Here is a 144,179-nt window from a genome sequence, read left to right as displayed (position 1 = left end):
CAATTGATATGCCAATTTATCTGAGCTGAAATAACCTCTTATTTAGCCACCATAAAATAAGTTTTAAAATATATCACAATAGCTACAAATAACTTAATACACCAGAGAAATGTAACTGCAATAATAAGCCTGACTTAAAGATATAAAATACAAAAAACCCTTTATCTAGCAAACAAGATTATCTAGCATTGAATATGACTGGTTCTAATTTACACACAGGACTATGGATATAACTTAAAATACAAAGTACCCTCTTAAATCACCAGCATTAATTAAACTACAGCTATAGAATATTTTTGATTTAAAATAAAAGTATGAAACAACCCTTTATACGTTATCAGATACCATTTTGAAGTTTCAGGTTTTTTTAGATAAGTTCGGTTCACCTCATAAATTAAGAGAGGTATTTTGAAAAGAAAAGGTAGCCCAATTTTGCTTATAGGGACTGTGTCCCAAAAAGGCAGCACGGTTATCAGTCAAAATTTTAGCAAGCAAGGACCCCTTCTATCCCTTTGCATGAGGTTATATCACGTGATACACCCCACCCCTTTTTATTCTAATCATTGGTGAACCTTATTGGATATGTGCTACGGAGCTTGTCTGATAGGCCTTTAATGGAGCTTGTCCCTGATTGGCTCTGGGAATATAAACATCTCATAGGCTATTTGATACTATGATTCCCTTTGGTTGTAATTCTTGCATAAACCACTAGATGGCAGCAGACAACCAGAAATGCAGTCTCATCATCAACATTGCTAACAGTAAATATAGCTATTTATATATCTTCAAATGTATATTTAATACACTCACTATTTCTTGATATTAATAAACCTATCTGGTCAATACATATGTGTCCCATATAATACAATTTAGCATGTATTTAAAGAGACCAAACATGAGTATATTACTTATATTTTAGAAGATGCCTTTAAAGTTGCATTTGATTATTTTCCCATATTAATACAAGTACAGCACATTTCACATTCAATACATCTCTTGATACTGTTATTTTGAGTGTATGAAAAACACAATTTATATATAATTTCTGGGACAATTTACTGTTTTCTCCTCGGTCTGCAATGAAAGAAACAATGTTGTTATTCTAAATTAAGTTGATTAAACACTTAAAATGGGCAGTTATATATTCACTTTAGATTTTAAGGTATCTTATGCATTAAACACATCTCCCAGGTTCATATATATATATATATATATATATATATGTGTATATATATATATATATATATATATATGTGTGTGTGTGTGTGTGTGTGTGTGTTATTTGAGTATTTTAAATAGATTTGAAAATTAGAGACAAATCATTTATATGACTTTTTAAGTATACATTCTGCTATTTAAAATCTAAGTTGTCACCAAGTCTGGTAAACAGGAGATCCTGTGTATCCACTCAGCAGGGGATAATCAACTCTTGTATGTAAAGTGGTTCCCCCTCATGAAAACCTGTTTTTTTATTCATATACTTAAGCTTCAAAGAGGTTCAGTCCCAGACCCAGTGACTGTTTATCCACAGGGGTTAGTTATCTGATAACTTTTATTACATAGAGAAAATAACCTCTGTTAAGATGTCATCTTGAGTTTTACAAGAGTCTGTTAACTTACAAACATCCTGGGATTCGGAGCATATCTTCCACCAAAACACATAATATTGTCTCCATCACCCCAGGGGTTTTTGCTGAACTAATGAGACAAATGGTCTCTTTTGAACCCTATAGATGTATTGAGCAGCTATGATAATATGTTGGTGATCTTTGAAAACAATTCCTTTGTTCTCAACTTGTCTTAAGCAGTGAGGGGGCAGGGGCTATAGTGAGACCAATTCATATCAATTTAGATATTAGCCAAAAATGAAATAATAGATTATGTGATACATCTGTAGTTTATTTAATATTATTTCACAGGTACCCTGACATATCTGTATCGTGAAAGTTTAATTATGACATCAACTAAAATGTTTCATGCAAATATTGCTCTTTTGTTTATATGATAAATAAAAATATTACTTTAGCGTCCCTTTAAAGGGACATGGAAATAACAAATAAATATGTTGATTCAGATATAACAAACAATTAAAAATATTATTCATATTTCTAATCACATTTGTATTAAATTCTAATAATAGTATGGTCATTAAGTCTCAATCTATTGTGTTCGAATGATAGTATATCCCATGAGAAATATATTTTGCTCACAATTAAAATAGCTAGTAGCTATTGCTAAAAAAAATATAATGCACTTTCTAAAATGATAGTCAATATATCATAGTATATCATTGCATATTATTATTATTTTTTATTTATAAACGCCGACAGATTCCGCAGCGCTGCCCATGGGTACAAGGATAACAGTACAGTGGAGAAACAATACGATAAGACAAATACAGGGGGAATTGAGGGCCCTATTCCCGTGGGAATTTACAATCTAGATGGCATATCATAGTAATAGCTATTTATACCTAAACCATACCCCATAGTAATACTAATGACTTAGTTATTATAGCTCAATTGAACACTGATCTATCAATTTTAATTATCATAATATATATTTTTTACACTAGGCACATATTTTCATATGCCCAACATATACCAAAGGTAATAGTGATCAAACACAATGCTCACTATTATGTGCAATCAACCACTTAATTAAATAGTTAGAAATGTATGTCTCCCCTATAATCACAATGTATTGCTAAACGAAATGTTAAATAATTCATGAAATCAGTTGCACTACTTGCAGGACTAAGATTGTTTCCTAAATGGCATTCTATTTTCTCCTAAAAGGCAAAGATTTATTGTTGTACTTATCAGTTGTGTATAACCTATATGAGGATAGGACATGCATGGATAGCCTTAAGGTGTTGCTTGACTCACTGCAGTTATTTTTTAATAGTATTCAATACTTAAACAATATCCATAAAAAGGATCATTAGAATATGATTTATGATATGTTTTTAAAGGGACATGAAACACAAAAAATGTAATTTATGATTCAGATGGAGCATAGAATGTTAAACAACTTTCCTATTTGCTTCTATTATGAAATTAGCTTCTTTCTTTTGGTATCTTTTTTTGAAAGAGCAGCAATGCAGTGCAGGCTAAACACAATGGTGAGCCAATAACAAGAGGCATTTATGTGCAGCCACCAATCAGCAGACCCTCCACCCCTCCCCTGCATATGAAAAGATCCAATAGGAGAATGCTGGAATATGTAGACATCAGTATACATCTAAAACTTTGGGGCTTGTTTAGGAGCCTGAAAATCAGCACGTTATTTAAAAAAAAGCAAAACTTCTCTCTTTCTAGATAAGCTATATAAATGGATCATCTACAAAACATTTATGCAAAGAAAAAAATAGTTCAAGGTAGGGAGATCTTCAGGGGGGGTAGTGTTAGATTTATTTAAGGGGGGTTTGGGTTAGAGTAGGGGTATGTGGGTGGTGGGTTGTAATGTTGGGGGTGGTATTGTGTTTTGTTTACAGGCAAAAGAGCTTATTTCTTTGGGGCATGCCCCGCAAATAGCCCTTTTAAGGGCTGGTAAGGTAATAGAGCTGTTAACTATTTTAATTTAGAATAGGGTAGGGAATTTTTTTTATTTTGGGGGGCTTTGTTATTTTATTAGGGGGCTTAGAGTAGGTGTAATTAGCTTAAAATTCTTGTAATCTTTTTTTTATTTTTTGTAATTTAGTGTTTGTTTGTTTTTTGTAATTTAGTATAGTTTATTTAATTGTAGGTAATTGTATGTAATTGTAGGTAATTGATTTAATTTATTTATTGATAGTGTAGTGTTAGGTTTACTTGTAACTTAGGTTAGGATTTATTTTACAGGTAATTTTGTAATTATTTTAACTAGGTAGCTATTAAATAGTAAATAACTATTTAATAGCTATTGTACCTAGTTAAAATAAATACAAAGTTGCCTGCAAAATAAATATAAATCCTAAAATAGCTACAATATAATTATTTGTTTTTTTTACAGGTAAGTATTTAGTTTTAAATAGGAATACTTTAGTTAATAATATTTAATTTATTTCGTTAGATTAAAATTATATTTAACTTAAGGGGGGTGTTAGGGTTAGGGTTAGACTTAGCTTTAGGGGTTAATACATTTATTAGAGTAGTGGCGAAGTCCGGTCGGCAGATTAGGGGTTAATACTTGAAGTTAGGTGTCGGCGATGTTAGGTAGGGCAGATTAGGGGTTAATACTATTTATTATAGGGTTTGCGAGGTGGGAGTGAGGCGGTTTAGGGGTTAATACATTTATTAGAGTAGCGGCGAGGTCCGGTCGGCAGATTAGGGGTTAATAAGTGTAGGTAGGTGGCGGCAATGTTGGGGGGGCAGATTAGGGGTTAATAAATATAATGTAGGTGTCGGCGATGTTAGGGGCAGCAGATTAGGGGTACATAGGGATAATGTAGGTGGCGGCGGTGTCCGGTCGGCAGATTAGGGGTTAAAAAATGTATTATAGTGGCGGCGATGTGGGGGGACCTCGGTTTAGGGGTACATAGGTAGTTTATGAGTGTTAGTGTACTTTAGAGCACAGTAGTTAAGAGCTTTATGAACCGGCGTTAGCCCAGACAGCTCTTAACTACTGACTTTTTTCTGCGGCTGGAGTCTTGTCGGTAGATGGTCTAATGCTCACTTCAGCCAAGACTCTAAATACCGGCGTTAGGAAGATCCCATTGAAAAGATAGGATACGCAATTGACGTAAGGGGATCTGCGGTATGGAAAAGTCGCGGCTGGAAAGTGAGCGTTGGACCCTTTCCTGACTGACTCTAAATACCAGCGGACGGTAAAAAGCAGCGTTAGGACCCCTTAACGCTGCTTTTGACGGCTAACGCAGAACTCTAAATCTAGGAGCAAGCTTTTTAATGGATCGAAATTGCTTAAAATTCTTTGCAAAAACCCATGCAAAGAACATGCTCCTTTGTGAGGCTTAAACATACCCACAGATTGTTATAAAATGAATGATATTACTTAGTTTAATAATATAAAAATCCATTCAGCAGGATTGAATTGTAAAGCTTCTGTTTATAATTTAATGATTTCTTTGCACAAACAAATTCATTTAAAATTTGAAAAATTTCTAGTGATTTGTCTAGTGAAAAAGTGTAACCTAGGAATGACAAAGCTAATACTACAAAACATTATTTTTCTATTTTAGAATAATGTTTCACCATGCAACTAAAACATACTGGTCTAGATTACAAGTGGCGTGCTAGCTATTGCGTGAGAGCAATAAGGGGTTTATAACTGCTCTTTGCGCACTTCGCAAGTAGCACACGTATTACATGTTTAAAGTAAATGTGCTTGCTTGAGCACAATTTAATTTTATGTGCGTCAGGATAGTGCGACTTCAGAGCTCTGGTTCAATGTTGCGCGAGTTGTACAAATCACATAAAAAAATCATGTAATAGTACAGATACACTCATAATAACATCATCTAACAAAAATTATATTTAAAAAATTGCATAAAAATGTTATAAGGGCTCAAACATATGAGGTCTCAGGTGTTAGGGAAAAAAAGACTGTTAACATAGAGATACATATATATACATGTCCAAATATGTATATGCATGTATATATGTGTGTACATATGTATTTATGTATTTATTTGTGTATATATGTATTTTTTAGATATATATATATATATATATATATATATATATACAGATGTAAACACATAAAAACATATGTACACACATATAGACATATATATAAGTGCATTGGAGCCCTTTGCAGTAAAGTAGATAAAAACATGAAAAAAAACATGTTTATGCAATATATTTATATTTAAAGGGACACTGAACCCAAATTTTTTTTATTTCGTGATTCAGATAGAGCATGCAATTTTAAGAAATTTTCTAATTTACTCCTATTATCATTTTTTCTTCGTTCTCTTGCTATCTTTAGTTGAAAAAGAAGGCATCTAAGCTTTTTTCTTGGTTCAGAACTCTGGACAGCACTTTTTTATTGGTGGATTTATCCACCAATCAGCAAGGACAACTCAGGTTGTTCACCAAAAATGGGCCGGCATATAAACTTACATTCTTGCATTTCAAATAAAGATACCAAGAGAATAAATAAAATTTGATACAAGGAGTAAATTAGAAAGTTTCTTAAAATTTCATGCTCTATCTGAATCTCGAAAGAAAATAGTGTCCCTTTAATAAAGTGCTATGTATTTACTGTAATTTTTTCACATTCCATAACATAGGGGAATATGTTCTAAGTATTTTTAAATAGAAATATATATATATCTATACCTATGTATAATTATATATATATATATATATATATATATATATATATATATGTGTGTGTATTTAAGAATAGATAGCACATATTCTTCTATGTGAAGGACATTGGATTGTTTGTGAAATATTAATAATTCATGTCGGGTTAGTGCACTTGAGTAAACTCAATAAGGTTTGCGAGCGAGAAAGGGTATTTGTTTCCACTTTTCGTGCTCCATTGACGTCTATGGGGGAATACGTGATGGACGGCAGGCCCCCCCGTCACAGACCTCCCAGACAATGCCCGGTTGTGACTGTGGATGGTCCAGTGTGTGTGTGTCAGTCTGATTATGCTGCACACTGCTAGCCTGCTATTCTGACCCTTTGTCTGGTTTTCTACAAAAATATTACCGGACAGAAAAGTAAAATACCGGACTATCCAGTCTAATACCGGACACCTGGCAACCCTACATATATGTGCAGCCACCAATCAGCAGACCCTCCACCCCTCACCTGCATATGAAAAGACCTATTATCCAATAGGAGAATGCTGGAATCTGTAGACATCAGTATACATCTAAAACTTGGGGGCTTGTTTAGGAGCGTGAAAATCAGAAAATCAGCACGTTATTTTAAAAAAAGCAAAACTATACATTTTTACACAAGCACTTCTAGATAAGCTATATAAATGGATCACCTGTCCACTGAGAAAATAAAGACATGTAAAGCAAGTTTGTTTTTCACTTTAATAAATAGTTCCTATTTTAAACATGTCAAAATCTGATTATTATGGGAATTAACTGGAACCACTTTTTATATAACAGACACATATAATAGCAAATAAAATAAAATGTATGAATGTTCTAAATGCTAAAGAGGGAAAAGTGTTTAACCATAGCTTACTTTTCTTGCATATGCATTGGGAATATGGAAAGCACTACAACTAATTATTGTGCTTCAACTGTCTAATAACTGTAGAGAAGTAACTGCTATCATATTCTTCATGCAGACTCTCCCTCCTTTCCCTAGAGCGTCTGTCTCATAATAGAGCAGTTCCTGGCAAGTGTGCTCTCCTGTCAAGCCTCATTTGATCAGCACTCCTGCTTCCTAGTGCACACATGGCTGGCTGTTGACCAATTCAAGGAAAATGCTCTCTCTTCATGTCACGCTGCTCTAGCCAAATAATGCCAGAGGCAAAATAGTGGAATGATGTCTTTGTTTATTCAATATAAAATTAACCAGTGAGGGATTACTGAAAGAAAAATATCAAAGCTTTTTAATATATGCATAATTATAGAGCTTAAAAAGCTACAATGAAACAAAACATTCATAAAATATGGATCAGGCTGAGAAGATGTGTTTTACATTTATTAAGAGATAAGTACTATAAGTGTAGAATTTATAATTGGTCAACAACTGAAGCCTAAGTATCAGAAATCTTGTGGGAGAAATAAACAACAAAACACCAACAAGAATAAACTGTTAACCATTTTTCTGAACCCTGAAAAAGATAATAAACATGTATCTTGCTCTTCCATTGATTTGTTGGACAAGAAGTATTTGTCCCTTTAAAGGGGCAGTCTAGTCAAATTTAAGCTTTCATGATTCAGATAGGGCATGTCATTTTAAACAACTTTCCAATTTACTTTTATCATCAAATTTGTTCTCTTGGTATTGTCTTTTGAAAGCTTAACCTAGGTGTGCTCATATGCTAATTTTTAAGCCCTTGAATGCAGCCTCTTATCTCAGAGTTTTTCGACATTTTTACAGCTATACACTGATAGTTCATGTGTGCCATATAGATAACATTGTGCTTACTCACGTGGCATTACCTAGGAGTCAGCACTGATTGGCTGAAATGCATGTCTGTCAAAGAACTGAAATAAGGAGGCAGTCTGCAAAGGCTTAGATACAAAATAACCACATAGGTAAAAACTATCGGCAAGATTACGAGTTTGGCGTTAGAGGCGGTGCTAACGAGCAGTTTATGCTCACCGCTCACTTACAGACAGAGCTGGTATTACGGGTTTTTGCAAACCCGGCGTTAAAGGGACATTCTAGGCCAAAATAAACTTTTATGATTTAGATAGAGCATGTAATTTTAAACAATTTTCCAATTTACTTTTATCACCAATTTTGCTTTGTTCTCTTGGTATTCTTAGTTGAAAGCTTAACCTGGGAGGTTCATATGCTAATTTCTAAGACCTTGAAGGCCACCTCTTTTCAGAATGCATTGTAACAGTTTTTCACCACTAGAGGGTGTTAGTTCATGTATTTCATATAGATAACACTGTGCTCATACACGTGAAGTTATCTGGGAGCTGGCTAAACTGCAAGTCTGTCAAAAGAACTGAAATAAAGGGGCAGTTTGCAGAGGCTTAGATACAAGATAATCACAGAGGTTAAGCGTATATTAATATAACTGTGTTGGTTATGCAAAACTGGGGAATGGGTAATAAAGGGATTATCTATCTTTTAAAACAATAAAAATTCTGGTGTAGACTGTCCCTTTAACTGCAAAAAAGTGATCGGAGAGCAAAATTTTGCTCCACATCTCACCTCAATACCAGCGCTGCTTACGTTAGCAGTGAGCTGGCTGAACATGCTCGTGCACGATTTCCCCATAGGAATCAGGAAGAGCCGGCTGAAAAAAACTAACACCTGCAAAAAAGCAGCGTTTAGCTCCTAACGCAGCCCCATTGATTCCTATGCGGAAAATACATTTATGTCTACACCTAACACCCTAACATGAACCTCGAGTCTAAACACCCCTAATCTTACACTTATTAACCTCTAATCTGACGCCCCCGACATCGCCGACACCTACATTATATTGATTTTAACCCCTAATCTGCCGCTCCGGACACCGCCGCCACCTACATTATACTTATAAACCCCTAATCTGCTGCCCCCAACATCGCCAACACCTACATTATATTTATTAACCCCTAATGTTCCGCCCCCAATGTCGTCGCCACCTACCTACACTTATTAAGATTTTTAAACTAATTACACCTAATCTAATCCCTGTAACAAAATACCGGGAGAAGTCTTCACCCAACCGGGCCGAAGTCCTCAACGAAGCCGGGAGAAGTCTTCATCCATGCCTAGTGAAGTGGTCCTCCAGACGGGCAGAAGTCTTCATCCAGACGGCATCTTCTATCTTTATCCATCCGCCGCGGAGCGGGTCCATCTTCACGACATCCAACACGGAGCATCCTCTTCCATCGAAATCTTCTTACTAAATGACGATTCCTTTAATTGACGTCATCTAAGATGGCGTCCCTTCAATTCCAATTGGCTGATAGAATTCTATCAGCCAATTGGAATTAAGGTCGAAAAAATCCTATTGGCTGATGCAATCAGCCAATAGGATTGAGCTGGCATTCTATTGGCTGATTGGAACAGCCAATAGAATACCAGCTCAATCCTATTGGCTGATTGGATTCAGCCAATCAGAATTGAAGGGATGCCATCTTGGATGATGTCACTTAAAGGAACCGTCATTTAGTAAGAAGACTTCGATGGAAGAGGATGCTCCGCGCCGAAAGTCTTGAAGATGGACCCGTTCCGCGCCGGATAGATGAAGATAGAAGATGCCATCTGGATGAAGACTTCTGCCCATCTGGAGGACCACTTCACCCGGCTTGGATGAAGACTTCTCCTGGCTTCGTTGAAGACTTCGACCCAGTTGGGTGAAGACGTCTCCCGGTAAGGTGATCTTCAAGGGGTTAGTGTTAGGTTTTTTTAAGGGGTATTGGGTGGGTTTTAGAGTAGGGTTGGTTGTGTGGGTGGTGGGTTTTAATGTTGGGGGGGTTTGTTCTTTTTTTTAAAGGTAAAAGAGCTGATTACTTTGGGGCAATGCCCCGCAAAAGGCCCTTTTAAGGGCTATTAGTAATTTAGTGTAGGGTAGGACTTTTTTTATTTTGGGGGGGCTTTTTTTATTTGTTAGGGGGATTAGATTAGGTGTAATTAGTTTAAAAATCTTGTAATTTGTTTATTATTTTCTGTAATTTAGTGGGGGGTTTTGTACTTTAGATAATTTTATTTAATTGTATTTAATTGTATTTAATTTAGGGAATTAATTTAATTATAGTGTAGTGTTAGGTGTAATTGTAACAGGTTAGGTTTTATTTTACAAGTAAATTTGTCTTTATTTTAACTAGGTAGTTATTAAATAGTTAATAACTTTTTAATAACTATTGTACCTAGTTAAAATAAATACAAACTTGCCTGTAAAATAAAAATAAACCCTAAGATAGCTACAATGTAACTATTAGTTATATTGTAGCTAGCTTAGGGTTTATTTTATAGGTATTTAGTTTTAAATAGGAATAATTTAGTTAATGATAGTTATTTTTATTTAGATTTATTTAAATTATATTTAAGTTAGGTGGTGTTAGGGTTAGGGTTAGACTTAGATTTAGGGGTTAATAACTTTAATATAGTGGTGGCGACGTTGGGGGCGGCAGATTTGGGGTTAATAAATGTAGGTAGGTTGCGGCGATGTTAGGAACGGCAGATTAGAGGTTAATAAAATTCAACTAGTGTTTGCGAGGCAGGAGTGCGGTGGTTTAGGGGTTAATATATATATTATAGTGGCTGAGATGTCCAGTTCGGCAGATTAGGGGTTAAAATTTTTATTATAGTGTTTGCGATGTGGGAGGGCCTCAGTTTAGGGGTTAATAGGTAGTTTATGGGTGTTAGTGTACTTTTTAGCACTTTAGTTAAGAGTTTTATGCTACAGTGTGGTAGTGTAAAACTCTTAACTACAGACTTTTAAATGCGGTACCAATCTTGACAGGAGAGGGTCTACCGCTCACTTTTTGTCAGACTCGTATTACCGGCACAATGCAAGTCCCATTGAAAAAATAGGATACGCAATTGACGTAAGTGGATTTGCGGTATTTCCAAGTCTGGCCAAAAAAGTGTGCGGTACACCTGTACCTTCAAGGCTCGTAATACAAGCGGGCGTTAAAAAGCAGCATTGGGACTGGCCAACGCTGCTTTTTAAACCTAACACCAAACTCGTAATCTAGCCGTATATTAATATAACCATGCTGATTATACTTATGCAAAACTGGGGAATGGGTAATAAATGGATTATCTAACTTTCTAAACAATAACAATTCTGGAGTAGACTGTCCCTTTAAGAGGAAATCAATCAGATAAAGTTGAAGGAATAAGCATAAGGACTTGAGTTGGAATAGAGACTGCCAAATGACAATAGTAGATGCTATTCATTTGTCTTACTTGACTGATGATTCATTTTCTGTCTTTTTTCAAGGAAAAGGTTTTGCACCTCTTAATACATTTTCTTCATTAAATCGTATTAGCTATGACTACATTTGTTAGAAATCTGTCTTTAAAATACTCTTTTACAATGTATAATAATGTAATTCCTAAATGGAACATTAAACTACTTGCTACGTGCTTTTGTTAACAGCTTAAATGTTCAAGATTGCTGTACAGTTGAAGTGCTGAAATTCAAAGACTATCGGCTAGATTATGAGTTTTTGACGGTAATGGTGTGCGGTGCTAACGAGCCTTTTATTCTCCCCGCTCACTTAAGACAATGCTGGTATTATGAGTTTTCTGCAAGCCGGCGTTAGCCTCAGAAAAGTGAGCGTTGAGCAAAAATTAGCTCCAAATCTCACCTCAATACCAGCGTTGCTTAAGTCAGCGGTGAGCTGGCTGAACGTGCTCGTGCACGATTTCCCCATAGGAAACAATAGGGCTGAGCTGGCTGAAAAAAACCTAACATCTGCAAAAAAGCAGCGTTCAGCTCCTAACGCAGCCCCATTGTTTCCTATGGGGAAATAAAAGTTATAACACAAACCTGCTCAACGGAGCACTCCTAGGATTAGGAAAAGTTATGTCTACACGTAAAACCCTAACATGAACCCCGAGTCTAAACACCCCTAATCTTACACTTATTAACCCCTAATCTGCCATCCCCAACATCGCCGACACCTACATTATATTATTAACCCCTAATCTGCCGCTCCGGATACCGCTGCCACCTATATTTTACGTATGAACCCCTAATCTGAAGCCCCCAACATCGCCGAACCCTACATTATATTTATTAACCCATAATCTGCCCCCCCCAATGTCGCCGCAACTATATTAAATGTATTAACCCCTAATCTGCCGCCGCCAACGCCGCCGCCACTATAATACATTTATTAACCCCTAAACCTAAGTCTAACCCTAACACTCCCTAACTTAAATATAATTTAAATACATCTAAATAAATTTACTATAATTAACTAAATTATTCCTATTTAAAACTAAATACTTACCTATAAAATAAACCCTAAGCTAGCTACAATATAACTAATAGTTACATTGTAGCCATCTTAGGGTTTATTTTTATTTTACAGGCAACTTTGTATTTATTTTAACTAGGTACAATAGTTATTAAATAGTTATTAACTATTTAATAACTTCCTAGTTAAAATAAGTACAAATTTACCTGTAAAATAAACCCTAACCTAAGTTACAATTACACCTAACACTACACTATCATTAAATAAATTACCTAAACTACCTACAAATAATTACAATTAAATTAAATAAACTACATTACGGAAAAAAAAAAACCACTAAATTACAGAAAATAAAAAAGAAATGACACATTTTTAAACTAATTACACCTAATCAAATCCCCTAATAAAATAAAAAGCCCCCCAAAATAAAAAAATTCCCTACCCTATATTAAATTACAAATAGCCCTTAAAAGGGCCTTTGTGGGGCATTGCCCCAAAGTAATCAGCTCTTTTACCTGTAAAAAAAATACAATACCCCCCAACTGTAAAACCCACCACCCACACACCCAGCCCTACACTAAAACCCACCCAATCCCCCCTTTAAAAAACCTAACACTACTCCCTTGAAGATCACCCTACCTTGAGCCGTCTTCACCCAGCTGGGCACAAGAGGACATCCAGACCGGCAGAAGTCTTCATCCAGACGGCATCTTCTATCTTCTTCCATCCAGAGCGGAGCGGGTCCATCTTGAAGACATCTGACGCGGAGCATCCTCTTCCATCCGACGGTGACTGAAGAATGAAGGTTCCTTTAAGTGACGTCATCCAAGATGGCGTCCTTTCAATTCCGATTGGCTGATAGAATTCTATCAGCCAATCGGAATTAATGTAGGAAAAATCCTATTGGAACAGCCAATAGAATGCAAGCTCAGTTCTATTGGCTGATTGGATCAGCAAATAGGATTGAACTTCAATTCTATTGACTGATCCAATCAGCCAATCGGATTGAACTTCAATCCGATTGGCTGATTAAATCAACCAATCGGATTTTTCCTACCTTAATTCTGATTGGCTGATAGAATCCTATCAGCCAATCGGAATTTGAGGGACGCCATCTTGGATGACGTCATTTAAAGGAGCAGCCATTCGTCGGGTAGTCGTCGGCCTAGAAGGATGTTCCGCGCCGGAGGTCTTCAAGATGGAGCCGTTCCTCGTCGGATGGATGAAGATAGAAGATGCCGCTTGGATGAAGATGTCTGCCAGTCCGGATGTCCTCTTTTACCGAGATAGGATGAAGACTTCTGCCGGTCCGGATGTCCTCTTCTGCCCCATCGGATGACCACTGGTGCCCAGCTGGATGAAGACGGCTCAAGGTAGGGTGATCTTCAATGAGGTAGTGTTAGGTTTTTTAAGGGGGGATCGGGTGGGTTTTATAGTAGGGGTGTGTGGGTGGTGGTTTGTAATGTTGGGGGGTATTGTATTTCTTTTTTTTACAGGTAAAAGAGCTGATTACTTAATAAGTGTAAAGTTAGGGGTGTTTAGACTCAGGGTTCATGTTAGGGTGTTAGGTGTAGACTTAGAAAGTATTTTCCCATAGGAAACAATGGGGCTGCGTTAGGAACTGAACGCTGCTTTTTTGCAGGTGTTACGCCTAGATTTAGAGTTCTTCGTTAGCCGTCAAAACCAGCGTTAAGGGCTCCTAACGCTGCTTTTTACCGCCCGCTGGTATTTAGAGTCAGTCAGGAAAGGGTCTAATGCTCACTTTCCACACGTGACTTTTCCATACCACAGATCCCCTTACGCCAATTGCGTATCCTATCTTTTTCAATGGGATCTTCCTAACGCCGGTATTTAGAGTCTTGGCTGAAGTGAGCGTTAGAACTCTAATGACAAAACTCCAGCCGCAGAAAAAAGTCAGGAGTTAAGAGCTTTCTGGGGTAACGCCGGTTTATAAAACTCTTAACTACTGTGCTATAAAGTACACTAACACCCATAAACTACCTATGTACCCCTAAACCGAGGTCCCCCCACATTGTCGCCACTCTAATAAAAAAAATTTAACCCCTAATCTTCCGACCGCACACCGCAGCCACCTACATTATCCCTATGTACCCCTAATCTGCTGCCCCTAACATCGCCGACACCTACATAATATTTATTAACCCCTAATCTGCCCCCCCCAACGTTGCCGCTACCTTACCTACACTTATTAACCCCTAATCTGCCGACCGGACCTCGCGCCACTATAATAAATGTATTAACCCCTAAACCGCCTCACTCCCGCCTCGCAAACCCTATAATAAATTTTATTAACCCCTAATCTGCCCTCCCTAACATCGCCGCCACCTAACTTCAAGTATTAACCCCTAATCTGCCGACCGGACCTCACCGCTACTATAATAAATATATTAACCCCTAAAGCTAAGTCTAACCCTAACCCTAACACCCACCTAAATTAAATATAATTTAAATCTAACGAAATAAATTATTTCTTATTAATTAAATTAATCCTATTTAAAGCTATATACTTACCTGTAAAATAAACCCTAATATAGCTACAAAATAATGAATAATTATATTGTAGCTATTTTAGCATTTATATTTATTTTACAGGCAACTTTGTATTAATTTTAACTAGGTACAATAGTTATTAAATTAAATCAACTAAACTAAATTACAAAAAAAAACACTAAATTACAAAAAATAAAAAAAGATTACAAGAATTTTAAACTAATTACACCTACTCTAAGTCCCCTAAAAAAATAACAAAGCCCCACAAAATAAAAAAATGCCCTACCCTAATCTAAAATAAAAAGTTAACAGCTCTATTACCTTACCAGCCCTTAAAAGGGCTTTTTGCGGGGCATGCCCCAAAGAAATCAGCTCTTTTGCCTGTAAAAAAAAGCATACAATACCCACCCAACATTACAACCCACCACCCACATACCCCTAATCTAACCCACCCAAATCCCCCTTAAAAAACCTAACACTAAGCCCCTGAAGATCTCCCTACCTTGTATTCACCCAGCCGGGTATCACCGATCCGTCCAGAAGAGGGTCCGAAGTCTTTATCCTATCCGGCAAGAAGAGGTCCTCCAGAGGGTCCAAAGTCGTCATCCTATCCGGCAAGAAGAGGTCCTCCAGAGGGTCCAAAGTCTTCATCCAGGTGGCATCTTCTATCTTCTTCCATCCGTAGCAGAGCGGGTCCATCTTGAAGCAATCAGATTGAGCTCGCATTCTATTGGCTGATCGGAACAGCCAATAGAAAGCAAGCTCAATCTGATTGGCTGATCCAATCAGCCAATCGGACTGAACTTGAATCTGATTGGCTGATTCAATCAGCCAATCAGATTTTTCCTATCTTAATTCCGATTGGCTAATGGAATCCTATCAGCCAATCGGAATTCAGGGGACGCCATCTTGAATGACGTCATTTAAAGGAACCTTCATTTGTCGTTAGTCCGTCGGTGAGGAAGGATGGCTCCGCGTCGGCTGCTTCAAGATGGACCCGCTCCGCTACGGATGGAAGAAGATAGAAGAGGCCGTCTGGATGAAGACTTTGGACCCTCTGGAGGACCTCTTTTTGCCGGATAGGATGAAGACTTCGGACCCTCTGGAGGACCTCTTCTTGCCGGATAGAATGAAGACTTCGGACTCTCTTCTGGATGGATCGGTGATACCCGGCTGGGTGAATACAAGGTAGGGAGATCTTCAGGGGCTTAGTGTTTGGTTTTTTAAGGGGGGTTTGGGTGGGTTAGATTAGGGGTATGTGGGTGGTGGGTTGTAATGTTGGGGGGGTATTGTATGCTTTTTTTTACAGGCAAAAGAGCTGATTTATTTGGGGCATGCCCCGCAAAAACTCCTTTTAAGGGCTGGTAAGGTAATAGAGCTGTTAACTTTTTATTTTAGAATAGGGTAGGGCATTACTTTATTTTGGGGGGCTTTGTTATTTTTTTAGGGGGCTTAGAGTAGGTGTAATTAGTTTAAAATTCTTGTAATTTTTTTTATTTTTTGTAATTTAGTGTTTGTTTTTTTTTGTAATTTAGTTTAGTTGATTTAATTGTAGGTAATTGTAGGTAGTTTAGTTAATTTATTTATTGATAGTGTAGTGTTAGGTTTAATTGTAACTTAGGTTAGGATTTATTTTACAGGTAATTTTGTAATTATTTTAACTAAGTAGCTATTAAATAGTAAATAACTATTTAATAACTATTGTACCTAGTTAAAATAAATACAAAGTTGCCTGTAAAATAAATATAAATGCTAAAATAGCTACAATATAATTATTCGTTATATTGTAGCTATATTAGGGTTTATTTTACAGGTAAGTATTTAGCTTTAAATAGGATTAATTTATTTAATAAGAAATAATTTATTTTGTTAGTTTTAAATTATATTTAATTTAGGGGGGTGTTAGGGTTAGACTTAGCTTTAGGGGTTAATACATTTATTATAGTAGCGGTGAGGTCCGGTCGGCAGATTAGGGGTTAATACTTGAAGTTAGGTGGCGGCGATGTTAGGGAAGGCAGATTAGGGGTTAATAAAATTTATTATAGGGTTTGCGAGGCGGGAGTGAGGCGGTTTAGGGGTTAATACATTTATTATAGTGGCGGCGAGGTCCGGTCGGCAGATTAGGGGTTAATAAGTGTAGGTAAGGTAGCAGCGATGTTGGGGGGCAGATTAGGGGTTAATAAATATAATGTAGGTGTCGGCGACGTTGGGGGCAGCAGATTAGGGGTTCATAGGGATAATGTAGGTTGTGGCGGTGTCCGGAGCGGCATATTAGGGGTTAATAATAAAATGCAGGGGTCAGCGATAGCGGGGGCGGCAGATTAGGGGTTAATAAGTGTAAGGTTAGGGGTGTTTAGACTAGGGGTACATGTTAGGGTGTTAGGTGCAGACTTAGAAACTGTTTCCCCATAGGAAAAAATGGGGCTGCGTTAGGAACTGAACGCTGCTTTTTTGCAGGTTTTTTTTCAGCTCAAACTGCCCATTGTTTCCTATGGGGAAATCGTGCACGAGCACGTTTTTCAAGCTAGCAGCTACCGTAAGCAACGCCGGTATTGAGAGTTGAAGTGGCGGTAAATTATGCTCTACGCTCCCTTTTTGGAGCCTAACGCAGAGAACTCTAAATACCAGTGTTATTTAAAAGGTGCGGGGGAAAAAAAACACGCGTAGCTAATGCACCCCCTTTGGCTGCAAAACTCTAAATCTAGTTTTTTTTTCAGCCGTCTCAGCCCCACTGTTTCCTATGGGGAAATCGTGCACGAGCACGTTTTGCCAGCTTACCGCTACCGTAAGCAACGCTGGTATTACAGTAAGAAGTGGCGCTAAATTTGCTCAATGCTCACTTTTCTGAGGCTAACGCAGCCATTCAGAAAACTTGTAATACCAGCATTGTTTAAAGTGAGCGCTGGAATACAAAGGCTCGTTAGCAACGCAAGTTTTTACAGACAAAACATGTAATCTAGCCGATATTTATTAAAGTTGCGGCGATGTCCGGTCGGCAGATTAGGGGTTAAGCATTTTATTTAAGTGTTTTGGATGTGGGGGGAGGCCTCGGTTTAGGGGTTAATAGGTAGTTTATGGGTGTTAGTGTACTTTTAGCACTTTAGTTAAGAGTTTTATGTTAGGGCGTTAACCCATAAAACTCTTAACTACTGACTTTTAAATGCGGTAGGAGTCTGCACAGGAGAGTGTCTACCACTCACTTTTTTCAGCAATCGTAATACCAGCGTTAGGCAAATCCCATTAAAAAGATAGGATATGCAATTGACGTAAGGGGATTTGCGGTATGCGAAAATCGCGGGGAAAAAAGTGAGCAGTACACCTGTACCTGCCTGACTCGTAATACCAGTGGGCGTTAAAAAGCAGCATTGGGACCCCTCAACGCTGCTTTTTAAGGCTAATGCAGGACTCGTAATCTAGGTGATAGTGAATCTGAACTGATAAAGATCTTGGTGATTTTTTAAATAACAGTAATCCAGGTGTAATATCAAAGGTCATATTTCAAAAAGAAGTATTTGTTGTACAGACAACTTTACTTATTTATTATCTTTGCAGAACAATATTGCTTCATGGAAGCAACCTACATTAGTCAAGTTATGTTATTTTATCCCCATTTAAAATATGCTAGGAAATGTATTTGTAATGTATAACCCTAAAGACTCGTAGAAAGAGAATCACTGTACCGGTTGCAATCTGTGCTACACAGAGATTGGTTCAACCTGTCGTGCCCTGGGTGAGATCTGTGTCTTGCAGTGGCGTTGCTACAGGGGGGCTAGGGGGCATTTGCCCCCCCACGAAAAGGCTTGCCCCCCCCTCAACTACAAGCCCAGGCACTTTTATAATTCTTCTGGAGGACCAGGAGGGACTGGGATGAGAGTCAGGAGTAGTATCAATGTGATATTATTTATTTTTAAATTGTGTTAATTTGTGTATATTATTTACTTTTATTAATGTGTTCTATCCTAATTTTGAGTCATTGCGCGTCTCTCAGTGAAGTCCCTGACCGACCGGCGACTGGCAATTTCAATTCAAATTTGGAGGAAGTCTTCAAGTCCCGCTTCATGTCACAGCAGAGCACGTGCCTCATGCCGGCTCACCACGCTGCAGCTAATATTACCCTAACCCCAGCCATCAGGTGTAATGGCATCATCATGCTGTGCTGTGCTGGCCTGGCATTTTTTGATCCGTCCTCCTCTCCTCCAGATCAGTTGTCAGTTCCAGTGGTCACGACGTTCCCTGCTTGAATTCACAGCTGAGCAGAAACATCATGACCGGAGACTCTGGAGAGGAAGAGGGTGGGAGGAGCAAACCAGCAGCAGGTGATGTAACTTGTCACTGTCTGTGTGTGGCTGGCGGCGTGTGCAGATTCTGGCAGAAGCGCGGGGGAAGGAGGCGAGCTGGGCTGACAGTGTGGCACAGTCTGTGCTGCTGTCTCTCTGTCCTCGCTCTAACTGTCTATGTGGTGGTGGAGCATTGGTTGCATTGAAGACCGGCGGTCTGTGCCATCGTCCCCGGTAAGAGACTCAAGCTCAGCTGATTCTGGTAGGGTAGGAATCGGATAAAAAGATGATCGGATTCAGTCATGATATAGATGATAATATATGATATATATATATATATATATATATATATATATATATATATATATATATATATATATATATAACGTTTTAACACAGTCAACAGAACATTCATGGATAGGATCAATGTTACATCCATCCATGAATGTTCTGTTGAGTGTGAAAGCATTAAAAAAAAAATATCCCCAAATTTGTTATTTACAAACGTTAAAAAAAGTTGGTATCATCATGGTATATTATCTTGGATGGATGTTACATACATCCATGATCATGAATGTTCTGTTGAGTGTTAAAACGTTAAAAAAAAAAAAATGCCCCCAATTTGTTATTTACAAACTTAAAAAAAGTTGGTATCATGGTATAGTAAGTTCATCTACTTCCTGCTTGGTAATTGGGTCTGCAAGTTGACTTCAGGAGCAGCAGGACAGTCAACCATTATTAAAAAATCATTAAAAAAATAATTAAAAAAAAAACAAAACAGAAGAGAATACTATGATGGCATGGCTCTGGTCAGCACCCTTAAAAGTTATAATCTAGTCAAAATTAAAATTCATCATTTAGATAGAGCAGCAATTTTTCTAATTTACTACTTTGATCATTTTTTCTATATTCTCTTGGTATTTTTTTTTTTTTAAAGCAAATATGTAAGCTTAGGAGCTGGCCCATTTTTGGTTCAGAACCAAGGTAGCACTTGCTGATTGGTGGCTACATTTAGACACCAATCAGAAATCCCTACCCAGGTTCTGAACCAAAAATAGGCTAGCTCCTAAGCTTACATTCTTGCTTTTTCCAATAAAGATACCAAGATAATGAAGAAAAAAATATAATAGGAGTAAATTATAAAGTTGCTTAACATTGCTGCTCTATCTGAATCATGAAAGTTTAATTTTGAATAGACTGTAACTTTAATATCCTGATTGTGAATTACCAGACACAAAAGGTAGAAAAATAGGTAGAACAGCAAAAAGTAAATTTTTATAGTTAATATATAGTGGTGTTTATTTGTTATAAATGTTAATTAGTCAATGCTAGTTATGATGTGTGTTTTAAGTTTTGACTAGAATATTCCTTTACCTTTAAAAAATTTTTTATCATTAACAATCATGAACCTTTAATATGGCTGCCAATGTAAAATTGGTACATGGAGTATTAGATAGTTACACAAACACTCCACACCAACAAACACTCAGGGTCTGTTCATTGGTCTTCATTAGTGAAATATTTAAAATAGGAGATTAATTACAGAGCCCTGGTGTTTGCTGAAATTGATTTAAACTACAGGTATACCTCACTTTACAGCGCTTCACTTTACAGCGATTCGCTAATACAGCGCTTTGTGGAGCTGAAGTTCAACCTCCAAGGATTTTGAAACAGTGCTGTAATCACCGTGAGATTGCGAGAAAAGTGAATGTCACTATTTTGTTATGCTTAGTTCACTTGGCTTACTGCTTTACAGTGCAATCTTTGTCTCAGTGCTATAGTCTGGCAAATTTTACTACAGTAATTGTCACTATTTTACAGGTACAGTATTTATTGAATACTAATTGAATACTTGCTGTGCTAGTGTCAATCTAAACGTAGCACTGTTGCACCCCTAATATATGTTAGTTCAGACATGTTTTCAAGATTTTAAACACTGAAAAGAAAGCTAAAACTCCCTTGTTTCACTTTAAGGCGGTTTTCACTTTACAGCGGGGCTCCGGTCCCTAACCCGCTGTATGAGCGGGGTATACCTGTATAAAGAAAAGCTTTAGAGAGTTTTCCTTTCTTTCTCAGGTCTGAAGCAATACCTGAGGAAGAAAGGAAAACTGTTTAAAGCTTCTCTTTTAAGTATTAGGTTAGTACAATAAAAAGACATCATTGCATACCGCATTACTCTGGTATTTTGAATCTTATTTATGTATTATTTAGTTTATTTTCAGTGGTATGACTTAGTGGTGAAAATTATTAGTGCCCCCCCCCCCAGTTTGACTGTGGTATCTTATGTGCCCCCCCCTATATATTTTTCCTAGAGTCGCCACTGGTGTCTTGCCCATCTTTGTGCAGTCTACCCAGGGTGCCAGTATCCGACTCTGAAGTTCCTATTCTCTCAACCTCTCTATCATCTGCTGTTTCTCTGCCTGTGTTTCCACTAATTCAATCCCTAGGCTTTAGGCCTAAAACAAAGCAATGTTTCTAAAGGAAAAGGGAACGTGAGCTCGCTCCACTAACCTATGTGGTGAAAGGCAGGTATTGCAAGCCAGTAAAGCCAGTATTTATTTATTTATATCTTTTATAAAGATATTATGTACGTACAATTTATTTGCTAAAGTGTATAATGTTGTTGTCAAATAACTTTTGTTACCTTTTGTATCTGTGCAAATTGAATTAATTATACATCACCTGTGATAGGGGGTGTTCCTCTATTTCTTTGTCATCCATTGGTTTGAAGTTGTTTAAAAGGAGTCTCCTACTTGACATCAGTATTACTAGCCTGAGGAAACAGCGTGGTTAATGCTGAGAAACGCGTAGCGTGTATTTATTGTTATAAATTGCTATTGCTTTTAGCATTACATAAAGTTCTCCATTTTATTGAACATTTGGAGTCTCCTGTTCTTTTTATGCTGCTCGTATTTGTTACCAGATGAACCCTTTGTCTATCCATATGTGCACTGGGACACTGAAATATACCTAGTAAGCGTATCTTGCACTATCGTGTGCGCTACACATTGTGAGTACCCATTTCTTGGGGATTTGCTTATGGGGTCCATACGTCTAACTGTATTGCACTAGGAGTCACCCTCTTTTTCCTTTTTCAATTTTCAAGCCAGTAAAGATACAAGTGATTTACTTTGCATTGAATCTCTGCTGAACCACTCTCAAAGGAGGAGTCATTACCTATAAAACACAGTAACTTACTTTAATCAGTGCTTGGACATTGCTGCACTTAGTGTCTGTGTTTCTTGGCAATCTTTGTTTCCTTTTACCCTGTTTTGTTTCTGGATTCCTGACCACTTGCTTGGCTATCTGGACTGTTCTATTACCTTGCCCTTACTTGCTTTCTTTGCTGATCTGACTGATTACTGGTATTGACCACTGGCTTTGACAGTATTGAACTCCAAGGTAAGACATAATAGTACTGCCTGAGAACTTATGACACAGATTTAATAATATAATGAGCTGTCCGCAATAGGGAGTCTGCCTTAGTATATAAGTAACCAGTTTATCAAATCAACTATCTGAGGCTAAGCTCCTTCTATAGTGGGAGCCAGGGCCGCCATCAGGGGGTAACAGGGGTGACTCCTGTCAGGGGCCCAAAGGGCCAGGGGGCCCCATGAGGTAAGAACAACTATTATTTAAAAAAAAATATATATATATATATATATATATATATATTTACATTTTGGCAGCCACCAGAGGGTACTACAGCAGAGTGTTATTGAGAGTGGGAAATGTTATTACAAGGAGTAAAGCATTAGCATTTGAGAGGATTTCTGAGTGTGCTCTAAACCACTATGCACAGTGTGAGACAGACTTGGCACTTCAATTTGTACAGTGTGTGTCTGAGTCAGGTGGCAGATCACTTTCATTTGAGAGGAGGTAGAACTTACTTAGTAAATGTTTTTTATTTATTTGTGCAATTTCGGATTGTATCTTCAGTCTGGTAGTTGTATGGTGGGGCCAGGGGTCCATAAAAACACATTTCTTTAGCAATATGCAGCAGTATATTTATGATTATTTGACAATGCTGTAGAAATTCTATATTTAAAGCCATGCAGAAATGTTTCCTCCTCAATACACAAATGGTAGGTGCCCTTTTGGCAGATATGAGGTTTTTTTTATTATTATTATTATTATTATATATAGGACTTTCCAGATGCAAAGAAGCATTTATCTAAGATTTTTACATCTGCATAAAATGTTATACTCTCAGACTAAGATTGCTCAGTGTTTGAAATGAGACAGGTTAACTTAACACTGTTCAGTTTACACTACAGCTGACTTAATTGTGAAATACATACCAACAAGCCTAAATCCTGCATTTAACCAGATCTAATGGTATGAGACTGAGAACCACAGCTTATGGTTCCACCAATACCATATAGAGTACAGCATTTTCAAAATCCATAAGTACAGTTGACAGATGGGAACACTATCCTATACTATAAAAGGCCAAGTGTGTTTGTCCGAAGCTGTCATGCGCAGTAGAGACAGCATGAGGACAAACACACCTGGCCTAAGTCTCTAACTGTTCTGCCAACTGCGCCGAGCAGAAGTGGGCGTGACCGAGCGTGAAGGGGGCGGAGCCTAACGCGAAGGCCCGTGAAGGGGGCGGAGCCTAGCGTGAAGGCCCGTGAAGGGCCGTGGAGAGAGCTCAAACAGCTCAAGAGAGGGTGGAGAGATGTGGGGAGAGGGGGGGGGAGATGTGGAGTGAGGGGGAAGATGTGGAGAGATGTGGGGAGAGGGGGGAGATGTGGAGAGAGGGGGGAGATGTGGAGAGAGGGGGGAGATGTGGAGAGAGGGGGGAGATGTGGAGTGAGGGGGGAGATGTGGAGAGATGTGGGGAGATGTGGAGAGAGGGGGGAGATGTGGAGAGAGGGGAGAGATGTGGAGAGAGGGGGGAGATGTGGAGAGAGGGGGGGGAGAGAGAATGAGAGAGAGAATGAGAGAGAGAGGGGAGAGAGAGAGAGGGGGGGAGAGAGAGAGAGGGGGGAGAGAGAGAGGGGGGGGGAGAGAGAGAGGAGGGGGGAGAGGGAGAGAGAGACAGAGGGAGAGAGATAGAGAGAGAGGGGAGAGAGAAAGAGGGGAGATGTGGACAGAAAAAGAGAGAGGGGGGAGATAGAGAGAGAGGGGAGTGAGAGAGACAGAGGGGAGAGAGAGAGAGAGAGAGAGAGAGAGAGGGGAGTGAGAGAGACAGAGGGGTGAGAGAGAGAGAGACAGAGGGGGGAGAGAGAGAGGGGAGAGAGAGGGGGGGGGGAGAGAGAGAGGGGGGGAGAGAGAGAGGGGCAAGAGAGAGAGAGAGGAGAGACAGAGGGGGAGAGAGAGAGGGGGAGAAAGAGGAGAGAGAGAGAGAGAGGGGAGAGAGAGAGGGGAGAGAGAGAGAGGGGGGAGAGAGAGAGATAGAGGGGAGAGAGAGAGAGGAGAGAGACAGAGAGAGAGAGAGGGGAGAGAGAGAGAGGGGGGAGAGAGAGGGGGGAGAGAGAGAGAGGGGGGGATAGAGAGAGAGATAGAGGGGAGAGAGAGAGAGGAGAGAGAGGAGAGAGAAAGAGAGAGGCGAGAGAGGGGGGGAGAGAGAGAGAGATAGAGGGGAGAGAGAGAGAGAGGAGAGAGACAGAGAGAGGAGGCGAGAGAGGGGGAGAGAGAGAGATAGAGGGGGGAGAGAGAGAGAGAGAGGGGTGAGATAGAGAGAGAGAGAGAGAGAGGGGTGAGATAGAGAGAGGGGAGAGAGAGAGAGAGGGGAGAGAGAGAGAGGGGAGAGAGAGAGAGGGGAGCGAGAGAGAGATAGGGGGAGAGAGTGCAAAAGAGAGGGAGGAGAGAGAGAAAGCAAAAGAGAGTGGGAGGGAGAGAACGCCAGGGGTGGGACCACTGTACTGCAAAAAATGGCCCGTGTGAACGGGCTTTAGGACTAGTACACCATATTTGAAGTGGTGCTCTTGGTTGGTGAAAATAGGGAAAAAAAACAAACATATTTCAACCTTTAGCCAAGTAGCCATCTAAACAGGTTGTTTAAGCAAATCCTAAAATGCAGCTATTGTACTGTATGCTAACCCTCTGCACGCTGGATTTTAGGATTTGCTTAAACAACCTGTTGCATTCAAGAAGCATATAAATCCTTTATTCATCTCAGCTGTTTGCTCCCAAAAAGGATATCAACAACTCGGATCTACTTGGTTTTATTTTGAATAGTGTAACTATAGCAACATTATTATGGTGGGAGGAGGTTTTGAATCAAAGTCTCAGCAGATTACATATTTGCTCTTCCTAACAAACCCCCTAGCTATTTAGCAAGATTGAAGGTTTAAATTTAAAATCACTATATCAAAAGCAGCAGCAATACATATAGGTGACTTACTGTACACTGTAAATTCTGCTGAATATTATTTTAAAGGGACATGAAACACAAAGATTTTCTTTCATGATTTAGATAAAGTATACATTTGCAAACATTTTTCTAATTTACTTTTATTATCAATTTTGCTTTATTCTCTTGGTATCCTTTCTTGAAGGAGCAGCAATGCACTACAGGGAGCTAGCTGAACACATCGGTAAGCCAATCACAAGAGGCATATATTTGCAGACACCAATCAGCAGCTAGCTCCCAGCTCCTGAGTCTATCTAGATATGCTTTCCAACAAAGGACACCAAGAGAATGAAGCAAATTATATTATTTCAGTAAATTGAAAAATTGTTTAATAATGAAAGCTGTATTTAAATAATGAAAGGAAAATGTTGGGTTTCATGTCCCTTTAATCCTGTAGTCTGAGACGGGCAAACATGAACTACTACTAAATTAAACATACTCTAGCAATGCGTGGGGGTTAAATATCACTTATACAGTTAAATAGAACTTATACACGACAGACACAGTTTATTAAAAATAAAATGCTTCTTGAATGCAACAGTTTGTTTAAGCAAATCCTAAAATCCAGCATGTAGAGGGTTAGCATACAATGCAAACAATAGGCGCATTGCGCATGCGCAAAAGCCGGTTACGAGTAGGATAGAAAAGTTAAACAAATCACAAAAACATGCTGATGTCACTGATGACAAAAAAGGGGACGGGCTTAACGGACATTTTGAAACGGCTGCAGCGCGAACAGTAAGTGATTTTACTGACAAACACTATATTAGAAAACTGGGCTACATTGGTAAATGATCATCCATGGAAAGTTTATATGTTTAACTGAAAACGTTGACTGTCCCTTTAATTCAGGGGTCCCAAAATTTCTAGTGGCGGCCCTGGTGGGAGCTGTAATTATCTTTATACTAGCTAAGATTCTTTCAGGACCTTATTTATAGAAGCAAGGAGTAAGCAGAGTTAAAAAAAATTAGGAGATGATGCTCCTGACATGTATGCCCCTGACGCGCGTTTCACATCACGCTTCTCCGGAAAGAATCTTAGCCAGTATAAAGATAATTACAGCTCCCGCTATAGAAGGAGCTTAGTCTCAGATACTTGATTTTTTTTTTTTTTTTTTTTTTTTTTTTTTTAATTTTCAAAGAGCTTTATTAAAATAACTTGAGGTTTTACAGCAGATATCAAAAATACATGGAATTCTGCAGAGGTGTTACAAAAAGGTATTTCACATTGTTAAAACCATGCAACAGCTGTCGCTATGTAATACTCACATTTTACTGCATTATTATAGTGCAAGTGTTATCTATTATGCATTAAAAATAAAAATAAATTATAAGAGAAGAAACAGATAAAATAAGGCAATGAGCATTAGTTATTAAACCTCTATTTTGCCCTCTGCAATCGAAATGGGCCTCTCTTGGACCCTATATGTATATAGGCAATGTGGGGGTTATATATGTGAATAAAACATATAAACAACAAACGAAACAATTAACAAAATAAAAGATCATAATTGAATTAAAGACCAAAACTGAGCAGACAGTTGTTCTTAGAGTGAATATTGAAACATGACACTTCTCATCTCTACTGGTCTTATCTTGATGTAATACCACCTTACCCCAATCTTATTTATTTATTTTTTAAATATTTGTGAATACGTGTAAGAGAGGAGGGAGATTGTGTCTTATTGTTTGTATAAATGCTGCTGGCCAAATGGCCGCCTATTTATAACATCAACTTTTCTCTAGTGATCAAAATCTTCCCCTTGGGCAGTGGTATATTGTCATCCCTCATCCCGTGGCCCCGGCCGCGAGCCGCGAAAAAAAGGTCTACAGAAATAAGGGGAATACCTTATCGTGCTTTTCAGTGTATGTCTTATTACCACTACAGACGAGCTATCACTAAAAGGAGATCGCCATGAGCATTGCATAAACTTTATAACATTGGGGATTAACGTGTAAACTGAACGATAATAGAAAAAAAAGATAAAAACACTATATGACCATCACACAACAATACAGGTCAACACCTTAACTTTATATGGTTACCGGAGTTTTCATCATAGGTATTTGACGGCCCCAAAGATAAATTAAGTCAATGTCAGTCCCCTGCAATAGACTGGTTGTAAAGTCCAGAGTCTGGAGTAATCAGTGTTACTTTTTTGGGAATGTCTAGGCAGGGGTCTTGCTAACCTGTCTTCGCGGTGCGGTTCCCTAGACAGCATAAGCCGTGTGAGGCCGCACAGACTGTCCGGTTCCATTTGCCCACCTCTGTGGTCTTTCTGTTCCCCAGCCGCCTGAGAAATATACTGCAAAAGGGACTGATGACTGAGCCCTCTTATTTGCTTAGGGAGATCCCCTTGTCCCTCTTTATGTCCGTTCAACACCAGCCTCTGGTCTGTGGGAGAGGACCGAGGCGGACCCCCAGTGCGATCCAGTTGAATTAGTGTTGCGATAGACACATGGTGATCTCCTGCCCGTGGGAGCCCATCCGCATGCCCGCCTCCGCTGCCAGGTAAGTCAAAGTGTTCCGACATCATTTCCCCAACAAGGGATGGTTCTTCTGGCCAGAAAACACTGAGATTATTCAAAGAGGGCTTCTGTTGAGGGTACATTGCGTCTGCTGTGTGTGCAGCCTGCACAGCGCCATTTTGACCGGCAAGTATTCGATCATCCTCAGTAACTTTTGTTTGTATATTAGTGGCACATAATTTGCTCATAAGATTATCAAATGGAGCTCTCTCTATCAGTGATATCATGAGTCTCTCGAAGTTTGCTAGACATAAGTCAATCTGTGTCAGTGCCTCCATTTCTTCCTTTGTCTCCGCTTTCTTTCAGAGCTGTTTGAGTCTTTTTTATAAAGGTGTCTGCTCCGTTAGGCGGGAAGCTCTTAATTGTCTGCTTGGTGCACAGCTAGAATGATAGTGTCAGTTCAAACTTGGTGTTCTGCCCAGTTAAGGTTGAATCGATGTTAGGAGGTGAAGAGATTCAGTAAGCCAGGATCCCCAGCAGCACTGATAACCCGGCTCTTCCCGGGGGGGAGGAGAATGCCTATTAGTGGGCCGCCACTCTAGGCCTTTAAGTTCCAATCTGTAGTCCCAGCGTCATACATACAACGAGAAGGATATATTTAGGGTCACAAGTGACTGTGCTGTAATACCTTTGGGTTATATATTTGCAATCTTGCTGTTATATATCGATAATCGGCGGATTATCTGAACTTCTGCTCAGAGCTCTCAGAGTGTGCGTCCTATTCAGAACGCTGCTTGGACACGCCCCCAGATACTTGATTTTATATACTGGTTACTTATATACTAAGGCAGACTCCCTATTGCGGAAAGCTCATTATATTATTGAATATGTGGCATAAGTTCTCAGGCAGTACTATTATGTCTTACCTTGGAGTTCAAGTATTTTTAATTCAGCATATATGTGTTGTGCTTGTTTGTTAAACAATTTCAATAAAGTAATTGTGTGAATGAAATGTGCATGATTTTCATGTTTAATCTGTTTTGTGCACATTTCTCTTTCTGAGCTTTTTTAAGTAAAAGTATACAGTACATTGTATCTGCTAGCCACCTTATAACAAACTAGTTTTTGACACAATACAAATGATTTAATTACTGTTTGTTATTAGTAATTATACATAGTGCATAGACCCCCACAACCAGATTAAAGTATTGTTATATTGTTATTGTAGCACTTTAACAGCATATGGTTTGTATTCTTATGTTTGCCTTTCTTTCATGTATATGAGTAATCATTAAGTGAATGGTACTCATCTACTCAGTGGGCTTGATTTCCCATATACAATTGTTGAACTGAGAGGAGAAACTCTATCAGAACACAATGTCCTGATCTCCTATTTATAACGGAGCCTCATGACTCTATCAATGTCATAAGAAAATATAACTGCTTCTCACCACTGCTTATCTCCCAGGGCAGGGGAATCAGGAGTCACATATATATTATTGAATTTTATATGCAGATTGGCCGAATAGATATGGGAACTAAACTTTCTTGCTTTTAATAATCTTTATATTTAACAATTTTATGCAGAAAATTATAAATTTTATTTGTTACATTGATTAAAGGGACAGTGTATTGTAAAATGTTGTGCTTATTGTGTTTACAATGACTTGCAATACCAGCTGCAGAGTTTAAAATGTAAGGGAAATTGCAGCTTTAGATATCATTTTGCATATGCAATTATTATTACTGCTAATTGAAACCACAACCCAATGAAGGGCTAGATTGCGAGTGGCACACTAACAGTTGCGCACAAGCGATAAGCGGTATATCAATGGCTCTTTGCACGTGTTGGAAGTAGCGTGTGTATTATAAGTTGAAACTAAATGCGTTTGCTTGAGCTCATTTGAATTTAATGTGCGTTGGGTTTGTGCAACTTCAGACTGTTATGAGAAAACGTAAACGTACAGTTACACTCATTAACACTGTCAGATAAAAAATTACCTTTAAAAAATTGCATTAAAAAGTTATAAGGAATCAAAGCTATAAGGCCTCAGTTGTTAGAAACGTTGACCTAACCTATGAACCAATAAAACCTTTATGCTTATTAAGACCTGTGAGTGCCTCTTCTTTACTTGAGAAGTTTATATATATATATATATATATATATATATATACAAATATATATCTGTGTATATGTGTGTGTATATATACCGTATTGTCCCGAGTATAGGCCGCACTTTTTTCCACTAATTTAATGCTTTACATTAGGGGTGCGGCCTATAATCGGCTGCGGCCTATAATCGGGTATTTTATCATTTTTTTTGGCTTCCTATTGGGGCAGCTCAGCCGGGAAAGGTCTTCACACATTGGCTCCTAAATCCTGACTGCACGTGTGATCAACACATGTAGTCAGCGACAGTGAGGTAATTCGCAGCGCGTCAGTCAGTCACAGAGAGTGGCGCCGGCTAGTGCTTATTCCCACTGTTAAGGGAATGCAGTGCCACATGGAGCTGCAGAGAGTACAAGCGGTGATGCTGGTGAAAATACTGTAGTTGCTGGGTGACCCTACTCCCTGAAGTGCAACGTAACGGTAATGTACCAGTATAATGTATCATGTAGCATCTAGCACATAAGTGTGGGCAGTAACCAGCGGACATCCACTTGTGATTAAAACGCCTTATTGGTAAAGCAGTGACTTAGCTATATCATATTTATTTACTCCACTGCTGTTAACACTAGCACTGTCCCAGCCTCTTTACTGCTATTAACCCAACCTATTCCAGATGCAAAAAAAATATCTGACCCATTCCACCTTTACTCCTTTAACCTCAGTTGCAAGCTCTCCTTCTTGCTTAACTCCCGAAATCTAAACACCCATAAGACCTACCACCAACTGTAAAACCTCTTTCTAAACAAATCCCCATTGCTTAACCTCTACAGATTCCCCATAATAAAAACCACAAAATAAAGCAAGCTCCCCCTCCCCTAAGCTTTCCTCATCTGTATCCCAGCTTTTCTGCAATGTCCTCAGACAATTACTAAAAATTGCCTTGTTCACTTAGTATTCTTTGTTGAAAAAAGCTAAACCTAGGTAGGCTCATATGCTAGTTTAATGACGCAAAAAATACATTTTCTTTAAAATAGCACCAAATTTTAAGGGTGCGGCTTATAACCGGGTGCGGCCTATACTCGGAACAATACAGTATATATATATATATATATATTCTTATAGATATATAGGCATAGATATTTATTTTACATGAACAGTATCAGATATATCTAGAAATTTATATTTAATAATTAAAATGTATATTATTTTCAATGTAAAGAACATAGGAATGTAAAATATGTGTTTTGCTCATCTGGGTTTTGGGATTAAGATCTTAATGTGGTTGTGTTAGCACACATGAAAACTTATTGAAATATCACATATAAAATATTTTACAAATGAATAAACATACTGCAAATCTAAATCCATTTAATATATCTCTATATTTTACAGTATGTTTAATAATTTTTTTATATTACACACCTTAAAAATATGTGATTTAGTACATTAAAAAAATGAACACCAATATATTTGCAGTTAGCATAGATAAATTAATAAATAAATGGATAAAAATATATGATAAATGGTAAAAGAAAACCACTCAATAAATAAAAAACAATTGCAGACTCAGTCCTGCATAAGTCCGTTCCAGAAAAGAGGCTGAGCAGCGTGAATAAAATAGAATATGTATAACAAGTGGCTTAGATTGCATTCACAAACAAATATAAAATGCCTACTTACTGGAAAGACCCTCAATCATATGAGGTAAGTGTCGCACATGGATTCAGATGTCCTGTATTCGTCAGTAAGTCTGCTTCAGTGTAGCCTGGATATGGAAGATTTATTTTCTCTCTTTCCCACTCTCCACAGCACAGGAAACCAGGTATACCTTCTGGTTTTTCTTTTCAATTTAGGATAAGCAGATGTGAGTTAGCGAAGTAAATATTTGCAATACAAACACACAAAGAATTGCACTATGTCCAACAAATGTTCTGCAGTTTTCACAGGGAAGGTAAAATGTTACATGGTGCTAACTCACATCTGCTTATCCTAAATTGAGTGTACCCAGGCTACACTGAAGCAGACCTACTGACTGACGGATACAGGACACCTGAATCCATGTGCGACACTTACCTCATATGATTGAGGTTCTTTCTAGTAAGTAGGCATTTTGTATTTGTTTGTGAATACAATCTACGCCACTTGTTATACATATTCTATCTTATTCACGCTGCTCTTTTCTGGAATGGACTTATGCAGGACAGAGTCTGCAGTTGTTTTTTATTTATTGAGTTTTTTTTTTTAAACCATTTATCATATATTTTTATCCATTTATTTATTTATTTATTTATTCATTTATCTATGCTAACTGCAAATATTTTGGTGTTCGATTTTTTATGTAATAAATCACATATTTGTATTATTATTCTATGTGTGTTTTGAGCTTTGCTGGACCACACTTTTCTATCTATGAATTGATTGATGATGATTTTATCTACTTATACTATTTATTTCAATCAGATTAATTGAGGTACACACTTCATTAGTCTTTATAGTGTTTGATGATATTTGTAGTGCACTCTTCTTTGGCATATCACCACACATATACAATCCTCTCTTTGGAGCTTTTACGCTTGATATTCTCTCGTCATCCTTCTGTGCACCTTTTTCCATTCTTTACACATTAATTCTATTAATATAGATTTACTACAAAATTCTAAATAAAGGTAGAAAACCCTTTTCCAAACTGCTTGGGACCAGAGAAGGTTTGGATTTTGTAATAGTTTGTATTTTAAAATATTTGCATCTGTAAAATGGGACAGTTTGGAGAGGAGATAGACCCAAGTGTAAACCACAATATCGTATGCTATTTAGGCAATAATTAAACTTCATATTACAGCTTATACATGCAACCTAAAGGTAGATTTATTTAAATTTTTAATAAACAGTACAATCATAAAGATAGTAAAGTACTGTAATCAGAAAGGCAATATTTGTTGTTTTAAATTAATACAGACTATTATTTGCATTTTCGAACACAAAAATCAAACCAAGACACTTTCTGAATAACTCAACACACAGCCATTAATGTCTAAACTGTTGGCAACAAAAGTGAGTACACCCCTAAGTGGAAATATCCAAATTGGGCCCAAAGTGTCAATATGTTGTGTGGCCACCATTATTTTCTAGAACTGCCTTAACCCTCTTGGGCATGGAGTTCACCAGAGCTTCACAGGTTGCCACTGGAGTCCTCTTCCACACCTCTATGATGACATCACAGAGCAGGTGGATGTTAGAGACCTTGCTCTCCCCCACCTTTCATTTGAGGATGCCCCACAGATGCTCAATAGGGTTTAGGTCTGGAGACATGCTTGGCCAGTCAATCACCTTTACCCTCTGCTTCTTTAGAAAGGCAGTGGTCATCTTGGAGGTGTGTTTGGGGTCGTTATCATGTTGGAATACTGCCCTGCAGCCCAGTCTCTGAAGGGAGGGGATCATACTCTTCTTCAGTATGTCACAGTACATGTTGGCATTCATGGTTCCCTCAATGAACTGTAGCTCCCCAGTGCTGGCAGCACTCATGCATTCCTAGACCATGACACTCCCACCACCATGCTTGACTTTAGGCAAGACACACTTGTCTTTGTACTCCTCACCTGGTTGCTACCACATACGCTTGACACCATCTGAACCAAATAAGTTTATCTCATCGGACCACAGGACATGGTTCCAGTTATCCATGTCCTTAGTCTGCTTGTCTTCAGAAAACTGTTTGCAGGCTTTCTTGTTCATCATCTTTAGAAGAGGCTTCCTTCTGGGATGACAGCAATGCAGACCAATTTGATGCAGTGTGTGGCGTATGGTATGAGCACTGACAGGCTGCCCCCCCCCCCCTTCAAACTCTGCAGCAATGCTGGCAGCACTCATATGTATATTTCCCAAAGACAACCTCTGGATATGATGCTGAGCACCTGCACTCAAATTCTTTGGTCGACCATGTGAGTCCTGTTCTGAGTGGAACCTGTCCTGTGAAACCGCTGTATGGTATTGCCCACCGTGCTGCAGCTCAGTTTCAGGGTCTTGGCAATCTTCTTATAGCCTAAGCCATCTTTATGTAGAGCAACAATTCCTTTTTTTCAGATCCTCAGAGAGGTCTTTGCCATGAGGTGCCATATTGAACTTCCAGTGACCAGTATGAGAGAGTATGAGAGTGATAACACCAAATTTAAAACACCTGCTCTCCATTCACACCTGAGACCTTGTAACACTAATGAGTCACATGACACCGGGGAGGGAAAATGGCTAATTGGGCCCAATTTGGACATTTTCACTTAGAGGTGTTCTCACTTTTGTTGCAAACGGTTTAAACATTAATGGCTGTGTGTTGAGTTATTTTGAGGGGACAGCAACTTTACACTGTTATACAGGCTGTACACTCACTAGTTAACATTGTTCAAAGTGTAATTTCTTCAGTGTTGTCACATGAAAAGATATAATAAAACATATACAAAAATGTGAGGGGTATACTCACTTTTGTGAGATACTATATATATATTTATATATATTTATTTACAATATATGTGAAGAACAATGGGATGTGAAATATTAATAACGCCTATCAGGTTAGTGTGCAAGCTATGTGTGTTTATTTTATATGATCTTCTATGGCGTGAATGCGTTAGTGTGGTCATGATATTTGAAGTCCTGAAGTTGCGTGCATTGGGTTTTGCTTGTGCGCAAAAGATTACTTCTAGCAATGTTTACGCTTCAGCAAGAGTGCTAAATAGCATGTCACTTGTAATCTTGCCCTTAGAGGGTACAATGGAAAATTAATATTTTAGTACTTCTCTGTCACAGACACCAACTGTGATCTAAATCTTGTTGTTTACATATGGCTAGATTTAGAGTTTTGCGGCCAAAGGGGTGCGTTAGCTACGCATGTTTTTTTCCCCCCGCACCTTTTAAATAATGCTGGTATTTAGAGTTCTCTGAAGGGCTGCGTTGGGCTCCAAAAAGGGAGCGTACAGGCATATTTACCGCCACTTCAACTCTCAATACCAGCGTTGCTTACGGTAGCGGCTAGCTTGAAAAACGTGCTCGTGCACAATTCCCCCATAGGAAACAAATGGGCAGTTTGGGCTGCAAAAAAGCAGCGTTCAGCTCAAAACGCAGCCCCATTGTTTCCTATGAGGAAACAGTTTCTAAGTCTGCACCTAACACTCTAACATGTACCCCGAGTCTAAACACCCCTAACCTTACACTTACTAACCCCTAATCTGCCGCCCCCGCTATCACTGACTCCTGCATATTATTATTAACCCCTAATCTGCCGCTCCGGACACCGCCGCAACCTACATTATCCCTATGTACCCATAATCTGCTGCCCACAACACCTATATAATATTTATTAACCCCTAATCTGCCCCCCCCAATGTCGCCGCTACCTTACCTACACTTATTAACCCCTAATCTGCCGACCGGACCTCGTCGCCACTATAATAAATGTATTAACCCCTTAACCGCCTCACTCCCGCCTCAAAAACCCTATAATAAATATTATTAACCCCTAATCTGCCCTCACTAACATCGCCGACACCTAACTTCAAGTATTAACCCCTAATCTGCCGACCGGACCTTGCCGCTACTCTAATAAATGTATTAACAACTAAAGCTAAGTCTAACCCTAACACCCCCCTAAGTTAAATATAATTTTAATCTAACAAAATAAATTAAATCTTATTAAAAAAATTAATCCTATTTAAAGCTAAATACTTACCTGTAAAATAAACCCTAATATAGGTACAATATAACTAATAGTTATATTGTAGCTATTTTAGGATTTATTTATTTTACAGGCAACTTTGTATTTATTTTAACCAGGTACAATAGCTATTAAATAGTTATTTACTATTTAATAGCTACCTAGTTAAAATAATTACAAAATTACCTGTAAAATAAATCCTAACCTAAGTTACAATTAAACCTAACACTACACTATCAATAAATAAATTAACTAAACTACCTACAATTACCTACAATTAAATCAACTAAACTAAATTACCAAAAAACAAACACTAAATTACAAAAAATAAAAAAGATTACAAGAATTTTAAACTTATTACACCTACTCTAAGCCCCCTAAAAAAATAACAAAGCCCCCAAAATAAAAAAATGCCCTACCCAAATCTAAAATAAAAAGTTAACAGCTCTATTACCTTACCAGCCCTTAAAAGGGCTTTTTGCGGGGCATGCCCCAAAGAAATCAGCTCTTTTGCCTGTAAAAAAAACATACAATACCCCCCCCAACATTACAACCCACCACCCACATACCCCTAATCTAACCCACCCAAACCCCCCTTAAAAAACCTAACATTAAGCCCCTGAAGATCTTCCTACCTTGTCTTCACCCAGCCGGGTACCATCCAATCCGTCCAGAAGAGGGTCCGAAGTCTTCATCCTATCCGGCCAGAAGAGGTCCCCCAGAGGGTCAGAAGTCTTCATCCAGACGGCATCTTCTATCTTCTTCCATCCGGAGCAGAGCGGGTCCATCTTGAAGCAGCCGGCGTGGATCCATCCTCTTCTAGCAACGTCAGATCAGCCAATCAGCCAATCAGATTGAGCTCACATTCTATTGGCTGTGCCGATCAGCCAATAGAATGTGAGCTTAATCTGATTGGCTGATTGGATCAGCCAATCCGATTGAACTTGAATCTGATTGGCTGATTCAATCAGCCAATCAGATTTTTTCTACCTTAATTCTATCAGCCAATCGGAATTCGAGGGACGCCATCTTGGATGACGTCATTTAAAGGAACCTTCATTCGGTGTTAGGACGTCGTTAGAAGAGGATGGATCCACGCCAGCTGCTTCAAGATGGACCCGCTCCGGATGGAAGAAGATAAAAGATGCCGCCTGGATGAAGACTTCAGACCCTCTGGAGGACCTCTTCTGGCCGGATAGGATGAAGACTTCGGACCCTCTGGAGGACCTCTTCTGGCCAGATAGGATGAAGACTTCGGACCCTCTTCTGGACAGATCGGATGGTACCCGGCTGGGTGAAGACAAGGTAGGAAGATCTGGGGCTTAGTGTTAGGTTTTTTAAGGGGGGTTTGGGTGGGTTAGATTAGGGGTATGTGGGTGGTGGGTTGTAATGTTGGGGGGGTATTGTATGGGTTTTTTTACAGGCAAAAGAGCTGATTTCTTTGGGGCATGCCCCGCAAAAAGTCCTTTTAAGGGCTGGTAATTTAATAGAGCTGTTAACTTTTTATTTTAGATTAGGGTAGGGCATTTTTTTATTTTGGGGGGCTTTGTTATTTTTTTAGGGGGCTTAGAGTAGGTGTAATTAGTTTAAAATTCTTGTAATCTTTTTTTATTTTTTGTAATTTAGTGGGGTTTTTTTTGTAATTTAGTTTAGTTTATTTAATCGTAGGTAGTTTAGTTAATTTATTTATTGATAGTGTAGTGTTAGGTTTAATTGTAACTTAGGTTAGGATTTATTTTACAGGTAATTTTGTAATTATTTTAACTAGGTAGCTATTAAATAGTAAATAAATATTTAATAGCTATTGTACCTGGTTAAAATAAATACAAAGTTGCCTGTAAAATAAATATAAATCCTAAAATAGCTACAATATAATTATTAGTTATATTGTACCTATATTAGGGTTTATTTTACAGGTAAGTATTTAGCTTTAAATAGGATTAATTTTTTTTTAATAAGATTTAATTTATTTTGTTAGATTAAAATTATATTTATTTTAGGGGGGTGTTAGGGATAGGGTTAGACTTAGCTTTAGGGGTTAATACGTTTATTAGAGTAGCGGCGAGGTCCGGTCGGCAGATTAGGGGTTAATACTTGAAGCTAAATGTCGGTGACGTTAGTGAGGGCAGATTAGGGGTTAATAATATTTTTTATAGGGTTTTTGAGGCGGGAGTGAGACGGTTTAGGGGTTAATACATTTATTATAGTGGCGGCGAGGTCCGGTCAGCAGATTAGGGGTTAATAAGTGTAGGTAAGGTAGTGGCGACGTTGGGGGGGGGCAGATTAGGGGTTAATAAATATTATGTAGGTGTCGGCGATGTTAGGGGCAGCAGATTAGGGGTACATAGGGATAATGTAGGTGGCGGCGGTATCCGGTTGGCAGATTAGAGGTTACATTTTTTTATTATAGTGGGGGCGATGTGGGGGGCCTCGGTTTAGGGGTACATAGGTAGTTTATGGGTGTTAGTGTACTTTAGAGCACAGTAGTTAAGAGCTTTATAAACTGGCGTTAGCCCATAAAGCTCTTAACTCCTGACTTTTTTCTGCGGCTGGAGTCTTGTCGGTAGAGGGTCTACCGCTCACTTCAGCCAAGACTCTAAATACCGGCATTAGGAAGATCCCATTGAAAAGATAGGATACGCAATTGGCGTATGGGGATCTGCGGTATGGAAAAGTCACGGCTGGAAAGTGAGCGTTAGACCCTTTCCTGGCTGACTCTAAATACCAGCGGGCGGTAAAAAGCAGCGTTAGGACCCCTTAACGCTGGTTTTGACGGCTAACGCAGAACTCTAAATCTAGGCGATAGTTTTTGTGTAACCAGAACTTAAGTTCAGAAATGTTCAGTGTAGGTGGGGAAATAATAGACAAAATTAGCTATTTTAAAGAAGAAAATTAAGGTGAACAAACTATTTGTAAACAATTTAATACACTCCACTAGGTAAAATTAATAATTGGGAACACATTATAGGGGCGATATTAGTGTACTGTCCCTTTAAGTTGTAGTAATTTGGAATGAAGATCTGGATAAGGTAAAATAAACTAATCTAATATGCATATTCAAATAATGTGGCACTAAAGGGATAGACTAGTAAAAATGAAACTGTCATGATTCAGATAGAACAGTCAATTTTAAGCAACTTTCTAATTTACTCCTATTATCAATTTTTCTTAGTTCTTATGGTATCTTTATTTGAAAAAGCAGGAATGTAAGCTTAGTAGCCGTCCCATTTTTGGTTCAGTACCTGGGTAGTGCTTGCTAATTGGTGTCACTGTCTAAATGGAGCCACCAATCCGGAGAAAATTAGAAAGTTGCTTAAAATGTAATGCTTTATCTGAATTATGAAAGTTTATTTTTGACTAGACTATTCATTTAACCCCTTAACGACCAAGGACGTACAGGGCACACCCTACAAAAAATATCAGTTAACAACCAAGGGCATACCCTGTATGTCTTCAGGGGTTTCAAGTGGTGGAAGCGATCCTGATCGCTTCCAGCCACTTTCAAGGTATTGCCGTGATGCCTCAATATTGAGGCATCACTGCAATACCATTTTTTTTACACATTGATGCAAAGAGAGCCACTCTGTGGCACTCTCTGCATCAGCCAGCGATTGTGCCAATCGTTGGCGGGTGGGAGCCATTGCAGGGCGGTGGGTGGGAGGCCTATCGGTGGCGAACTTCCAGCCAGCTTTGTGTGCACAAATGAAGTGGTGGGAGAGGGAGGGGGACATAATGTTGGGAAAGGGATCTGAGAGGGGTAGGGGGGAGGGTATTGAGGGGGTTAGCTACACTACAGAAAAAGTGGGAACAAAAAAAGCACAAATTGGGTACTGGCAGACAGCTGCCGATACCCAAAATGTTGGCAAATATTTAGGTACAAGCTACCTAATTAACCCCTTCACTGCTGGGCATAATACAAGTGTGGTGCACAGTGGCATTTAGCTGCCTTCTAATTACCAAAAAGCAGTGCCAAAGCCATATATGTCTGCTATATCTGAATAAAGGGGATCACAGAAAAGCATTTACAACCACTTGTGCCATAATTGCACAAGCTGTTTGTAAATAATTTCTGTGAGAAACCTTAAGTTAGTGAACTTTTTTTTATTTTATCGCATTTGGCGGTGAAATGGTGGCATGAAATATACCAAAATGGGCCTAGATCAATACTTTGGGTTGTCTGCTAAAAAAAAATATATACATGTCAAGGGTTATTCAGGGATTCCTGACAGATATCAGTGTTCCAATGTAACTATTGCTAAAAAAAATGTACCTCACCTTATGCAATATACAGTATGTCCATATTCAAGGATAGGTTGGAACTAAAGAGAATATATAATAAAGGCTCAAAAGCCCTGAAAAAAAGCCTTCATCTACCAAACACCTTTTGAAAAGCCCATTAAAAAAGCCAGAAAATTGAATAGTCATATTTTGTTAAAGACTGAGCAATGAAAATGTAACATAATGAAAATCTTAGCTTAGCTTAAGAAAATGATAATAATTTAAAAATTATGACAAAGGTTTTTTTTGGGGGGGGGGTTTATGCAACATAGCTTATTCAATTTCTTGTGGATTGACATAAATACAACATAACACAAAAAAGCTTAAATAGTATAAAAGTCTTTGAAATTGAAATCATGGAAACATTGCGGACCAGGGCTGTGATGTAAAATATAATATGGGATGCTTATTTAAAAAAAAAAAAAAAAAAAAGTGTTACTTATTGCACAATGTCTTTATAGGTTTGCTGAATACCACAGTAAATATCATAGTTTGTCAATGTAAAAATGAATGAACAAGTAAAGAACAAACCGAGGTGATAGAATGATTATATCATGAAAAAGAGCCACACTTAAATGGAAAAATCAGATAACTATTTTGTTTTTCTAAATAAAGCTCTTTCTTTTTCATTTTCTATTTATTATAATTATATTCTCATTTTTGTGCAATTCTGGAACAGTGTTTTTCTAGTCACATGTTAAGTGCATTGGTTAAACTCCTAAGGTCACTAGCATCAGCAGATTTTTCCTAGTGTCTCAAGGTCAGTAATAGGATGATGATCCTATTGTTATTTAGTAACAGCACACTTAATGCATGTCACTAAATAATAGTGGGTTCTTACGGCTGTTTGCAATGACTACCCTCCAAGATGCCAGTATAATAACTCATTTATTAACACGCAATTAACCTTATCTGTGACCCTATGCCACTGTAATTAACCCTAACCCAACAGTAATATATCCTAATGGCTGACCCGTGTGCTGGATTTAATGAATTTTGCTCCACCCACAAACATGTATGTTACTAGAATGTCACTAACAAATCTGTGAGAAAAATAAGTAAAGCAAGGTTTAATGAATTTCAAATATAAGCTCTATTTACAGCAAGGCCCCTCGACTTCAATAGTGTCTATGAATCTAAGCCTTTATGTCTTTATGCAGCACAACCTGGACATTTAAAATACACCTTTGTTTGATTTTGAAACCAATTGTACTGTGGCACAGAAACATATCTACTGATTGTTTGCTTAAAAAAAATCTACCCCTTATCTAATGTATTTCCATCTAACCTCAACCCCAAATCACAGGGTAATGCTAGTTAAGGACAAATGATTTAAAACTTATGTTTTTATTCAGTGTCAGTTTAGCTTCATTATCTCTTAAGTATGTCATGCAGGAAACAGATTGAAAAGTTTTTAAAGGGACATAAACCCAAATTTTCTTCTTTCATGATTCAGAAAGAGCACACAATTTTAACCCTTTAACGATGCATGTCGTACAGGGTACGTCGCACACAACCTGGTCTTTAAAGACCAGCGACGTACCCTGTACGACATTGGGGTCTAAAGCGGCTGGAAGTGATCAAGTAATTAAGATGGCGGGGACAATTGTGGGGTGGGGGAGGGAAGAGAGCTGTTTGGGATGGATCAGGGGGTGTGATGTGTCAGGTGGGAGGCTGATCTCTACATTAAAGCTAAAATTAACCCTGCAAGCTCCCTACAATCTACCTAATTAACCCCTTCACTGCTGGGCATAATACACGTGTGGTGCGCAGCTGCATTTAGCGGCCTTCTAATTACCAAGAAGCAACGCCAAAGCCATATATGTCTGCTATTTCTGAACAAAGGGGATCACAGAGAAGCTTTTACAACCATTTGTGCCATAACTGCACAAGCTGTTTGTAAATAATTTCAGTGAGAAACCTAAAATTGTTAAAAATGTAACGTTTTTTTTTTTTCATTTGATCGCATTTGGCGGTGAAATGGTGGCATGAAATATACCAAGATCGGTCTAGATCAATACTTGGGGTTGTCTACTACACTACACTAAGGCTAAAATTAACCCTAGAAGCTCCCTACATGCTCCCTAATTAACCCCTTCACTGCTAGGCATAATATACGTGTGGTGTGCAGTGGCATTTAGCGGTCTTCGAATTACCAAAAAGCAATGCCAAAGTCATATATGTCTGCTATTTCTGAACAAAGGGGATCCCAGAGAAGTGTTTACAACCATTTATGCCATAATTGCACAAGTTGTTTGCAAATAATTTCAGTGAGAAACCTAAAGTTTGTGAAAAAAATTGTGAAAAAGTGAACAATTTTCTTTATTTGATCTCATTTGGCGGTGAAATGGTGGCATGAAATATACCAAAATGGGCCTAGATGAATACTTTGGGATGTCTTCTAAAAAAAATATATACATGTCAATAGATATTCAGGGATTCCTGAAAGATATTAGTGTCCCAATGTAACTAGCGCTAATTTTGAAAAAAAGTGGTTTGGAAATAGCAAAGTGCTACTTGTATTTATGGCCCTATAACTTGCAAAAAAAGCAAAGAACATGTAAACATTGGGTATTTCTAAACTCAGGACAAAATTTAGAAACTATTTAGCATGGGAGTTTTTTGTGGTTGTAGATGTGTAACAGATTTTGGGGGTCAAAGTTAGAAAAAGTGTGTTTTTTTCCATTTTTTCCTCATATTTTATAATTTTTTTTATAGTAAATTATAAGATATGATGAAAATAATGGTATCTTTAGAAAGTCCATTTAATGTGTGGGTACAGTAAATGAGTAAGAGGAAAATTACAGCTAAACACAAACACCGCAGAAATTTAAAAATAGCTCTGGTCCCAAAGGGAAAGAAATTGAAAAATGGCCTTGTCCTTAAGGGGTTAAACAACTTTCCAATTTACTTATGTTATCAAATGTTCTTAGTTTTCTTGTTATCCTTTGTTTAAAAGCAGGGATATAAGCTCAGAAGTGTGCACGTGTCTGCAGAACTATATGGCAGCAGTTTTGCAACAATGTTATACATTAGCAGGAGCACTAGATGGCAGCACTGTTTCCTGTCATGTTGTGCCCCAGACGTGCATGCTACCTACCTAGGTATCTCTTCAACAAAGAATACAATAAGAATGAAGCAAATAGAAGTAAATTGGAAACTTTTTTAAAATTTGTATTCTCTATCTGAATAATGAAATAAATATTTTGGGTTTAATGTCCCTTTAAGAATCTCTGCCCAAAAAGGGGATAGTCTAAAAAAAATAAAAAAAAATTTGCCACTGAATTTGACTTTAGCATGTTTGATTATGATTTAGAACTATATTATTTGTGTTTTCAATACTAGACTTTTTAAACAAACTATTTCATAACAAAATAGTAAAACTTTAAATCAGCATTTTTAACTTTCTACTCATCTTTTAGATAAATTGTGACAAAGAATTAGAAATGCTGCATTCTGCTGGGTTTTGTATTTTAGCTTATAAAAAAACTATTGAAGATATTCAGTCTTTTGTAAATTAAAGAAAAATGCAAAACTAAGCATATTTTGCAGACAAAAATAAATATATTCTTTGCCTGCTAAAATTCAAGATTGTAAATTAAATTTGCATGTTTCTTATTGGAGCCTAATGTTTCTATGTTACAAAACAAATGTTCACATTTTATTTATAAGGATTCTTCTTTTTTTTATGCATTGAAACTGCATATGGGCTATTTTACAACTGGAAAAAAAAAACAATAATCATGTGTTTGATAATTACAAAATGAAAGAACATTTTGGGATATTTGTTCTTGGCATAAATTCTGAAACTTTTTTGCTAGTTCCTTTTCAACAAGAATCATCAAGTTGTTAAACTGCATTTGTAAAATCTATTAAGAAATAAATTAAAGTTATTATTTATTATCAGAAGTAAAATTTCCATTCTACTTGTAATATCAAATTTGACATGGTTTATTAATATTTCCCTGATGCAAATTTAGAAACAAGAAAACAAATACAGTGAAAGCTGAACAGGGAAAACAAATGTCAGTGATAACCACAGATTTAGTTTAGACATTTATATTGCATTTGAAACATCCTGTAACTGAATCTTCATGGATTCATTGCCAACTGTGATACATTGCAAGGGACCAACAATTAGATTAATAGATGGAATTACAGTTTACAAAGCACAAAGAAATAAACCCTATTTAACCATTCTGCTTCTGAGGTTTTATTGTTTTGTTTTCTTCACTGACCTGAGCTTTCCTATACTGTATATATATATATATATATATATATATATATATATATATATATATATATATATATACTTTAATTATTTTTGTAACCCATCAACACAAGTCACTGCTGGTCTTGATCGCAATTAAGTTATTATCTATATACAGTTACTATGTATAATATATGTAGTTACCATATAAGGGCAATCAGGTTGATACAAGGTTGCTGTTTACTCCTTTCGGCGATGTTTTGTCTGTACAACGCGTAAGATTAGAGTCTCACTAGCTTCTCCCTTGCTTAAGGGTTTAATAGCATGCTTCGGTCTTTATTAATTGCCCATGTATTAACTATTCTCTTGCCTCACAATTTGTTAATGCTGCCACCCAACTGGTTATTTGGAACTTTGGTCTGTCCCCGACTATCCCTCTGTCTGAAGATTCTCACTTGTTTCGCCTGATTCTTGCTGTCCCAGCCTGTCAACTTCACTACGGTAACTTGTATTACTTTTCCTGCTAGACATGAGTTTCCCTCAGTTTGTCTTAAGAATGCTAAGTGGTTTATGACTATGTTTCAGACAGTATTTGATAAACCTGAACTTTTGGAGGATGTTGAGACTTCTCTTTTAGATCTCTAACAATGCAATTAATCTTTAGCACTGTATGCTATTGATTTTTGAACCCTTGCAGCAGAGACAGATTGGAATACTGGTGCCCTGAAGGCTGCTTCCGCCAATGTCTTAGAGAGAGAATCAAGGGGTCGATCCGATAAAAATCGTCGCCCGCAAAAGCCGGCGACGCCAATAATTGCGCGGATTTGGTATCCTATATACGGCGTAAGCTAGAAGTTACGCGCGTATATTTCTGCCGTCGCCCGCAGTTTTTTGGGCCATAGGCAGGTATACCAAACCCGCGCAGTTTGGTATCCAATATGCAGCGTAAGGACTTACGTGGCGAAAATGGAGAAAACTTACTCCATTTTCACCTCGCCACAAAAAGCAGCCGTAAGAAGCCTTACGCTGACTATTGGAGCCCCGTAACTCCCTAAACTAACTAGAAAATAAACCTAACACCTAACGCATGCGCAATGTCTATCTCCCTGTCAACCGCGATCTGCTAAAATAAACCTAACACCTAACGCATGCGCAATGTCTATCTCCCTGTCAACCGCGATCCCCCCCCCCCGAAATCCCTAATAAAGTTATTACCCCCTAAACCGCCGCTCCCGGACCCCGCCGCCATCTACATAAACTAACCCCCTACTGTGAGCCTCTAAAACCGCCGCCATCTACCTTATCTATCCCCTAATCTGACCCCTTACACCGCCGCCACCTATATAAAAATTATTAACCCCTAATCTAATCCCCCTATACCGCCGCCAGCTATATTAATATTATTAACCCCTAATGTAAGCCCCTTACACCGCCGCCATCTCTATTAAAATGATTAACCCCTAATTTAATCTACCTACCCCGCCGCCAGCTATATTATCTATATTAACCCTAAGTATATTATAGTTAATATAGTTATTACATTATATATATTAACTATATTAACCCTAATTATATTAGGGTTAATATAGTTACTATAGTATTTATATTAACTATATTAACTCTATCTAACCCTAACACCCCTAACTAAATTTATATTAAATTAATCTAATTAATTTATAAACTAAAATATTCCTATTTAAATCTAAATACTTACCTATAAAATAAACCCTAAGATAGCTACAATATAATTAATAATTACATTGTAGCTATGTTAGGGTTAATATTTATTTTACAGGTAAATTGTTAATTATTTTAACTAGGTATAATAGATATTAAATAGTTATTAACTATTTAATATCTACCTAGTTAAAATAATTACCCAATTACCTGTAAAATAAATCCTAACCTAAGTTATAAATACACCTACACTATCAATAAATTAAATAAAGTACAAACATCTATCTAAAAATACAATTAAATTAACTAAACTAAATTACAAAAAAAAACAAACACTAAATTACAAAAAATAAAAAAAAGATTACAAGATTTTTAAGCTAATTACACCTATTCTAAGCCCCCTAATAAAATAATAAACCCCCAAAATAAAAAAAATTCCCTGCCCTATTCTAAATTAAACATATTTCAAAGCTCTTTACCTTACCAGCCCTTAAAAGGGCCTTTTGTGGGGCATGCCCCAAAGAATTCAGCTCTTTTGCATTCAACAAATACAATCCCCCCCCCCATTACAACCCACCACCCACATACCCCTATTCTAAACCCACCCAAACCCCCCTTAAAAAAGCCTAACACTACCCCCCTGAAGATCTCCCTACCTTGTCTTCACCACACCGGGCCGAACTCCTGATCCGATCCGGGCGATGTCGTCCTCCAAGCGGCAAAGAAGAATTCTTCCTCCGGCGACGTCTTCCTCCAAGCGGCAGCAAAGTCTTCATTCTTCCGGCGGCATCTTCAATCTTCTTTCTTCGCTCCGCCGCGGAGCATCCATCCCGGCCGACTGCTAAACTTGGAATGAGGTACCTTTAAATGACGTCATCCAAGATGGCGTCCGCCGAATTCCGATTGGCTGATAGGATTCTATCAGCCAATCGGAATTAAGTTAAAAAAATCTGATTGGCTGATTGAATCAGCCAATCAGATTCAAGTTCAATCCGATTGGCTGATCCAATCAGCCAATCAGATTGAGCTCGCATTCTATTGGCTGTTCCGATCAGCCAATAGAATGCGAGCTCAATCTGATTGGCTGATTGGATCAGCCAATCGGATTGAACTTGAATCTGATTGGCTGATTCAATCAGCCAATCAGATTTTTTTAACTTAATTCCGATTGGCTGATAGAATCCTATCAGCCAATCGGAATTCGGCGGACGCCATCTTGGATGACGTCATTTAAAGGTACCTCATTCCAAGTTTAGCAGTCGGCCGGGATGGATGCTCCGCGGCGGCGGAGCGAAGAAAGAAGATTGAAGATGCCGCCGGAAGAATGAAGACTTTGCTGCCGCTTGGAGGAAGACGTCGCCGGAGGAAGAATTCTTCTTTGCCGCTTGGAGGATGACATCGCCGGAGGAAGATTTCTTCTTTGCCGCTTGGAGGACGACATCGCCCGGATCGGATCAGGAGTTCGGCCCGGTGTGGTGAAGACAAGGTAGGGAGATCTTCAGGGGGGTAGTGTTAGGATTTTTTAAGGGGGGTTTGGGTGGGTTTAGAATAGGGGTATGTGGGTGGTGGGTTGTAATGGGGGGGGGATTGTATTTGTTGAATGCAAAAGAGCTGAATTCTTTGGGGCATGCCCCACAAAAGGCCCTTTTAAGGGCTGGTAAGGTAAAGAGCTTTGAAATTTGTTTAATTTAGAATAGGGCAGGGAATTTTTGTTATTTTGGGGGTTTATTATTTTATTAGGGGGCTTAGAATAGGTGTAATTAGCTTAAAAATCTTGTAATCTTTTTTTTATTTTTTGTAATTTAGTGTTTGTTTTTTTTTGTAATTTAGTTTAGTTAATTTAATTGTATTTTTAGATAGATGTTTGTAGTTTTTTAAATTTATTGATAGTGTAGGTGTATTTGTAACTTAGGTTAGGATTTATTTTACAGGTAATTGGGTAATTATTTTAACTAGGTAGATATTAAATAGTTAATAACTATTTAATATCTATTATACCTAGTTAAAATAATTAACTATTTACCTGTAAAATAAATATTAACCCTAACATAGCTACAATGTAATTATTAATTATATTGTAGCTATCTTAGGGTTTATTTTATAGGTAAGTATTTAGATTTAAATAGGAATATTTTAGTTTATAAATTAATTAGATTAATTTAATATAAATTTAGTTAGGGGTGTTAGGGTTAGATAGAGTTAATATAGTTAATATAAATACTATAGTAACTATATTAACTATATTAACCCTAATATAATTAGGGTTAATATAGTTAATATATATAATGTAATAACTATATTAACTATAATATACTTAGGGTTAATATAGATAATATAGCTGGCGGCGGGGTAGGTAGATTAAATTAGGGGTTAATCATTTTAATAGAGATGGCGGCGGTGTAAGGGGCTTACATTAGGGGTTAATAATTTTAATATAGATGGCGGCGGTGTTAGGGGCTCACTTTAGGGGGTTATAGATATAATATAGCTGGCGGCGGGGTACGGGAGCGGCGGTTTAGGGGTTAATAACTTTATTAGGTTGCGGCGGGGTACGGGAGCGGCGGTTTAGGGGTTAATAGCATTTTTATTGTTAGGCTAGTGAGGGGGGATAGCGGATAGAGGGTTAGACAGTGCGGGCTATGTTAGGGAGGCGTGTTAGACAGTGCGGGCTATGTTAGGGAGGCGTGTTAGACAGTGCGGGCTATGTTAGGGAGGCGTGTTAGACAGTGCGGGTGTTTTAAACTTTAGTCAGGTTTTATAGGCGCCGGCAGATTCTAACGTGGCGCAAGTCACTGGCGACGCCAGAAATTTGTACTTACGCAGATTTCTGGACATCGCTGGTTTGTCAGACTTACGGCACGTTAGCATCTGACGGCGACCTATATGGGATGGCTCGAGTTGCGAGCTGAAACTGCGGGCGACGCCGGTTCCCTCGCTTGCGCCGCAAACTGCGATCGATATCGGATCGCGCCCCAAGGGTGAAATTATCTATTGAGGCATTCTTGAATCACTTGATGGATTCATTAAACTGTGTATTTGACTTGATTCTCTTTATCATTAGACATGTGCAACGCTAAAAAAAAATGTTTATTTTTTTATTTTCATTAGTTAAATAAATAATTTAGTTTCGGCAAATTAGCTTAGTTAAGTTTAAAAAAAAAAATTGTTTCAGCAAATTAGTTATGTTAAGTTAAATCGTTTTTTCAGATCCGTTCGTTTTTTCGGATCCATTCTTTATTCATATGCATTATTCTATTCTGAAGTTTAGAATAGAATAATGCATATGAATAAAGAATGGAACCCGAAAAAGTGAAAGGATCCGAAAAAATGATTTAACTAAACATAACTAATATGCCGGTGATTGGCGAAACAAAATTATTTAAAATCGCTTCCACCACCCGCATTGCTGACACTAAATAAAGCTTTTAACCCCTAAACTGCCATCCCCCCACATAGTCAATACTAACTAAACCTATTAGCCCCTAAACCACAGACCCCCCCACATCACCAACACTACCTAAACTTATTAACCCCTAAACCGCAGTTCCCCAACATCGCCGACACTAACTAAATCACTAAATAAAGCTATTAACCCCTAAACGATAGTTACCTGACATCGCTGACACTAACTAAACCTATTAACCCCTAAACCGCAGTTCCCCGAGATCGCCTACACTAACTAAACCTATTATCCCCTAAACCGCAGTTCCCCGAGATTGCCTACACTAACTAAACCTATTATCCCATAAACCGCAGTTCCCCGAGATCGCCTACACTAACTAAACCTATTATCCCCTAAACTGCAGTTCCCTGACATTGCCGACACTAACTGAAACACTAATTTAAACTGGAATAAAGTTTTGATTTTTATGCTCAGGCTCTGGGACTTTCTCCTCTTTTTTGCTATGACTAACTAAACCTATTAACCCCTAAACCGCCGTACACCCACAAGGCCAACAATAACTAAACCTATTAACCACTAAACCGACCTAAATTAAACTATATTAACCCCTTAACCTAATACCCCCTAACTTTAACATAATTAAAATAGACCTAAATTAAAGTTACAATTATTAACTAACTACCTATTTAAAAATAAATCCAAACTTAACTGTGAAATAAAAATAAAACCTAAGCTAGCTACAATATAACTATTTACTAACTACCTATTTAAAAATAAATACAAACTTAACTGTGAAATGAAAATAAAACCTAAGTTTACACTAATAAAACTACAATTACAAAAAATAATGAAAAATAAAATTACAAAAAATAAAAAAACTACCATTACAAAAAATAACAAACAAAATTATCCAAAAAATAAAAAAGATATCTATTCTAATACCCCGTTTTAAAAAAAAAACACCCCAAAATATAAAAACTCAAATCTATAATAAACTACCAAGGGCCCTTAAAAGGGCCATTTGTAGGGCATTGCCCTAAAGTTAACAGTTCTTTTGCAAAAATAAAAACAAACACCCCATAACATTACAAACCCTCAAACCCACAAAATAAAAATAAACCTAATCTACCCATTTCCCCGAAAGGGCATTTGTATGGGCATTGCCCTTAAAAGGGCATTCAGCTCTTTTCCAGCCCATTAAAAAATGCCTCATCTAAAAAAAATAAAAATCAGCCAATAGGAATGAGAGCTGCTTAAATCCTATTGGCTGTTTAAATCAGCCAATAGGATTTAAACAGCTCTCATTCCTATTGGATGATTTAAATTTTTCAGCCAATAGGAATGCAACAGTACCCCAATATAAAAGGGGTACCTTGCATTGAATCCTCAGTGTGCGGCAGACGATCACATGAAGAGGACCTCCACATCAGACCAATCGACTTCCGCCTCCGTGCATCCACCGACCGCTCCGCCTCCGATGGGATGAGAATAGGAGATGCCGGTCCTACTAGCTAAATGCCCTTTTAAGGGCAATGCCCATACAAATGCCCTTTTCAGGGCAATGGGTAGATTAGGTTTTTTTTTAGTTAGTTTTTTTTTTTATTTTGTGGATTTTGGGGGGGTGGGGGTTTGTAATGTTAGGAGGTGTTTGCTTTTATTTGTTTGCAAAAGAGCTGTTAACTTTAGGGCAATACCCTACAAAAGGCCCTTTTAAGGGCCCTTGGTAGTTTATTATAGATTAGGTTTTTATTTTATTTTTTTTAAACGGGGTATTAGAATAGGAATCATTTTTATTATTTTTTGTAATTTCGTTTGTTATTTTTTGTAATGGTATTTTTTTTTATTTTTTTGTAATTTTCGTATTTATTATTTTTTGTAATTGTAGTTTTAATTTTTTAGTAATCTTGTTTTTTTTATTTTTAGTAATGTTAGGTTTTTTATTTTTATTAATGTTAGGTTTTATTAGTGTAAGCTTAGCTTTTATTTTTATTTCACAGGTAAGTTTGTATTTATTTTAACTAGGTAGTTAGTAAATAGTTATATCGTAGCTATCTTAGGTTTTATTTTTATTTCACAGGTAAGTTTGAATTTATTTTTAAATAGGTAGTTAGTTAATAATTGTAACTTTAATTTAGGTCTATTTTAATTATGTTAAAGTTAGGTGGTGTTATTTTTAGGGGTTAATAGTTTAATTTAGGCTGTTGCGATGTGGGGGCCGGCGGTTTAGGAGTTAATAGGTTTAGTTAGTGTTGGCGATGTTTGGGAATGGCGGTTTAGGGATTATTAGGTTTAGTTAGTGTTTCAGTTAGTGTCGGCGATGTCGGGGAACTGCAGTTTAGGGGTTAATAAGTTTAGTTAGTGTCTGCGATGTCGGGTCACTCTGGTTTAGGGGTTAACAGGTTTAGTTAGTGTCGGCGATGTCAGGGAACTGTGGTTTAGGGGTTAATAGGTTTAGTTAGTGCCGGCGATGTCGGGGAATGGCGGTTTAGGGGCTAATAGCTTTATTTGGTGATTTAGTTGATGTTGGCGATGGCAGGGAACGGTGGTTTAGGGGTTAATAGCTTTATTTAGTGAATTTAGTTAGTGTCTCAGCTATATCAGGGAACTGCGGTTTAGGGGTTAATAGCTTTATTTAGTGATTTAGTTAGTGTCGGCGATGTCTGGGAACTGCAGTTTAGATTAGAACAATGAAAAATTCTGAATATGAATAATGGATCTGAAAATTCGGAAAATGATTTATTCATTTTCGGAATTTTTCGGGATTTTAGATATGGTGCCGATTCGAAAATTCGGATGCATTCAAATCTCCGAATCGACCAACATGCGGCCAAAAACTAAATTCGTCCGAAACAAAATGCACATGTCTATTTATCATGAAAGGCTATCAGAAGGAGAAAGAACTCGAAGATTTCTCAGACCCAGAATAAAGCTATCTCCTCAATTCCCTCCTCCTCCTTCTCCTTCAGAACAATCAAATCCAGGGTAAGAACCAATGGAAATCTGTGCCATTTATATTTCAGAGGCTGAATGATTGAAACTTTGTACACAATGAGGCCTATTTATCAAGCCATCAACCACAAATACGCTGGAATTCCGCAGCGTAATTGTGACGAGCCTGATTCGCCTCATTTATCAAAGCCTCCAGACCAGCAAAAGTTGAAATTTGGGACGTAACATACGATCCGCCGGTCTCAATCCAACACAGATCGATGCTTATGTCATAACAGATGTTCCAAAAACAAATTCGGCACTATCTGACAACTTTTGCTAGTTATCAAACTTCTAACAGGTACACTCACCACTACTCTGGCCCAGCGTACCTGGTTTTCAATCCGCCACACTGGAGGCCACGGATGCCATAGGAATCAATGGGAGTCTGAAAGCAGCGAAAGCTTATGTTCGATGCTGCCAGATTTCCCATTGATTTCTATGCTCAAATAAAAGTTACGTTTACACCTAACACCCTAACATGTTCCCCGAGTCTAAAGACCCCTAATCTGCCGCTCCTACACCACCGCAACTATTATACTAAAATTACATTTAACTATATTAAACTATTAATTAACCTACCCTAACTATTATACTACAATTACATTAAACTACAAATTAAATTAACTATATTATATATTTAAAAACCTAACCCTACTCAAGTTATTTAAATCTACTATTAAAAATTACTAAGTTACAAAAATAAAAAAACACTAAATTACACAAAATAAAAAATAAATTATCAAATATTTAAAAAAAATTACACCTAATCTAATAGCCCTATGAAAATAAAAAAGCCCCCTCAAAATAAAAAAAACCCTAGCCTACAGTAAACTACCAATGGCCCTTAAAAGGACCTTTTCAGGGCATTGCCCCAAAGAAATCAGCTCTTTTACCTGTAAAAAAATACAAATACCCCCAACAGTAAAACCCACCACCCACACAACTAACCCCCCAAATAAAAACCTATCTAAAAAACCTAAGCTCCCCATTGCCCTGAAAAGGGCATTTGTATGGGCATTGCCCTTAAAAGGGCTTTTAGTTTTTTTTTCAGCCCAAACCCCTAATCTAAAATTAAAACCCACCCAATAAACCCTTAAAAAATGTAACACTAACCCCCGAAGATCCACTTACAGTTTTTGAAGACCCGACATCAATCCTCAATGAAGCAGCAGAAGTCCTCAGCAAAGCCGGCAGAAGTCTTCATCCAAGCCGGCAGAAGTCTTCATCCAGACAGCATCTTCTACCTTCATCCATCCGGCGCGGAGCGGCTCCATCTTCAAGACATCCGACGTGGAGCATACTCTTCTTCCGACGTCTTTTGAACAATGAAGTTTCCCTTTAAATGACGTCATCCAAGATGTCATCCCTTACATTCCGATTGGCTGATAGAATTCTATCAGCCAATGGGAATTAAGGTGGAAAAAAATCCTATTGGCTGTTGCAATCAGCCAATAGGATTGAGCTTCAATCCTATTGGCTGATACAAGTCTCTATTGTGGACAGAAAGATCACCTACTCCGCAATTTCCCTTCTCGGCCAGTGACAGATTGGGCTTAATTTTGGTGAGAGGTACAACGTTAACCAATATTTCAGATCTAACCTCTTATAAGTAAAAACTATATATTCCCATGTGGTTATCCCTCTTGGGAAAACATTTGACCTTTTCGCTCTTAAAGACTGGTGCTGCAGGAATTTTTTTTTATTTTTTTTTATAATATTTTTATTGAGGTTTGAAAATTAAAGTACATACAAGGAATAAAATGCAATACAGAAAGCTCTGATCATATATACTTATGCACCAAGGTACAAGTAATTACATTTACTACATATACAACGCAAATTGCTATGATACAGAAAGTTTCAGAAAAAAAAAAAACAGTGTATATTAAAGTACCATATTGCGCAAGAAACCTCTTTTTCTTTTACTCTTAGGTTTGTTTGAAAGGGGGTTCACAGCAAAAGTATAAGCATGTAAATCTAAAGTACCCCTATGCACAAATAACACTTGATATAAGTGAAATTATATAACATGGAACTCATGGATATGATATAAAGATTATATTTTAAATAGATGAATATAATTTGAAGTTTGCTTATTGGTTAAAATGAAAAGGGAATGAAGACCTGCAGCAATGCCTGAATTTGTTAAGATACATAAAATTGAGGCAAAAGAACCAGGAAAGAAAACATTAACTAGGGAATAGGACTATCAATAAATTAGCAAGAGGTAGGCTTACAAGAAGCTAGGGGCCATATTCTATAAAATAATGCTCAGGATCCGGCACCACCCAGGGCCCTTGGGTTGGCGCCAGACACCCATGAAAACAGAATGGGGTCCCATACTTAAAAACAAAAACAAACTAGAATCTCTTTGTGAGAACTGAAATGATTTGAGATAGTATATGTCTCAGTCCCCGGGTGTCTTCCCAGCTCTACCCTAGTATTAGTATAGCCTCTATCGGCACTGCAACTGGTCCCTAAAAATAAAAAGGTCATATTGAATGCGGTACTTATCAAGGGAAACCGCACAGTAAACTTTGGGATTTAAGTAAACACCCAAAGCTCTAGATAAAGTGGGGGGGGGGGGGGGAGTGATAAAAGTAGAAATAAAAACATATAGATAGATATGGAGCCAGCCGCTCAGCTATTAAAGAACCGTGGAATAAAATATTGAGAATTCAGTGGCCTCTTAACACTAACTGTATAAACGCAACTTGGAGCTCAAATACTATCTGTAGAAGCCAACGCATAGATAATCAAATAGAACAGTGTGGAGGAGCACAATAACAGCATCAAGTAAGCAGCTTCATCTCCACTAATATATTTATGAATAGCACTTGGCCACTATATAGACTCATTGAGATATCTGTATATCCTATAAATCTGGACTATAGGAACTGGTACATATCTATACCTGTAGAGAAGGGCTAAACTGTAGGTGTGAGAGCTGCTAGTGATGACTCAATACAGATTTAATACAGATTTGACCCCTCAAATAGTAATAAACATTGCTAAACAATATGTTCTGTCTGGCTATCACCACTAGGATAATATTTAACCCTAAACTAACCAGGCAGTAATATATTCTATAAGCAGGAGCTATACCATGAATGATAATTATATATATAAAAAAAAAAGGAAAGAAAAAAAAACACACATACAAGAAGGGGTGACTTAATATCTGCAATAAAGTTAGATGGGGTGCTACAATTGTGTATCATTATAAATCAAGTCAGGGACTATCATATAAGGCATGTAACTCGCTAACGGTCCCCAACTCCTTACCGGCATCTTGAGTATTACAGTGCATTGTTTAAAATATAACCCCCCATGGTAGAATAGATGCATATATGGAGTATCCCACAACTGAATAACATTTTAACATGCGTAGCTGTATTAAAGACTAGAACCAACCTTACCAGTGCACTTATGAAAAATAAAACTATGTAACAAACACCAACACTGTCAGACCAAGGTTATCTCAGTATTCTCTATAAACTATTATTGACATTATAGTAACCTTTAGTTAAAGTCACTGTAGGATAAAGCTCTCAAATAGAACAGTATAGGAGGTATGAAATTGCTCCGTAAAGCACTCCAACGCTTGAATGTCTTTCCGACTTTCCTTTCCTTTTTTTCAAGAGGCTAGATGCCTGAAGCGTGTTCTGAGGGCGTGAAGCATGTCCTAAAATAATATAGCATAGTCACTCAGCCTGACTATCGGAGCAAATTCAGGACAGTAGGCAATCAACCTATTCCCACTTTAAAGTACGTGTCTTTATCAGGAACGCTCTGTATTGCATGTACTCCAACCGCTCGTACAGGCCAGGTGATATTGACAGAAACGCTGCATTCTCCACACAGTACGTCTTCAGCCCCTGCACATAACTTGACTGCGTCAGGCCTAGCCTCGCCACCACAAAGTAGAGGGGCGACTCTCCAGACATGGCCGCCGCCTGCAGAAGCCACACCCATCATGGTTAACGGCAGGTCCGGTAGCAAAATTGGATTCTTCATAGCGCAGAGTAGGTTTATATTCAGACTAGAGTTACAAGTTGTATCAGGGTAACCCCCAGTTCCAGCGACCCTGGTTAGCCAGTCGCTGCCACAAGAGAAAGCAGCATCCTTCCGCCCCTGGGGAACAAAGTGGTTGCTGAAGATCGCAGAGGTCGGCCCAGCAACATAGTCACACTGAGAAGTGTTAGAATCTTTAGGGATCAGAGTCAGGGCAGCATGGTGATCGGCGGACAATGTAGAGTTGTCTTCTCTCTCTGCTATGTTATCACACCATTCTCTTAGAGCCAGTTCTAGGCTAACAAAGTGTTCCTGCAAGAGCTGCGTTACAGCCAGTCTCCAGTTATCTAAGGCCTCCATCACTTCAGAGCTTCTTAGTTTCTTATAGAGCTTACATAAACGTCCATCAAAGGGCTCCCAATAAGTCCAGCAATGTTAAGTATAAAAGGGTCCCCTTTTGATATTTCAACAACTATTTTGGATAACAATAATCATAAATTATAGCATATGAGAGTCAGGAGCTCTTTACACACGCGACTGGATCCTTTGCTAGTTGGCTCCGCCCCCCCTGCAGGAATTTTTCTGGATTCTATTCTTGCTACTAATCTTGCTGTACCTAGAGTGAAGAAGAATCGCTTCCTCTTTGTAACAACTATCAGTGGTCAGCCACTAGGTTCTGGCCTGATTAAATAACCAAAAACATGTATATGTAGCCACTAATGCCTCCTATATATATCTATAATTTATTTGAGCATTAAAAATGTCACAGGTGCAGCACTTTAGTGCTATTACTGCAGTGTATATTATTAAGCTGTAGCTTTATGAACTCCAAGCTGGGCTGGGAGTTAAAAGTAAGTTTATTTCATGCCATGCTTGGAGTTTGCGCTTTCCTCCTTTTGAAACTGATTGAATACTAGACCAATACTTTACTTTATACTACAGGGATTCTGCATAAATAACAGTTAATATTTGACTTAGTCTGATCTCCAACCATACCTGTAATCTTTGGCCTACCTAACATTCTCCTTGTCTCAAGGTGAACTCATGGCTTGGGGGACGAGATGTTACAGTTCCTGTTTGAAATCACCCACTGTAACCAAGATTTCATGCATAGCCACACTATCCAAATACCCAGCTTTGCACTCCAAATACTTTGACTTCTCAGACATCTTTTCCAAAAATAGTGTTGAAAACTAGCCACCTCACCGACCATATGATTGTGATACAGAATTACTACCTGGTGCACCCATTCCAAAAGGATGGACTTTTCCTCTTTTTCAATGTGAATCTTGAGCTTTGAGGAATGCATCCAAGATAATATAAAACAAGGTTTTATCAGGCTGTCTTCTGCTCCTACATGAGCAGGGTTCTTTTTTTGGGGAAAAGGACGGAGTTCTCAGACCTTGTATTGACTATTGGGAGCTGAATCACATCACTATAAAAGTGTTTTTATATTCCTCTAATCTTAGAGTTGTTTGATGCACTCCAGGGAACAAATTATTTCACAAAACTTAATCTTAGAAGGGCCTACAATCTCATTCTGATTAAGGAAGGACATGAGTGGAAGGCCGTATTTAATACCCGGCCACTATTAGTATTTAGTCATGCCCTTTGGCCTGTCTAATTCCCTAACAGTATTTAAATGCTTTGTGAATTCCATTTTTCATGAACAACTTAATAAATTTATAATTGTTTACCTTAACAACATTCTGATTTACTCAAACTTTCAAAGAATATGTAGCCCGTGTGAAGACCATACTCAGTTATAAAGAAAATGTAAAATTTACACCAAACTGGAGAAGTGCCTCTTTCATAAAACCAAAATTCAATTTCTAGGATGTATCATCACGCGCCAAGGTTTTGAGATGGATCCTGCGATGGCCCTATCCAGATTTCATTCAACTTTTCTTGGGGTATGCCAGTTACTACCAAAATGTATTAGAGGTTTGTTAACTTTGGTAACTAACGTCCCTTACTGCTAAAAACTAGGAATGGGTGAAAGTTTTGCAACATTCGAAAAATTAAACAAATTTATTCATTTTGAATGTTTCTACAACATTCTCTCATTCATTTAAAGTAATGGTAATTATTGTATTGTAGTAATGTCTTCAAATATAATATTTGATTTAAATTTTTCGAATTTGAATATTGCATAATTCGAATCAAAATTTTGAATCAATATATTTGTAAAAGTATTTATAATGCTCTCTTTAAATGTAATATTCAAATTATGCAATATTTGAAATAGAAAAATTCAAATCAATATATTAGGATCTATTATGTATCAATTTAACAAATTCCTTATAACATGAACAATTGAACTTCTGAATAGTATTTGTTAAATTGAATGTTACATTTGAAATTTCAAATGTGGATATTTGATCTAATTATGAACATTTGAAAACTAAAGTAACATTTGAAAACTAGAAATAACATTCAATTACCGAATTTTATTGGATTTTCATTCTTATCAAAGTTCGATTGTCAATACTTTAACACATTTGTTCATTTGTTTTGAATGTTTGTACAACATTCTCTCATTCATTTAAAGTAATGGTAATTAATGTATTGTAGTAATGTCTTTAAATATATTTGATTTAAATTTTTCGAATTTGAATATTGCATAATTCGAATCAAAATTTTGAATCAATATATTTGTAAAAGTATTTATAATGCTCTCTTTAAATGTAATATTCAAATTATGCAATATTTGAAATAGAAAAATTCAAATCAATATATTAGTATCTATTATGTATCAATTTACTAAATTCCTTATTACATGAACAATTGAACTTCTGAATAGTATTTGTTAAATTGAATGTTACATTTGAAATTTCAAATGTGGATATTTGATCTAATTATGAACATTTGAAAACTAAAGTAACATTTGAAAACTAGAAATAACATTCAATTACCGAATTGTATTGGATTTTAATTCTTATCAACGTTCGATTGTCCAAAACGAATGTCCACAGGACTATTCGTTCTACCAAGCGAATCACCACATTCACCCATCCCTACTAAAAATGCAACTATAAGATCTTGGGATGAGAAAGCTGAAAAAGCCTTTGAGACTAAAACAGGCGTTTACCATGGCATCAGTTCTGCATCATCCAAATTCCGCTTTCCAATACAATTAGAAGTCGATACCTTCAATGTGGGAGCCAGAGCTAGCCTCTCACAAAGTGATCCAGTCACATTGTTCTCCAAAATTGTTCTGCTACCGAATATAATTACAATGTAGGTAATAAGGAACTAGTAAGTAGAAGAAACATCCAAACCTGTCATCCTCTTTTATTAAATTGGATTTGTGAAACTCAACTGGTAAGATGTATTCATATATTTGAAATAAACAATGCATAAATGAAAGTTGTAAGCAGAGATTTAAAAGCAAAAATTATAATTGAAAAACCTCTAAATAGAATATCTGCTGAATTACTATACAACTACTATAAGAATATAAGCAGAAACAAATTAGATTGTATTTGCAATAGATAATATTGAATCTATTCCCAAAAGTAGAATGTGCTATGAATAAGCTGTGTAATGTATTATGCCCCAAGTGGAGATATGAGAGATTGCAGGTTTACACAATGTTGCAGAGTAACATGTGGATACTGATTTAAAATAACTGCAGAGCCGATCATAGGTTGCAAAGTATATACAGCAATAACAAAGTTTAAACAAAAGGTTTACTTACAGTAAGGAGATGAGTGGATAAAGTATAGCTCATATATATAGTTACCACGGGATGTAGCAGTAGTGGACAGCAAGCAGTTACAGAAGTTGAATATAATCCAGAATATAAAGTAATGGTTTTAACTGCAAGTTCCTTTTAACACAATAGTGAACAAGCGGCAACACCAATAAGCGAATTATAAATAGTTCATGAGATCCGTAGGTAAAACAGAAGCAATTTTTAACAACTAAGATGCAGAGGAGATGCGAGAGCACTCTCTGAAAGCTTGTCAATAACCAAGTGCATTAGCAAGGTGCAGCTGATATTTATTGATTGGAGAGGAGGTGTGCAAAAGTATGGAAGAAAGGAATTAAAGGGGCAGAGGAAAATATATGACAGAACCATTCCTTATTTTTACTGGCCATAAAAACCTTTTCGGCTAGATTAGAGTTTTTGTCGGTAAGGCTTGCGGTGCTAACGCTCAGTTCCAGCTTACCGCTCACCTACAAACAACGCTGGTATTACAGGTTTTTTTTCAACCCGGCGTTAGCCTCTAAAAAGTGAGCATTGAGCAAAATTTTGCTCCACATCTCACCTCAATACCAGCGCTACTTACGGTAGCGGTAAGATGGCTAAACGTGCTCGTGCACGATTTCCCCATAGGAAACAATGGGGCAGATTTGGCTGAAAAAAAACCTAACACCTGCAAAAAAGCAGCGTTCAGCTCCTAACGCAGCCCTATTGTTTCCTATGGGGAAATACATTTTATGTCTACACCTAACACCCTAACATGAACCCCGAGTCCAAACACCCCTTATCTAACACTTATTAACCCCCAATCTGCCCCCCTCCGACATCGTCCCCACCTGCATAATCTTATTAACCCCTAATCTGCCACACCGGACACCGCCGCCACCTACATTATACCTATGAACCCCTAATCTGCTGCCTCCAATTTTGCCGACACCTACATTATATTTATTAACCCCTAATCTGCCGCCCCCAACATCGCTGCAACTATATTAAATTTATTAACCCCTAATCTGCCGCTGCCAACGTCGCCGCCACTATAATAAAGTTATTAACCCCTAAACCTAAGTCTAACCATAATCCTAACACCCCCCTAACTTAAATATAATTTAAATACATCTAAATAAATTTACTACAATTAACTAAATTATTCCTATTTAAAACTAAATACTTACCTGTAAAATAAACCCTAAGCTAGCTACAATATAACTAATAGTTACATTGTATCTAGCTTAGGGTTTATTTTTATTTTATAGGCAACTTTGTATTTATTTTAACTAGGTAGAATAGTTATTAAATAGTTATTAATTATTTAATAACTACCTAGCTAAAATAAATACAAATTTACCTGTAAAATAAACCCTAACCTAAGTTACAATTACACCTAACACTACACTATAATTAAATTAATTACCTAAACTAACTACAATTAAATACAATTAAATTAAATAAACTAAATTACGGAAAAAACCCCCCACTAAATTACAGAAAATAAAAAAGAAATTTTTAAACTAATTACACCTAATCTAATCCTACTAATAAAATAAAAAATCCCCCCAAAATAATAAAAATCCCTACCCTATACTAAATTACAAATAGCCCTTAAAAGGGCCTTTTGCAGGGCATTGCCCCAAAGTAATCAGCTCTTTTACCTGTAAAAAAAAATACAATACCCCCCCAACATTAAAACCCACCACCCACACACCCAACCCTATTCTAAAACCCACCCAATACCCCCTTAATAAAACCTAACACTACCCACTTGAAGATCAACCTACCTTGAGACATCTTCAGCCAGCAGGACACAAGTGGTACTCCAGACGGCCAGAAGTCTTCAACCTATCTGGACAGAAGAGGACATCCAGATGGGCAGAAGTCTTCATCCAGGCGGCATCTTCTATCTTCTTCCATCCGGAGTGGAGCGGGTCCATCTTGAAGATATCCGACGCGTAGCATCCTCTTCCATCCGATGGCGACTGAAGAATGAAGGTTCCTTTAAGTGACGTCATCCAAGATGCAATCAGCCAATAGAATTGAGCTCACATTCTATTGGCTGATTGGAACAGCCAATAGGATTTTTCCTACCTTAATTCCGATTGGCTGATAGGATTCTATCAGCCAATCAGAATTGAAGGGACACCATCTTGGATGACGTCACTTAAAGGAACCTTCATTCTTCAGTCACCGTCGGATGGAAGAGGATGCTCCGTGTTGGATGTCTTCAAGATGGACCCGCTCCTCTCCGGATGGAAGAAGATAGAAGATGCCACCTGGATGAAGACTTCTGCCGGTCTGGATGTCCTCTTCTTTCCGGATAGGATGAAGACTTCGGACCATCTGGAGGACCACTTGTGCCCAGCTGGGTGAAGATGTCTCAAGGTAGGGTGATCTTCAAGGGGGTAGGGTTTTATTAAGGGGGTATTGGGTGGGTTTTAAAGTAGGGTTGGGTGTGTGGGTGGTGGGTTTTAATGTTGGGGCGGTATTGTATTTTTTTTTACAGGTAAAATTGCTGATTATTTTGGGGCGATGCTCCGCAAAAGGCACTTTTAAGGACTATTTGTAATTTAGTATAGGGTAGGGATTTTTTTATTTTGGGGGGATTTTTTATTTTATTAGGGGGATTAGATTAGGTGTAATTAGTTGAAAAATTTGTAATTTCTTTTTTATTTTCTGTAATTTAGTGGGTTTTTTTCTCGTAATTTAGTTTCTTTTATTTAATTGTAATTATTTGTAGTTAGTTTAGGTAATTAATTTAATGATAGTGTAGTGTTAAGTGTAATTGTAACTTAGGGTTTATTTTACAGGTAAATTTGTATTTATTTTAGCTAGGTAGTTATTAAATAGTTAATAACTATTTAATAACTACCTAGCTAAAATAAATACAAATTTACCTGTAAAATAAACCCTAACCTAAGTTACAATTACACCTAACACTACACTATAATTAAATTAATTACCTAAACTAACTACAATTAAATACAATTAAATTAAATAAAATAAATTACGGAAAAAAACCCCCCACTAAATTACAGAAAATAAAAAAGAAATTTTTAAACTAATTACACCTAATCTAATCCTACTAATAAAATAAAAAATCCCCCCAAAATAATAAAAATCCCTACCCTATACTAAATTACAAATAGCCCTTAAAAGGGCCTTTTGCAGGGCATTGCCCCAAAGTAATCAGCTCTTTTACCTGTAAAAAAAAATACAATACCCCCCCAACATTAAAACCCACCACCCACACACCCAACCCTATTCTAAAACCCACCCAATACCCCCTTAATAAAACCTAACACTACCCACTTGAAGATCAACCTACCTTGAGACATCTTCAGCCAGCAGGACACAAGTGGTACTCCAGACGGCCAGAAGTCTTCATCCTATCTGGACAGAAGAGGACATCCAGATGGGCAGAAGTCTTCATCCAGGCGGCATCTTCTATCTTCTTCCATCCGGAGTGGAGCGGGTCCATCTTGAAGATATCCGACGCGGAGCATCCTCTTCCATCCGATGGCGACTGAAGAATGAAGGTTCCTTTAAGTGACGTCATCCAAGATGCAATCAGCCAATAGAATTGAGCTCACATTCTATTGGCTGATTGGAACAGCCAATAGGATTTTTCCTACCTTAATTCCGATTGGCTGATAGGATTCTATCAGCCAATCAGAATTGAAGGGACACCATCTTGGATGACGTCACTTAAAGGAACCTTCATTCTTCAGTCGCCGTCGGATGGAAGAGGATGCTCCGTGTCAGATGTCTTCGAGATGGACCGGCTCCTCTCCGGATGGAAGAAGATAGAAGATGCCACCTGGATGAAGACTTCTGCCGGTCTGGGTGTCCTCTTCTTTCCGGATAGGATGAAGACTTCGGACCATCTGGAGGACCACTTGTGCCCGGCTGGGTGAAGATGTCTCAAGGTAGGGTGATCTTCAAGGGGGTAGGGTTTTATTAAGGGGGTATTGGGTGGGTTTTAAAGTAGGGTTGGGTGTGTGAGTGGTGGGTTTTAATGTTGGGGGGTATTGTATTTTTTTTTACAGGTAAAATTGCTGATTATTTTGGGGCGATGCCCCGCAAAAGGCCCTTTTAAGGACTATTGTAATTTAGTATAGGGTAGGGATTTTTTTATTTTGGGGGGATTTTTTATTTTATTAGGGGGATTAAATTAGGTGTAATTAGTTGAAAAATTTGTAATTTCTTTTTTCTTTTCTGTAATTTAGTGTGTTTTTTTCTCGTAATTTAGTTTCTTTTATTTAATTGTAATTAATTGTAGTTAGTTTAGGTAATTAATTTAATGATAGTGTAGTGTTAAGTGTAATTGTAACTTAGGGTTTATTTTACAGGTAAATTTGTATTTATTTTAGCTAGGTAGTTATTAAATAGTTAATAACTATTTAATAACTATTTTACCTAGTTAAAATAAATACAAAGTTACCCGTAAAATAAAAATAAACCCTAAGATGGCTACAATGTAACTATTAGTTATATTGTAGCTAGCTTAGGGTTTATTTTATAGGTAAGTATTTAGTTTTAAATAGGAATAATTTATTTAATTGTAGTAATTTTATTTCGTTTTATTTAAATTATATTTAAGTTAGGGGGGTTAGTTTTAGGGTTAGACTTAGGTTTAGGGGTCAATAAATTTAGTATAGTGGTGGTGAAGATGGGGCGGCAATAGGGGTTAATAAATGTAGGTAGGTGTCGGCAATGTTAGGGATGGCAGATTAGGGTTAATAATATTTAACTAGTGTTTGTGAGGCGGGAGTGCGGCGGTTTAGGGGTAATACATTTATTTAAGTGGCGGCGATGTCCGGTCGGCAGATTAGGGGTTAACATTTTTATTTAAGTGTTTGCAATGTGGGGGGGGGGCTCAGTTTAGGGGTTAATAGATAGTTTATGGGTGTTAGTGTACTTTTTAGCACTTTAGTTAATAGTTTTATGTTACGGCGTTAGTCCATAAAACTACTGACTTTTAAATGCGTTAGGAGTCTTGACAGGAGAGGGTGTACCGCTCACTTTCTCCAAGACTCTTAATACCGGCATTAGGAAAATCCCATAGAAAAGATAGGATATGCAATTGACGTAAGGGGATTTGCGGTATGCTCGAGTCGCAGAAAAAAAGTGAGCGTTACACCTGTACCTGCCAGACTCCTAATACCAGCGGGCGTTAAAAAGCAGCATTGGGACCTCTCAACGCTGCTTTTTAAGGCTAAAGCAAGACTTGTAATCTAGGCATTTGTATCTACAAATGGTGAAATGACTGAATCCTCGGCTGGGCCACTGGTAATTATTTTTCTCTCCTTTTAGCTATCAGTTATCTCACATTCCAAGGTCAAAGAAAGATGCAAAATGCCATTGGTCATTATTTTGCTCTTCTTTTTAGCTATCATTTATCCTGCATTCCAGGGTCAAAAAATAAAAAAGTGTACGCTCTTTCTTGACAGTTCTCCTCTGAGAATCCAATAGATACAAAGCCTGTTAATATTATTCCACCAGAACGAATAATTGAAAGATTCAGCTTCTTGATGGATCAACTCAAGTTAGTACAAGGGAGAATACCAAGGCTCACCAAAGTTCCATGAGAGGCCTTCTTTGTCCCAAAGACCCTACAGAAAGAAGTTCTGAAATGGGCTCATGACTCCACTCGGATTATCAAGGGAATATATAACACCCTCTTAAAATTGAAACCAGTGGTATGGTGTGAAGTCACAAGACATCAAGTCCAATGTTGATGCATGTCATTTTTGTGCTATTCACAAAGTTCAATGCTTACTTTCTTAAGGTTTGTTTAAACCTCCACCAAAACAACATTGGACCCACATTACTATGGACTTCATACTTTATTTACCAGTTTATAAGAGCAACACTGTAATTTGGAGGTTGGTGGACAGAGTCTCAAAAATGGTCCATTTTTTTACACTTTTAAAATTACTCTCTGCAAAAGAGCACTTTAAACTTTTGATTGAACACATCATAAGAATTCATGGACTTCCCATACACATAGTATAGGACCGAGGAACTCAATTCACTTCACATTTCTGGAAAGTTGTTTGTCACAAAATTGTCATACCCTTTCACTGTCTTCATCATACCATCCAAAGTCTAATGGGCAAACAGAAAGAACCAATCAATCCTTACGAACACGAACACTCCTTTCCAGTTAGCTTTAGGGTACCAACCATGCTCCTTTCCTCTGGTCTCTTCTGCTTTTAATTTGTTGGCTGCTGACTGTCATCTTGCTTCATTAATTCAGCACTCGCTGCATTTTTGAGGGGATTTGCAAACTTCAGTTGCCTCTTTAAAAGATCTGCTAATTGTCACCGTCGGCAGGTACCTTTGATCCAAGTTGAGAATTGCGTTTGGCTTTCTTATAAAAACTTAAGTTTGAAACAGGCTGATTTCAAATTGGGTCCAAGTTATATTGATGTCACTTACGTGAATTTGGTGGCTTATCAGCTGGCCTTTCCATCATCATTGCAAATCCATCAATTTTTTCATATATCTCTATTAAAACCTTATGTACATAATCGTTTTCCCCCAAACATGTCTATCCGGCTCCCATTGTTATTGACAATACACTAGTATATGATGTTGAGTATATCTTAGATTCTAAACATCGGGGTCAGGGACTCTTCTAGCTCATTCATTGGAAGGGTTATCCCATTACAGAGCATTCTTGGGTATCAGTCAAAGACCTTCACGCACCCTCCCTTGTTGAATCATTTTATTGATTGCTCCTTGATAAACTAGGTGGCCCCTTGAGGGGGGATCTGTCAAGGCATGCTGCATCAGTGCACTTTGGGTTAACATGCATCCGCATTTCTGAATAGCGCAGATCAGTGTCCCTAGCCAAGGTTGCTGTTTACTCCTGTCGGCCATGTTATCTTTGTGCAACACATTGGATTAGCACGTCGCCGGCATCTTTCGCACTTAAGAGTTTAAAAAGTGCACTTCGGTCACAATTCATTGCCTGTGTATCCTGCATTATGTATTGTGTTTTATTCTGCATCCTGGGTGCACTATTTTTCTATCGTTTTTTTTTATTACCCTTTGCTTGCTGCCTGCCCTGACCTTTGGACTGGGTTAACAATTCTCTTGCTTCACGATTTAGTATCACTTTAGCCCAACTGGATATTTGTACATTAGCCTGTCCACGACTATCACTCTGTATAAAGATTCTGCCTTCTTTTGCTTGATTGTTGTTGTCCAAGCCTGTTGACTTTGCCTCTGTAACTTTTGTTACTTTTCCTGTATTACAGCGTCCTGGGTTTCTCTCAGCTTATTTGATCTGGGTTGTCTATAATCACTTCTTAGCTTTTGGTCCTAACGTTACATTTTAAGGCTGCAAAATATTCTACCTGTCATTTCAACTGACACTTGGATAAGAAGACTACTGGCCAGGAAATTGGAGTGACAGGCGAACAAGCTTGATATATTAATACTTAATTGTTGGATGAATTTCTCATTTCCCATTGGCTGCTTGTTTTTTGCTTTTGTGTAGGTCTGCTAAAATATATGAAAACTCCTGTCACATATGTATGTATGCATGTTGACCCTATATAAAAGTAGGAAATAAACACTCTGGGATTATATGAGGATTTTGGTTTTAGCAATTTAGGCAGGCTAACAAACTCAAAAACTCTTCTAATGTGTTGGAATACTGTTGCTATAATTTCTATAACTAAATTTAAAATTTATGGAAATTCTAATTTTTAAACTCTCTGACTGCTGTATTAATTCTGTTAGTGCAAATTATAACTTACCAAGTAAATGTATTTTTGCTGTTATCTTTCAAAAAAATTTTTTTCTATTTTTAGAAAATTTCTTTTAGCCATGTTTAAAAAAACAAATTGGATATAGTTCATTTATCCTCCCAAAGCCATTTTCTTTAAGGCCTTACATTGCTTCCTTTACATGCTGCATAACTATAGGTTACCTCAGTTCCGTACTACAAGAGTGTTTTTTCTGGCATGGTTTCAAGCTCTCTTTTAGCCATTAGAAGAAACCTATTAATCAATCCTATGGCTCTTACCTCTGAAAACCTTCAGAATTTAAAAGCTTTTGACTGAATTATAACATATTAATAGCAGTAATGATTTTAAAGCCCTCTATTGACCTTCCTTACAAAGAAACTGCTTACTTCACTCAATTCATTTGCCAGATATTCATCAGTCAAAATTTAAAGGTGATTTTAAAGGTCATAAACTATCTCGCTACTGAAATATGATTAAGAAATATGAAAATAAATTATAAACCCATAATGTTATTCCTTTTCACGACCCATCAACAGTATTGTGCTTGAAGTATGTAAACTTGATTAACTGTACTCGTCGTTGGAAGTTCACTCTTATATATGAAAAAGATCTATAGTTCATTCAATTACTTTGAAAGACTGTTTAGTACTCATTTAATTGCACAAAATCCCATAAACTAACTTACAATGTACTAAGAAAAGCCATATTAGCTTTTAGTTTTCCTAATATATAGTTTTGTTCTTAAATTAATTGTATCAAACAATGCAGAAAAGCAAATATGCAACATAGATGATTCAATAATAAATGTAAAAAAAAAAATCTTTATCCATAATGTTTTCCTTTACAATACTCAACTGGGAACCAGGATATGTGCCCATATAACTATTCTCAATTATATTACATGGGAGGCAAGACGGTTCTGCTCCATAAAGACTTCAAGGAATAGGAAATAATATGTCAAAGATCCTATATCTTTCAGATAGAAACATACATCAAAGTGTGAAATCACAGAATTGAGATATTTAAACAATGTCTGCTTGCAATACCATTTGGTTTGCATCATGTATTGAAAATTGAAAGTTGTGCTTTAGACAAACTGCTTTAGTATAATTAGAATTTAGGCTTTGATATGGTACCATCGCTAAAATAAATTATTAGGGAACAGTAGCTGGTTGACGCACTCCCAGAAGATTTTGTCTTAATTTTTCTTCTAGATCAAATCTCTTCAGGACTGGTATCTCCAAAATAGTTCTAAGTGAAATAGAATTTTAGAATAATAAATATTTTCTATTGACCCCTCCTTACCATCTATGTCTTGGAGCCAATATTTCAGGCTAAGAAAACTGTTCCAGGATTGAAAAGGACATTGACCTGTACATACTTCCTGGTCTCTGGCAGTGATTGTCAGTGCAAACACCTAGCTCATGTTTTCTAAGGTTTTGGGCAATTTCCAAGTTGTAGTGCCACCGAAGCATATCCTTTTTAATCTACACCAAGAGATGACATCATTTGAAATAGAACTTTTATACATTGGAAGAAAAATTCAATGATATTTGAGACATAGATTGCAGCAGTTTAGTTCTTATTATACTCCAAGAGACAGTCACTTTATAGGAACCACAGTTTTTGAATAGTCCTTTGTACATCACAAATGTATGTGCAGCGTTCCCTGGAAGAATTTATTATTGTCGCTGCGGAATCTGTTGGCGGTCTACAAATACCTTATAATAATAATAATAATAATAATAATTATCATTACTTATATGTCCTGCTTCATTCTGTGATAGCTTTGAGGTAGGAAATCCTTTCAAGGATGATTTTCGAATAAGTGTCAAGATGTCATTCATGTTTCTTATTCATGCGTCTTACCTTGTGTAAGAATGAGTTGCTTTCACAAGGTAAGATACGATTTATTTTGCAGGGTTTTGTAAAATGAAAACAAAATGTAACACTATAATAATAATAATAATAATATATATAAGTTACCAGGTGTGCCAACTTCAGTTTTTGAATTAGGTTTCATTATTAACAGTAAACAAATATTTATTATTAAAGGGACATGAAACCCCAATTTTTTTTCTTTTATGATTCAGATAGAGCATGCAATTTTAAACAACATTCTAACTTATATTATCACATTTTCTTTGTACTCTTGGTATCTTTTGTTAAACAGTATTGATGTAAGCTTAGCAGCATGCAAGTGTCTGTAGCCCTACAGGGCAGCAGTTTTGCAATAATGTTCTCTAGATGACACTAAAAACACTATTTCCTGCCATGTAGTGTTCCAGAAACCTACCTAGGTATCTCTCCAACATAGTATGGGATCAAAGCAAATTTGACAATAGAAGTATATTGGAAGCTTTGTTTTACATTTGTATGCTCTGTCTGAATCACAAAATATTTTTTTGGAGGAAAGAAAAGAAAGGATAGAAAGAAAGAACATCAGATCAATACATGTGACCGTGCAGCCCATCAGTCAGTCATATGCCCACAACAAATCTCAGATCACATGCCCACATCAGATCATCCCCCTGCTCCTGAAGCTGCCCCGTCAGTCACTTAAATATAACAGAGCAAATGACCCTGGCCCTGCAGCTCTTCCCTCAGAGCGGTAACCACATTAGACGTAAAACCACAGATCCCTGGCATTTAGTCAGCTCCTTACCTCAAAGCAATACCGTGATACAAAAGTTAATTTGTTAGAGCATGTTATGTTTGCATTACTGATGGTAATGTCCCATTCTGGAACCACAAGCAAGCTACTTCTAAGTGGAAAATCACTGATTGTTATCTGCAACTGCTGCTCCTGATTAGCTGATCATTTATATCCTGCTCATGAACTGCAATACATACTGCTCCTGAACTGAACTTTACCATTGTGTTAAAACATAGGGCCAAATTACAAGTGGCGTGCTATTTAATGCTTTTGCTCGCCCCTGGAAATTAACTTTTAGTTGGAAGTAAATTGTTTTGCGCGCAAGTGGAACCGACGTGATCTAACCTCAGGACTTCAGATATCTTGTCCCCATAGACTACAATAGAGCGCTTTAAAAACAAATAACAACAACACTTATCTCTCATGCACTAACCCAACAACACATTAGACCCACAGCTCTAAACCCAAAGGTAGTTATGCATATTTTACATTCCAATGTTCTTAACATAGAAGAAAATGTCCCATTTACTTTTACACTTATATTTACAGTTCCTGATAAACATTCATATAAATAGTAATAAAACATTTTAAAAGGGTTAAAAGGTATATGGTATGTGACAAGGTATTTGACATAAACCCGAGTCTAAACACCCCTAATCTGCCGCCCCCGACATCGCCGGCACAAACATAATGTTATTAACCCCTAATCTTCCGCTCCCGATATTGCCACCACCTAAATAAAGCTATTAACAACACAGTAACAACACATTAGACCCACAGCTCTAAACCCAAATGTAGTTATGCATATTTTACATTCCAATGTTCTTAACATAGAAGAAAATGTCCCATTTACTTTTACACTTATATTTACAGTTTCTGATAAACATTCATATAAATAGTAATAAAACATTTTAAAAGGGTTAAAAGGTATATGGTATGTGACAAGGTATTTGACATAAACCCGAGTCTAAACACCCCTAATCTGCCGCCCCTGACATCGCCGGCACAAACATAATGTTATTAACCCCTAATCTTCCGCTTCCGATATCGCCACCACCTAAATAAAGCTATTAACAACACAGTAACAACACATTAGACCCACAGCTCTAAACCCAAAGGTAGTTATGCATATTTTACATTCCAATGTTCTTAACATAGAAGAAAATGTCCCATTTACTTTTACACTTATATTTACAGTTTCTGATAAACATTCATATAAATAGTATTAAAACATTTTAAAAGGGTTGAAAGGTATATGGTATATGACAAGGTATTTGACTGGAAAGGGCTATAATGTGTGTGTGTGTGTGTGTATGTATGTGTGTATAATATAGATAAATATTTCCAATAAAGCTTAACACTCTCTGTCCTTCTTTACTCCCAGCCAGGGTGCTCAACAGCATTTGTATATATCCCTGAAATAGAAGGCACTCTCCAGTCTTTCCAACAAATCTAAACTTTATTAGACTTTGCCCCCCTGTCCTCAACCATTAAAACAACTATCCATTATACTCACAACTGTTTATATACATGTTTGTACACACCAAACACCATCACCATATGTGCATGCCCTACTTCCATTTCTGACCATGCCGCGTCTCCAGAGTATGCGTCTTTACTAGGTACCAATCATCACCTAGCAACCAGCTGGTAAACTAAAAACCATGAGAGAAAATATGTGACATCGTCATCTGACTCTTCACACACAACTCTACTGCCAACGCTAACAACTGCTAACATAACAGCTACTGAACTAGAAATAAATCCTAAACCATGACATTAAAGGGCACTGAACCCAATTTTTTTATTTCATGATTCAGATAGAGCATGAAATTTTAAGCAACTTACTAATGTACTCTTATTATCAATTTTTCTATCTTTATTTGAAAAGCAAGAATGTAAGTTTTGAAGCCGGCACATTTTTGGTTCACAAACTGGGTTGTGCTTGCTGATTGGTGGCTAAATGCACCCACCAATATACAAGTGCTATCCAGGGTACTGAACCAAAAATTGTCTGGCTTCTTAACTTAGATGCCTTGTTTTTCAAATAAACACCTAGATTACGAGTTATGCGCGCTACCGCACACAATCCAAGCGCTGTTTTGACGTCAATGGGGAGAGCGGGTCAGAAAAAAGTCTAACACCTGCGATCACGGACGGAAAAGCTCCGTAACACAGCCCCATTGATGTCTATGGGGAAAAAAAAATAACAACGTCTAAACACCTCTAATCTGTTGCCCTCCGACATCGCCCCCAACATAATGTTATTAACCCCTAATCTTTCGCTCCCGATATCCGCGCCACATAAATAAAGCTATTAACCCCTAATCTGCCGCTCCCAATATCGCTGCCACTATACTAAAGTTATTAACCCCTATTCCCCTAAACCCTAGCATCGCCCACACTATAATAAATCTATTAACCCCTATCCCACCGCTCCCCAACATCACCGCCACTAAATAAAGTTATTAACCCCTAAACCTCTGGCCTCCCACATCACTGCCACTAAATAAACATATTAAACCCTAAATCGCCAGCCCCACCACATCGCAACAACCTAAATTAAACTATATATTAACCCCTAAACCAAACTCTAACCCTAACGTAACCTAACCGTAACCCTAAACCTAGCCCTAACACCCCCTAACATAATTAAATAGAGCTAAATTAAACTTACAATTATTAACTAAATAATTCCTATTTAAAACAAAATACTTACCTGTGAAATAAAACCTAAGCTAGCTACAATATCACTAATAGTTATATTGTAGCTAGCTTGAGTTTTAGTTTTATTTCACAGGTAAGTTTGTATTTATTTTAACAAGGTAGACTAGTTAGTAAATAGTTATTAACTATTTACTAACTACCTAGTTAAAATAAATACAAACTTACCTGTGAAATAAAACCTAACCTGCCTTACACTAAAACCTAGCATTACAAAAAATAAAAAAGCTACCATTACAAAAAATAACAAACACTAAAATCACTAAAAATAAAAAAAACTACTATTACAAAAAATAACAAACGAAATTATTCAAAACAATAAAAATTATTCCTATTCTAATACCCTTTTAAAAAAAAACACCCCAAAATAAAAAGCCTTATCTAGAATAGACTACCAAGGGCCCTTAAAAGGGCCTTTTGAGGGACCTTAAAAGACTTCTCGCCACCTGGATGAAGATAGAAGAGGCCACCTGGATGAAGACTTCTCGCCGCCTGGATGAGAACTTCGCCGCCTGGATGAAGATTGTTCAAGCGGGACTTCCAAAACTGTAGGTGGATCTTCGTAGGTGGGTTTTTTTTTTTAGTTTAGGGTTTAGGCTTCTTGTAAAAAAGAGCTAACTGCCCTTTTCAGGGCAAAGCAAAAGAGCTAAATGCCCATACAAATGCCCTTTTCAGGGCAATGGGTAGATTAGGTTTTTGTTAGAGTTAGGTTTTTTTATTTTTGGTGGGCTTTTTTTATTTTTATAGGCTTATTAATTCTAAGAGCTAATTATAGGTGTAATTCTTTTTTATTTTGGATTATTTCGTTTGTTATTTTTTCTTAATTTAGTGTTTGTTATTTTTTGTAATTTAGTATTTTTTATTTTTTGTAATTAGTTTGTAATTTTGAGTAGTTTTTTTTAATTTGTATTTTATTTTAATTTAATTGGTAGCTAGTTTAATTTTAGTTTAATAATTATATTAGTTTAATTGTTAGTTTAAACTTAGTTTTTTTAATTTGACAGGTAAACTTTAATTTAATTTAAAGGGCCATAATACCCAAATGTTTAAACATTTGAAAGTGATGCAGTATAGCTGTAAAAAGCTGACTAGAAAATATCACCTGAACATCTCTATGTAAAAAAGAAAGATATTTTACTTTAAAAGTTCCTCAGTAGCCACCTCCCATTGTAAAGGATTTCTAAGCAGCATTTTAGTGTGTCTGTCCTAGGACAGTAGAAGGGATGAGCATTGTGCACTCTCATATTATTTCACCAATCAGGTAAAGGAAGTTTACTATGAAATCTCATGAGAGTTAAGTCAAATCTCATGAGATCACAGTAAAAGAGTTCATGACCTCAGCACTGCTGATGCTGATTGGCTGCTGTTCATTTCTTCATTTTTTTTTATTTTTTTACCTGCAGCTGGGAGCAGCTGAGTATAACTTTTTACACAGAACTTACTCTGCTGAGCTGAGGAGATTGTGAGGTAAAATATCTTCCTTTTTTACTTAGAGATGCTCAGGTGATATTTTCCTGTCAGCTTTTTACAGTTATACTGCATCAGTTTCAAGTGATTTAGCATATGAGTATTATGTCCCTTTAAGATAGGGAAATTGTAATCAATCTAAATTTAGGGGGCATTAGGTTTAGGGGTTACTAGTTTAAATTAGTTTATTGCAATGTGGGGGTCTTTCAGTTTAGGGGATAATAGTTTAATTTAGTATATTTCATTGTGGGGGGCTTGCGGTTTAGGGGTAAATAGGTTTATTATAGTTGCGGCAGTGTAGGGCTTAATAACTTTAGTATAGTGGGGCGATGTGGGCGGACAGCAGATTAGGGGTTAATAATATTTAAATAGTGTTTGCAATGCGGGAGGGTGGCGGTTTAGGGGTTAATAACTTTATTATAGTGGTAACGATGTCGGGGAGTGGAGGAATAGGGGTAAATACATTTTATTAGTGGCAGCAATGTCGGGAGCTGCAGATTAGGGGTTAATAACTTTAATATAGTATTTGTGATGCAGGAGGGCCTTGGTTTAGGGGTTAATATGCAGTTTATGGGTGTTTAGTGTACTTTGGGACAGTTTAGTAATGAGTTTTATGTAACAGATTTGTAGTGTAAAACTCATAACTACTGCTTTTAGATTGCGAAACGGATCTTGTCGTTATAGGCTGCAATTCAAGCTTTTTAGCCTCAGCACAAAACTCGTAATGGCAGCGCTATGGAAGTCCCATGATTTTTTTTTTTACGTGTGCGGGTCTGACGTGCATTACAAGATAAAAGGCTTGCGGTGCAGTTATACCGACAAGACGTGTAATGGCTGCAGTGCTGTTTTAACGCTGAAATTACCATTTTTTCAGCGTTAAAACCCGAACGCACGGGGGGCGCAGTTGACTGCCGAACTGAACAGCAGCATTTGCCAGAAGCTCCTGACAAAGTGCCCAAATTTAGCCATGGAAACTACTCTAAAATAGTCAAAAACAATCTGACTTACTACCAAGATTGTGCTTACAAGTGACCCAACCACCTGGCCATAGATTTTGGCAGAATTTGGACTGCACCAGTAAACTAGGAAGTACAACCGCCACTAGCCGATCACCGCCGACTGAACACATACAGCGGGTCTGCCCGGCATCCGTCGACTCACCTCAGATCACCTAACAGGCCACTATCCAACGCGGTGAGAGAAGCCTGTGACCCCGGAGGGTCGGGGCCCCGCTCCGGGACCTTTGCGGCAGACGCCGCGGTAGCAGCAAAAACAAGAGACAGGTCAGCAGTAGCCCCGACCCGGGGCAAGATAAAGAGAGAGGGGGTAAGACCACCTGGAGATACATAAACTTACCATCAAATAACAGGTGAGCTGGATCGGAGGTCTGCAGGGGGTATATTGGTCTGATTGACTGGGTCATACAGGGAGGAGGCTAGTGGCGCGAAAAGACGCCATCTTAGTTGGAGCTAGATAATCCCCATAATGCCACAAAGTGACTGTCACCCAGATAAGAGAAGGGGAATAAGAGGCCAGTGTAAGAGAGACCAACACCGGAGGCCTTCTGGTACATTTTAAAGTGACATATTGTAGGTCAACATCCTTATACACAGCACAACCTGAAATAAGCAGATTCTTTAATAAAACTTCAAACATCGATGTGCCCTGCATGAGTTGCTGACTCTGCTCAGAAAATTAGTTTTTACACAAATTTTTCTTTACAGCACTCAGCGCATATCTTTAAACCTGTGTAGAAAAACCACTTCTAACATTCCTGAAACACACTTGGGAAATATACACATAACCATCTCTGAAAAGAAAAACATCTGGGGCCTAACTATTTACTGGAACGCATCTTAACAATGAATTGAAAGCTGTTGCGGCAACCATTCTATTAGGCTGAAATAAGAACTCTACACAGCTGTGGTACTTGTTTCCCTCTTCACACAACAGAGATATAACTTCTTGTGAAACAAACACAGCCAGACCCTGCAACTCAGCTTAGCACCACCCAGACGGAAGAAACTCTTAGTGTCTTCTCCCCTCCCTTTTCCTGTCACCCCTTAGGGGGGACAGATCATACCCCCTATAACCTTTCCCGTGATCGTCCTGTGAGGACAACTGCCCTGGGGAGAAGGACAATCTCAAACAGCTAAGCCCTTTGGGGGGTGAAAAAAAAGAGGAAAAGAACACCGGTTTAAGAGCCTTAGCTTATTTGTCATACTAACCCTACAAGCGAAAGTAACCACAAGGCAGCCCTTGGATATGTAAGCTATATGGCAGACCCAGGAGGGAGCACCCATCTAGAAGAATAATGCACAGGGAAGGCTGAGCCTTTTCGAATCCATGGAATATTAACATCCATACGTCCTCCATAGTATTGCAACAACGCCACATGTAAAGATCCAGATAATTAAGAAACTAACCACGACCTCTCACAGATAGAACCCTACTATACAACACAATACAACGGTACACACCTCTTAACAACATAATGTCTTCAAGGAGAGTAATGAAAGGTGATAAATCAACTACTAAACCCTCTTCAGTGTCCTCTTTCTTTAAATCTTTGCAATCTACCAAACCCAATAAAGACATGGAGGAGGGTGAGGACTCTGACCTTGACTCCATACAACAACCAGAAAATAATTCCCAACTAACTAAGGCCGACCTACAGACCCTGGTTTCAAAAAAAGACATTGCCGACAACTTTGAGAAACTTTGGGAGAAAATTGACTCCATCCATTCATTGGTTACCAACAGTCTATCAGAGATTAAATCTGACCTAACAGATATGGGAAACAGGATAGATACACTTGAAGACCAAAAGGATGCCATGGTTGAGAATGTGGATGAAATATCTCAGACGGTCTCAACACAACAACAACAACTAATGGAGTTCCAGGACAAATTAGATGACCTGGAAAACAGGAGCAGAAGAAATAATCTTAGGCTGAAAGGAGTCCCAGAGGAAATAACAGGGACAGGACTTCCGGCTTATCTAACACAAATTTTTACCCAGATCACAAACTCACCTCCAGACTACACCTTCCATGTTGAAAGAGCTCACAGAGCATTAAAAGCCAAACCAAAGGTGGGCCTCCCTCTGAGAAATGTCGTGATTAAAATGACTTTCTTCCCAGACAAAGAGAAGATTCTCCAGGCAGCTAGAAAACAACCCACTTTCAAATTTCAAGGCAACGTGATCCAATTCTACCAAGACTTGAGTCTTCCGACTTTGCAGAGGCGAGGTGCCCTACGTCCCCTTACCTCTCTGCTGAGACAAAAGCAGATACAATACAGATGGGGCTTCTCTTTCGCATTAATTATAACAAAGGACACTAAAGTCATAACTATTAAGGAACCTGAAGACACCCCCGAAGTGTGTGAGGCGTTAGGCCTCGATACCCCCTCGCTACCTGAAAGAGAACCTCAGCACCTCGGCCATTATCTATATGCACAGAGGACCAGTCTAAGTGGCACACAACAAGGTATAAGAAGCGGAGGACAAAGGAACTCAAAGACAAAGAACTTTAATTAGAATCTCTTCCATCAGCCTTTTGAGACTGGGGACTCTAGAGCAAGGCAATAAAAAGTATAATCAAAGGAAAGAAAGACTTCCTCTGGAGGTCTCCAGCACCAAGATACCTATGAAGATGAAAAGGGGCACAGGCTATGTATAGTTCTTAATTGACATTTTAACGTTGTAGGCAAAGTTTTATACAGTGATGTGGCCTACTAGAGGCGAGGTCTAGGCTTACATTAATGTTTTATATATCTAGTGTCTTGCAATGCCTTCCCTTTCTTTTCTTTTATTTGATTATTAGAACAAATGCTGATATGTCTAGATGGGCCCTCCCAGCCCTCCCTTTTAATAAAGGGATAAATGGGGAACAAGCAACTGTTTACAGGTTATTTTTTCTTTTTTCTTCAAATGTTCAATCCCAATGTTAGAGATAAAGTTTTGGTTTCAACTCTCAATACTGGGACATGTTTCCCCCCCCCCCCCCCCACTTGTTTTTTCTCCTCCTAGTGACATCTCTGCGGCGCACCCCTGTGGGACCCTGGTTCCGAAGATTAACATTATACCGAGAAGGACATCTTATCTGAAGGTAATAACTGATGAGCACCACACATCCAGAGCACAGACAAGGGCTAGAGAAAACCACAATGTCTAGCAACATACATGTAGTGTCACACAATGTCAGAGGGATCAACACCGATTCCAAAAGGAGGGTAGCTATGTCCCAATATACACGCCTAAATACCAATATCCTGTTTCTCCAGGAAACACACTTCCTTAAAACCAATATCCCAAAATACTGGACAAAACACTTTCGCACACATTACCATGCCACCGTGGACGCAAAAAAGAGGGGAGTTTCAATTCTTATACATTCCTCTATCGACTTTTCTCTTTAAGGTAGATACTTGATAGTCAGAGGAAGGATGCTAGATACATAGGTGACCTTATGCAACATTTATGCCCCCAATGATAATCAACATGATTTCTTCAGACACATATCCTTTCTATTAACTCAATGGTCCCAAACCAAAATTATACTAGCGGGAGATTTCAATATAATTATGGCCCCACAGGTAGCAACTAAATATATCTCCTTATCCAATAAACAACACAGACATAACAGAGTAGTTAAGTCGATACAGGATTCTCTGTCACCGCACTCCTTGATGGATTCCTGGCACTCACTATACGGGGCTACAAACGACACCACGTTTTACTCCAGGGCTCATAAAACCTACACACGATTGGACTACATATATGTTAGCCAGGCACTTCTCCCGTTGCTGCAGAGCTCAACTATACATGCATGTGTGTGGTCAGACCACTCTATTCTATTATTAGAGTTGAGTGGGATGCAAGATACCAAAAGGAAAAGATCATGGACCTTTGACCCAACTCTTATGAAAAACCCACAAAGACATTATAAGATTCTGCAGTCACTGGTGGAGTACTGGGGGATAAATATAGATACCACAACTAACCCTATAAACACATGGGCAGCACATAAGGCGGTGGTCAGGGGACAATTGATACAGGAGAGTGCCAGATTAAAGCACCAAAACAGACAATTACTGGAACAGTTACACAAGGAGATAGAAACGCTAGAGAGACGACATAAGTTAACGGGGAAAGGGACGATACTACAGACCCTCCAAACCAAGAAAATCATGTTAGCGAAAATCTTAAACTCTCAGGCTGCAAGAGCAATTCTAAAATGAAAGGCATACTATTTCATTTATGCCAATAAACCAGATAAATTTATGGCACACAAGATTAGGGAAAGGGGCAAGGCCTCATTCATTCCTATGATAGAAACAGAAAAAGGGACAATGACTTCGGATCCACAAGAGATAGTAGACACATTCGCCACTTTCTATAGCAAACTTTATGATGGGGAAAAAGTCCTTCACAATATAGAGACAGATAAAAACACCGAAGAATTCCTTTCCACTTGCCCATTAAAAGTTCTCACTAAAGAACAAAGAGATAGTCTAAATGCCCCAATCACCACCCTGGAAGTAGTGAAAGCAGTTAAAGACATTAATCCGGGTAAAGCAGCAAGCCCCGACGGCTTCACAGGAGAATATTATAAATTGTTTTGTGGCACCTTAATACCACATCTGACTAAATTCTGTAATTATATCTTAGAAGGGAACTCTATCCCAAGCAAGTTACAGCTAGCAAAAATAGTGGTGATCCCCAAACCCGAAAGAGACCATAAAAGATGTAAAAACTATCGCCCAATCTCATTAATAAATCAGGATCTGAAACTGTTTACGAAGGTATTAGCAAATCGACTTAAGGAAATTCTCCCTTACCTAGTTCACCCAGACCAGGTAGGATTCATTAAGGACAGGGAAGCCCCAGATAACATTCGCAGAATCACTAACATTATTTATCATCTAGAAAGACAGGGGACGCCTTCTCTGCTACTATCGCTGGATGCGGAGAAGGCGTTCGACAGAATTGACTGGAAATACATGACCAAGGTTTTAGTAAGAATGGGCTTTGAGGGCACCTTCATGACAGCTATTCGAGCAATATACTCGAAACCCCAGGCTCAGGTGACTGCGGGAGGCTATAGATCCGCCAACTTCCCCATACTTAATGGCACAAGACAGGGGTGTCCCTTGTCACCCTTACTATTTGCACTCTGCATTGAACCTCTGGCAACTAGAATAAGAACGCATCCAGACATAGAGGAAGTTAAGACGACACATTCAGAATACAAACTGACCCTGTTCACAGATGATATCCTATTGACCATCACAAAGCCTCTCATCTCCTTACCCAATTTATATGCAGTGTTAGCATCCTTTTCAACCATCTCAGGCTATAAAATCAACTTGGATAAATGTGAGGTTCTCCCTATAGCTATCCCTCACCAGACTAAGAAACTACTAGAGTTAAACTTTGATTTTCGGTGGGTCAAGCACACACTTAAATACTTAGGGATTAATCTCTCACAACAGACACAACACCTATACAAATACAACTACACACCTCTGTTTCAAAGAATCAGGCAGGATATCACAAAATGGCGCAAATATAACTTCTCTTGGATGGGCAGATTAGCTGCAGTCAAAATGACCATTTTACCCCGACTACTCTATTTATTTAGAGCACTACCGATAAAGATTGTCACTGCAGATATCAAAAGGATACAGACAGATCTCTCAGCTTTCATTAGAGGTACTAAAATGGCAAGGATCTGTAAACACTTAGTACATAGGCATAGATCACTGGGAGGGATCGGGGGGCCTAACTTAATGGACTATTATAGAGCAGCCAGAACAGCGCATTACGCGATGATACTGAAGAGAGAGGGAGAAGCGGTCTGGATTACCTTAGAGGCGAAACTAGAGGGGAGGATTTACACAGACTCCATTTTGTGGGCCACACAACAGAATAAGAATGCCGACAGCTACCCAAAAACACACACAAGAGCTCTTACTGTTCAGATGTGGTCAAAAGTTAGGAGGAGAGAAGACATCTTCCCTAAAAACTCCTTACTGATGCCAATTAGATATCTTTTACAGGGGTACACACATAAACATCTACAGAAGTGGGAAAATAAGGGTCTTTATAGGGTAGCAGACATAGTAGAGAAGGGGTCAATGTTACCTTTCTCTCACCTACAAGAGAAGATTGCACCACTAAAACTACACTGGTTCATATATTTACAGCTGCAATCTTCTCTCCGAGAATTCCTTAAAAATGCACCTAGGAAGATGACTACGACGTTAGAAACCTCCAGCCCCAGCTCACATAGACTCAAACACTCAATATCCAAACTATATGTAACTTTCCAATCCCCTCCATCGGCACCAAAAACACAAATAATGTTAGCATGGGAGAAGGAACTGGGAATAGTGAAAGATAAACAGGAGTGGGAATTACTACTCCAATCGGGAGATAAAGGCTTATTAAGCGTTGATTTAAAGGAGAACACACTGAAAACAGCATTTAGGTGGTATCTAACTCCAGTCAGATATGCACACATTAAGCCCCAGGGGAGCAACCTATGCTATAGAGGGTTCGGACGGAGGGGCACGTACAAACACATGTGGTGGGATTGTGGGGCTGTGCAGGAACTATGGAGAAAGCTATCTTCGTTTATAGGCCAGCTGATAGATGAAGAGATCACTCTTACCATACAACAGGCACTACTACATGAACACATAGAAACCTATCATAGACACTTGAACACTTTCATTAGAATATTATGCACAGTCACAAGAATATGTATCGCGAGATACTGGAAAATAGGAACACCAACATGGACGGAGATATACAATAAAATACAGTTCACCTACACCATGTATGAGGAAGCAGCAGGAATCCTAAATAATAGAGAGACAATGCAAAGGGTATGGTTCTACTGGATAGGCAGACAAGAACAAACATCTAAGATCTGAAACTCACATGAGCGGATGCGGGGTTGACGGGGGTTCACCATGGGAAGAGGTGTCTCTACTTTTCAGGTACGGTACTACTCTCAGAGAGAGATACTGTTTTATATGAATATAGGAGGAAAAGTTGGTTTAGTTATAGTTGTTGTTTTGATCATCGACCTTAGTATGTTTGAAGTGATTACAACTCATCCCACCATATGCTATGAAATGATAAACCCACTTAGCAGTAGATATTCTGACAGAGGGGAGGGTTTGAATGCGGGTGGATGGATTATTGATATGTCTTAAATATCTGTATTTCAATTGAGATGAGAATGTAATGATAAAAGTACTTTTTTCTTTGTATGTATACTGCAAAAATTTCCAATAAAAAGCACTTTAAAATAAAACCTGAACGCACAACTCGTAATCTAGGTGAAAGAAAGCAAGAGAACAAAGAAAATTTGATAATAGGAGTAAATTAGAAAGTTGTCTAAAAGTGCATGCTCTAACTGAATCATGAAAGAAAAAAAAATGGGTTTAGTATTCCTTTAAGGGCTAGATTAGAAGTGGTGTGGTATATTGCATTTTTCGCAATTTGGGTTGTGCTCATATTATTAAGTTTTAAAAATAATAATAATTTTGGCAAGCTGTAACCTGACTAGTGCAAAAATCAGAACTTACAATATTGCATACTCATTCACGTATTCCCCCATAGAAGTCAATGGAGAGAAAAAAGTGGGGAACACCCACTCTCTCGCACAAACACTATAGCATTTTTTGCAATTGCCCTAACCCAACATAAAAATATGAATTTTATATTCCAATGTTCTTAACATAACGGAATATGTTCTATTTATTCATAAATACATATATATTTTTAATGAGAAGAATCTGTGTGAACAAAAAACAGAGGCGCCTTATGGGACAGTATCGTCCAACAACGGGGAGCAGAGTAGATAAAGCAGCCCAAAAGCGGGGGTACTCACAAGTGTAGCGGCATAAACGTATGCCTCACAGCACAGGACGGGACCTTTGGTTGCCCGATAGACAAACACACTGGATCAGCATGTGGAATCCAAGACCCAATCAGCAGCAACTTGCGGGACCACGTCTGTCTGTAAAGTGGCCAGTCACCAGCCTGCTGTACAACAGAAAAACTTTCCTGAATATTTGGCAAAATGTTTATGTTTATTATTGTTAAAATGTTTATTACAGCATAGAGATTCAATGGGAAGAAAATTTTTCATTTACATGCTCAATCATGTTTTCTTTAAATTTCACTGAAAAAAAGTTGCCAACTCAACAAATCAATTACATATATAAATAGACATTGTGCAGTGTCATTGAGATAAATAAAATTGTATTGGAAACATGTTGCTAGTTTTAACAAGTGCATTTATTATTTGTTAATTTGCTTAAAAGTGAACAATTATGTATTAACTGAACTAAAATTTAAATAGTTTTTCCCTATTTCATGCAGCATCGCCAGAGCAGGGTTAAGAGGCTCTTCATGTGGAGGAAACTTGGGCAGAAGAGGATTTTCCCACCTATGGAGGGTCCTTTTTGTGACTCCTGGAGGAAGATGGGGATCCAGTTTATGATATGTAGGATCAGCCAACCGTCTTCCAGCTTGTATGCAATGTGTCCCCTCTGAGTCTGGGAGAGAACTATGTCCTGCTCACCCAGGGAGAAGTTTGCACACAGTCCCTTTCCCCTCTGCCCCTGGATCTCTCGCAAACATGAGGCCTCCCCACAATTTCCCACCACCTCTAGACACACCTACATTAAAAGTGATTTATGTCCCACCTGTCCTCTACCCAACAACACCTCCACAGGTGGCACCACCTCCACAGGCTGCACCACAAGGGGAAAGAGCAAATGGAGAAAGGATGAGGGCTTTTATGTCTGCTTTTACATTGTACACCCAAGAAAGTCTCCAGGTGCAGAAACAGATGGTGAGGGAGATGCAAGAATTCTGTGAAAAAGAAAGCCGACACAGCAGTCTGTTGGAGCAACTGGTTGTGTGCCTACAAAAAGAGACGGGCTCCAGAAGTACAGAGCACTCAGGTGGCATCTCCCCTGATGCGTTCCTCTCCAGTTTCTCTGGCCTTGCTTTTCTGCTTACCCTCCTCCTTCTAAAGTCTTAGGTAAGTGTTTGTTTTCTTGGGGGGTATTTTGTTCCTGTTGCTCATGCACAAATGATATATCTGGATTAATTGTTTGAAACTACAGTATGCTAACATATTTTAGATTAACAGCTAATGTAGAGAACAATCATGTATATGTTAGTACGGTAACGTAATCCATTGTATAACAGATATTGCCAATATATTGCATCTTTCTCTGCATCTGGAGGCTTTCTTGTGTACAATTTAAAAACATACATAAAGGCCCTCATCCATTCTGAGTTTGCTCCTTCCCTTTGTGTTGCAGACATTTATAAGTCATGATATCTATGAAAGTCTTAGATATTGCAAAACTAATTCATCATATCAATTATTTTCTACTAGTTGGTAAGCCTGCCCAGAGGGCCATCTATATGTTGTAAATACAAAAATAAAAATAGAACTACAGAAAAAAATAAACACATTATCCAAAATAAAAAAATTAAACCTAATCCCTATGAAAATAAAAAAGCCCCCCCCCCCAAATAAAAACACCCCCTAATCTAATGCTAAACTACCAATAGCTATTAAAAGGGCTTTATGTAGGGCATTGTTCTAAATTAAACAGCTCTTTTACATTAAAAATAAACAAAGCCCCCCCTAACAGTAAAACCCCCCACCCACCAAACCACCCAAAATAAAAAAAAAACTAACACTAAAAAAAACTAAACTACCCATTGCCATGAAAAGGATATTTGTATGGGCATTTAGCTCTTATTCACTGCCCTTAAAAGGGCATTTAGCTCTTTTAAGAAAGCCCAAAAAACCCCTAAGTAGAAAAAAAAAACTTAAAAAAAAAACTAACACTAAAGCCCCAAATAGGTACTCACTGTTTAAATCAGCCAATATAATTTAAGGAGCTCTCATCCTATTGGCTGATTTTGAAAATTTCTGCCAATAAGAATTCAAGGTACCCCAATAAATATGGGGTACCATGAATTCTTTCTTCAATGTGCGGTGGACGATCGCATGAAGAGGAAACTCCACGCCTTCTCCGAGGACTGCCGCTGCCAAGGAGCGCCACCGCTGCCGAGGAGCACCATATCTGGGTAGACCGCTCCGGACCTCCGCTCTGTACCGCCTTAGCTGTGGATGAAGATGATGGACCCGTCTGGAAGAAGACCTTCTCCGCCGGACTTCTGAAACCATTAATATCTATTTGGGGCTTTAGTGTTAGTTTTTTTTCTTTTTGTTTTGGGGGTGGGGGTTATTTTTTAACTTAGGTTTTTTGGGGGCTTTCTTAAAAGAGGGCAGTGAAAAAGAGCTAAATGCCCTTTTAAGGGCAATGCCCATACAAATGCCCTTTGCAGGGCAATGGGTAGTTTAGTTTTTTTTAGTGTTAGGCTTTTTTATTTTGGGGTGTTTGGTGGGTGGGGGTTTTACTGTTGGGGGGCTTTGTTTATTTTTAATGTAAAAGAGCTGTTTAACTTAGGGCAATGCCCTACAAAAAGCCCTTTTAAGGGCTATTGGTAGTTTAGCATTAGATTAGGGGGTGTTTTTATTTTGGTGGGGGCTTTTTATTTTCATAGGGATTAGGTTTAATTTTTTTATTTTGGATAACGTGTTTATTATTTTTTGTAATGTTAGATTAAGGTAATGTAATTTTTTTTGTATTTTTTATAGTAATGTAGTTTATTTTTGGTGTAATTAAGGGGTTAATTTAGGGGGTGTTAGGTTAGGGGGCTTAGTCATTAAATTCTTTTTTTGCGTTGTGGGGGTTGGCGGTTTAGGAGTTAATAGGTAAATTAGGTTTAATGTGTTGTGGGGTTGGCAGTTTAGGGGTTAATAGATGTATTAGGTAGGTTGCGATGTTGGGGTTTGCGGATTTAGGGGTTAAGAATTTTATTAGGTAGTTTTTTTTTCTTAATAGTTTGCGCGGGCGGTTAGTTTATTTTTTTCTTAATATTTCATACAGGCCGTTTTGTTTAACTACTTATTGCAGGCTCTTATGATTTTTTTTAATACTTATTGCGGGCGGTATTTTATAAAAAAAAATATTTATTGCGGGTGATTAAGTGCTTTTTACATACTTATTTCGGGCATTTTTTTTTTTGTAATGCTCTGTTTGCCTTCACTGCATGCCGGTGGATTCCAAAAATGGCAGGGTGGTTGGCCATTTTCGGAATCCACCGGGATGCAGCCTTGCGCTGCCAACATTCCTTTGAGGATGCCTGCACAACTGCCGATGGACATTACAAATGCAATTATAGTATAGATATGTAATGGCGCAAGAAAATGAAGTGTTGTTGTACTTTCAGATTTTTATTATAAATTGTAACATGGTAAAATCTATGCAAATAACCATCATGGACTGTGTCTTTAATTGCTCAAAGATCAACATCCATGTATGGATTATGAACTGTGTTATGCCATATTTAGGATTCAGTCATAGACTGTCTTACTTATTGCTCAAAAAACAACCTCTTTGTAATGGCATACATGAGCTACAATCATGAACTGTGCCTTTAATTGCTCACAGAGCAACCTCCAGGTATGGCTTATGGACTGTTTAATAGCATACGTATATGATACCATCATGGACTGTGTCTTTAATTTCTTACAAAGTAACCTCCAGGTATAGCCTATGGACTGTTTAATAGCATATCTAATAGCACGTATGCTACCATAATGGACTGTGTATTTACCTGCTTATAAAGGAACCTCCAGATATAGCCTATTGGCTGTTTAATGGCATATGTGTGCTACAATCATGGACAGTGTCTTTGATTGCTCACAAAACAACCTCAAGGTATGGCCTATGGACTATTTAATGGCATACGTGTGCTACAATCATGGACTGTATCTTTAATTGCTCAAAAATCAACATTCTTGTATGGCTTATGGACTGTGATATGACATACTTGGGATTCAATCATGGCCTGTGTTATTTATTTATTCAAAAAAGCAACCTCCTTCTTTGGAGCAAGGCCTGTTTAATAGCATACGTATATTATTATTATTATTATTATTCTTTATTTATAAAGCGCCAACAGATTCCGCAGCGCTGCCCATGGGTACAAGGATAATAGTACAGTGGAGAAACAATACGATAAGACACAAAATTTTACAGACAAATACAGGGGGAATTGAGGGCCCTATTCCCGTGGGAACTAACAATGTAGACGGGTAGGAGGATTGGAAACAGGAGGTGGGGACTGCAGAGGTGAGAATGATATTAGTGAGGAGATAGAAGGCAACTGTTAGTTAAGTGAAGTTATTTTGTTGATAAGTTGGGTGATAAGCTTCCCTGAACAGAAAGGTCTTTAGGGAACGTTTAAAGGAGGGGAGGTTAGGGGCAAGTCTGACATCTCGAGGAAGTGCATTCCAGAGGGTTGGTGCCGCGCGAGAGAAGTCCTGTAGTCTAGAATGAGAGGAGGTGATGGTAGAGGACGCAAGAAGCAGGTCGTTGTTGGATCTTAGGGGATGGGCAGGAGTATATTTGTTGATGAGTGAGGACAGGTAGGGTGGGGCAGCATTGGTAAGGGCTTTGTAGGTCAGGGTGGGAATTTTGAATTTAACTCTGTTGTGAATGGGGAGCCAGGGAAGGGACTCACAGATAGGTGCAGCAGAAACAGAGCATCGAGAGAGGTGGATTAGCCTAGCAGATGCATTTAGGATGGATTGGAGGAGAGAGAGGTGGGAGAGAGGGAGGCCAGTTAGTAAGTTGTTACAGTAGTCAAGTCGGGAAATTACCAGGGAGTGGATGAGCTGTTTGGTAGTTTCAGCACTCAGAAACGGACGCATTTTGGAGATATTGCGTAGGTGGTTGCGGCAGGATGAAGAGAGCAGTTGGATGTGGGGAATGAAGGACAGATTTGAGTCAAGCGTGACTCAGAGGCAGCGGACTTGGGGTGATGGGGAGATAGTGGTGCTGCCAACAGTGATAGAAAAATTAGAGACTGGAGTGGAGCTAGAGGGGGGAATTAGAAGTAGTTCGGTCTTGAACATATTTATTTTTAGGTGGTGAGAGGCCATCCAGGAGGAAATGCCAGATAAGCAGTCGCTGAGAGTTGACAGAAGGAGAGAGTGCAGGGGTGGAAAGGTAGATCTGGGTATCATCAGCATAGAGGTGATAGCTGAAGCCATAGCTGTTGATAAGTTTACCCAGTGAAGAAGTGTAAATAGAGAAGAGTAGAGGACCCAGGACAGAGCCTTGAGGTACTCCAACAGACAGGGGCAATAGAGAGGAGGAGTCACCAGCAAAAGAGAAAGAGAAGGATCTGTTAGAGAGATAAGAGTGAATCCAGGAGAGGGCAGTGTCACAGAGACCAAGAGAACTGAGAGACCATAGGAAAAGGGGATGGTCAACAGTGTCAAAGGCAGCAGATAGGTCAAATAAGATGAGTATAGAGTAGTAGCCTTTGTTTTTAGCAGAAAGGAGATCATTAGTAACCTTGGTGAGGGCAGTCTCAGTTGAGTGTTGGGATCAGAAGCCAGATTGCAGGGGGTCGAGCAATGAGTTGGAGGACAGGAAGTGGGTTAGGCAATTGAAAACTAGTTTTTCAAGGAGTTTTGAAGCTAGTGGGAGCAGTGATATGGGGCGGTAGTTTGCAGGGGAGTTTGGGTCGAGGGAGGGTTTTTTGAGGATGGGGGTGACCTTTGCATGTTTGAAGGAGCCAGGGAATGAGCCGGTAGAAAGGGATAGGTTAAATATGTGAGTAAGTGCCGGAGTGAGGGTGGAAGACAGAGGAGGAATTAGATGTGAAGGAATAGGGTCAAGTGGGCAGGTAGTGAGGTGTGAGGAAGACAAAAGGGAAGCCACTTCACTCTCAGGGGTTGGGAGGAGGGTGCAGAGAGTGGCAGAGGGGGTGACTGGGAGCAGAGTTGGGAGATTGCAGGTTTGTGTTGGGATGTTTCCTCGGATTGCAAGTGTTTTATTGAGAAAATAGTCAGCAAGGTCTTGAGCACTGAATGCAGATGAGGGGGTGGTGCAGGTGTGTGGAGGAGAGAGTTGAAAATGGAAAAGAGTCTTTTAGGGTTTGAGGAGTGAGTGGATATAAGAGAAGAGAAGTAGGTTTGCTTAGCTAAGCGAAGGGCAGAGGTGTAAGAGTAGAGAATGAACTTATAGTGCATGAAATCAGGTTCAGAGCGGGATTTCCTCCAGACACGTTCAGCAGTGCGGGAGCATTTTTGTAGGTGACACGTTTGCTGGGAGTGCCAGGGTTGGAGCTGATGACGTGGGGCTTTGCGAGGTTGGGGTGGAGCGAGAGTGTCAAGTGCAGCAGAGAGAGTATTGTTATAGTGGGTTATAGCAAGGACAGGGCAGGATATTGTGGAAGTGTGTGGGAGGCGTAGTTGAATAAGATTGGAGAGTTAGGGAGCGTCCACAGTGTGCAGATTTCTACTGGCGAGAGGGGAAAGTAGGTTTAGTATCTATATTAGGATTAAAGGTGAGCAGATGGTGGTCTGAGATGGGAAATGGGCGACATGCAACATTAGAGAGAGAGCAGAGATAGGAGAATACCAGATCAATCGAGTGTCCATCGTGGTGGGTAGGGAATAGGATGGATTGTGAGAGGCCGAAGGAGTTAGTGAGTGAGAGAAGTTTAGAGGCAGCAGGGGCAGATGGCTTGTCAATGGGGATGTTGAAGTCCCCTCGGATTAGAGCAGGTGTATTTGTGGAGAGAAAGTAAGGAAGCCAGGCAGCAAAGTTGTAAAGGAATTGGGAAGTTGGTCCAGGGGGGCGATAGATAACTGCCACTCTGAGAGAGAGAGGGGAGAACAGGCGAATACAGTGGACTTCAAAGGAAGAAAAGGAGAGAGATGGAAATGGGGATAGGTACTGGTAGGAGCAGGAGGGGGAGAGTAAGATGCCAACACCGCCACCGTGTCTCTCACCTGGCCTAGGTGTGTGGCTAAAGTTAAGACCACCATGTGTGAGAGCAGCAATGGAAGCAGTGTCAGAGTATATGATACCATCATGGACTGTGTCTTTAATTTCTTACAAAGCAACCTCCAGGTATGGCCTATGGACTACTTAATGGCATACATGTGCTACAATCATGGACTGTATCTTTAATTGCTCAAAAATCAACATCCTTATATGGCTTATGGACTGTGGTATGACATACTTGGGATTCCGTCATAGACTGTGTTACTTATTTCTCAAATGCAACCTCCTTGTTTGGAGCAAGGACTGTTTAATGGCATACATGTGGTACCATCATGGACTGTGTTTTTAATTGCTCAAAGATCTATGAGACAATTTATACTTGTATACAAAGGCATAATTTGTGCATTAACTTGCACCTTTTTATTCACATAATTATAATTTTAACTGACGTACTACATTGTCAGGATAAATTATTTGCAATTATGTTAACATGTTAATAATATACCACAACTAATAATTCACCATAAAGTTTATTTAATAATATGCATATCTCAGGAATTCTTTAAAAAAAACAAATCATCAGAATATAAACATTTCACATGAATCTAGTGTCATCACCTTACTTATTTAAAAAGATAGGAAAGTCAAAATTAAACTTGCATGATTCAGATAGAGCCGGTCATTTTAAGGCACTTTTAAATTCATTTCTATTTTCAAATGTGCTTCATTCTCTTAGGCCTAGATTTGGAGTTCGGCGGTAAAAGGGCTGTTAACGCCACGCGTGTTTATGTCTAACGCACGTCATTGTTTGACTCCGGTATTTAGAGTTAAAATAAGACCATCTAACGATGCTCCTAACGCGTGTATGTCACACGCGTAATACTGCCCGCGTAAGACAGTCTCCCATAGAGATCAATGGGAAAGGCAAAAAATTGCTTTTTTCAACTAACACTCGATCTCGCGAGAATACGTACAGCTCGGTCATATGACGCATACCACATCATGCACAACAATAACACGCCGCAAATGTCACAACAACAATCAATCAACAAAGCACACAAGCATTACACATTCACAAGCGGGGGATGTTTTAATAAAATTTTATACGGGGAATACGCATATACTTTAAGATGCGGAAAATCGCTAAATAACAACAAGGATTAAAAATGATATACATACACTAGAAAAAAGATCCTATTCAATATCACTATATATTAGGAGAAACATACATATACAACACTTCACAAAGAACACACCATCGCAAAATCACATTTAAAAAGAATACTATTGGACAATGTTAGAGAAAACGACCACTATGACATCATCGCATTCTACACATTCCACAAATACCAACTCAAAATGAGCATGCGCAAATTCACACACCTAATACACATTGCACTAATATTAATTGCTAATAAAGCACACCTGAACACTATTTACAACGCAAATAGGTACATCATTAAACATTTACACAGGGTATATAAGCACCACACAAGCATGGCTTCTTTGACTGTGTTGCTGGTGGGTCTTTGGAGATTGGAGGTTTAAGAATAGAGAGTTTGTGAATTTTTGAGAGTTAGTGTTAGCGTGAGAGAGTCAGTTGGTAGTCTTAGCGTGAGAGAGTGAGTGAGTTAGTGGTAGTTAGTGGGAGTGGGAGAGAGTCTGTTAGTGGGAGCGTGAGTGAGTTAGTGGGAGTTATTAGTGAGAGTTGTTAGTGGGAGCGTCAGTTAGTGGTAGTTAGTGAGCGTTAGTGGGAGTGTTTGTTAGTGAGAATTAGAAGTAGTGTGAGTTAGCGAGCGAGTGATTTTTCTGTACACTTAACACATTTACACGCAAACACATTCAATACATACATACACTTATCAATAACACTACATACACTCCATACCCCCTACCCCCTCATACTACACTCCATACCCCATTCCTTGTAGTCCCATTCCCTTTCATCCCATTTACTCTTATCCCATACCCCATCCCCATCCCATACCCATCCCCTAGTTACATTTAGTTTACATATCCTCCTTTTAGTCTTATTCTTTTCGTTTATTTAAATACTCCTTACCCTCTTTGTTTTTTACATCCCTCTCACACTTTAAGCACCTTTTTTGTCTTTTTAGTTCTTTATTTTGCCCCCCTTTAATTTCATCACACTCACTTTTTGTTTGATTATTTGGGGTTTAGTTTAGGGAAGAGATGGAGGCCAGGCAGGGGACAGGTAGAGGGGGGAGTAGAGGGAGGGGGAGAGGAACAGGGCAGGAAGGGGGGCAGGAAGCGGGGGTGGAAGCGGTGGGTGGACCCAGCCACTTGGTTCAAGATGACCAAGTGGCTGGGCCCAGTGGCGGTCAGAGTAGGGCTTCACAGTCCGGGAAACAGAGGGCATCATCACAGGGGAAGGCCAAGGCGACTAGGGAGGCGAGGTTTTCGATGGAGGAGAAGGAGGCCCTCGTAGAGGCCTATATGGCCAGGCATAGGATGCTGCAGCACCAAAAGACCACCCCGACTGACAGGAGGAGGCTCTGGAACGAGATCAGGAATGCAGTCAATGCAGTGGGTGGCCGGAACCGCGATATGGATTCTATCAAACATCGGTACCGGGACTGTAAACTTGAACTGAAAAAAAAGTTAAGCCTGGAGGCCCGACATGCCGCAGGGACCGGTGGCGGCCCTGCCATTGAAATGGAGTACTGCCGATGGGAGGAAATGTTGCGGCCCAGCATCTCCGAGGTGGAAGTAGTCGGTATCGGAGGAATCGATACCGGGAACCTGCCACTCTCATCTGACGGTAAGCTTATTGAACAATAATTTCACATACAAATGTATTTCAAGGGACACTATACGCAAACATTTACTTTCATGATTGAGGTAGCGAATACAATTTGACAAAACATTCAAATGTACTTATATTACCTAATTTGATTCATTCTTGAGATATATTTTAATGAAGAAATAGCCATGCACACGGTGAAACAATCACAGGAGGCAGCTATATTCAGCTAACAATCAGCATCTTATAAGCATATTTAGATATGCTTTTCAGCAAAGAATATCCAGAGAATTAAGCGAATTAGATAAGAAAAGTACATTCGAAAGTTGATACAAAATGTATGCTTCTAAATCATGAAAGATAAAACATTGGGTTTCATGTGTTAAGGATCAGATTAATGCTATAACGTTGTTTACACGCATTCTATTACTTTGCAGTTACATCAGTATCTAGGCTATAGGTTAGGTGTGCATTTAAACAGACTGAAAAAAAAAGCAAAAACATTCACATTGACCACAGATATCACAAACACGGTTTAGAAAAAGCGGAAATAGTATTGATTGTTTGTTAGATTTCAAAGTGGATTAATGATTCTGCAATTGTAATTGTATCGTAAGCTAAGTCATTTAAACCTTTATTTGCAAATATGCTAATATATACATTTTTTTATTTTTTTTTATTTTTTTATATACAGAGTCTGGGGACGAGGCAGCACAGCCTCCTGCATCTCCCCGGGATGAGAGTGGTGGTGAGGAATTTCCACTTCGGAGGGAAGAGGCCCCCCGTGACGAACAGCGCACGGGAGATGATGAAGAGGCCCCGGAAGCACAGGAGGAACCCGCGGAACCCGCGGAACCCGAGGTCCCTCAAAGACCCGCACTCCGCCGTGCACGGGCACCCCGCCGTGCACGGGTTCAACATGCACAACAAGAGGAAATAGCGGAGGTGCGGGTTCTACTGGAGTACATAGACCAGATGCGTACCTCCCGGATAGAAAATATAGAAGGACGACACAGAATACTTGATGGCCAAAATCAGATTATTCAAGGACAAAATGAAATCATCAACATACTGAATCGAATAGAAGAAGGCCAAACAAGAATATTTCAGCTTCATCAAGAAATGTTCACTTTTTTTCGGGAGGCGCATGCTGGTCTACCTCCTGTTGCTGTGCCTCTTGTTGCTGGGCCTCTTGCTGCTGGGCCATCTCCTCCTGCCGGCCCATCTCATCCTCCTCAGCCATCTACTCCTCCTCCTCAGCCATCTACTCCTCCTCCTCCTCAGCCATCTACTCATCCTCCTCAGCCATCTTCTCCTCCTCATCCATCTTCTCCTCCCCAGCCATCTACTCCTCACCTTGGTCGTCCCAGTACTCTTCCTTCCACTCCTCCCACAACAGCTCCAAGGAGGACTCTTCGGAGTCGGCAGTTGCCTCTCCCAGAGCCTCAGCCCCGTGGGAAGAGGGGAAGGAAGAGGAAGTAAGTATTTTTTTCATCTTCACTGCTTTTTTTAATTTAATGTGTAATGGATAGGTATGTGATGATGTGGTTTTCATACACTTGTGGACCACACTCTGTATATAATCGACTTCTATGGGACCGGGTCCATGGAGGCAGATTGTTTGCAGAGTGTGGGTTATAAGTGTGTGAAAACCACATCATCACATACCTATCCTTGTTCATGATATTGATTGGTTTCTGTGATGTGATGTCCAAACTGTTTCCCGAATCGCTAACTAAATTACCATAACAATTTTCCATGATGGCATATTACTGTTTGAATGCCAATAACACAGCTTAAAGGGACAGTCAGAAAATTATTGATTACAAAGAAAACACTGTATTACGCATTATAAAGTTGGAAACAACAAAACATGGAGAAATACATGTGTGACTTATGTGCTTACCCTTGTATCTATGACTATGAAAAATGACCACTTATTTGTTGTTCTGACATAACAACATTTTAGATATCAATGATCAATACATGGTCAATAATATGCTGTATGAGCACAAGGTTTTACATATACAAATGCTATCAAAATGCCCTCTAGTGCTCAAATTGTATAATGATTACAAGCACTCTTCAAGATCGAAGAAATGAGCACACCAACCTCATAAGTTTAGATAGCAAATTTAAATAAACCCAGACAAATGTTCAATTGTTGAGAAACATTTGATATCCTTGATATTACAGAATTGACTTTTAGAATAATGACAAACATTATATATTTTCTAAACTGTCCCTTTAACAACATTACATATGCTAACACATATTTTAAGCTTGTTGGTATATCTACATGTACTTTTTCAAATAAAAAAAATTGGAAATCACATTTATATTGACGTGTTAAATAAAGTCTATTTTCTTTAAGAGACATTATTGTGTTAATATTTTATTGTAAAGACATTTTTATTTAACAATGAATATGGTTTAAAGTCCTTTTAGGAGTGGGGGGGGGTGAAAATATGCTAACAATAATATATTTGAAGATTAAACTATGTGGATCTCATACATGATACAAAAAACAACATTTGCATTCAAGGGACAGTATCCTATATTTTTAACATAACTGTATGTAATAGACACTACTACAAACAACAAGATTAACATATACTGATATCAATATTAAAAAGCTTCAAACACTTGAAAATAAAATAGGGTTAGCTATATTGAAAATATAGACGAAACCCCCATTACAACCGTAAAACAACACAATACCCCATCATTAACATATGAAAAGACCCTTTACCCAAACTGGAGAAAGCTGGAGAATGTACTCACATGAAACTCAGAGGCTTTGCGAGGAGTAAGAAAATTACTTACATTTTCTTAGAACAGAAGAAAAAATAAACGTATTGGTTAAACAATGGACTATCTAACTAGAGACAAAATCCAAGCTTTTGATTTATAATGTGAGTGTCTAATGAACCTTTAATAAAATATACAACGAAATTACATTTAGAAGAAGTCGGCATCATATATTTAGCATATGATAAAGATAAATGCATATTGATTACTTGATTCAAACACAATAGCGCTTATTTATTAATTAGATATATTCAACATTAAACACAACATTAATTTTTTCAGAAAAAGGAACATATTGTTGACAAACATATTAAACATGGACTGTAGAGATTTGCACTTGCCTAGAAATATCCTATGCATGAAAACATTTTTCTTTCGTTCGTTGATTCAACCAGACATACAGCAAAAGAGAATGTGGTGGTCTTTATCAGCTACGGGTCAACAATGTAACATGATGCAAATAATACATATTCGCAAGCTTTTTAAAATTGGATGCAGTCACAAACGTTTTTAACGTGCACAAATATTGCGGGACTACGTAATCCAATCAGACGTTTTTTTACCTTTACATGTGCCGTCTTAACATGGCGCTTCCTTGATCACGTAAGAACGCCATCCAATGAAAGGCACATTATTGATCACGTAAGAACGCCCAAAAAAAAAGGCGCATCCTTGATCGCGTCAAAACGCAATCCAATAAAAGGCATATTCCTGATCACGTAAGAACGTCAGTCAATACAAGGAATCATTGGACAGCCTGGCAGGTGACGTCTTAAGCAACATGGCGCATCCGAGATCACTGAAAAACCGCAGACAATACAAGGACTCAGTGACAGCTTGGCATATCACTAAGAAACGTATTTATATTTTAGGAACTAGTATGTGTGTAGATTGCTATCTAGGAATGACAACAAATCCTGAATCATCTTTTCGGACTTGACTGTCCCTTGAACTATAGCTATGGTGTATATCTTTAACATTTAAAAGATACACATGAGAAATGCATATGCCATTGATGTTTTAAGATATGTTTGGATTGTTGTTGAATAACAATAGTTATAAATGTATTGATTAAACGTGTCATTTATTCAGGTTTAATTATTGTCAGCCTACCTATAGCCATATATGGGAGGAGATGTATTTTGTTAACATATTAGTTAACTAATATTCATCATCTAAATTATTTGCATTACACACAGAGATTTATTTGGTTACACTTTTACACTAATATAGATTTTAAAATGAAATACAGGTGCTGTCAACATTACAATAAGATTGTTTATTAATAAAATTATATGTCTTTGTTCTTGTAAAAAGGACAAAAACGCTTTACAAATGGAAATACATTCATTAACAATTGTGATCAACATCACTTAAAGGGACATTATTTTGTTTTTAAAAAGAGCATACACATAGTCAATACTATTTCAATAAAATGAAGACTTTACAGGGATTATATCATTTTATCAATACTCAGATCATTTGGTAAAGGTGCATCAATTCATGCAGACTTTCTAAATACACACATGGATCTGAACATTTAAATATACATATATACACAAATACCAATCTATATATACATATATAAAGAAATTACTCTGCTAATCATAATCAGGCAATGATAGAGCTAAGAGAAAATAATATAAAGACAAATAATAAGATTACATTGGAGATGTTAATCTTAAAGTCATTTACTATTGTCTTACATATATGATTTCAGTATAACAAATATATTTGGTAGGTCCCTTTAAGGATCAACAACATAAACTAGAGCTTTCAAAAAATAACAGGAAGAATGAGGACAATTATTTGTGAAATAAAATGTATTTTATTAGTATGTAAGAAAACATACACAACGTTTATAAATAATCTTGTAAAAATAAGGAATATATGAGCCATATGACAAGGTAACACAGTGCATCACAGTCCATGAAGAGAGTTGCCAAGGGCCAGCATAGCCCCATTGGAGACATATGACAAGGTAACACAGTGCATCACAGTCCATGAAGAGAGTTGCCAAGGGCCAGCATAGCCCCATTGGAGACATATGACAAGGTAACACAGTGCATCACAGTCCATGAAGAGAGTTGCCATGGGCCAGCATAGCCCCATTGGAGACATATGACAAGGTAAAAGAGTGCATCACAGTCCATGAAGAGAGTTGCCAAGGGCCAGCATAGCCCCATTGGAGACATATGACAAGGTAACACAGTGCATCACAGTCCATGAAGAGAGTTGCCAAGGGCCAGCATAGCCCCATTGGAGACATATGACAAGGTAACACAGTGCATCACAGTCCATGAAGAGAGTTGCCAAGGGCCAGCATAGCCCCATTGGAGACATATGACAAGGTAACACAGTGCATCACAGTCCATGAAGAGAGTTGCCAAGGGCCAGCATAGCCCCATTGGAGACATATGACAAGGTAAAAGAGTGCATCACAGTCCATGAAGAGAGTTGCCAAGGGCCAGCATAGCCCCATTGGAGACATATGACAAGGTAACACAGTGCATCACAGTCCATGAAGAGAGTTGCCAAGGGCCAGCATAGCCCCATTGGAGACATATGACAAGGTAACACAGTGCATCACAGTCCATGAAGAGAGTTGCCAAGGGCCAGCATAGCCCCATTGGAGACATATGACAAGGTAAAAGAGTGCAACAGGCACAACAATAAACAGAAAAAAAGGCCAAATGGCAACACTAACAATAAAAATTCAACATGTGGACGGAGGATTCTTATCTGCCACCATGGAGCATATCCAGATCCTCCACTTACTGGTCATCCTCTTCATTGTCCTGTGCATGTCCAGCTCCAGATTCAGGCCTTGAACGTAATCGCATAATTTCAGGCAGAGTCAAGTCCTGAACCCGGAGCTGGGCCTGCATGGTGTCGTTCATCCCTCTCAGGACAGCTGCGTTCCTCAACACGGCCTGCTCTACTCTTGCTATCCCTTCTAGCATGAGCCATGCTGAGTCACAGCCTAAAATAAAATAAAATTAAATATTAAGGATAATTACACAACAGACAAAAAATTTTTAATACATACATTGTCATCATAAAGACAAATAATTATTTACATTAATTAGTTTACATTTATTCTTTACACATGAATTAGGTTATTCAGACAGACAGAAATCATTAAAGGGACATGTTACTCAAACATGTTGTCCCCTTTAATTGGTTTTAGATGATCCACTTATACAGCTTGAGTGTATCAAATCTTGTTAAAGGATTTACATTGTACTTACATCAGAAATTTAAAAATTAAATTTAGACTGTGGTAGGCACACCTATCCTTAAACATTTTTGCATTGAGGACAAGCTGTGTAAACATAGCAACCAGAAGAAATTACATTCCCACTGGGTTAGACAAGAGATAATGTATCCACATTTGTACATAAAATTTTGGATCCAAGTAGTGGTGTTTGGTATATGTAGCGATATCCAATTAAAGGGACACTGAACCTAAATATTTAATGGACTCATTCAGATAGAGCATGACATGACAAATCTTTATAAATTACACATATTCATTATATGTTTTAATTCTCAAGCTATATTTTGAAAGCAAGAATGTTGCTTTTTATGGAAGCCAATATTTGTTTATCAACTTTGTTTGTGCATGCTGGTTGATGGATACATTCATCCAACAATAAAGAAATGATGGCCAGATTTATTTTATTGTTTAAACTAATTATAGGAATTACTTTTTTTTAAAAAATATATCAAGAGAATGACGAATAATTAATAAGAGTATTAAATTATAAATTTGATTAACATTGCATGCTGGATTTGAATCACAATTTAACAAATTTAACTTCACTGTACCTTTAAGTATCTTATAAAGTGTATTTAGAATGATACTTACAGCTGTGCCTGGGAAGGACAATCTGACACCCAGGACAATGAAGGTTGAGACAGGGGGGAGGGATGGGATTGGCTTGGGGAGGGATGTGAATGGCTTGGGGAGGGGTGAGCTGCCGCTCCGGGGTAGGCCGTACAGCTGGGGAGTGGGGAGTTTGGGTCTGGGCAGCTGTACGGGCCAGAATACGGGGAGAGCGGCGAAGGGGGGTGTATGGGCGTTTTTTGGGAGGGACAGGATATGAAATATGGGAAGGGCTGGCAGTGGTGTGGGCATGGTCAGGAGTTTGGTCATGGGAAGGGCTCTGGGTCTGTGCAGGGGTGTGGCCATGGTCATGGGTATGTGCATGGGGAGGGGTCTGTGACTGGGCAGGGGCGGAAACCAGATGACCAGAAGTGGTGGATCCATCTGAAAATGTAAAGAAAATATATTAACATCTCATACATCCTGACATCAAATCAACGCATTTCAAATTGATTATGTTTTCAATATACTTCGAAGTGTGTTTGAATTTTTAAACAATTCTGAAATTAGGATATGGTATGTATATAGGCACTCAGATGAATATCAATGACTGTCTGTACAATTTGAACCTTATTATTGTGTTTTGGCATGGAATATGCATGTGACATAATGATGGCATGTGAATTAACCAAGGTGAGGGGAGCTTATGGTGTGGGTTAAGAAAGTTGTGTCAGAGTGTTTTTTACTATGTGTATTATCACAGTAGAAATGAAAATATAAGTAATGAAGCCTATATATAGATAGTATTTATTTAAAACACTTAAAACAAGTTAGAATTGTAAGTATAGAGCTCTAATACTTTAAAACATTAAAAACAATATACAATTAATATAAGGACAACATTGGAAAATTATGAACAGTCTTTTTGATTTGTTTTCAATTTGTTCATATAGTCTGATCAAATAATTTGATTGAATTCGTTTTTTGTTTAGAAAGTTTTTTATATGAATGTACTATCTATATATAAGCTTCATTACTTATATTTTCATTTCTACTGTGATAATACACATAGTAAAAAACACTCTGACACAACTTTCTTAACCCACACCATAAGCTCCCCTCACCTTGGTTAATTCACGTTTCATTTATTTAGACAGTCGTTTGAAGGAACAACTGTCAATTATTGTAGGGTACAGAGCGAGGTCACAAAAACTATTTCTTTAGATAAAAATTATTTATCTCTAAATATATACACACTAGGTGCACTCACTCTATACTTGTTCCTCCAAAATCACATAATGATGGCATGAATTATAAATTTTTAAAAATAAATATACAAGCAGAATTTCATGCTGCCTGATATAGAAAGGGGGCAGTAGTGTATTTGAACAGACAAATAATATTCCTTTTTAAAGGGCAAAAGCTGTAGACTTTTAATGTCTTCAATAAAATGATTTCCAAAAAAGAAACATGTTGGAAACATGATAGATATATTTCACATACCATCAGACTCCAAGGCAGCCTCTTCCTCCTCCGTCCCACATGTGACAGCAATCTCTGTAAAACATAACATGTTGTGTACACGTTAAGATCAGATATTATAACATATGTTACTGTTGCTCAAATACGCACATCAATGTTGCATTAAAGATATACACACACAAAGTTATGATTTACATCATTTTGATGGAGCATACAAATGACAATAGATTTGTTATTGTCAATGAATATTAATTTTAATGTATTGTTTGTATTAATGTTAAATTCATAAAAGCATAGTACATAGAACATTTAAGATTTCTCATGTGTGTATCACTTGATGACTGTTGTCAAAAAATCTAATGGAAACAAACATATGTTATACATCTTATGAATAACAAATGTGTAGACTAATAAAGTAGAAATTATTAATCGTTCAATATGAAAAATAAATTAATATATAATCAGAAGATAAATATTTTGAATTTTTATAATGTTATGCTTCATCAGAATCATGATCATAATATTGATTAGCAATACACCTTCAATTACATATAAATGAGTCAATGGACTTACCAGGAGACCGCAAAGGCGTCTCTATGTCACTGCTGGATTCCTGTGGGCTCACCACACCAACTCTCTCTATGAATGATATAGATATATATTATTAAACACATTTGGGATATCACTAAATCACATCTGTCTAGAATTTTAACATTAATCAACTTTAAAATGTGAAGAATAGAGCAGTCATTACACCAGAAAATGCTTGATTGAATCAAGGGGATTCTGTAAAAATATCTGTATTGAACATATGTTTAATGTCAGACTACATTAGACATCAAATTCATCTCAGATGCTGCTATTGCATATCTAAATATACCCAATGATCAATGTTCTTAACCCTTTAAGGACACGCCTTTCACTTTGCTCAATTGTTTTATGACGGAATAATTCCGTCATATGTCCTTAAGAAGTTACAAGAATACACACAAACCACATATTGAGTAGCATCTGTTGACAAATCTAAACAAACACATGTGTCACATCGAGCCATTTTTGCAATGTACAGTAATCTTGTTTAGGACACAACACATATTTATCACAATACAAAACAAAATTGATTATTACAAATATGTAATCATGGTGCTGTTAGAGTATGCAGATATCTATAAAGTAACTCCAACAGAGAATGTGATTTATATATCAATAGTTTTTAATAAAAAGAATGTAAAGATGAATGAATCTATTTTGTCTTAAAGGGACACTGACATGATTAATTTAAATAATTGATTTCTATGTTCAAACTGTAAAAAATGATTTAACATTGACTCCTATTATAATTAGAATGTTGCTCGATATTAATCTTAAAGGCAGATAAGGAATATTGGATTCAATAAATATTGTTTGTTGAAGGTATCCACCAATCATCAATAAAAACCCAGGTTGGTCAACCAAAATTTAGATGCACATAAACGTACTTTCTTTATTTTACAATACATTTAGCAATAGAATATGTCACATATGATGATAGTATTATATTTTTATGTTTATTAATATTGCATACTGTATCTGAATGACAATATTAATAATTCTAGCTCAGTATCCCTTTAATGTAAAATTAAATTGATTCCACAATGTTGTTGTTAATGAATTATCTACTCCATATGTTGATGTCATGAATGGTATTGAGCATGCAATTAAAATGTAATATGTTATTTAAGGATATCCGAATAATTATTTAATTTTCATCTATTAAATAGACATTACATATAAATATTGAACAATGTGTATTTAGTATGTAATGTTCAGTCCATGTTTCTAAGACAAATGTCAATTAAAAAGAGACATACCATACTGTGACAAGCCCTGGCTTGAGGATCCAGCAGCCACATCCATATCTGTAATATATTAAATGAGGATTGCATATCATTAATACTAATCATGCCATGTTTAAAAAATTTACATTAATAACAAATCAATTGAAAAATATTAATCCTTTGGTAGTCCCATGAGTTAATAGTTTCCTCAATTAAATTAATTAAAAATATATCCTGGACTCTTATTTTCAATCAGTTGTGTTGTTTACTGTATCTTTAAGAATATCTGCTTGTTATTACATAATCATCAATTGATGGCCATATGTTATAATTGTTTTGTATTATTCGTTTTTTATTAGCTATAATATTGAAAATAAGAATACTGTATTCTTCACTAATCTAAGAATTCCCATTTAATTTTTAACAACATGTATAAAGCAATGCCACTTTCCGCAAACCCATGTTAACGTGGATGATAAATGCCATTTTCGCGATCATTGCGCAATGATTCCAAGCGGAATTACGCATCCGTCATTTCACCAATATGTATAAAGCAATGCCACTTTCCGCAAACCCATGTTAACGTGGATGAGAAATTACATTTCCGCTCTGTGACGCATATTCTGTAGAGCGCAAGAAACATCATTCCTATTTCATGTGTCAATAATCTAAAATCAGATATCTAAACATCATATGTAGTGTATGTTGTGAGATCTGTATAGGTTTATTATCTGACTATATACACATATTTTGATTATAAAAAAAAAAAATATATATATTATATGAAGTTGGATAATTACCTGGTTCAGATTCTCTATCATCTCCTCCCAGGCCACCGGACGGAGAAGCATCTGCCCTGTCCCCCGCGTCAGGACTTTCAGATCCCGCAGCTGGGAGGGAAGAAGAGGAGGCCGAGGATGGCGAGGATCTAAATCTTTTGGGGACCCGGAGATTGAGGAGCTCGCATAAAGTCACCTCATAAGGGAGTAGGTACAGTTTCCGCGGGGCCTTTCTTTGGCCCCCTCTTTTACCGGCTTGTACCCAGTCCCTTATGAGGTTTACTTTTTTCGATAAACGCAACCTCATATCTCCGAATCTCCTCATGATCTGATCCTGGGTCCTCTGGACGTCACACACCAATCTAACCGCATTGGTGATAGACTCCCAGAGGGCCTTCTTAACAGGCGCATCTGTCAACCTCCTCTTGTTCCCAAACAGCTGGGGATAAAAGTCCTTGACGGCGTGGACCAGTGCAGCGCTCTCCTCCTTGTTGAACCTGGGAACTGACATGCCTGCTGGGTTGTATAATTATAATAATAATAATATATATTGCCTGCAGGCATTAGAGAACTGACAAAGATGGCAACGTGTAATGGACTTTTATATGTTGAAGTAAACATGAGATGCACCATGGGACAATTTATCTGTACATCTGATTGGATAAAAGTTTGAAATATTGTTATAATGTCTGTGAGACCATCCTGACTCAAGTTGTGTTTGTGTGATGAACTCTGATTGGCCGTTCCTTAATGTTTCATATCTTAGTAACTTCCTTACACATACCTCATGGTGGTGCTGTAACTTCATTTTTCATGTAGACTTATTTGTAACTCATGGGCCTGTCATGCGGATATGTGTGACGCAGATTTAATATCCGTGATCCGTTAAATATTAATGATTAAATACTCTTTAAAATCTAATACTGTCACATTATTAATGTTGTCGACATTTCTCGGTTTAATAACGGTCTGTTTCTTTAATACAAATACACATTTCATATTGTATGTCTTTATTGTTCTTTAAATACATTTATTGTGAAGTATTGACATTGCTCTATTAAATGTCTTTATAATGCACATTGATTGTGTGCTATTGCGTGACATTAGACTCTAATGTTTAAAGATGCTAATCTGGTGTTTCAAGATGCGTTTCCCACGCAATATTTATTAATGTTAAAATTCAGGTTAGAATGTCAGTAACTTGGATAATCTGTTTATAAATATTAAACTACAGCTTTGTTATTCGCAAATAAACCTCAAGCTTGTATTTGTCTGAAGTGCTCATATATGTTATTGTGCAATGGCGTCTTTAGTTTTAAAGAGACATTACAAACAATTGTATCAAATGATCTGTAGAGATAGAAGATTGTTTAGACTTTAAAATGTGATTCATTTTCCATTAGTATTTCTATATCCTCAACAGAAGAAATTTAAATGCACATGGTTGAGACAATCACATAAGGCATCTCTGTGCATCCACCAATCTTCATCTACTGAGCCGATCTCGATATGCTTTTCAAGCAAAGTATGTCAAGATAGCAAGATAAGTAAATACACTCTTTAAATCTCTTAAAGGGACACTGTCCAAACAAATTTAGCATTGGTGATTGAGCATGAAATGTTAATCAACTTTATTCTTTAATCAGATTATCAAATGTTAACAGTTATCTTGTTATGTTTCTTTGCAAATCAATAATGATATTTTATATTACGGACAATTGTTTTATAAAAACATGGGTTGTCCTTGACGATTGTTGCATCAATTATTCCAAACAATCAAGTTCTGTCCAGAGTACTGAAGCAAATTAATTAGCTATTTACTGCCTTATTTTTAAAGTAATGATAGCAACATCACAATGAGCATTCATAATATGATACAAGTTTTAAAGTTGATTCCAATAGAATACTCATTCAGAATGTATAAATCATTAATTTTTTAACTGTCTACCTTTAAGTATATTTTGAGTTCATGTCCCTTTAAATAAACATTTCACAATAATGCTTAAAATATCATAAACCTAGGCACCTTCCTTTTGCTAAATGAGTCTAACATATGAGTAAAGCAAATTTAGATTAAATTCTAGATTGTTTTACACACTGACTGAAATATATTTATTAAATGAGGTCTTTTTTAGCCTTCAGCGTAGAGGGACATTAAGCTATATGTTATGTATGCATTTTGTATAATATTCTTATATTTGAACAACTTAATATGTTTTGTTATTCAATAATTATATTGTAATTATATATATTCTTGGATTAAATACATCTCTACATAGGCTATTTTGATGCTGATTGTTGTTTGCATATAGATGCCTTATATCATTGACTAAGATATGTGCATTTTTTTTTTATTTTAACAAGTATATTTAAAGACTGAATGTAATTCTATAGTACTTTCTAAATATGTTTAAATTCTTGTATGATATTTTTACAAATCTATACAAAATATACTTTGTGAATGTCCCTTTAAGGACCCAAACATTTTGTATTTTTATTTAACATTGACAAAATAAACAAAAGGGGAATTTACATTCTATATAGATATTTGATGTCTAACCCAAGAGGTAAGATTGTAATAAATACATAATATTACTAAGTATAGTTAAATGACTCCACTAGAAAACTACATAGATTAACCTGGCATCCAATAACTAATTTTTAAAAATTATCAAGTTAAATGACCTACCATTTATAAATGTAATAATTTAAATAATTTTTCACTTAATTTTTTGAGATACCTAAGGAAGATACATGATCTTATACAATTATTTTTACATTCAACAACACTGTCACTTTCATGTAATTGAACCACTTCACCTTATTAAATGTTAAAAAAATAAAAATTTTACTACATATCCTAAATAATTTTAATATATACATTTTCAATATAAAAGCATTGAAGAATCTGACTCCCCAATTAATGTTATAAAATATATTTTTATATTCTCGGAAGCATTTTATTTTCTAATATTAAAGCATTATTTTATCTTATGCATGTGCTTGTCAAATAGCCAACTACCAGTCATGGGAGTCCAAGTTTGATTTATTTACAGATTATATTGATATTTAGTAGAATCTGTTCAAAATAATGTATTTAATAATAAAATGTTTAGTATTAACATGTCAAAATATATTTAATAGAAAAAAATTAAATATTCCTGGAAGTCATCAGATGCCAATCTGAAATGAAAAATAATAAAAATGGAACAAAGTTAATACACACGTTGTCAAATATTCATAAAATACATTTAAAATCATATGGTGTCTATGCTCTAACTTTGATCAACATTTTTTAAAGATAATCATTAAATTGATTTAAAATTAATGAAATACATACACCATTATATTGTTGATTAAAAATTCTATTTAAATATCCAAAAATCAAATTATACATAATAATGTATATCACATTTCAACAATATATGTATGCTGAACATAAATCTAATATTTCATGTCCATTCAAATACCTCTATATCAACTATAATATGTATTCCTTTTTCTGATTGTGATCCCTAAATATCTAATGATGAAATAAGTATGACTAATGTATGTAAGCTAACAATAATCAACATTCTTCATGTGATTCTTAACTAGCATGCACCAACCTGGATAATGCATGGTCTTTGAAAGTCAATTCAGGGGTAAACAGTTGATCTTCAATAGGTGTCTTATTCATCAGTTCATTAAATAGAGGACTGGGAAATACCATCTACAAAATAGAAAATCATCTAAGTGTCTCCAATAGGATGTCTCCACAGCCTTATTCTATCAAATAGTTTGCACTTACCATGTGAACATGTCTTTGTATGGTTTTCAAGGTCAGCAGAATTGAAAGATAATGCCAGACATGATCCCATTGGTATACTTCAATTTAAATCTTGGCTTTTTCCCCACTGTCAGTCTGGGCAATCTTGACTGTCAGGCTTCAAATTGTTCCCTTTCAGTCTTTAGATTAAGTCATCTCCCTAATGTAATAAATTTAAAAAAAAAAATTCATACAAGTGTGTGAATCAGTTCTGTACCCCTCTCCCACCCCCAATTTCATAATAAATATCTGTCACTAGCTTACTAAGCCTGTGTATGAACCTGTGTTATTTTCTATCAAGTGTGAAGATGAGTCATATTGAGCATAAAAAACCTCTGTGTGACATTGAACCATAGTCATTCTAGAGTATCCCTTTCTGATTATGTACATTTTAAGTAATGTGTAAACAAAAATCTATTTTTTAAAATGTATGCCATATGATGTATTTGTGTACAAATCATGCCAGCAACAGTCCATACATTTCTACTTACCATCTGATGTCCTCTTTAAAAACCAGGTGGCAAAGACTCGCTATAGGACCCAATGCCCAGAGCATCACCTATATTATGAAAATTAAAAATTATTCTAACATTTGATCAATACTAACATGTTTGCACAATTCTCTACTTGTCATTTCCCTAGAGTTCACATCTATTGAAAATACTACAGTCTAACTTCTATTCTTTACCGTCTAAAGTGGCGGTTGATGACGTCTGCTCTGACATCAAGTCCCTCGTCCTGGAATTCCCCCTCTAGAACAGGATCATCCTCCTCATCTCTGAGGAGGTCTCTGTCCACCGGGACGGCCTGCAGCATCCCAGCCCGCTGTGCAATATTATGCAGGACGCTACAGGCTACAACGATCTTCGCCACCTTCTTTGGGTTGTACTGGAGTGCTCCTCCAGAACGGTCCAGGCACCTGAATCTCATCTTCAGGAGCCCGAACATCCTTTCAACCACCGCCCTGGTTCTCTTATGAGCCCTATTGTAGCGCTCCTCAGACACATCAGTCGGGCTACGCAAGGGGGTAATGAGCCAAGGCCGGCTCATGTACCCAGAATCACCTATAAATTTTGAACAGAACATAATTCAAACAGAATACTTAAACTAGTATATTGTTGTATAAATTTTTTTTAGTTAAAAACCATAATCTATATTAAAACTTTTCAGAAACCTACAAAAAATAAAATTTCTATATTATTCTGTATCTTCCCATTTCAGCTAAGACATGCTACATATGCGTATTGTTCTGAAAACAAACCTTGTGTAAAATGCTAACTACATGGTTACATTGCATTCTCTATCTGAACACTTAAGGTAAGACATGCTACATATCTGCATTTAAATAAAACTAGACATTAGCAGAAAGAGACAATGACAGGGTTAAATTGCATGAGATAATAGCTTCCCATTTCAGCTAAGACATGCTACATATGCGTATTGTTCTGAAAACAAACCTTGTGTAAAATGCTAACTACATGGTTACATTGCATTCTCTATCTGAACACTTAAGGTAAGACATGCTACATATCTGCATTTAAATAAAAATAGACATTAGCAGAAAGAGACAATGACAGGGTTAAATTGCATGAGATAATAGCTTCCCATTTCAGCTAAGACATGCTACATATGCGTATTGTTCTGAAAACAAACCTTGTGTAAAATGCTAACTACATGGTTACATTGCATTCTCTATCTGAACACTTAAGGTAAGACATGCTACATATCTGCATTTAAATAAAACTAGACATTAGCAGAAAGAGACAATGACAGGGTTAAATTGCATGAGATAATAGCTTCCCATTTCAGCTAAGACATGCTACATATGCGTATTGTTCTGAAAACAAACCTTGTGTAAAATGCTAACTACATGGTTACATTGCATTCTCTATCTGAACACTTAAGGTAAGACATGCTACATATCTGCATTTAAATAAAAATAGACATTAGCAGAAAGAGACAATGACAGGGTTAAATTGCATGAGATAATAGCTTCCCATTTCAGCTAAGACATGCTACATATGCGTATTGTTCTGAAAACAAACCTTGTGTAAAATGCTAACTACATGGTTACATTGCATTCTCTATCTGAACACTTAAGGTAAGACATGCTACATATCTGCATTTAAATAAAAATAGACATTAGCGTCGGTAAATAACAAATGGTTAAATTTAATCCTATAGCTGAACATGACGCTAACAGTTAAAAAATACAGGGCCAATTGTCAACATTATTAACCATGTTGAGCACAAATACTCACCAACGAGATAACCAGGGGGCATTTGTCTTTCCTCAAACTGGCTCCACAGGGACGACAGAGAGAGGATGCGGGCATCATGACAAGCCCCTCCAAAATTCGCATACACATGCATAATCCTCATCCGTGCGTCACAAACATACTGCACGTTGAGGCTATGAAAATGTTTGCGATTTCTGAAGGGCAAGTCATCAATTGGAGCACGCAGCGCAATGTGGGTACAATCTATGGCTCCCAAGACATTGGGCAATTGAGCAATATCAAAGAATTCCCGCTTCAGGCGCCTCCAATCACCATCATTCTGTGGGAATCCTATGTATTGCTTACTGATACGTACCATGGCGTCCAGAAAGTTATCAAACACCACAGAGAATGTACCTTGAGCCAGGCCATGCATGTACAGTTCTCCGGATTGAAAACTCCCGGAGGCCAGGACGTATAGACAGCTTAGCATCTTACTCATGGGGGGAACAGCAGTCCTTATTTGTATACGTGGCTCCAAATGAGGTTTAAGAAGATCGTAAAGGCCAATGAGCTGTTCGCGATCGAGCCGATACTTATCAAAAACCTCAAAGTCGCTCATGTTTTCCAAGGTGGGTCTCACCCTGTAGACACGAGGACCTCGAACCAGACGACCCCTTCGTCTCGGTCTGAGCCGCCGAGACTGCCTGATTCGACCAACAGCTAGTTCGCCAATAGCAGCACCAGCAGCGTCTACCATGTCATCGTCATCCATCTTTCAAAACAGCGTAACAAGGTAAGCACTTGATCTGATGTGGATCACAAGTGATGCTTTGGCCATGTTGTTTGGGGGATTTATAGTACAATTAGTCCAATGGTAGTGAGTTTGTAATGATTGCTAATTGTATTCACTTGTTTGTATGTGAGCGGCGCGAATGCTTTCAAAGTGGGCGTTGTATTTTTTTGGCTGAAATGTTGTTTTCCGCAAATAAATCTCAATGTGAAAGTGTCAAATATCACACATACAGTGCATGTTTGTAATGTTTGATCATATGCGTAATCAATATTTCTTAAACGCGATCTTATAGTAACAAGCACACGTCCAGGCTAACATGAATGAAAGTGCATAGTTGTGTATAATGTGCATCGAATGTGATCGATCAATGTTGCTGCAATATTGTTTGCAAACGATAAAGTAACAGCTGCCATCTGTAGTATTGTATATATAAGTGATTGCCGAGCTGTCAATATTGTATGCGTCCCATTAAAATGGCACTAATACTGAATAACTTCCGGCTGTCATCTGTAGTATTGTATATATAAGTGATTGCCGAGCTGTCAATATTGTATGCGTCCCTTTAAAATCGCAATAATAATTCCGAACTTCCCGTCTGCCATCTGTAGTATTGTATATATAAGTGATTGCCGAGCAGTCAATATTGTATGCGTCCCTTTAAAATCTCAATAATAATTCCGAACTTCCCGTCTGCCATCTGTAGTTTTGTATATATAAGTGATTGCCGAGCTGTCAATATTGTATGCGTCCCTTTCAAATCGCAATAATAATTCCGAACGTCCCGTCTGCCATCTGTAGTATTGTATATATAAGTGATTGCCGAGCAGTCAATATTGTATGCGTCCCATTAAAATGGCACTAATACTGAAGAACTTCCGGCTGTCATCTGTAGTATTGTATATATAAGTGATTGCCGAGCTGTCAATATTGTATGCGTCCCTTTCAAATCTCAATAATAATGAATAACTTCCGGCTGCCATCTGTAGTATTGTGTATATAAGTGATTGCCGAGCTGTCAATATTGTATGCGTCCCATTAAAATGGCACTAATACTGAATAACTTCCGGCTGTCATCTGTAGTATTGTATATATAAGTGATTGCCGAGCTGTCAATATTGTATGCGTCCCTTTCAAATCGCAATAATAATTCCGAACTTCCCGTCTGCCATCTGTAGTATTGTATATATAAGTGATTTTAGATCTGACAATATTGTATGCGTGCCATAAAAATGGCACTAATACTGAATAACTTCCGTCTGCCATCTGTAGTATTGTATATATAAGTGATTTTAGATCTGACAATATTGTATGCGTGCCATAAAAATGGCACTAATACTGAATAACTTCCGGCTGCCATCTGTAGTATTGTATATATAAGTGATTTGCGATCTGACAATATTTCTTAATTGTCCCATTGAAATCTCCATAATAATGCTGTTCAAAAGTGTGGTTTACGTATATGTTGTATTGTAGTATTGAGTGTTAAAGTTCCTAAAGGGGCGGTACAGTGGTGAATCTGTGATGTGTATGGTTGAATCTTGTAATGACGTCATGATATTATTAACCTGCCTATGTAGTTCTGAAATCCTCATTGTGTTGTTGTATTGTGCTACATTGTTATTGTGTGCTGAATAAAATCTAAATGTGTGCTTTGTGGTTGCGTGATGGGTGATACGTGTTATGTACATGTACGTATATATTGTGATTGTGTCCCACATATGCTGACTTCTATATAGCGGTCTGGCATTGTTGTTCCTTCCCATAAAGTGACATCTGTAATCTTGTGTAATGATGTTCTTCTTGTACGTAATTCCTAATGGTTTCTGGTGATGGAATCATGATGTTAAAAGTACAGTAAAATCCATATGTTGTGTTTTGTGATTCCTCGAGAGAATGTAATGTGTTTTTCCCCCATCATTTGAATGCACATGTATGAGTGAATGTTCAAAGTAATATATGTGCATCCATGAGTGATTATGTGTTAAGCCTATGTAAATATGCAGTTGCTGCAAGCATATGAGTTGAATAACTGAAATGCAATAATAAAGGTAAATGAGAGGTGTTTCCCATTGTGTAGTGTTTGTGAATCCAGAAATGTGTATTGAATTTTATTTTAATTTTAAATGTAATTTTATTGAAATAATAATGTGTTACTAGTGATGTGGATTTGTAGTTGATGTAATCTAAAAGTGTGAAAAAAATTTATGGTGTTGTGAATATTTAATAATTAAAAACCATAAGTCCACCATAGGGAAATAGTCATTTCTTGATCTATTTATCATAGCTGTGTCTAACGCATGAAATCATGTATTTTCTAGCGCTGGTATTTGGAGTTTTTCAGTCTACGCTATTTGCGTGCGTTAGGGAAATGAGGGTTTCGCGTGCACGAGCACGTCTTCCCAATAGAAGTCAATGGAGGCTCTAAAGATTTCTATTTTTTTTTTCTAAGACTGGTTTTCCTCGTAAAGTGAGTGACGTCATGAGCTTGTGTGAAAAAGTCACTAAATCGTGTTCTTTTTGTAATAAATAAATATTTTGTGTATGTCATGTGGTGTATATTGTTTGTATGCATCGATGAGTGTATGTTTGTGATAATGTTATTAGTTAGATGTAGGTATATGAGGGTCTTTTCCCGTATGTCCATGTAAGAAAATGGATTTTTGTGGATTTATTTCAAACACCCGAGATCTCGCAACTTTAATCCTTTGTATTTTACCGAAAACAAAATAAATATGAAAAATAAAGATAGTGTAGTGTTTGTATGAGTGTAAGTGTACTTTGTGTAATATTTGTTTTGTGATTCGTGGATGTTGTTTTTGTCGGTATATGTTTACTACTGGGTCTGAGGTGGCGGTAGAAAGGTGAGCGTTAGGTGTATTTTGAGTCGCGGTAAATAAACTCTAAATACCGGAGTGCGTAAGAAACCAGCATTAGGAGCCTCTAACGCTGGTTTTCACGGCTAACGCCGAACTCCAAATCTAGGCCTTAGTATCCCTTGTTAAAAAATGAATACACACATATCATACACTAGTGGGAGCTGCTGCTAATTGGTGCCTGCACACATTTGTCTCTTGTGATTGGCTAAATAGATATTTGCAGCTTCCTGTCAGTAGAGCAATGCTGTCCCTTCAGCAATGGATAACAGGAGAATAAAGGAAATTTGATAATAGAATTAAATTGGAAAGTTGTTTAAAATTGTATGTTCTATCTGAATAATAAAAGAAAATTTTGGGGTTTACTATCCCTTTAAATGTGTTCTAAACAAGATTTGACATTAAACTTATGTGCCATCTTATTTAAATGCCTTAATTAAACAAGCTGACAGTATTTTTGTGTTGTCTTATCATATTTTTTTTTTAATTGAAAAAAGATATCAAAATTTGCAGTTTTTGAATTATAAAATGATATATCAAGTACAGCATTTGAATTTCACTTATATATCTCTCACAATAGTGGCCTATACAAAATAGAATAACCAACAACAATAAGCAAAAGCTCAAAAATAAGAAACAGAAAAACAAAAGACAGAAAGCAGACGCAAAAAATTGTGTCAATATTTAGTTATCTCCCATAATAAATGTAATTAAGTTTTTATCAAGATCTTTACAAAGCTGGGACTGATCTAACATCTAACAAATGGTTTCCATTTTTCTTTAAAGGGACAGTCAACACACCAGAATGTTTGTTGTTTTAAAAGATAGATAATCCATTAATTACCAATTCCCCAGTTTTGCATAACCAACACTGTTATAATTATACACTTTTTACCTCTAAAATTACCTTGTACCTAAGCCTCTGCAGACTGCCCCCTTATTTCAGTTCTTTTGACAGACTTTTTAGCCAATCAGAGCTGTCTCCATGGTAAATTCACGTGCACAAGCTCAATGTTATCTATATGAAATACGTGAACTAATGCCCTCTAGTGGTGAAAAACTATCAAAATGCATTTAGATTAGAGGGTCTAAGAAATTAGCCTATGAACCTCCTAGGTTTAGCTTTCAACTAAGAATACCAAGAGAACAAAGCAAAATTGGTGATAAAAGTAAATTGGAAAGTTGTTTAAAATTACATGACCTATTTGAAACATGAAAGTTTTTTTTTGGACTTGACTGTCCCTTTAAACATTTTATTATTTCCTACTTTATTATAATAAAGATCAGATCTCTCTAGAATTATTTGATGGGTCAAATTATATTTAATTGGTAAATCCTAGGGCAGGCCCAGATATAATGAAGAAAATCTAGATCTATTATTGAACATTTAGGACAACAATTTTTAACATCTTGTCTCCATTTGGAGACTCTTCTAGGTAGAAGATAATCTTGACTTATGATTCTAAATTGGGATTCTATATAATCAGTGGATATAGTGTTTTTCTCTACTAATTTTAAACTATTGCAAAATTGTTGTTTATTTATTTCTATCTTGCAACCTTTGCTCCATTTAGTAATACATTTAGCCATTTCCCTATCTACTAATTTCTGTATAAAAACTTTTTAAATATCTGATAATTTATTTTCCTTTTCTTTCCCAGATTACAAAGATCCTTAATAGGGGAGGTCACCCACGCTTCTAGACTTACTCTACTAAGCGAATTAATGTAATGCAATACCTGAAAATAATAAAACTCCTGAGAAGAGGGAACATCATATATCGAAGCAATCTCTCTAAGTGTTTTGATTTTATTGTTTTTACTTTCATAACATTGATTTATATATTTGAGACCTTTTTTATACCATTGATTAAAGGGAAATTGGAGTCCTACAGGAAACTTAAGATTACCCCAGATTGGTAAATAGCTTGAAATTATATATTTAGTGTTAGTATCTTTATTTCCTATATACCAAGCGTTGTTTATATCATGAGATAATAAACTAGATTTAATATGATGAGGTAATTCTAGAGGTCTACTATGTACCATATAAGCCAAGCTAATATTTCCTAATCTCTCTTAAAGGGACACTGTACCCACATTTTTTCTTTTGTAATTCAGAAAGAGCATGCAATTTTAAGCAACTTTCTAATTTACTCCTATTATCAATTTTTCTTCGTTCTCTTGCTATCATTATTTGAAAAAGAAGGCATCTAAGCTTTTTTTTGGTTTCAGTACTCTGGACAGCACGTTTTTATTGGTGGATGGATTTATCTACCAATCAGCAAGGACAACCCAGGTTGTTCACCAAAAATGGGCCGGCATCTAAACTTACATTCTTGCATTTCAAATAAAGATACCAAGAGAATGAAGAAAATTTGATAATAGGAGTAAATAAGAAAGTTGCTTAAAATTTCATGCTCAATCTGAATCACGAAAGAAAATTTTTGGGTACAGTGTCCCTTTAACCAATTTCATGGGTGTTAATGTCTTTTTTTATCTAAAAGCCAATTAAAACTATAAATCATTAATATAGCAATATTATAGTATTTTATATTAGGACATGCTAATTCCCTATTAGTATATGGTAAATAAAGTTTTTTTAAGTCTATTCTTGCTTTCTTATTATTCCATAAAAATAATCTCACTGCTTTTTCAATTTGAAATAAGTCCAATTTAGTCATTTTTAATGGGATCATCTGTAAAATATACAGTAAACCAGGAAGTATTTTAATATTTATTAATTGAATTTTACCATTTAATGATAATGGTATATTTACCCATGCTCTCATTTTTCTATTAATTTTAATATAGCTAATTTCACATTTAATTTATAAAGATTTTATTACCCAAATATTCCATCGGGGCAGATAGTTCTTGAAACGGGAGATCAAGATCTTTTCAGGGTTTTTTTAGCCAGAGTATTTGAGATTTTATAAAGTTAATCTTATATCCTGAGAATTGACTATAATGGTCTATAATTTGTAAGATATTGTTTTAATGTTTAAATGTTCTTTAGGATCTGTAATAAATAATAATAGATTGTCTGCATTAGAAACCAATTTCAATCTATGTCTCCCTATTTCAATGCCTGGAATAATCTGGTTTAGAATAGATAACAAAGGTTCTAGAGAAATATTAAACAACGATGGAGACAGGGGACAGCCCTGATGGATAATTATCTTTTGTGTAAGTAGAGCCATTGGTTCTTTCTTTTCTTTTCTCCTTCAGGATCCCCCGTTGTATTTGGATATATGTTCTAGATCACGTATATATATTTTTAACAAATTACAGAAAGATGGTGAAGATATGGGGCCACTCTATTCTGTCAAAGGCCTTCTCTGCATCCAAAGATAGCAGGAAGGCCTCCAGCAGTTCGGCAGCCCCCTCTCCACCACCTCCAAGAAAAACTTGGGATCTCTTTCTTAAATACCCAAAAATAATATAATAAGAACATTCTTTACCCATATGTAAGACAACGAATGTGCTAAATTTTAATCGTGATCCAATACTCATAGTTTTAAAAGGAAAAATAAATATTAATTGAATCAACAGTACTGTATATTTCCATATACACAAAAAATAAGAAACTATGAAAATGTCTCTTGTCCATAAGAAAGGTACAAAGTAACTTCCCAAAAAAGCTCTGGAATATATATTTAAATACCAGAATATGATGTTACTTAGGTATCCCTCACATACACGAGAGACTAATATATAATTAAAAATGATTCTCAACCCAATTAGTAAATCCTTGGAATTAGTAGGCATATACCAAACAAAAGTATCATACATGTATCCAATTAGGAATTGAAGCCTGTAAAAATATCTCATATTTCTCATAATATGTCCACAGTTACCTAGTTGTGAAATAAAGATAGAAGAGGAAAAAAAATGGGAATAAGTGATAGTAAAAAGGATAAAAAAAAAGAAAAAAAGAATAAAGAATAGAAAGAAAACATAATTAAAGATGAGAAAGACAATATTCAAAGCATTTTGACTAAATTTCTTATTTTTCAATTTCAATGAATTTTATAGCGACCTCTGGTGAATCAAACTGGTAATATTCATCTCTAGACTTCTCAGTTTACCTGGGAAAAAGTTATTTTTTCTTTATGCAATTGATTACACAGATTGGTGAATTGTTTTCTCTTCTTTGAGACTTCTGTAGAATAGTCCTGAAATAAGAGGACTTTGTTACCCTGAAATTCTAATGAGTGATTCTGCCTATATGCTCTTAGTAGATCCATTTTTGATTGTAGATATAAAAATCTGATTATAACTGGTCTTGTTCCCTGGGATGTGTTATTTTCTTGTGGCTTAAATGTTCTGCCTCTGTAGATTTGCTCTGTTTCAAGGGATCTTTTTTTTTGTATATTTAATAACTAAGGTAGATCTTCTTCCACAAACTTCTGACTAGCCAGACCATTCATATTTTCTGGCAGGTTACTGTGTCTGGCTTTGTTCTCCAAATCCTCTATCCTGGCACTCAGATCCAAAAAAAATTGTAATAAATCTTTTATCTGTTCCTCGTGTTCTAGATGAAAATCCTCTGCGTCAGATATTTTTTGCTCCATTATATGCAGCCTTTGATTAATTTTTTAACTTCGTGGATTATAGTATCCAGTCCAAGTTTAATCTTGTCAATCTTTGATGATAAACTGTTCAGCTGAGTAGAGATAGGGTCTGTATCTTTAACTGGAAATGAGCATTCATTCTTAGAGCCATTTTCTAAGACATGAGAAGTTTGCTTAGTAATATCATTACTACTGATAGAGGTTCTATTTTCAAGATTTTTACTTTTAGGAGTCATTTTTATATTTGTAAGATATTTGTCCATCCACTTAATGGCTTTCTGTTGATCTGCTTTTATTTTGTTTATTTTGTTTAGAACCCACAAATGGTTATAATTTAAGGTCAACTATATATGAGATGTTCAGGGTTATAGCCTTTATGTATATTTATAAAGAAAATCAACAACATTGACTCTATTGTAAAGAGAGACTAGAAACCCCAATGACCATGTGAAAAGTACAGCAAAGCAGGTTATATAAAGTATAATCAAAGAATCCGGACACAACCTCTTTATCTTGAAAGATTTGTAAGTCTCTTTTAATTCTTTAACAAAGCAAATTAATTCATCTGAATTGATCTTAACTAAATATATATCTGGCATTTGGGGAGACTTAGGCCTAGATTTAGAGTTGGGCGGTAGCCGTCAAAACCAGCGTTACAGGCTCCTAACGCTGGTTTTTACTGCCCGCTGGTATTTGGAGTCAGTCAGGAAAGGGTCTAACGCTCACTTTGCAGCCGCGACTTTTCCATACTGCAGATCCCCCTACGCCATTTGCGTATCCTATCTTTTCAATGGGATCTTCCTAACGCCGGTAATTAGAGTCTTGGCTGAAGTGAGCGTTAGAAATCTAACGTCAAAACTCCAGCCGCAGAAAAAAGTCAGTAGTTAAGAGCTTTCTGGGCTAACGCCGGTTTATAAAGCTCTTAACTACTGTGCTCTAAAGTACACTAACACCCATAAACTACCTATGTACCCCTAAACCGAGGTCCCCCCATATCGCCGCCACTCTATTAAAAATTTTTAACCCCTAATCTGCCGACTGCACACCGCTGCCACCTACGTTATCCCTATGAACCCCTAATCTGCTGCCCCTAACACCGCCGACCCCTATATTATATTTATTAACCCCTAATATGCCTCCCCCAACGTCGACGCTACCTACTTACACTTATTAACCCCTAATCTACCGGACCGCACCGCTACTATAATAAATGTATTAACCCCTAATCCGCCTCACTCCCGCCTCAATAACCCTATAATAAATAGTATTAACCCCTAATCTGCTCTCCCTAACATCGTCGACACCTAACTTCAAGTATTAACCCCTAATCTGCCGACCAGAGCTCACCGCTAATAAATTTTTTAACCCCTAAAGCTAATTCTAACCCTAACCCTAACACCCCCCTAAGTTAAATATAATTTTATTCTAACGAAATAAATTAACTCTTATTAAATAAATTATTCCTATTTAAATCTAAATACTTACCTGTAAAATAAACCCTAATATAGCTACAATATAAATAATGATTATATTGTAGCTATTTTAGGATTAAAATTTATTTTACAGGCAACTTTGTATTTATTTTAACCAGGTACAATAGCTATTAGATAGTTAAAAACTATTTAATAGTTACCTAGTTAAAATAATTACAAAATTACCTGTAAAAAAAATCCTAACCTAAGTTACAATTAAACCTAACACTACACTATCAATAAATAAATTAAATAAACTACCTACAATTATCTACAATTAAACCTAACACTACACTATCAATAAATTAATTAAATACAATACCTACAAATAAATACAATTAAATAAACTAACTAAAGTACAAAAAATAAAAAAGAACTAAGTTACAAAAAATAAAAAAATTTTACAAACATAAGAAAAATATTACAACAATTTTAAACTAATTACACCTACTCTAAGCCCCCTAATAAAATAACAAAGACCCACAAAATAAAAAAATGCCCTACCCTATACTAAAATTAAAATAGAAAAGCTCTTTTACCTTACCAGCCCTGAAAAGGGCCCTTTGCGGGCATGCCCCATAGAATTCAGCTCTTTTGCCTGTAAAAAAAAACCATACAATACCCCCCCCCAACATTATAACCCACCACCCACATACCCCTAATCTAACCCAAACCCCCCTTAAATAAACCTAACACTAAGCCCCTGAAGATCTCCCTACCTTGTCTTCACCACACCGGGTCCCGATCTGTCCAGAAGAGCCTCCGAAATCTTCATCCAAGCCCAAGCGGGGGCTGAAGAGTGACGTCCATCCTCCGGCTGAAGTCTGGATCCAAGCTGCGGATGAAGAAATCCATCATCGGGCTGAAGTCTTGATCCAAGCAGGCGCTGAAGAAGTCCATCATTGGGATGAAGTCTTCTATGAAGCGGCATCTTCAATCTTCTTTCTTCCGGAGCCATCATCTTCCAGCCGTTGTGGATCCATCCTCTTCTACCGACGCCTACTCGCCGAATGACGGTTCCTTTAAATGACGTCATCCAAGATGACGTCATTTAAAGGAACCGTCATTCGGCGAGTAGGCGTCGGTAGAAGAGGATGGATCTGTGTCGGCTGGAAGATGAGGTTAGGGGTGTTTAGACTCGGGGTTCATGTTAGGGTGTTAGGTGCAGACTTAGGAAGTGTTTCCCCATAGGAAACAATGTAGCTGCGTTAGGAGCTGAACGCTGCTTTTTTGCAGGTGTTAGGTTTTTTTTCAGCTAAAACAGCCCCATTGTTTCCTATGGGGAAATCGTGCACGAGCACGTTTTTGAAGCTGGCCGCGTCCGTAAGCACCGCTGGAATTTAGAGTTGCAGTGCCGGGAAATATGCTCTACGCTCCCTTTTTGGAGCCTAACGCAGCCCTTCTGTGAACTCTAAATACCAGCGGTATTTAAAAGGTGCGGGAGAAAAAAAGCCAGCATAGCTAACGCACCCCTTTGGCCGCAGAACTCTAAATCTAGCCATTAGTGCGGAAATTCTAAAGTCCCAAAGACATGTATTTTGTAGGACGAGACAAAATAACCTAGACTAGATTGTTAAAAATCATGTTCTTATTCCAGAAACAGAAATTTGCTTCACTGGGCTTACCTTAAGTGTCGAGTAATGCTTTACAGTTCTCACACAATGTTATTTTAACCGTGCTCCATTCCCTTTATCTACCAACCAGTGCAAGACAGTGATGGAAATATATATGTGTAAAAAAAAGAGCAACAACGGCGTTCACTCCATTATATACAAAAATGTATAATCTCACTGACCATATTTATAGAATCCACACTTGCCCTCCTTATAATTCTTTGTATTGTTTCAAAGGTCTTGTAAATCTCTTTCAACCAAACAAATAATTTAATCCAGAAAGCTCTTAATTAGATATATGGCATAAAGGGAGACTTAATGTGGTAATTTCTTAAGTCCTAAATATATGCAGTCTATAAGGTAACCCAGACTAGATCATAATAAATCCTGTTCTTATCCTAGAAAATGAATAATTGTTTTACTGGGCTTACATTCAGTATTTAGTAACGCTGAGCAGTTCTCTCACAGCATTATTTCAACCGCGTTTCACTCCCTATACTTACCATGCAGTGTGAGGAAGTAGTGAAAAAAATCCTCACTACCCTGTCGCTGCCAAGAGGAAGACCTATAGTAGGCTACTGATCGTCTGGCAGTTTCATAATCCCTCTGCATGCCTGGGAAGGAACAGGAAAAGTGCCTAAAGGTCCGCTTAGCATCTAGGCCTGGGCTCTGAGGTTTGCTGTCGCCGCTCCAACTTACGAGCGTTTAGCGCACTTTGGCGTTCCCGCCCACCGGATATCCTTTGTCTTATAATATATATATATATGAAAATATTTGACATGATTCTTGTGTTTTATTTTTAAAATATGTTTTATTTAATTTTCTTTACAAATGTTACACATACATATTGAACAATTATAGTCCTAACACTTTTCTGCCTTTGATTAAAGGCCTTCTTTCTTTAACTTATGTTTCAAACATTTTGTGATTGCCTGGTAAGTCATGAGTTAAAATCTTGACATATAAAATATCCAGTAGAAATCAAGCGTCAAATTTTTTATTAGAAACTAGTTGATAAGCCTGCCCAGAGGGCAGTCTATATGTTGTAAATACAATCCCCCAAGCTACAAAAAATAAAAAATAGAAATACAGAAAAAAATAAAATATACACATTATCCAAAATAAAAAAATAAACCTAATCCTTATGAAAATAAAAAAGCCCCCCAAAATAAAAACACCCCCTAATCTAATGCTAAACTACCAGTAGCCCTTAAAAGGGCTTTTTGTAGGGCATTGCCCTAAGTTAAACAGCGCTTTAACATTAAAAATAAAGTCCCCTCTAACAGTAAAACCCCCCACCCACCAAACTCCCAAAATTAAAAAAACTAACACTAATAAACCTAATCTACCCATTGCCCTGAAAAGTGCATTTTTATGGGCATTGCCATTAAAAGGGCTTTCAGTTCTTTTGAGATTTGCCCCCCAAAAAACCTAATCTAAAAAAACAAAAACCCCCCCAAAAATTTTAAAAAACCTAACACTAAAAGGGCATTCAGCTATTTTTCACTGCCCTAAAAAGGGCATTTCACTCTTTTAATAAAGCCCAAAAAACCCTAAGTTAAAAAATACCCCCCCCCCACAATTTAAAAAAAAACTAACTAACACTAAAGCCCCAAATAGGTACTCACAGTTTCAGAAGTCCGGCAGAGAAGGTCTTCTTCCATGCGGGTCCATCATCTTCATCCACAGCGAAGGCGGTGCGGAGCAGACTTCCCATATGTGGCAATCCTCAGAGGTGGCAGCAGTCCTCGGCAGCAATGACAGCAGTCTTCTGCGGTAAAGGTCCTCGGCGACATGGAGGCTCGTCTTCATCCAATGTCCGTGGTATACTGAATATTGAATGCAAGGTACCGCAATCAATTTGGGGTACCTTGCATTCCTATTGGCGGAATTTTTCAAAACAGCCAATAGGATTAGAGCTACTAAAATCCTATTGGCTGTTTAAATCAGCCAATAAGATTTCAGTAGTTCTCATTCTATTGGCTGCTGAATTTTTCAAAACAGTCAATATAATGAGAGCTACTGAAATCCTATTGGCTGATTTTGAAAATTTCAGCCAATAGGAATTCAAGGTACCCCAATAAATATGGGTACCTTGAATTCTTTCTTCAGTGTGCGGCTGACGATCACATGAAGAGGAACCTCCACACCTTCTCCGAGGACTGCCGCTGCCAAGGAGCGCCACTGCCGCTGCCAAGGAGCGCCACCGCCGCCGATGACTGCCGCCGAGTATCGCCACTTCTGGGAAGACCGCTCTGGACCTCCTCTCTGCCAGGCATTCGCTGTGGATGAAGATGATGGACCCGCCTGGAAGTAGACCTTCTCCGCCGGACTTCTGAAACCGTGATTACCTATTTTGGGCTTTAGTGCTAGGTTAGTTTTTTTTTGTTTTTTTTTAAATTATTGTTTTATTTTTTAACTTAGGGTTTTTATGGGCACTTTGAAAAAGAGCTGAATGCCCTTTTAAGGGCAGTGAAAAAGAGCTGAATGCCCTTTTAAGGACAATGACCATACAAATGCCCTTTTCAGGTCAATGGGTAGATTAGGTGTTTTTAGTGTTAGGTTTTCTTTATTTTGGGGGGTTTGGTGGGTTGGGGGTTTTACTGTTAGGGGGAACTTTGCTTATTTTTAATGTAAAAGAGCTGTTTAACTTAGGGCAATGCCCTACAAAATGCCCTTTTAAGGACTATTGGTAGTTTAGCATTAGATTAGAGGGTGTTTTTATTTTGGGGGGGTTTATTTTCATAGGGATTAGGTTTATTTTTTTATTTTGGATAATGTATTTTTTATTTTTTGTAATGTTAGCCTTTTTTATTTATTTTATTTTATTAGATTAATCTAATGTAATTTTTTTTATTGTAATGTAGTTTATTTTTATTGTAATTAAGAGGTTAATTTAGGGGGTGTCAGGTTAGGTTAGGGGTCTTAGTAATTAAATTAGTATTTTTGTATTGTGTGGGTTGGCGGTGTAGGAGTTAATAGGTAAATAAGGTTTAATGCATTGTGGGGGTTGGTGGTTTAGGGGTTAATAGATGTATTAGGTAGTTTGCAATGTTGGGGTTTGCGAATTTAGGGGTTAATAATTTTATTAGGTAGTTGGCTTCTTCTTCTTAATACTTTGTGTGGGTGGTTAGTTCATTGTTTTCTTAATACTTTGTACTGGCGGTTAGTTTTTTTTTTTTTAATACTTATTGTGTGCGGTTAGGTGGGTTTTTTTGTACTTGTTGCGGGCATTTTTTTAGTTGTAATGCTCCGTTTGCCTTCGCTGCATCCCGGTGGATTCCAAAAATGGCAGGATTCTTTCACCGCCCTGCCATTTTTGGAATCCACCTGGATGCAGCTAAGCAGGGAATTCTGTTGGCTGCCTCGCGCTGCCAACATTCCATTACAAACGCAATTATAGTATAGATACTACAAACACCTTTGTTTTTCACTTACTTGGAGGAAAATTGGAATAAAATTGAATTTTTATATATATATATATATATCCTGCATATCACAACAATTGCAAGCACAACACAGGTTTATCCAAAATGTAAAAATCTTTGTTAAATGTGTGGCATAATTTGATGCACCATTTTAGTCAATACTTTTTGTTACCTCCCTTTGCCAAAATATAAGCTCTGATTCTTCTCCTATAATGCCTATTGTTGGAGAATACATGGAAAAGGATCTGAGACCATTCCTCCATACAGAATCTCTCCAGATCCGTAAAATGTTGAAAAAAACATTTTTTCATTTTTGTTAAGAATCTTATGGTTGACTCCTTTCTCTATCAGACTATGATTGTTCTAAGAAAATTAGTTGTGGGGTCTTGTGGTAATACCTTATAATAATTAGTGTCCTTTAGGATTATGTCTGCTTCAGTAGTCTGATAGAGAAAGGAGTCGACCATAAGATTCTTAACAAAAATGAAAAAAAAAAATTGAAAGTCAGTAACGCCAGCATAGCACACTATTATCATTTACCAAAAATTCATAAAAGTTTAACAAATCCCCCAGGTCGTCCCATTATTGCAGGAATTGACAATCTGACCTACAATTTATCCTATTATGTAGACCTTCATTTACAAAAATACGTTTTGGGCTTGCCATCATACATTAGAGATAGTACAGATCTGTTGAATAAACTAAAAAAAAATTCTAACACAGGAGATCTTATTTGGATCACCTGCGATATCAGTGCGCTCTATTCAAACATTGCACACCACCTAGGTTTACAAGCCATTTCCCTCATTCTAAATCGTGACCATTATATGCCAGATATTCAGAAGGAATTCATTTTGGGGTGTATTGAATACATTCTGAGACATAATTATTTCATGTACCAGGATGTTTTCTATCTACAGATGAAAGGAACGGCCATGGGCACCAGATTTGCTCCCAGTTTTGCTAATTTGTTTATGGGCATTTTTGAGGAAACGTACATCTATAATTCCTCAGCTGGGGCGAGTCAGGTGTTCTATGGCCGTTACATAGATGATTTCATCTTCATTTGGAGGGGTGATCATACATCAGCCCTCTCTTTCATTGCTTCCTTAAATCAGAATGAAATGGGTCTCTCTCTCACAACGACTATACAGGACAAATCAATAGACTTTTTGGACTTAACTTTAAGTTGGGATGATGAAGGAAATTTCTGTTCAAAAACCTTTTTCAAAAAAGTTGACAGCAATAGTTACCTAAATTATACGAGCAATCATCATAGAAGTTGTCTGTCTAATATATATTACAGTCAATTTGAAAGAATTAGACGCAACTGTACAAACCTTGATACTTTTGAGCAACAATGTCTCATTATATATGAGAGATTTGTAGATAAAGGTTATCCAAAAAACCTACTTGATCATTGTCTTAACAAAGCTAGACTTCTTGATACAAACATATTACTAAAGAAAAAAACAAACAAGAATAAAAATGAGCAGAACTTTACTGATCCAATGTTCATCACCCAATATAATAATAATTACAAACAAATCCGTCAAATCATTAATAAACATTGGCATATTGTGCGTAGAGATCCCATTCTAAAATCCATATTAGGTGAACATACTAAAATTGTGTACACCAGGGCACCAACACTTAGAGGCAAACTAGCACCTAGCAAAAAAGTTAAACATAAAAATTCCAATCCGAAGTCCAAAATAACAAAAAATTTAAATTATTTTTTGTGACATTTGGGAGTTTTCAAATGTGGTCAAAAGAAATGTAATACTTGTAAACATATAACATCAGGTAAGAAAATGCTTAAATCTTTTTCCAATGGAGAAGTTTTTGAAATTTCTAGATTCTTCAATTGCAATTCGAGTTTTGTGGTCTATGTTCTAGAATGCATTTGTGGGGTCCAGTACGTAGGCCACACCTCTAGAAAAGCTAGGGTACGTTGGGGAGAACGTTGGCGCAGTTGTAAAAACTGCTAGAAAAGTAAAGTTAAACAAAGTATACCAGAGCATTGCCTTACCAAACATGATGGCAATCCTGACATTTTAAAATTTTATCCAATAGATTATATTCCCCCATCCACAGATTATAATAGACTAATCCAATTTAGACAGCGAGAGACCTTTTGGATACATAAATTGAACACTTTGTTTCCATCAGGTCTCAACTCTAACTTAGATTTGGCAGCTTTCAACTAATCATTTCTTTTTTCTTCTTCTTTTTTTGGGACGCGACTCACTGTTCATATCAACACACAACTACCACTCTAATTCATTTCTTCAAAACTCTTTGCATACATTCACACACTCCATTTTATCTGAGATACTTTCCCATTTACGTGTCTATCAACACATATCTCAGACTTTTTCAAAAAACATTATTACATCATATAGTAATGTTGTAAAAACACCATTATCACATACATGCATTTTTAAACACTTTCTGCACACTTACATACATTGCATCTTATTGGATACACTTGTTCATTTACGCAAGTATCAACATACATTTCAGATTTTTGCAAAAACATTATTATCCTCATATCTCATCCATTGATATCATGGTATCCCCTTTTCTTTCTTTTTTCTTTTTTTTTCTTTTTCTTTTCATTGAGGTTCTTTTCAAAACAAACAATGAGGCAATTGTCACTACAAATATAAGATAAAAACACATCAAATGAAACACTACAGGGGTCAGTGACCAATTACTTTCTCAAGACAGGTGGTAAAATGCTGCTCAAACAGTATACCCACAATAAAATTGGAATGGCCACTCATGGGCCATGCAGGTGCATTAAGTATAGTACAAGGTGGGTAAGCATTAATATGAGGGGGCCGCTCATGGGCCTTACATGAAGAACCTCTTTTACCTTTTAATGTAACGTTTAGGATAGGGTACTTAAAACCTTAAATTCTAAATATATGGAATTTCGAATAGTCTGATGAAACTTGAAAAATGAGCAAAGGTTACCAATATAGTGTGTTGCAGTAGTTAAAAGGATTTAGGGTGCGGTATAGACAAGATAAACCGCGTATTTAGTTCACCTAAACTAGGTGATACATTATTAATGTGGGGGGGGTGGTGGTTTATAAAGCTATGGTTTAACAGCTCCAGCGTATATTCATACATATAAGATCTATGGTTTGTCTGGCACATTGGAGCCAACCCACTCACAGCACGAAATAACAGTGAGATTTAACCTGTAAACCTCCTGACAGGGGAGGTATATTATGTTAGGAGGGGTAATAGCTAGAGTATGCTGGAAATCTAATATTTAGCCTCAGAAGCCATAAAAATAATAATAGGAGTGAGCTAGGGATATATTTAGCTACAGTGTGACATGCCGCTTGAGGATTCTAGGGAGAATGCTCTTAGGGCGGACAAACTGTGGCCTAGATTTGGAGTTTGGCGGTAGAAGGGCTGTTAACGCTCCACGGGCTTTTTTCTGGCCGCACCATAAAATTAACTCTGGTATCGAGAGTTCAAACAAATGCTGCGTTAGGCTCCAAAAAAGGAGCGTAGAGCATTTTTACCGCAAATGCAACTCTCGATACCAGAGTTGCTTACGGACGCGGCCGGCCTCAAAAACGTGCTCGTGCACGATTCTCCCATAGGAAACAATGGGGCTGTTTGAGCTGAAAAAAAACCTAACACCTGCAAAAAAGCAGCGTTCAGCTCCTAACGCAGCCCCATTGTTTCCTATGGGGAAACACTTCCTACGTCTGCACCTAACACTCTAACATGTACCCCGAGTCTAAACACCCCTAACCTTACACTTATTAACCCCTAATCTGCCGCCCCCGCTATCGCTGACCCCTGCATATTTTTTTTAACCCCTAATCTGCCGCTCCGTAAACCGCCGCAACCTACGTTCTCCCTATGTACCCCTAATCTGCTGCCCTAACATCGCCGACCCCTATATTATATTTATTAACCCCTAATCTGCCCCCCACAACGTCGCCGACACCTGCCTACACTTATTAACCCCTAATCTGCCGAGCGGACCTGAGCGCTACTATAATAAAGTTATTAACCCCTAATCCGCCTCACTAACCCTATCATAAATAGTATTAACCCCTAATCTGCCCTCCCTAACATCGCCGACACCTACCTTCAATTATTAACCCCTAATCTTCCGAGCGGAGATCACCGCTATTCTAATAAATTGATTAACCCCTAAAGCTAAGTCTAACCCTAACACTAACACCCCCCTAACTTAAATATAATTTACATCTAACGAAATAAATTAACTCTTATTAAATAAATTATTCCTATTTAAAGCTAAATACTTACCTGTAAAATAAATCCTAATATAGCTACAATATAAATTATAATTATATTATAGCTATTTTAGGATTAATATTTATTTTACAGGCAACTTTGTAATTATTTTAACCAGGTACAATAAATATTAAATAGTTAAGAACTATTTAATAGTTACCTAGTTAAAATAATAACAAATTTACCTGTAAAATAAATCCTAACCTAAGTTATAATTAAACCTAACACTACACTATCAATAAAATAATTAAATAAACTACCTACAATTACCTACAATTAACCTAACACTACACTATCAATAAATAAATTAAACACAATTGCTACAAATAAATACAATTAAATAAACTATCTAAAGTACAAAAAATAAAAAAGAACTAAGTTACAAAAAATAAAAAAATATTTACAAACATAATAAAAATATTACAACAATTTTAAACTAATTACACCTACTCTAAGCCCCCTAATAAAATAACAAAGCCCCCCAAAATAAAAAATTCCCTACCCTATTCTAAATTAAAAAAGTTACAAGCTCTTTTACCTTACCAGCCCTGAACAGGGCCCTTTGCGGGGCATGCCCCAAGGATTTCAGCTCTTTTGCCTGTAAAAAAAACATACAATACCCCCCCCACAACATTACAACCCACCACCCACATACCCCTAATCTAACCCAAACCCCCCTTAAATAAACCTAACACTAAGCCCCTGAAGATCTTCCTACCTTGTCTTCACCATCCAGGTATCACCGATCCGTCCTGGCTCCAACATCTTCATCCAACCCAAGCGGTGGTTGGCGATCCATAATCCGGTGCTCCAAAGTCTTCCTCCTATCCGGCAAGAAGAGGACATCCGGACCGGCAAACATCTTCTCCAAGCGGCATCTTCGATCTTCTTCCATCCGGAGCGAAGCGGCAGGATCCTGAAGACCTCCAGAGCGGAACATCCATCCGGACCGACGACTGAACGACGAATGACTGTTCCTTTAAGGGACGTCATCCAAGATGGCGTCCCTCGAATTCCGATTGGCTGATAGGATTCTATCAGCCAATCGGAATTAAGGTAGGAATTTTCTGATTGGCTGATGGAATCAGCCAATCAGAATCTAGTTCAATCCGATTGGCCGATCCAATCAGCCAATCAGATTGAGCTCGCATTCTATTGGCTGATCGGAACAGCCAATAGAATGCGAGCTCAATCTGATTGGCTGATTGGATCAGCCAATCGGATTGAACTTGATTCTGATTGGCTGATTCCATCAGCCAATCAGAAAATTCCTACCTTAATTCCGATTGGCTGATAGAATCCTATCAGCCAATCGGAATTCGAGGGACGCCATCTTGGATGACGTCCCTTAAAGGAACAGTCATTCGTCGTTCAGTCGTCGGTCCGGATGGATGTTCCGCGCTGGAGGTCTTCAGGATCCTGCCGCTTCGCTCCGGATGGAAGACCATAGAAGATGCCGCCTGGATGATGACTTCAATCTGATGGAAGATCCTCTTCTGCCCCGCTTGGATGAAGACTTTGACCGGATCATGGACCTCTTCAGCCCCCGCTTGGGCTTGGATCAGGACATCGGAGGAGCTCTTCAGGACGGATCGGTGAACCTGGTATGGTGAAGACAAGGTAGGAAGATCTTCAGGGGCTTAGTGTTAGGTTTATTTAAGGGGGGTTTGGGTTAGATTAGGGGTATGTGGGTGGTGGGTTGTAATGTTGGGGGGGGGTATTGTATTTATTCTTTTACAGGCAAAAGAGCTGAAATTCTTGGGGCATGCCCCGCAAAGGGCCCTGTTCAGGGCTGGTAAGGTAAAAGAGCTTGTAACTTTTTTAATTTAGAATAGGGTAGGGAATTTTTTATTTTGGGGGGCTTTGTTATTTTATTAGGGGGCTTAGAGTAGGTGTAATTAGTTTAAAATTGTTGTAATATTTTTATTATGTTTGTAAATATTTTTTTATTTTCTGTAACTTAGTTCTTTTTTATTTTTTGTACTTTAGCTAGTTTATTTAATTGTATTTATTTGTAGGAATTGTGTTTAATTAATTTATTGATAGTGTAGTGTTAGGTTAATTGTAGGTAATTGTAGGTAGTTTATTTAATTATTTTATTGATAGGGTAGTGTTAGGTTTAATTATATCTTAGGTTAGGATTTATTTTACAGGTAAATTTGTTATTATTTTAACTAGGTAACTATTAAATAGTTCTTAACTATTTAATAGCTATTGTACCTGGTTAAAATAATTACAAAGTTGCCTGTAAAATAAATATTAATCCTAAAATAGCTACAATATAATTATAATTTATATTGTAGCTATATTAGGATGTATTTTACAGGTAAGTATTTAGCTTTAAATAGGAATCATTTATTTAATAAGAGTTAATTTATTTCGTTAGATAAAAATTATATTTAACTTAGGGGGGTGTTAGTGTTAGGGTTAGACTTAGCTTTAGGGGTTAATACATTTATTAGAATAGCGGTGAGCTCCGGTCGGCAGATTAGGGGTTAATAATTGAAGTTAGGTGTCGGCGATGTTAGGGAGGGCAGATTAGGGGTTAATACTATTTATGATAGGGTTAGTGAGGCGGGTTAGGGGTTCATAACTTTATTATAGTAGCGCTCAGGTCCGCTCGGCAGATTAGGGGTTAATAAGTGTAGGCAGGTGTCGGCGACGTTGAGGGGGGCAGATTAGGGGTTAATAAATATAATATAGGGGTCGGCGATGTTAGGGGCAGCAGATTAGGGGTACATAGGGATAACGTAGGTGGCGGCGATTTGCGGTCGGAAGATTAGGGGTTAATTATTTTAAGTAGCTGGCGGCGACGTTGTGGGGGGCAAGTTAGGGGTTAAGAAATATAATATAGGGGTCGGCGGGGTTAGGGGCAGCAGATTAGGGGTACATAAGTATAACGTAGGTGGCGGTCGGGAGATTAGGGGTTAAAAATTTAAATTGAGTGGCGGCGATGTGGGGGGACCTCGGTTTAGGGGTACATAGGTAGTTTATGGGTGTTAGTGTACTTTAGGGTACAGTAGTTAAGAGCTTTATAAACCGGCGTTAGCCAGAAAGCTCTTAACTCCTGCTATTTTCAGGCGGCTGGAATCTTGTTGTTAGAGCTCTAACGCTCACTTCAGAAACGACTCTAAATACCAGCGTTAGAAAGATCCCATTGAAAAGATAGGCTACGCAAATGGCGTAGTGGGATCTGCGGTATGGAAAAGTCGCGGCTGAAAAGTGAGCGTTAGACCCTTTAATCACTGACTCCAAATACCGGCGGTAGCCTAAAACCAGCGTTAGGAGCCTCTAACGCTGGTTTTGACGGCTACCGCCGAACTCCAAATCTAGGCCTGTGTGAGGTGACTAATGCCTAGTGTAGCGTTAGGCAAAACCTTATGTTGCAAAGTGAATGCAGGTCCAGCCTGCTATGACCCTAAACTGTAAAGCCTCAATCTCAAACTAGGCAATACATATAAAACAGGATGAAGACAGATATAATATACAATAAGCAAAATTACTACTCAGCTCTAATAAACCTGCTAAGCGCAATACCCAATAATTATATATAGCAAATGAATACTGATGGATGCCTACTATGTGTATACGCAGCAGCCTATCTCAAAGTCACAATAACAGATAAGATCTCGCTCTCCACAGACATCATGCCAAAGGGGGGACTTGCTGCCCCGGCCGCAGGCAGCCCGACCCCCAAGTAGTACAATTATTAGTAAGAACAATGTTAAGCAAAACAGAAACAGGGTAATGTAAAGGCTTAAATATATGTCCATAGTTCTCTCTTAGCACTAGGAATAGAGACACTCTAGAGTACACACACACAACAAGTTGCAGCACATTTTAAATTACTTCAGGTTAACACATGCAGCCACAATATAAAAGACCCAATACCTGCCTATAAAAGCTGCTTATGACATCTAAGATCATTAACAGGGTGTTTATATATAGGCTCACAAACTGTCCTATGCTGATATGTACAATTTAGTCGCTAACTGGTGCAGCAAAAGCCATTGTCACGAATAGAGAGTCTATGTACGTATGTACATGAAAAACTAGAGGTCTATAACTCTACTGCTGCTAAAATATCAGTGCAAACATTAACTAGTTGTAATACATTTATAATAAGTAGGCATTATTGTAACATAACTCTGTAGCGTGGGGCTCAGCCTATGTGAGCTCATACTTAGCTAGGGCTTGGTAGCTTAGGTATAATAGGAGCTGGCTCAATAATGCAAAAAATAAAGAAAAGACTAAGCTATATTAATAATCAGCAAATAGACATACATAGGCAAATATATTTTAGCCCAATTGTGGACAAATTTCAATATTCAAAACAACTGCATTGTTTTCAAGTCTATTGACTATCATAAAGTGACCGTTAAGTCAAGGGTGCAGTTCTTGGAGATAAATAAGTAAAGTATGGTAGCTGTAACAACGGTAACAGTATCCTGTGTACGTAAAAGGACATTAAACACTTTGAAATGGTAATATAAAATGATAAATTGTATATAATAAAACAACTCTGCAATATACAGGGAGTGCAGAATTATTAGGCAAATTAGTATTTTGACCACATCATCCTCTTTATGCATGTTGTCTTTCTCCAAGCTGTATAGGCTCGAAAGCCTACTACCAATTAAGCATATTAGGTGATGTGCATCTCTGTAATGAGAAGGGGTGTGGTCAAATGACAACAACACCCTATATCAGGTGTGCATAATTATTAGGCAACTTCCTTTCCTTTGGCAAAATGGGTCAAAAGAAGGACTTGACAGGCTCAGAAAAGTCAAAAATAGTGAGATATCTTGCAGAGGGATGCAGCACTCTTAAAATTGCAAAGCTTCTGAAGCGTGATCATCGAACAATCAAGCGTTTCATTCAAAATAGTCAACAGGGTCGCAAGAAGTGTGTGGAAAAACCAAGGCGCAAAATAACTGCCCATGAACTGAGAAAAGTCAAGCGTGCAGCTGCCAAGATGCCACTTGCACCAGTTTGGCCATATTTCAGAGCTGCAACATCACTAGAGTGCCCAAAAGCACAAGGTGTGCAATACTCAGAGACATGGCCAAGGTAAGAAAGGCTGAAAGACGACCACCACTGAACAAGACACACAAGCTGAAACGTCAAGACTGGGCCAAGAAATATCTCAAGACTGATTTTTCTAAGGTTTTATGGACTGATGAAATGAGAGTGAGTCTTGATGGGCCAGATGGATGGGCCTGTGGCTGGATTGGTAAAGGGCAGAGAGCTCCAGTACGACTCAGACGCCAGTAAGGTGGAGGTGGAGTACTGGTTTGGGCTGGTATCATCAAAGATGAGCTTGTGGGGCCTTTTCGGGTTGAGGATGGAGTCAAGCTCAACTCCCAGTCCTACTGCCAGTTTCTGGAAGACACCTTCTTCAAGCAGTGGTACAGGAAGAAGTCTGCATCCTTCAAGAAAAACATGATTTTCATGCAGGACAATGCTCCATCACACGCGTCCAAGTACTCCACAGCGTGGCTGGTAAGAAAGGGTATAAAAGAAGAAAATCTAATGACATGGCCTCCTTGTTCACCTGATCTGAACCCCATTGAGAACCTGTGGTCCATCATCAAATGTGAGATTTACAAGGAGGGAAAACAGTACACCTCTCTGAACAGTGTCTGGGAGGCTGTGGTTGCTGCTGCACGCAATGTTGATGGTGAACAGATCAAAACACTGACAGAATCCATGGATGGCAGGCTTTTGAGTGTCCTTGCAAAGAAAGGTGGCTATATTGGTCACTGATTTGTTTTTGTTTTGTTTTTGAATGTCAGAAATGTATATTTGTGAATGTTGAGATGTTATATTGGTTTCACTGGTAAAAATAAATAATTGAAATGGGTATATATTTTTTTTTTGTTAAGTTGCCTAATAATTATGCACAGTAATAGTCACCTGCACACACAGATATCCCCCTAAAATAACTATAACTAAAAACAATGGTTGTTGTTCAATAATAAAATTAATCCTCAAAAATACATCTTGCCTAATAATTCTGCACTTCCTGTACTTTCATTATTTATTTTGTCCTCTTTGCCTGTAATTCCATTCTGAAATTGTGAGCTTTTCAGTTCCTGTTAGAAATGGAAGTGCAGAACACTGTTAAATCCAGCGCAACCATTGGCTGCATACTCTAGTGACCTATTTATAACTGACCCTAATTGGCCACAGCAGAGAAGGTAACACAAGTTACAACATGGCAGTTCCCAGTGTTTTATAGACACTAAAACTTTTACACTTATGTTGCCACTTTTTAAACAACTAATGAAACTTTAAAAAATACATCACATGTTACTCATGGACTAATCTTTTCTTTGAATGCATCATTCTATCTAGCATTTATTTAGTGTTTAATGTCCCTTTAATGTATCATGGACCTTTAGAAGAGTAAGTCATCCTACTCCCGATTTGATGGTGGCTTGGAAGATGGTATTTGTGCCCCTCTGGAAAGCAGAACATATGTTCAGCAGACTACAGTGCCTGCCATAACTGTAGAGCCAGGATGTCCCACTAAGATCGGTAGGATAGTTCATGAGCCTTGTTGATCGAGGGATCTCTGAGTAGTCTAAATACTGGTGGCTCCCTCCACTATCATTGCCCTCATCGAGCTTGCAGGGGATCAATGTCCTCACAAACACAATACTAGGCTGTGTAGGAGAGTCTCCAGAAAGTGTTGCCTGTACAGTGGCGTTTGTCTCACTCTCGGTCACCAGAGTGGCGCCCCGCATGACCGGATTGCGACTGCTAGAAATTGGCAGAAATGTGCACCTCACCTACCTCTGTCTTATCAAGACACTCTCCGTCTGTATACTGAAACTCATCACGTTTAGGTGCTCCGGTACATTAAAGCTCGTGGTGGGCTCCATGTTGTCTCCTCTGTGCCCCTGTAGCCTGTCGGATACAGACATGTGTGCTGTAGTCGCCAGATATTGCAGGACCGAGTTAAAAGTAGATCCCCTCAATGCATCTGCAGCCGGAACATGTTCAGGCTGGGATTGAGCTGATGCAGTCAAAGCCCAATCAATCAGTCTCTCTTTAGGCTTCAGGCCTGGAGCAGTTGGTACCATCGGTAAAGTGTGCTGCAGGCATTGAGGTATATCAGTATCCGCAGCATTTTCCCACACCAGCGTTGCAGTCCTCTCTAGCCTTAAGAAGTGATCACGTATTAGGCTATGTAGTTCCTCCAAAAAGGTAAGGCTCAAGGGTTCCATCGCGGGTCTATTTCGTTCAGCTAGATTCATTGCCGCCATTATATGGAAACTTGCTGCTGGCAAGTGCTTTCCAGGCTCAAAGCTCACTACTTGCGAATGTTTTCAAGGCTCAAAACTGCCCAACTGAAACACTTAAATCTTTGGCCACACAGTTTTCTATAGCTTGGGCTGGGCTGAGCGGTCAATTATGTATTTATAAATAATAAATAGCCGGAGCTATACAAGCTTGCGACCGCTCAGTTTCAGTGCTGGCTCCGCCCCCATGGTATCCCCTTTTCAATTAACTTTTGAACTTATTTTTTATGTTCAATCTAATCTTCATAGAGTTTAGAAATTGGCTAATAATTCAGTATTTTTTATCATGCCAATTAGAAAAACATACTTATAATATTTTTTAGAATCTTTTATTTCATGTTTACAAATCACTTACTAAATCAATCTTAAGAGTTAATATGTTCAAGCATAATATATTTTGGTTTTTAAGATTCTTCAACCAACGATAATTAAGATCAATTCATTTTTTTATCTTTTTTCCGACGTTTTTGTTATATATTACCAACTTTTTTCTAAAAAATCAATTTTTTGTCTATCCGCCTTTTTTAGGAATCATAAGCGAAATAGCTTATCCAATTTTCAGTATAGGTTCATTGTCAGCCTGCGTTTGTGTCACTCAATTTTTGTTTTTTATCCAAGCAAACAATTTTCATCTTAATCAGTTATATATGTTTCGCTATTTTTTAAAAACCCACTCCGATATATTTGTTTATTTTATTAACATTCAAGGATCAACTTTTTTAAAATCTTATGTAATCTGTCTAATTTTAGTTTTCTAATATTAAGTTATTATGTTCCAATTGTCCGGCATTTCATTTACTACAATGTATCAATTTTGTTACAAACGTTATGATTTGTCCATCTCTTGTCCAATCATATATGCTGTTCCCTGTTTTTAAGCCTCACAGCAGGCATTGTTTTGTAATTAACTTGATGAAACGGCCAGGAGCTTACGGACGAGAAATGCGTTTTAAGCTCAAATAAATACCATTTGATTTTATGTGGATACTATTGCAGCATTCTGTTTCCAGCTTTTTCTCTAATGTTGCCAATATTCCACCAGTAGCCTCCTCCCTAAACTGCTTGCAGCCTGAACGGTGTTTACCGTATCTATCAGAAGCAATCTGCTCTTACCATTTGCAGACAGAGGGACCCCTGATCATCGACTGTGGAGAGCTGACAGCTGGATCTTAGACAGATCAAATCACTCCAACTTCAGCGTACTGACTGCTGTAAACGTTAGCCTGCCCGTTCGCACTTCTTTTAACAAGAGTGCCAATTTCCTTGTGAGTATTATTTCACATGTTAACCGTCATTGTGCCATACAACTGTTCAGAGTTATCCACACCATGAGGTGCTTTCTTTCTTTTTCTATCATCTAATTTAAATATCCAAAATGCCTCACATCTCTTTAAAATTAGCTCTCTATTGCCACCTCTCCTAGGTCTCTCTATCCTCTCTATTATTTGAAATCTCAACTGTGAAATTTGGTGTCCAGCCCTAACAAAATGATTAGAAATGGGGCTTCCTCATTACCCCTACTTTATATCAAACTTAGCTCCCGTGTGTGGGTGCATAAACTGGCGTCCTTTGATCATGTTGCTACCGCTGAAACACCCCAGGCAGGGGTAGCAACCTTTATTCTTATTGGTAATATATCCTAATCCACCAGTTTTTGCACTACCAGTATCACTCTTAATAAGGGCATCTCTAAGAGAGGGGGCTCTTTTATATGCAGGCATTGGGTATTGACTGAACTCAGTGACCAAGGGGTTACAATTCCTAAGGATATGCCAATGGTTTCTAATAACATTCTGTATTTGCCTAGATTGCCTGTTATATAGGCTAACAAACACCAATCTATCCTTATTTCTATTATTCTGTTTGCTAATTTTCCTCTCTTTCAATAGGTCTTCACTATCTAATGCCAGAACCTTGTCAATATTTGTATTTATTAGTTCTTCAGGATAACCCCTGTTAATAAACACTTTGCCCATCTCCCTTAGTCTCCATTCTACTAAGTTAGGATCAGATACAATCCTCCTCACTCTTAAGAGTTGACTGTATGGCAGAGAATTAAACCGGGGCATGGGATGGCACTATCATATTTAACCAGATTATCATGATTAATGCTCTTTTTATATAAATCTGCGCATAACTGGTTCTCACCTTTGTATACTGATGTGTCCAAAAAGTCAACTTTAGACTCACTAAATTTAAAATTTTATGGATTTAGTAGAACCATTTAAATCAGCCACAAACTCTAACAGGGTTCCAATGTTGCTCCCCAAATGCCAAATATATCGTAAATATAGTGCCACCATGTGGCGCCGAACTGAATAAACAGAGGATTCTCATTCACAAATTTGTCCTCAAAGGAATTCATGTATATATTTGCGTAATTGGGGGCAACATTGGAACCCACCGACATTCCCTGTATCTGCATAAAAAACAATCCTAAAAAATAAAGTAATTACACTTCAAAATGATGTTCAACAATTCTAGCAAAAAAAGTGCATTGCATTTTAGAAAACCTCCCACTAGAGGCCAAAACATATTCTACAGCTCCCAAATTATAGTAGTAGCGATGTGGGGGGTTGGCGGATTAGGGTTTAATGAGTTTAATATAGTATTTGCAATGCAGGAAGATGGCGGTTTACGGGTTAATATGTAGTTTATGGGTTTTAGTGTACTTTGTAACATTTTAGTTATGAGTTTTGTGAAACATTTTTGTTTCACAAAATCTATAACTACTGGTCTCAGATCGCGGAATAGATTGTGTCGGTATAGGCTATAATGCAAGCATTTTAGCCGGACCGCAACAACCTGTTATACGGCGCTATGGAAATCCCACACTCAAACATGATTTTTTGAGTGCGGAATGGATCGTTGCGTTACAGGCTAAAATGCTTGCAGTATAGCTATACCGCCGCAACTTGTAATACAGGAGACCTGCCATTCCACGCGCAATGGCCAAGTTTTTCAGTGATATAGCTGTACTGCACCATACCACAAAACTTGTAATCTCGCTGTTTGGGTTTAGCACTATTGGTCTAGTGCGGAGTCGGGTTAGCATGCGAGTGATAGCTGTTTTTTTGCATTTTTTTTTACACTCCCCATAGAAGTCAATGGGAGAAGAAGTTTGTGCTCCAGCGATATTCTTAGTCCCAAAGTTAATACGGCTGAGTCTTACGCTCAAGCACAAAAAAATTACGTTTAACTTGTAATACACGTGTTAACCAGACCGTTTTTACATTTTATTTTCAGCGTTGTAGGCGCGCAACCAACAAGTATATTTAGAGCTCCACTCATAATCTGGCCCATAATAACAAGTCTTCATGCATTTCTCTGTGATAGTCCTTGTACTTTAACAAAGCCTCACTGCAGCAGTTCAAAATTCTAGTATAAGGCCCTTAACATTAAACTCAATGTACTACTGGGACTTTGCTGAACACATCTGGTGAATCAATAATATGAGACATACTAATCACCAGCTAGCTCTCAGTAGTGGATCGCTGCTCCTGGGCCTACCTAGGTATGCTTTTAAGCAAAAAAAAACAAACAAGGGAATTAAGTAAATTTCATAATAAAGTAAATTGAAAACTCTCTAAAAATTGTATATTCTATGTGAATCAGGAAAATTAAACTTTCACTTTCATGCTCTTTTAAATATTCTTTTAGATGCAAGAAAAAAGTTACTTTTATATCCCTTTAAAAAAATCTTGTTGCTTGCTCTAAGATTGTCATAAGTGCTTTGAAAGCTACTCTTATTTTTACAGCTTTATAGTTGCAGGATAGCATGGCATGCAGAAAACTCTTGATTAGCAAGCACTTTAGTCCTGTACTATTTCTTTTAATCATTCTTTCATCAGAATGTAGAAATGTGCTACAGCAGAAAAATATTATACTTACTGGATGACTATGAGAATATGCATTTTAGCCAGACCTGCGATTAGATATAGTGCTATAGTGTATTAGATTGCTTATGTATTACATTTCACAAAGTTCTAAAATATATTCAGAAAACTTTGCTAATATTGAGCTGAAAATCTTTCTACAAAATACGTTTTCCATTAATGCCTTCAACCATGAATATGGAAAATAAAGAAAGACTTATCTTCCTATACTGTGCAGAAGAAGACAGGGTAATATGAGGAATGACTTACAGTACCACCTACCCATATGTTTAAAAAATAAATGGCTTCTCTGGTATTTTATGGTAGATAACAGCAGGTTGATAAGCACTGAGAAACTCAAATTAATATGAGGCGTATATTTCCTGAATCATGAACAACCAGTCATTTATCAACTGTGCTACAGAGTAGACATAAAATCTTCAAAACAATATACAGGATCATCCATTTCTAGAGTTAGAAAAGGAAATTGCTACTTGAGGTATAGCCGTTTTAATATAATAGAAGATAGGGAGGATTTGCATTTCTATATACACAGCATTTTTATTTTTAATACCCATGTGACAAATATTAACAGTCTCCTATATATCTTCAAAATAATAACAATAGGCAGTAATGCAATGCAAACATAAAAGGAAGTCACCAGACCAGCTCTAAGCTGCTTTTATTTTGAATATGAAAAATATTACAATCATTTTTTTATATAATGCCAGAGTCAAGTCAAGTTATTTATCAAACAGAATGAAATGTATTATGCAGATATGGGAGAAAATGTGTTTATTTCTCAAATGAATGTCAAATATTTTATTTTCTCTAACATATGAGAACCTTATACAAACAAAAGCTTAGTCTCACCAGTTATTGATTGATCAGTTTCAGGGATTGTGAGTGACCTTGTAATGAGATTTTTTTTTGTTAAATACATGAGCTGTAAGTGACATATATTACAAAGCACGGTTTCAAATGGTCCCTTCTGATTGGTTCTTTTGTACATTACAGATTTAGTTTAACTGCAGTCATAAAAATATATGTGTGCAAACCCTAAGGGGGAAAAAATGTAATTATCGTTTTTAATAATACATTACATTTTGTTTGTTGTAAACTTATACTATTATAAATTTTTATTACATCCATAATTAGAAGCTAAATAGTGTTTACCTTTTTAACCTATGACTTGGTTCATTGTGTTTTTTTATTTTTGCGTCTCTTAGGCTACCAAGTATATTTCAATGGATCATATTAATGACTCCCAAGTCCTCCAGACAAAATTGGATATAAAAAAAGTTACACAAAAAGGAACTCTCTCTATATAACTTGTGTGTTGGATAATCTGTTTTTTTGTTTCACTCATTAAATTATTAGATTGTTATGGATTTCAGCTGGATATCTGGTTCAGGCCCAAATCAATGGATCCCTTGCTAAATACTGAGGGGCTGATTTATCAAGCTCCGTATGGAGCTTGATGCCTCTTGTTGTTGTCTAAAGACCGCTGCTTCATAACTTGTCCACCTGCTCTGAGGCGCCGGACAGAAATCAACCTGATCAAATACGATCGGGTTGATTGACATCCCCTGCTAGTGGCCGCAAATCTGCAGAGGGCGACATTGCACCAGCAGTTCAAAAGAACAGCTGGTTCAGTGATAAATGCAGACATTCTATACTGTCGGCATTTATCGATGTGCAGCGGACATGATATGCTACATTGTATCATGTCCGCTCGCACATTAATAAATATACCCTGACTCTCTACTTAACCATTGTCACAGGAATTTATATATATATGTGTTCATATAATTCAAGCCATATGCTAATTTTACTGGCTGTTCAAGAAGAAATCCGACAAGTCAACTATACCAGCATTGCATGCATATGGACTCATAAGTGATAACAATTACTACACAGCATATTTATGTGTGAAAACTATTTAAAAAGTATATGTCTTTGTGTGAAAGCCTTATAAAAGCTTATAATGTCACAAATACAAATTGTATAAAGACTATTTAATCAAGTGTCAAATTATGAACAACATATAAAAGTTGGCATTTGAGTATGGAGACCTTAAAGTTTGTAATATAATTTAAATTTAATGGGGGGGATTTCAAGCAAGATAAGTTTTAAGATTGGAATATTAAAATGAATATAGGCCTAGAGTACAAGTGGAGATTTAAAATGTCACAATAGTTCTATAGTGCACTAACATTGCTAGAGCACAATCCATAAGGATTCCATTTTCACTCTCATATTATAAGTTTAGAGTAAAATTATAAGACTCCAGTGAAAGCCTAGGGCTCGCTAGCATATGTCTGTGAGTGCACTAAATCAATCACATAATAAATGTCTATGGGGTGCACTGAAAAACTCCTATCACTAGAGTGCTAACCCGAACGTACGCTAATCCAAAAGTAAAATAGTGCATAGTGAAGTTATTCACAGTTTTAAACTATGCTTATATTATTTGTATGTGTGTATGTATATATGCGTGCATGTGTATGCACAAATACAAACATACACATTTATTTATACACACACTTACAAATCTACACACATACATGTGCACTTGAGCCTTTCCTAGTCCAACAGCTTGACATATACCATACTAATTTAAAAAATTATTTAAACATTTATTTTAATAACAATATTCTAGCCCTAACACTTTACTTTAATTTTTTTTAGCACTACATAACTTCCACTTGTAATATGAGTAATTATAGCGCACCCTGCACTATCCATTGAAAGTATAGGGAACACAAAAAAAAATAATGGTTAGACCATTCATTAATAAAATAATATTTTCTGTTAAATCTTTTTTATCATTGACTTGCAAAACTAGCACCCTGCACTAGTGATGCATGATTAAGAGGCATTGGCCTCGAAACGTCGCTATTTTGTCCTAATAAAGAAATTTTCTAGCATTGGAGAGCTGTGGACATTTTCATTCTACTATACACATTTTGGTGAAGTGGTGAAGTGGTGAAGTGGCAGTTCACCTGTCTTCACGAGCACTCCTGTCCTCTAGTGCTGTTCCATATTGAACTGTTTCAGTACTGCACTATTGATAGTGCTCTACTTGGACACTAAACCATAATTATTTAGAGATGTGTTTTTTATCATTGAATTATTCTTTTATTAATTAATAGACTAATCATTGTTATTTTTTTTATTTACATGCTGCATAAATGAAGAAATTATTTTAATGTCTATAAACCCAACAGAAAATCAGACAGCAAATATAAGAATTATATATAACAGTAAACACGTATAAATAATAATGTACCATTTGAAAATGGCCAAAACAAAATCTTCCCAATTTAACAAAGCATAAAAGAGGAAAATATACATAATATGGCATAAAGCAGAAAGGTGAAAAAAACAAATCTGGCCTCAACCACTCCTAAGCTAAATTACCAAAATATATGAAGTACCATGTACCTTTCAACCGTAGCCTAGAGTAAAAAATCCATAGAACTAAAGACATGGGCCTCTAGTTATGAAAGTCTGGTGGACTGTCTAAAATTACAGAAAAAAAATAAAACAAATTATAAAAAAATAATTAAACCTAATCCCTATAAAATTAAAAAGACCCCAAAATAAAAACACCTCCTTAGGCCAGTTTTGTGAGTGGCCCAGCAGTGAAACAGATAATAATGGAACCACACCTTGC

This window comes from Bombina bombina, chromosome 6 (assembly GCF_027579735.1).
Source record: "Bombina bombina isolate aBomBom1 chromosome 6, aBomBom1.pri, whole genome shotgun sequence".
Lineage (NCBI taxonomy): Eukaryota > Metazoa > Chordata > Amphibia > Anura > Bombinatoridae > Bombina > Bombina bombina.
The sequence above is the reverse complement of the archived record's forward strand: the minus strand, read 5'-3'. Positions refer to the sequence as shown.